At 42.0% G+C, this 144,179-nt stretch overlaps 4 protein-coding genes and 1 long non-coding RNA gene across 11 annotated transcripts; 4 read left to right on the top strand and 1 right to left on the bottom strand.

The window, feature by feature from the left end:
• Nucleotides 1–7,484: 7,484 nt before the first annotated feature.
• On the bottom strand, nt 7,485–36,219 carry DIPK1C (divergent protein kinase domain 1C). 2 transcript variants are annotated; one of them, XM_020801810.3, is made up of 4 exons: nt 35,863–36,219; nt 23,734–24,411; nt 13,108–13,272; nt 7,485–11,856 (listed from the first exon to the last, which is right to left on the bottom strand). In XM_020801810.3, the coding sequence occupies exons 1-4, from the start codon at nt 36,040–36,042 to the stop codon at nt 11,617–11,619; spliced, it is 1,263 nt and encodes a 420-aa protein (XP_020657469.3). In that variant the 5' UTR covers nt 36,043–36,219; the 3' UTR covers nt 7,485–11,616. The 2 variants fall into 2 exon arrangements, with proteins under 2 accessions (XP_020657469.3, XP_078249652.1); XM_078393526.1 differs by lacking the exon at nt 13,108–13,272.
• Nucleotides 36,220–57,054: 20,835 nt separating this feature from the next.
• On the top strand, nt 57,055–86,506 carry LOC110083377 (cytosolic non-specific dipeptidase). 3 transcript variants are annotated; one of them, XM_072998748.2, is made up of 12 exons: nt 57,055–57,187; nt 63,928–64,020; nt 66,195–66,338; nt 72,262–72,424; nt 76,222–76,310; nt 77,353–77,553; nt 78,267–78,351; nt 80,874–81,034; nt 81,778–81,942; nt 83,596–83,737; nt 84,340–84,487; nt 85,708–86,506. In XM_072998748.2, exons 2-12 carry the CDS (start codon nt 63,958–63,960, stop codon nt 85,775–85,777), a joined length of 1,431 nt encoding a protein of 476 aa, XP_072854849.2. In that variant the 5' UTR covers nt 57,055–57,187; nt 63,928–63,957; the 3' UTR covers nt 85,778–86,506. The 3 variants fall into 3 exon arrangements, with proteins under 3 accessions (XP_072854849.2, XP_072854847.2, XP_078249651.1); XM_072998746.2 differs by lacking the exon at nt 57,055–57,187 and adding an exon at nt 57,463–57,639; XM_078393525.1 differs by lacking the exon at nt 57,055–57,187 and adding an exon at nt 60,730–60,808.
• A 3,265-nt stretch (nt 86,507–89,771) lies between these two features.
• CNDP1 (carnosine dipeptidase 1) lies at nt 89,772–121,414 on the top strand. Of its 3 annotated transcripts, none has more exons than XM_020801811.3 (12): nt 89,772–89,918; nt 96,360–96,485; nt 98,842–98,985; nt 99,902–100,064; nt 101,005–101,093; nt 102,117–102,317; nt 103,991–104,075; nt 106,022–106,182; nt 113,697–113,861; nt 115,176–115,317; nt 117,289–117,436; nt 118,613–121,414. In XM_020801811.3, exons 1-12 carry the CDS (start codon nt 89,916–89,918, stop codon nt 118,716–118,718), a joined length of 1,533 nt encoding a protein of 510 aa, XP_020657470.3. In that variant the 5' UTR covers nt 89,772–89,915; the 3' UTR covers nt 118,719–121,414. The 3 variants fall into 3 exon arrangements, with proteins under 3 accessions (XP_020657470.3, XP_020657471.3, XP_072854850.2); XM_020801812.3 differs by lacking the exon at nt 89,772–89,918 and adding an exon at nt 95,174–95,309; XM_072998749.2 differs by lacking the exon at nt 89,772–89,918 and adding an exon at nt 95,464–95,568.
• Nucleotides 121,415–125,285: 3,871 nt separating this feature from the next.
• On the top strand, nt 125,286–126,670 carry LOC144589248 (uncharacterized). The gene is made up of 2 exons (XR_013545273.1): nt 125,286–125,860; nt 126,211–126,670. It is a non-coding gene; the product is annotated as an uncharacterized LOC144589248 (long non-coding RNA).
• A 562-nt stretch (nt 126,671–127,232) lies between these two features.
• LOC110083373 (cytosolic non-specific dipeptidase) lies at nt 127,233–143,303 on the top strand. Of its 2 annotated transcripts, none has more exons than XM_020801803.3 (12): nt 127,233–127,371; nt 130,085–130,186; nt 131,020–131,163; nt 131,643–131,802; nt 133,006–133,088; nt 133,187–133,384; nt 135,105–135,189; nt 135,940–136,100; nt 138,187–138,351; nt 140,942–141,083; nt 142,525–142,672; nt 143,050–143,303. In XM_020801803.3, the coding sequence occupies exons 1-12, from the start codon at nt 127,369–127,371 to the stop codon at nt 143,111–143,113; spliced, it is 1,455 nt and encodes a 484-aa protein (XP_020657462.2). In that variant the 5' UTR covers nt 127,233–127,368; the 3' UTR covers nt 143,114–143,303. The 2 variants fall into 2 exon arrangements, with proteins under 2 accessions (XP_020657462.2, XP_072854846.2); XM_072998745.2 differs by lacking the exon at nt 127,233–127,371 and adding an exon at nt 128,907–129,141.
• The last annotated feature ends 876 nt before the right edge of the window (nt 143,304–144,179 follow it).

Raw genomic sequence — 144,179 nt, 5'->3', positions numbered from 1 at the left:
TAATTCAAAACCCTGGTGAGAGGATTCTTATTAATGAAAAGTCTTTTGTAGGAGTGGTTGATACTTGTTCTAACATAACCCTGTGTGATCCTGATGTGATTCCTAAAGAACAAATTCTCCCAAACCAGACTGTTACCATCAAGGGATTAAGTGATTTTACCCATGGCTAAAGTGAAAATAAACTATAGAGATTGGATCAGAAATTGGGACGTGGCAATTTCTGATCAAATTCCTGCACCTTGTTTAATTGGGCTAGATCTCTTTAAGCATGTGCAGAGTGCTTGTGAAGTAACCGGTTCCCCAAGACAGCAGTTAACAATCGCTGAGGCAAAAATGGAATCCCAAACCCTTTGAATCTATCCAGGGATATCCCAAGTTAGAAAAGAACCACAGGGTAACCAAAATGAATGATGAGGTTATTTTGAAAATCCCTAATGATCCTTCCTGTATTGAGGAACAGATAGAAGACAGTACTTTGAATGACTGCACTACAAAAGTTAGAGAGAATCCCATTCCACTGACCCCTGAACACCCAGAGAGGTCTATGACTGATAAAGACCTGACAGATAGAGAGGGTTTACATTTGATAGAGCATGTTAAGAGTGCACTTACATACTCGCAAGGGGGGCCAGGAATTGTTGGTGTGGGTCCAAAACTCCAGAGGCTTAATGAGGCTCTGGCCTCAAGAAAACTTCTTAAGAGTCTGGTTGAATGTGAAGCTTGGCAAAAGGACTGTTTAAAAGACAAGCCTTGAAACTTAAGGACACTAATTGTACTGTACAGAGCTTATTATCAGACTGCTTTCATTCTTCCCACTTAAATATAGCAAAATCAGAGACTTAGATGTGGGGAGAAAAAGACATGAGAGAGTTCTTAGTGATTATAATATAATATATTGGGTATAGCTACATATATATACAAAGCAATATGCATTTGGCATAACAACATTCAGAGCAATAACATAGAAGCAAGACAACCACCAGACTTACTGCTGAGTGGCAAAGGCCTGTTCTGTCTCTGTTACATTTATACTCAGAATAACCAATCACATTTCACCATTTACAGCTGGTCTTACTTAACAATCAAGCATTACATCAGCTTGTTAAACCGGTATGCTGTTAGTCATTACATTGGCTTTTACTCTACATTTGTGACTCTGCACTTCTATTACAGTATTAAAATTTAACTCCCTGTTCACCAAAAGAACAAAATCCTGACAGGAATCACCCACTGCAGCAGAAATTGATACAGTAGTAAAGGGAAGCCTGGAGAGAGACAGTCTCTTAGAAACTGATCTCATGCTTTTGAAAACCCCAAATAAAACTAGTTTGGCTTAGGAGCAGAAGGAGGAAATGAGTTTGGTAGGTTGCTTCCCCCCCCCCGCCAACCTAGCGGTTCGAAAGCGTGCAAATGCGAGTAGATAAATAGGGACCACCTCGGTGGGAAGGTAAACTGCGTTCCGTGTCTAAATCACACTGGCCATGTGACCACGGAAAGATTGTCTTCGGACAAACGCTGGCTCTATGGCTTGAAGAGCGGGATGAGCGCCACCCCCTAGAGTCGGACACAACTGGACAAAAAAATTGTCAAGGGGAACCTTTAGGTTGCTTTTAACCAGCCACCAGTATACCCACTTTATTATCTCCTGAATGCCCTGAAAGGTCTTGCCTGGATAAGGTACAGTGGTGCCCCGTATAGCGAGGTTAATCCGTTCCGGATTAACCCTCGCTATACGGAATCATCGCTAAACGGGTAGGGGAAAGGTATTGGAACGCATTAAACTTCGTTTAATGCGTTCCAATACCTTCATTACTTACCCGTTCAGCGAGGATTCCAGGTGCCGGCAGCCATTTTCGCGCCTTCGCTAAGCGAGGGCAGGGCGCGAAAATGGCTGCCGGCAGCCATTTCCGGGCTTCCGGTGGCCATTTTGGAACCGCCGATCAGCTGTTCGGCGGCTCCAAAATGGCCGCCGCAATACCCGATCTTCGCAATGCGGGTTTTCCCCATTGCGAAGATCGGGTATGTTTCCGTATAGCGATCCCGAAAAAGGGATCGCTATATGGAAACATCGCTATACGGTGCACTCGTTAAGCGAGGCACCACTGTACTTTTATGTAGAAAAAAGACCTTAGAAGTGGCAGAGCCAAGCTTGGGAAGTACTCCTGAAAAAGAGATAGGCTTGTATGAGGCCCAGGAAAGAATCTTCTGTCCTGAGGACCAAGTAGTAGAACTGAGAACTATAGAGGGGAGAAACTTGCTTTTGGCAGGGGTGGAACAAGTAGTCCTTAAATCCTTGCAAGGCAACCCCCTATCTAGCGTATCACTGAATAAAGAAATAGAATTAGCTAACATACTGAGTGCATCTAAAACAAACCAATCGTTTAAGACTGCACTTAAAAGATACTCTTCTGAGAATCTTAAAGTGACCCATTATAGTGGTCCCCCACATAAGGAAAATGCTTCAATGAAAATACCTGCAAGTGAATGTGTGAGTGAAGAGGAAGACGTAAGCCCTGACATCTTAAAGAGGGACGCATCCAGAGATGTTCGGGAAGAGGAGAGGGAACTGCCTACCCTTTCCCCAGCTGAGAAAGTGAAGCCCCGAGCCAGACTTAAAGCAGACGTCACTAACAAACAACCAGCAGAGGACGTCCAGTGGGCAACTGAGTGGTTAATGAACTCCAGTCAACAGAAGAGAACACGGAAGAAGGAGCCAGTGATCAACGGAGGGACTCCTGAGTGCCAGCAGTCGTGTGTCCAGCTGAAGGAGGCAGTAACAACTGGACCAGTCCATGGGACACCTTACTACAACGGGAAGGTGAAAGACTTGGACTTTTCAAACCAAAGAGTAAAACAGACTCAAAGAGTGCCTCAAAAGCCAAATGACTGATGGGGGGATAAACAAAATTAGTCATGTGTAATAAATGTTCTGTTGGTAATTAGTGATGAAAAATTGAAAATTTATGGGACAATTTTCAGAAACGTGAAGGATGCAAGGACTTTTAAAATAAACTGGAATAGACTATTGACTTACCGGTTAACTATCTATGTAAAAGTTTCCTGATTGTGGTATATTTCTGCAAGGCTGAAAATATTAAATGTAGTAAGTGTAAATGATAAGGTAAAGTATATTATTGAATTGTAGTGGAATGTTTAGTGTAAAAAGGTATTGTGATTGTTATAGTAAATGTATTGCTTACAGGATTGTGCCAGATGGTAAGTAGTGTTTCATGCAATTGTGCCTGTTTGTTTGGGAGGGAAAACGCGTTTCCCTTCCCAAACAAACATATTTAAGGGGGGCGGTATTAGCGTTCACCCTTATTATGCTGAATAGGTTATGCATTATTCATGTTCTATGCTGATGTAGTTGAGAGGTGGGGCCACCAGAGATGTTAAAAAGGTGGAGCCTGAGAGGAAGAGGGGAGTAGAGTTCTGTGTGTTTGAGTGAGTCCGTGAGTTCTGAGGTGAGATTAGTCTGAGGAGTGAATAGTAACTTGTGAGATTTAAATACATGATTGATGTTTGATGAACCTGAAGTAAATACTTATGAATTATTAAAGAAACATCTGTAATTAATAAACCTGTTTTAAGAAAAAGTGAAAACTGAATGGACCTTCATCTTTCCTAAGAAAAGTACGTTGATTTAGTGATCAACTGGTGGCAGTGTGTTAAAAGGTGTTTGGTTTGCCTTCATGTGCTCTGTGTTTGGAAGACAAACGGGGCCATGAGGGGCAAACATCACAGCCTTCTATTTCTTTTTCCATGGTGAATTGTATATTTGGGTGGATGTTGTTGAGATGGTTTAGAAATTATTCCAGTTTTTCTTCACCATGATTCCAAATTGTGAAGGTGTCATCCATGTATTGGAACCACACTGTGTGTGCGAAGGGTGCCGAAGCCAGAAAGTTTGCTATAACTGGGCTGAGGGGGCTCCCCATGGCCACTCCATCTGTCTGTTCATAAAACTTGTTATCCCACTGAAAATAGCTGCTCATTAAGCAGTATTGGAAAAGGGCCTTGATGTCTTCTGGAAAGATCTGCTGGATGAGTGTCAGAGTGTCCTTTATCAGTACCTTGGTGAATAGGGATACTATGTCAAAGCTGATCAGTCTGTCCCTGGAGTTGGGTTTTAGGGTGCTGATCTTGCCCATGAAATGTCCTAGGTCTTTGATGTAGGATGAGGTTTGTCCAATGTGGGTCTGTAGAAGGGTGGCGCCATATTTTGCTAATTCGAGCCTTCGAGAATACATCACTGAGTCCGTTTCATGTGAGAACTTGAAGCTGAATCTCCTCTCAGTCTAACACTATTTTATGATGTAGTGGTTAGTGTTTCTCTCCTTCCTCCTCTCCCCAATCCTGATCAGATGGGATTTATTTTTACTTAAAACACATTTTTGGGACGGAAAGAGAAACCATTGTGATAAAGCTAGAAATACAGAACACAAGAAGGTTATAGAACTAGAGTTTTGGATGCAGAGCAACATCCCTGAGAAATGGTCTTCAATACCATTTGCACGAGGGACAGCAAACAAATTAAAACTGAGTGGCACAGCAAGGAAAGTGTGCAGCCATATTAAATTGCCAAGCTCAGGGGAGTCTGTTTCTGCTGTCTTTGGGGCAAATGTAGAAATGTGGAATACTCTGGCAGCCGGCTGTTTTCTCCTCCCCCCCTGAACATCTGCCTCTGCTACTTGGATGTCTTGGCAACTGCTGACTCACATGCTAGACCTTCAAGTGATTGTGTAGAAGGTATGTAAAGCTGGAGAATCAACATCTGGTGCTGGATGAGGTCATGCATCCTTTGAAAAATCAAGTGTGAGGCTTGAAGATTTTCTTCGTCTTAGCACTATCTATAGAAATGAAGGGATGTTGATTAGCAGATGTGCCTTTTATCAGCTTTGGCAGATATGCAATCTGGAGAAAGCAGACTTTGTTATAGCCATTCACACCCTATTATAGCTGCAGGGAAGCTTGGACTACTGTAATGTGCTGTCCATGGCATGGCTATAAACATGGCCTGGAAATGGGCTCCCACTTCAACATTTTAAAATGGGTCTTGGAAGCCCCAGCCTACATTTAAATGAATGTATGCCCATTTCTATTTCAGACATTATGGCAGTGTTTTTTTTTTTAAACTGTTATTTCAATAGATACATGCTACAGCTTTGGTTTGTTTTGACTTACACTCAATCATTTATCTCAAACACTGCCTTAGATTTTTTTCTCATGAAACTCCAAATAAAAATATTCTGAAATCAAGCAAATCAGCCTCTCCCTTGACTGTATCCTATGTGGATCCAGGGGCATGGGATGAGCTTTGAACCCAGGTATTGGGTGTGTGTGTGTCTCATGTTCCTCCACAAAAGGTAGAAAATTAAGCATTCACGAGGCACACATGAAATGGGACATGCCACTGTGTAACTTTTCTGTGGCCAATGGGAAAGGAGTTGTGTGGGATTTTTGAGGGGGCCACTGAGGGTAAACCAGCCCCTGTCCTCTCCCCATTATTTCTTTGCTGAGGCTGGCCAGACTACCAAGACTGTGCAAAACAAATATTCGTTCTACGTTTCATTTAAGCCTCTGTCTGCATTTTGCCACATTCTGGCTGCTATTCAGATCGCCTAGGTTTGCAAATGGGTGCAATGCCAGAGAAAGTAATCAGTTTCAAGAAACAGTTCCCTGTCCAGTGGAAATTGTGACAAGTGCCCTCCACCGGCCAAGCCTGCCCTGCAGCTGCTTCACATTGTACATTATATTTTCCTCCAGAAAACTGATCAGACGTCTGGGCCAAGAGTTTGCAAAGTCCAAATTGAAAAGAATAAGACGTGGACTGTTAAAAATATCTCTTCAGCCTGAACCTGCACCCTTCAGAACTGTAGCTTGTGTGCTGAAGAGAGGGTTGTCTCAACCCAAACTTCCCGGGGAAGTATTCCCTAGCTTGGTCCATAAGCCAGCACTGTCATTAGTCAAATACAGTACAGGGCAATACTTTTATAGACCACTAACTAAAATCATGCCATATGCTTTTGTGGATCATGGCCCACTTCATCAGGCCTGCACTCGTGTCTTGTCATTAGTGCAAACAATTCAGAATCCCAGAAGTTCGTGGCAGATGGATTTGTCAGATGCATTTCTTTGATGTAAGTAAAGAAAGATGCAGGCTGCGTTGGGGGGAGGTGTGGTTCTAAAGTTACAGCTGTCCCTAGGCCTTTACTTACCATCAAGCCTAGAATCGTAACATTAAAAAAGGATCTGTTCTTGACATGAAATTGAGTAGATTTGTCTTTTGTGGGGCAGAAAGCAAAAGGAAGGAGAAATGCAACTGTATGTGTGTATCTACAGGTAGTTGAGATAGAGAATTCATGTTTGCTAAGCTATATCTCATTTCTGAGCAGTGGCCCACATACAGCCAAAATGGCTCTATCCACATGAGAGAGAGAGAGCAGCAGCAGGACTTGAGAGTACATGCAGAGCTAACAAAACACTCTTTTAAGGAATACAAACTCTTTGTGCCTTTCTCTTTACGGACTGTGCAGCTTGCCCAAGGCCACACAGGCTGGCTCTACTTCTGGGAGGCATAGTGGGAAACTGAACTCCCAGCCACGGAGCTATCCAGCCAGTTCTTTACAGCTGTCAAGCCTTAAACAAAAAAAGGTTTTGCTTCTAGAGTATATATGACATAAGAGCCAAACAGCATATTGCATCAAAAACATTTTTTCTTCCAGTTAAAATGACTATTTACTAAAATCCAAAATTCCATAGGCATGCGCTCAGTAGAATTTTGGACCACAGCAGAGAGGGAAAGCCAGTTAACTCTTTCCTGTTCAACCACCAAAAAAAATGGGCCAGCTCTAATCAGGAATGAGACAAAGCAAGAAAAAGTTAGAATCTCCCTTTCTTGTCGTTGTGCTTCCAGTTACATTTCCCACTCCCCATGATATTTTGACTTTAAAACAGTCTCAATTAAATGCAAAAGTACAATAAGCCTAACCTGCCATTTTTCAACTCATCTTCAAAAATATTCCTAATCTGCCCAGATCTAATTGGCTTCAAGTAGTGTTTTAGAGCCATATATAGCCCCAGATTTCTTGGAGTTTTCTATGTTAAGCATCTGGCAACAGCATTAGGTATATTCAGGTTCACTGCCAATGAATTCCTAACTGTTGGGTTACATGCTTTGTTGCTGTGGATGATTGCTGGAGGAACAAAGGCTATTTTCATGAGGTGGGAGGGTGGAGTGGGCACACAACACAATTGTAGATGTGTCCACGCAGAAGGAGGCCAGCATTCAATGGGACTTCCAGGCAACTGTGTGCAAGACTGCTGTCTTAAATTGCTTGGTGTATGGAGCTCTAACCCACAGCCATATAAAGAACTGCTCGGCTTACAGCCTGAGGTCACAGAATATATTTGCCACATGAAGTTTAATTTATGTTGCGAACAGGTGATCTCATGAGGAATAAAAATTTATACCAATGCAGTAGGACCCTTGAATATCTCTTTTTTAATAGATCTTTTTAGGCAATAACTGTAAAAACTAGGTATACATCATTTTTAGCTGCAAAATACTGCTGAAATACATCATAAGATATAATCCCATAAATACTTGTTGACCAGTATGCCCTTTTAGATTCAATGGCTGAAATCTTGTTGCTTAGTGAAGTGACTCACGCTAAAATAGGCCCACTGATTCAGTGGGGTTTCAAGTGAGTCAACTCCACCATAAGTTACATTGATTCTAATGGGCCTACTCTAAAAACTGGATGCAGTTTTTAAACAGTGGTAAGCATACAGATATCACTCTTCTGAACAAACTCCACAGCCAAGCCAAACACAACTGTTTGAAGGGTTTCATTCCAAAGGAGGAGAGATTAGGATCACTTAACAATAAATTAACATATAGTCTAGATCAATTGTGGGTAACCCAGGTGTTCTTCCACTGCAGCTCCCGGAAACCTTTGCCAGGGCAACTGGTGGTGAAGGCTTCTAGGAACTGCAGTCCAAGAACAACTGGGTTGCTCAAGGCTGGGAACCACTCGTCTAGACCACACCTGCCCTTTTCTGCAGCTCTCCGGTGCCTTCACTGTCTCTCAGTGTTCCCTGGAATTTCCCTTCTAATTAAAACAAGGCAAAATAGAGTTGCCATTGAGCACCAAACCACTATGTCAGCTTCAATATTTCAGTGATGGCATTGTCTTGTATTCTGTTCTCAAATGCACAGCATAACCACACAAGCACAGAGCAGGAATCGAAGTTAAGGCAAAACAGAGAGTTGTGTAATTCAACAGTGCAAATGAATGAATTATCTTTGGTTAGTATCCTATTCAGAGCAGACAGGCAGCCTGTAAGCTGAAGGATGTTGTCTAGCTGATCATACAACTGGTCTCCCAACAATGGGAAAATAAGACCATGTGCCAAGAGAGGAGCCAGCTATAATTTGGTGGGGAGACCACTCAGCACAATCATGGAATGTAACAGGATATTGGCCTTCGCTATTAAGACAGATCCCAAATTCTTCTTTTTCTATCAGCAATCAATTTGCTGATTTAAATGTATTCTGTTTTAAATGAATAAAATATAATCTGTAATTAATTTTAATTATCTTTAAATTCACTTCAGTGGGAATAATGCAATAATCTTTAATGAACTAATAATCTGGATTATTTCTCCTCAACCCGTGTGCCCTTCTCAATTCTAGCCTGGAAGCAAAGGTGAGATAAGCTTCATGGAACCATTATCAGGTTGCTGCCCAACTGAATATTTGGTAGCTGCTTTTTTCCCTTGCAACTTCTATTAACTGGTTGTTTTGCCCTCCCACTTCCCCAGCTGTTGCACTGAACAGGACGTTATGTGAGCTGCATAATTGGAGAAAATAAATGTACTGAAGAAACATCTGCTGGAGAAGCTGTCACTGTCAACTGTCCAACTTCATCAGTGATATACAGATATACCATCACTATAGCTTGCAAGCCTGAAACCTTAAGCAAAATATCATTAGGTATTTCTTGGTTCTGAGGGTCAAACTGTGCATTAGGCAGCATATCATTAGAAATTGACAGCCCGTTTACATTCTAGAAGGTAGACATTAGTATCTGAGCAATCATACTTGCAGGTGAGGACAGCCTACCTCCTGGTGACCAATCAAAAAACAAAGCAAGCTAATTTGCAAACAGGTGTGAAAAGAGCAAAAACTGTACAGCTTTCATCATTTAAGGAATCCCTCTTCTAATGATGTGGACTCTTCAATGTACAGTTTGACCCAGAATTGCCACTCCCTGAACAGGAGCTGATTCCCTTAGCCAAGATAGCAGAATAACAGCCTTAAGAACAGCTCAGTGTGAGGGGGTCGCTGCCAGCACCTGGCAGGCTGCTGGCCCTCACCCCACCCCCTTTAGAGTGCTCTGAAAGGGAAACTACACATGAACCCCTGGATGGCACAATGGAAGGCGAGCTGAAGTTGCTGAGGAGCCCAGCAGCAAGGTTCAGCTGGGAGAAGAGGTTAGGAGGTTAAGGGGAAAATAAAAGAGGAAGAGACAGGAGCAGGGGACTGGCAAGCGGGGGCAGGAAGAGGCAGCTTCCTCAGGAACTGTGAAGGACAGTGAGGCTACCTCAGATGGTGAAGAAACTTGGGGGAAAACCAGGGAACAGTTGACATTCTATGCCAAGGGGGACTTTGAGCACTGGCTGAAGGAAGACCCTTGGTGAGGCGTCTCAGTAGAGGTAGTGGTAGTTAATGAACAAAGGCAAGGTAGTGCTCCTATATTTGCCCCACCAGGGTCCCCATCTCAACTAGCATCCACCTGGTGATGCAGGAAGCTGACAGGTCCCGCTACCTTGACCCCAATTCAGTGCCAGCACTGGCATCACAAGTGCCAGAAAGAAAGGAGGCGTGGTTTTAGGAGGAGTCAGAGGGTGCCAGCAGATAACACTCAGTCACCTTTAGCAACCATCCCTGAGAGGAACCAAGCAGAATACTGGAGCATTCCACCACTTGCTTCAACTTGTGAGCCAGGCCTCTCTCCCTTTTTCCAGTATTTATTTATTTGTTTGTTTGTTTGTTTGTTTGTTTGTTTGATTGATTGATTGATTGATTGATTGATTGATTGATTGATTGATTGATTGATTGATTGATTGATTGATTGATTGATTGATTGATTGATACCCCGCCTATCTGGCCCACCGGACCACTCTAGGCGGCTTCCAATATAAAATCAGATAATAAAAACATAGACAAATACATAATTATCAAACAGCAACAGCAGTGAAATAAAGAAGGAAAAGTAAGAGAGAAATCAAGAATTGGCTGGAGGGAAGGCCTGGATAAATAACCATATTTTTAGTTGGGTTTTAAACGTGCCCAGCGTGGGGGCCGCACGAATCTCCGGAGGTTGTTCCAGAGGCGAGGAGCCACCGCTGAGAAGGCCCGGTTTCGTGTTTTCTCCTTCCGGGCCTCTCTCGGCATCAGGCTCCTCAGCCTCACCTCCTGACTCGTGCGGGTGATCCGGGTAGACCTTGGTGGGAGGAGGCGTTCCGCCAAATATCGAGGTCCAGTAGAAGACTTAACTAGGGGACAGGAGGGAGAAACTGTGCCAGAAATGCTAGTGCTGAGAACTGAACTCCTCAGTTGGAGTACTCAGTGGAAGAAAGTGACTTAACTTCTACCTCTGTATCTCCAAGTCAGCAAGCAATATATCCTGTGCCTGTTCGCAACAGCAGGCTGGGGCTTATGGAAATGCTTACTGGTGACATTTTCAACCCCGATCCTACAGTTGATAAGGCCAGGAGCATGCACACTTGGAAAAAAAAAATCTTTTTTTCAATACTAAAATTCATAGAATCCCCTCAGCCAGCACAATTCTTGTTTCAGGACAACAATGTCAGCCTTGGTTCATGTTCTCCTCAGTTTAATAGTATTCATAACCACACAGATAGTGTGTCAATATTTTGACCAAAATGATGGATGCTAGGACAAAGCACCATAACCATATTTGTTTTAAAAGAGTGCTTCACTCAAACAGCTGTTAATGTTCTTATTATTGAAGATCTTAGTTACTGACCAGAACTCTGAGGAAAAAATGTGTGTGAACAGTAATCACACAAGAGGTTTCTACCATCTGGCAGGGTGTCCGATGTTCAACTGTTTGCACAACCAACTCCATCACAACTGGCCACCTGACAGACTTCTCATTAGAAGGTGCAACTTCTTACACAATTGCAATTTAAGGATTCTGGCCACTATATTGATAAAACATTTATAAGTTGATCAACTTGCCCACAACCCCATTTTCAAATATAAAATAAAATACAACTAGAATTAATCCTGCTAAGCAGCTCTCTTTCCTCCAGTCTCCAAAGCAGATTTGAAATTAACATGTTTTTCCGTCCTTAGGTCAGGCATTAGTTTAATCAGGTTGTCCTGTCTTTTGAAAAATCTATATAATTCAAAATATCAGCAGGGAAACAGGAGTAATGCAAAAACAGCTTTCACGGAAACCATTTTACATTTCAGAGAATATTAATAAAAACACATTTCATATTCAATTACAGTTTTCAAAAGCACAGTAAAAAGCCAATAAGCAGAAATTAATTCAACTGAATGGAACCAAAAAATGAAGATTACAGCTGAACTTGATGAAGGTAGTTGCCAGATTTCTGAAGTTCCTTTTGGCTTGCTCGAAGCAAGTGGTATAGCTTTGATAGAGAATTTGGGAAATTGTGTTGGTAGATCACATCATTGGTCCTTGGTTGTGCACATTCACGTACTGCTTTTTGTAACTGTAGCTGCAGTGGAAATGAGATGTCAGATCCTCTGAGATTCAGAGAGAACCATGGGCGAAATATTTTATCACAGATAACCTGCAGAGAAGAAGAATGAAAACATCTTACATTCAGAATCAGTGATATGCAAATGAAGTAAGATCTTTGCCCAAAGTAATTTATATAAGGTTGGGCTTCAGACTTTTTCAGACAGAGGAAATCTATGCAAGCAAGCTTAGTTATCTCCCAATTTTGTGTCCTCCATCATGTGTGGGGGGCTCCAACTCAGTCAATGTACCTGCAAACAAGGAATGATGGGAGTTAAAGTCCTAAATATCTGGAGGAGACCAGGCTGAAGGAGCTGGACAATTAAATCAATAGCAAAGGAAAGTACCCATAAAATACTGTCCTCTTATTTGCAAAAGAAGAGAGCAAGAGCATTAAATGCCTTGTTAGGGCAGATGAATGGTCCACTTAGCACTGACCAGTCCACATGATGCAAGAATACCTCTAGAAACATTTGCTGTTATCCAAATATCTCTTTCAGAAGCAGAAGCCCTAACAAACTAATGACTGCACCCCAAAAATTCAGAATCATATTTCAGTGGCTAAAGCTGGTTTTGTACATTAATTTCTTTGTGGAAGCAGATTGATTTGACCCATCTGAATGAACTGAGACCTCCTATACATTCCTACGCATCATGATGTATTCTGGAAGAAGGCAAATGTCTTTTTACAAAAGTCCTCAATATAGTTCTAATGGCTACTGACTAATCTCTCCACTATACATTTTAATTTTTAACCTAGGATGATATGACCACCATCTTCTCCAAGCACCTCTCTTACATACCTGTGGAGAAGAAAAATACTGCAATCACAAACACAGGAGTATGTTTTGACTCTATGTAGTGTGAGAAAAGGATATCAGACATATTTGTATTACAGATATATAGGTATGAAAATTTCCTTGTACTGCAGATAGAAGCCTGTTTCCTTGTACTGCTTCATTTGTTCTCATAACCCTTGACTTAGTACTTGCTTCACAAATGAGAACGGGGCTACATGTTACATCTGCCACAAGAGAGCCACTAAAACATCATCCCCACATCAAGAGAATTTGAATGGCTTGAGTGACTTAAAAGTGTAATAATTAGTTTGAGAATTTGAGTGTTCACTGAGTGGTGTAATAAATAAGACCTAAATCCAACAGTTGCTCCTAACAGGAAGATATTCAACAAGGGAAATTACATATGTTTTGACTTATCCCCATTGATTCACCAGCTCTGCTCTGATAGAACTAACAATTGAATTTGCATCCAGTAATAGACAAATAATTCCATAACCACTTACTTGAAGGTTATTATTGGCTCTCTCTGCACCACATCTTCTGCTCCTGAGGTCACATTTTGAAAAGCAATCAAAAAAATTACAGTCCTGATCTCTGGTGCAGTTCTGTTCCAGGATGTCTCTCATTTTAGGTTCAAAAAAAGCCATATCAACATCAATAGCAACCACCTGCAAGCAGAGCAAGACACATTCAGGGTTACACATTCTGAGGCAAGCGGCAGTGCAAATCGCCACTTTTCTCTCTGTGTTGTTTCCAAATCCCAAGATTACTGATCCAAGCATTCAAGGATAAATGCTAGAATAAATTAGAAATTGCAAGTGATGAGCTCTATGACTTCAAGGCTGCAAAGAGAATGGAAACCATTAAGAGCTGATTTTAGTATGGAGGGAAGGCGCAAGATTTTGAGGGAGACAATTGAGATCACTGGCGGCCTCAGAATAATTTAGTTCAATTCTCCGTCATAAGAAAAGGTGTTTCTTTAAGGTTGTAAATTCAGTTTCTTATCTTCTAGGCAGCATCTCTATCAAGTGTTGCTTCAAACTTAAGAGGCATAACAGCAGCAGCCCTACAGCATGCCATATCTCACCACAGCTCGGTAGCAGAGCCCATACCTGGACACACTGTTTCAGGAAAAACATGAGAATTGCCCAGTTCTGCCGTGTTTCCCCCAAAATAAGACAGGGTCTTATATTAATTTTTACTCCAAAAAAAGGCATTAGGGCTTATTTTCAGGGGATGTTTTAATTTTTTTCATGTACAACAATCTACATTTATTGAAATACAGTCATGTCATCTCCTTCCCGTTGGTGCACAATGCTACACAATGGTGGAAGGTGGGATTTCACTTAACTGGGGCTTATTTTTAGGGTAGGGCTTATATTACAAGCATCCTGAAAAATCATACTAGGGCTTATTTTCAGGTTAGGTCTTATTTTCATGGAAACAGGGTAGTCTCTGGTTCATCTAGTTAAAAGGATCAGGTAGCTGATATTGTGGAATAACTCTCCCTCAGATCCTGGCCAGCCTCTGGCAAAGAGGAGAGGAGACTAGTCATCTCCTCTTTGGAGACAACTAGTGACTAGAGACTCTAGACTCTAGACTCTAGAGAGACTCTAGGCGACTAGAGACTGCTGGCCAGTAGTCTTCAACTTTTTGGCCAGTCATCAAGGATTCTGGAAGCCAAAATCCAAATCCTATGGACCAAAGACTGACAACCACTAACTAGATTAGGCAGATACTCTGGCCTGATATAAATTGGTCTCTCCTGTTCCTAGGGGTTAAGCACCTTCTCACTGTTTCCATAAGTCATAAACATTTCTTTAGAAATCTTTGTGGATTTTTTTTCTTCTTGACCGTGCTTGAGTTTGATTGAATTGGTGTACCTGTTGGAAGTGACTGGGTGCATGTATTTGCATAGGGAAGAGGAGAGAGAGAGAGAGAGAGAGAGAGAAGACCACTACATGTTTCCTAGACTGTCCTTTTCCTGATTGAGCCTGCGTGGACTCTCTTTCAATCTTAGATTGCTTTTCTTAGGGTTGTTAATGTCACTGCCTTCCCTGTCATGCCTGTCTAGCAGTCAATGTGGTTTTTTGGAATCTACTTTATGTTTTACTATAGTGATACACTTTCAAAGGTGCAGTTTTCCTGGAACAAAAGAAAGATGCTTTCAATCAAAGGAACTTCTCATGAAAACCAGAACTGCACAGCACTCACAATCCTTCCAGATAAAAGATTATTTTCTTTTCAGCATCATAATTTTTGAGTGGGAGGACAGTCACTTCCTTGCTGCTTTTAATTAGGTAAATCAGAATCAGAAATCCTTGCCAGCCTATTGCAGACTATTCAGAGACATATACGTGGATTCTGATCTACCTATCTCACCATCCCCACTGCATCCTAAGATTGCTTCCTTAGAGTAATATTGCTTCATTAGAGGGCATCTACATTGGTCATTTGCACCACAGTTTGCACTGGAACTAGCATGGACAAAATCAAACTTAAACCCAGGGATTACACGGCACAAAACTAAGAATGCAGACACCTAGTGGAGAATTGTCTCTTTTTGATGGAGAATCATCTTTTTTAGATCAGCTGGCAGGGATGATTTTATTTTAACTTTAATTTAATTTAATTTAATTTCTAACTTTTCTCTGCTTTCTGCCTTGCATGGTTTCCTCATTCAATCAATACAAAGCAGTGTTTGCAGGATGCGTGCCTGTTGTCTCCAGTTTTTTTTAAGGCTTTAAAATCATCGTTGAAAGGAATTAGCACTAAGCCACTTTAAATATTTTTTTAAAAGAGGCAAATTGCCAGTTAGCACTTCGTCAGATAAAAGATGCCAGTGGTTAGAGTAAAAACAAAACTTGTAGTCATCTGGATATCTATAGCAATTCCACTCATGTAAACCAGCAGAGAACTAGTCTGAAAAACTGTGGATCACAGCAGATACAAGTATATTTCCCCCACTGTGTAGTTGCACCCTTACTCTCCCTCCAAGGAGATCTTTCTACTAGTAGTGATTTTTCCATGTCAGATATGAATTCTAGTCTTTAAGCTGTCCTGTCAGTACAACATTCTCTTTTATGAACATTATTTTTGTCTGAAAATAACAAATATGAAAAGGAAGCAGAAGCAGAATTAAAGGCAGCACACCCACAGCAATCTGAATGGCAGGACAGAAGTCTTGAATCTGAGATGGGATCTCTCAGCTTTCCCTTAGAAGTAGAGAAGCGTATTGCTTAAAGCATTTCACTTAAACCTCTTGGAAAGCTTTAGAAGATTGACACACCTTAGGGCCCTTCAGAAGTTCACGCAAACAGTAACAGAAACCTACCCACAGTATGCTAAGTATACTGTATCTTTGTGGAGTGTTGATCTGTTAAAAGAATCTAGGGGGGGGCATCCTTCTTTTATTTTTTTTTTTAATCTCCCCCACACACACACACTTTTTTGTTAGCATGTACATAATCAGGCCAGATTTGCAGACTGCCTTCCATAATCTATATCTGAAATGGCTCAGCTATAACCCAAAAGCCTTGTATAAATTTTCCAGGCAGCTCAAGAAAACCAATTGCATGTATAGAATTAAAACAATGCAAGTCTTTCATCTATTTCTGTTATGTACTGGCCTTTAGTGCAATGTTGAGATATTGGCACTTGGAATAAGATTTTCATGTGACAGATTTCTTTTCCAAAGTATTCTTTATGATCTGTGGCAGCACTATCAGCTCGAACCTCATTTCCCTATGAATCAATCTAAGATTTAACAGCACCAAGGGGCAGTACTGGCCCTTTCATTCAAGAATAATTTTATATTGATCTACAAAGCCCTGCAAGGTCTGAGGCTGGCATGCCTGAGAAAGTGCCTCTGCCCATGGGGAGTGCAGGGGACAACAACCTCTGAATCCCATCATGATAAGCTGCCAAGAACTCTTAGAGCAATGTGGCACTGTTGGGGTCAGGGCACCAATCTTACATCAATCAACAAGATTGCTGTACACTAGCATAAGCAAGAAAATTATGAATGGCTTACTGTATTTGGAATAGGTCTTGTCTACACAGTAATTTCATCAGATGGATAAACTGGAAATGCATTTCGACTCTATGTTCTGATAGTGTCTGACTACCATCAGAACAAATACAAGGTTGCATTTGCTGATCATGACTACTGAAGAGCAGTCAGGGTAGGCTCATGGTCTTATTGAGAGGCTTAACCTCATTGCCATTTTGAGGATTTCCTAGCACTTTAGCAGGTGGCTGAATAGCTCAGTGAATTAGGTATCTGCCTGTGGAGCCAGAATTTGGGAGTCCAGTTCCCCACCGTGCCTTCCAGAAGACCCTGACTGTATAGCCTTGGGCAAGCTGCACAGTCCCAGGGCACCCCTAGAAGAAGTGCATGGCAAATTACTTCAGAATACTCTTTGCCTAGAAAAGCTTGGGAAAAGTTGCATAACTTGGAATCATTACGAGCATGTTAGCATTAGCTTTACCACTGCACTGCTGAAAAATGCAGGAAAATGTTCTCAGGTCCCTATTCACCACCATGAAAATCTCACAAGTACTCTCCTCATCTATAACAGTAAAAACCAGAATACAATATTAGCAACACTAACAAAGCAGATTTTAAAAATATATACTTTGTTGCCCATTTAGGACTCCTAAAATCTGCTCCCTGAAATGAGGAAGAAATGTCTATCTTTGTTCACTAATGTCTTTCAGCAGTAATGGTACAGCTTTTACACAGAGAAGTCAGGAGAACACAGCATTTATAGTTTTTAAGTTTCTTATGTAGATGATGCAGTTAGTGCTGCATTTTCAGAAATCTAGTGATTTTCTAATTCTCTAGGACTGGAAGACTGCTTTTGCATATACAGTATATGCCTAAAAGATAAACTGCAGGTGGTATTTCCAATCTACTTCTGACAAAAGCCAGAATTTTCCAGAAAAATCCCCAACCCACATTTCCCCAATTTCTCAGTTTCTTCACATTAAGGAGGAGGAAAATACAATCAGGGACAGTGGCAGAGAGATAAAAATGAAAGACAAAAACCTAAAAGATAATTCCAGTTAGCCTAGGAAAAGTGCCTGTTAAGCCTGAAATAGAAATAATTCAAAGAAGCATTCCATTTCAGCACCTTGCTAAAGAATCCTCGTCTGCCATTCCCACACACTAACTCCCAATCTCTCCTGTGATCAAGTCACTTCCTTCTTTCCTCTCTTCATCTGGTTTTGCTGTTAATCGTCTATGTGCTCACTCTTACATAGGGTTGCCAGATGTCTGGCAAAAGGAGGACATGTCCTCCTTTTTTAGCCTAATGTCCTTCGTCTGGCAGGCTAAGCTAAAAACCTTTAAAATGTTCGGCTTTCACCCAGCCTCCCCTGCGGTGGCCCCTGCGGTCGCTAGAGGGTACCCACTGCCTGAAATGGGAAGGGACCCTGGTCTTACGTGGCATGGGGGAATCCTAGGTATCTGTCATTCTGCCGCTGGTGGAGATGGATGGGGGGGGGAGTGAGAGTGAGTGGGACGGGCTTCATCACCCAAAGGGGAAAGGGTGGCCAAAGGCAGCCGTAGAACAAGAAGCCGGGAGGGGCACTTGAGGATCGGGTCCTACATGTGAGTCATCCTGTTTCGGGAGGCGTAGGTGAGTGTTGTTTTGTCATTTAGGTCTGTCTCCTAGTATGTGGATGATAGGTTTTGTGGTGTGTGTACCAGGTGGAACATGAAGGCATACATTACAGTAAATAATAAGTTGATTGGTCTGTACTGCACTGGTTAGAGCTGCCCATGGCTGTGTCTTCTACTGTTGAGGTTCAAGTAGTCGTAAGTGAATTTAGGAGCTTGATGTGCTGTTGCCTCGTTCTTAAGGGGTAGTTGCCTGTCCTTGTGCGAGATCTTGGTGAAAAGTGCTACTGTAGAAAACATTCCTTTTCTCCTCCATGATCTGGGTGGCAGGCAGTTGGATGCTTACCAACTCCCAGTCCTACACAACTATTAACACACAACAAGTTTTGATGTAAGTATACATGGTAGAAATTTTATTGTGGGAATGGTACTATCAACTCAAATAAAATAGTCGGAGAGTATGTGTAAACCTGCTCATTGCTGGAGCTCACTGACTATCAGATAACCAAGGGCTGGAATTAATTTTTATTTTTTAACATGGCTGTTTCTTGGTCGGTTCACTAAGATACATTTATTTGCAGCTTTTTAAATAAAATTATATTGATTATGTGTTTAATCTGGAGCTATTCAAATGAAACATTCAATACATCCTCCTCTGTTCTCTTTTTTTGTTTTTCCTCCTTTTGGTACCCATGCACAGTATCTGGCAACCCTACTCTTACACCCTCTTGTTTTATTGCCCTGGGTTGTCACTACAAAATGCAAGTTGTTAGAAAAATCAGTTACTTCCAAGCACTGAACAAACCAAATACGTACTGGCTATCCTCTTTAGTACTTACAACAGAAAGAGTTCCTGTGCTCTGAATAATCGGCATAGGATGCTCAGCCAATTTTCTAATATGATTAAGTGACCAAAGCTTTACTCATTTTAAGTGGCCATCCTAGAGTCTTAACAAGGAGGAACTGTAATTTCAGGTCAACACACTGCTACTATTAATAACCATTTTAATTCATTAGTCTCCATTAAAGTTTGAAACATACACAAGAAGAATTCTCCCTCATGTGCCACCTAACTTTGTAGTCATCACTCATGGCAAGAAAGCTTAGGTCTAACTAGCAACCAAGCTATAATTTCACCCTTGACTCATTGGGAAACCCTCTCTTTTCTAACCAAACCCTTAAAAGAAATATTATTTTATCTGTGGTTGGGAGGGGAATAAGAGTTCTTGCTTCCTTATCACAAAATGTTTTGTTGTTGTTGTTGTTGTTGTTGTTGTTGTTGTTGTTGTTGTTGTTGTTGTTTTGCAGTTTGTGGGTCAAGCTAGGCAAATCACTTTTAAAAGATTATAGCGGCCCCAGGATTCTTGCAGAGCTCTGTACCTGTCCATTTAGTTTTCCCAATTAAATTGATGGCTTCTCCCCAATGACCTATCAGAAAACAAAGCAAATAAAATGGGGAGGTAAGATAAGCTCATGTTAGGACAAACCAAAACGTATCTTACTACTTAAAGGAGCACTGTTTCTAGTTATGAGGTAAGAGTCCGATCTAATTCGACTCTTTGCATGCTTATTTAAATAATTTGAGTGAAATGAAATTATTGTCATAATCTAGTTACTAAGCCCCAAAGAAGGCAGTTAAGGAACTACTGCCTGAAAACTATATGACATGGAACAGATGCAAAATGCTACTCTTAAAAAAACCTTTAAAAAGACAATTCCTTCCCTTTTTCTTTAGAATCGATATATCCACATTTCACTCTTCTCTTTCCCTCCTTTTTAGCAGCATTCAGTACATTAACTATGGCCAAAGTCATCACCTTCTGTAACTCTGTTTCCGAAACTCCATTAAACTAACACTTGCAGAAATTAAAAAAGTAAATTTTGGAATATAATTCGCAGAATCCCCCGTAGGAGTTATTGAATGCTTCTAATTAGCAATGTTTCTGAATGCAAAATAGTTTTCTTCCTGCTTCCTCCCCAAATGGTCGCTCTCTCTCTCTCTCTCTCTCTCTCAGTTTCAGTTCTCTCATCCTTTTATCTTCTTCTGTTTCCAGCCCCCTCTGTAGAACTAAGCAGCTGGTTCTATTTGAAAGCTGGTCACATGTATACCTGTTCCATTTGTTATTTGTATAACTTACTGTTTGTAGCTTTCAATTGTTGTCTGTTTAATGATGTAAGCTGCCTTGGGTCATTTTTTTAAAGAAAAAGGCAGAGTAAAAAGGTTTTAAATAAATATTGCTTCATTTTTCTAAATGTGGGCTCTTTTTCTTTGTTTGTTCCCTACCCAGGCACCTCCATTTCTGCCATGGCACAAAGAAGCCTTCTCTTAAAAAGCATTAATGTGTTGCTCAGATGCATGTGTATGATAAAACACATTCACAGAATGAAGTATAACAGGCTTGCAAGGCTCTATTTGGCCCCAAACACCACTCGAACAAGGCAGTGGAGAATAGACAACAGTGTCCTATAGCATAGGACATTAATGACTATCAGATAGCTGGCTGATTGTTTTAAAAAGAAATAAACAAGCCTTCTCATCCTTTTCATTTCTATAAGTTCAAGAACCAAAGCAGCAGTTATTCCTCCTCCTCCTCCTCCTCCTCCTCCTCCTCCTCCTTCTTCTTCATTTGTTATTAATAATAATAAATGCATGGGTTTCCAGGGTTTTCTAGGTTGAGTATGCAAAGTGGCTTACCGTTCACTTCTTCCCGGGAATGTCCTGGAATTGTGCAACTTGCCCAAGGCTACATATAATGGCTCTTATCTCAAGAATCACAGTGGGAAATCAAACTCCCTAAATTCTGTGCAATCACTATTTAATTTGCACATTAAAAAGTTCTCATTTTCATCTTTTGTCAAGAGTAGCAGAACATATCTCACCCTCCTACCAGGCAAGGAGAATAATTTTATGGTCCCTCATCCTCACAGGTAACAATTAGAGGATCCTCACAAAGTGAGGATTTTCATCCCTACTATGTAGTGACTGTACTGCTTCTGACTAAACCTATAGAAAGCAAGACTGTTCCATTCCCCTCCACTTAATAATTCAATCTTTCTGATGTTTGCTCCCTCCCACACATTCTCCAGGTTCCAATTATACAGCTGAATAAACACCAAAATAACGAGACAATAAAAATACACCCACGCCTTTAAGTCACTACATGCTTGAGTAGCACATCTAAGTGCAAAGTTCTATGTGCATACTTAATAAATACTAAGACTGTTGGCAGCTCTGCTAATGAACACTATTTCTGTTTTACAGGAATAAAATTATTTGCTCTAAGTTAAGCTGAAACCATGATTTGAAGACCCTTCTGTAGAGGTCTGTCCCTAGAAAAATTCCAGCTGAGGTCAGTGTTTACTTCGGGGTTCTGTTTTACCTCTCTCCATGATGACTGAAATCAGCTGCATCATTCCCAAAAACTTACTTACTTTCAAGAACTTCCCTTTTCCCTACCACAATTTTGAGACTGAATTAAAGCATCACCCACACCACCAGGTTAACTAAAAGCCAGCCTAAATGCATAGGGCTAACCCAAATTACTATTCCCAGCAAAAGCAGACCCACTGAATCAGTGGAACTTTGTTAAGTCCATTTGTTGACTTAACAAATCCTACTCATTTTATGGGTCTGCGCTAGAGCTTTTTTAGATGCTAGCTCATAAATAGAGCAAACAAGGGAGGGATCATTCTAGCCTTAACAACTTCCTTCTCTACTGCCAGTTACTCAACATACACAACGCACCTCTTGCTATCCATGAGTGTCTCTGTGCAAGTTGAAATTTTAATTGCATATAGTCTTGTCCAAGTGTGGAAATTTTTGTGGCTTAAAACTTCTAATTACACAACAGAAAAAAAAATCAGGGACCTACAGTGCAGAATTAGCTTCAAGTCTCGTTGTCTCATCAACTGGCACTTGCAGTCTCAATAATTCACTCTGAGACATTAGTAAGAGAAAAAATAAAAGTTCTATTTACTTACAGTTCTGAAACAAATAAAAATAAATAGCATTCTGCAGAAAAATGATGACTGGTTACATGAGCAGAACTTAACTGAGTGAGTCTGCTTAATGACTAACTATACGACTAAATGGTTGTTGTAGGTTTTTTGGGCTGTTTGGCCGTGTTCTGAAGGTATATGACTAAACGCTGTCTCTAACTGACCCCTAACTTTAAAAAGAGTGGGAAAACAACTCCTGAGAAAAAAATCTTCACAAAATCTGAGGGAGGGAGTGATTGCTGCTGGACTGATTAAAATTCACCTCAGTCCAGAAAGGTCCCTCCCAGCTAAAACTCTTAAAGGCAGCATATGAAAGTTGTAACAACTCCAACATAAAGTTCCTTCTGGCGTATGTAAGCAGTATGCCAGCTTTCTAGGGCCAGCTTTCTAGGGCTAGCTTATTGCTCTCCACATGCAGAAAGGTGACAGAAGAAATGGCAGAGGGGGACAAATTTAGCTACATCTTCCTGCTCATATGTTTACTTTTTGTGAACTAATTCCTGCACAGGACCTATTTGGGACTTAACAACTTAATTCAGGTCTAATGTTTCATAACACTTCAAGAGCACACTCAAGGCTGGGATTCCTTCTGCAGCTCTGAGGAATGCACCAGCTACTGCCATCACCAGCACTACCTGGTTCATTTGGAGATTCTTATCACCACTACTTGCTTTGCCTAGTGAGATGTCCAAGGTCTGCAGAAGTACAAAAGGTCTTCAGGGAAAACAAAGCAGGGGAACAACCTAATGAGGACTGAACGTGCACAGTGGGTTAGGAATTCTTGATGACAATGTGAGAAGAAAGGTGAGATGAGGAGGGTAATGGAATGGAGATTTGTTTGTTTCAATAAGTATTTATTTTAAAATCACTTTTCTGCCATTGTAATCTTCCAGAGAGATGTGAGGTAAAATATTAAGGAGGATGGTACAGTTGCCTGGCTGGAACGGTGAACAGGACAACTCCACACTGTGGAAGCAGCAGAAGAGTGAGCGGACAGTCTGGCCCCAGGTGAACAGGCCAAACCCTCATTATGTCCACCTGTGCAAATAAGAATAACCCCATCTCTAATGCTGACATGAATGATTTCGATTACACAGTATGTTAAGTAAAAAGCACAGTGCACAAAGCTCTAAATTACAACATCTGGAACATCTGTGGCATAAAGCACTTTGCACAGACATAGATATACGTATAACATTTCCAAATAATTCCATTTTTCCAGAAAAAAACACACATTTTCCCTATTTCTTTCTGGGGAAAATGTAAATGTTTGGAAATTTTAGATCTCTACTCCCACCCCACCACCCCACCATGACCATTTCCATTTTTGGAGCAGAGTTTCTCCCCCCCCTCCATTTTTTTTCTGGAACAAACTTGGAAATTTTTGGAAATTTTACATCTCTACACAGACATTCTCAGTGGAGAAGCAGGGGGCTACAATACAATCAGTGCTCACAATTTCAGTTACAAGAATGGATCATAAATTTAATCAGCATAGTCAACTTACTGTCAGATCATTCCGGATGGCGAAGTTTTCTGGTTTGATGTCACAGAGATGAAGGCGGTGGGAGAAGTCATTGTCAAAATGATTTACCATATCCAGAAAGCTGATTGCAATTTCAGTGATGGCCTTAGCTTTGTTTTCAATCTCGGAGAATGAGGCACCAACAGCATCTTCTACAGAAAAGAGAGTTTTGTGCCATGCATGGCCAGCTGTTAAATACTCCACAGCATAGAAGTGGCCACAAGAGCCAATGACCCTTAGAACATGTTTACTAAAGTCTCGTAAAACACTAAAGTAAATGTATTCTTCCTGTTGGAGTAAAGACCACATGCTCGCCAACTGTGCTTTCCAGTGTGGGCCTCTCTTCTTTGTCCACAATGGTCCCACTGTGTTATTAGGAAGTTCTAAGCCCAGAACATTCTTGACTTCCAAAGCAACCATCATAAATAATTCTGCCTCTGGGATGCCCTGTGATTCCATTTCCTCCAAAAAGCCAAGGGGGTGATAACTAGAGAATATTTCATTTTTTGATTTCAGAATCACTGGGCGGCCTCTCCAGTCAGCTTGGATGACCTTTTTACCTCTGTCGTAATAAAGGCAGCGTCTGTATATCAATTTCTGTGCCACACACAAGTCTTCACACAGATCCCCTGTCAAGGTTCCTTTCCTATAATCAAGACACTGGAGAAACAATAGAAACAAACAAACCATCATTAGCAGAAAGCCACCATTTCCAGTACCTTCAAGAATCTGGCTGAGGTAAAATCACTTCAAGAGCTTTTATCTCTGAAATAAATTTTACAGCTGTTTATGGCACATACAAAAGTAAGATACCCAGATAGCAGCAGGTTTGAAGACCACATCTACCCATGTAATTACTGATAAAATGTCTTGTAAAACTGGTAAGTCATAAGGGCCAGAGAACTTAATTGGCTCAAACCTGGTGTTGTGGGGATGAAATCTGCCCCCAAAAAATAACAAGAGGCTCTGTGATTTGCATCTGGACTCATATTTCTCTGTCTCATGTGCCAAAAGTGAGTTGAAGCTTATCTTTTTCCTTTCTCATACATTAAATGTTCAGAAAAAAATATGTCATGCTGGTTTATGACTTATGCTTTTGCTATGCACCTATGTGATGGACAGTTCAAATATCCATCCATTTTAAAGCACACTTTCTTATAATGTGGGCATGCCCCCTAATCCCTGATTTACAGAGAACAGTCCACTATCTGAAGTGCTGTCAGAGGACTGCCCTCTGTTTGAAAGTACTGAAGAATTGATCAGATAAAGTTTAGTCTATATATATATATTTTTTTTTTTTTTAAAAAAAGAAGCCCTATGAAGAAAGAAGAGACTTTGAAGTTATTTATTTCAACAGATGTCCCTTGGATAGCCGATTGATTAGCTGGTCACGGTCTGCTCCACTGTGATGAGAAGATGCTTTGTATTGCTATCTAATTTATGGCCATTATTGCTAAATTTGCCTCTATACATACAATGTAGCACATACACACTATATGCAAACCTGTCTCTTCTTCTGTTGTGATGCGTAAGCACTGACCCTACTTTGGCCACACATAAATTTAAGTAGCAAAAACCATCAAGTCAATGGACAAACTCTGGTTGACTTGATTTGATTAAATCATAGCATGTATTTTGCAAGAATTTGTTTTTACCTTTGTTCATTTTGAGATGCAGCATATTAGATGTAATTCACTATGATGAAAAAGTGACTGTTTCAAATGAAAGCAAACAGATAAAACTATGCTTGTACTGCAAAGTTAGGCAGTTTTTTCATTATGTTAGTAAACCTCTGACCCCTGTGGGCAAAAGGTTTTGAACATACACATCAGATGTGTATGAATATTTTCCTAAGGCTTATGTTTTCTGTAATTTGTGACTAAAAGCTTGAAAAGGTCTGCAGTTATATGGTCATCTCAAATGCATGAAAGGAAGAAATAGGCTTTCCCCTGTAGTATCCCTTCCTCTAAACTTAATTGTTTCCATCCCTCCATTTTGGGCATATAGGTAGTCTGCATAACTGCATCAATTCAAGCCTTCCAGAATTACAGCTGCAAATTCAGTTCTGGACAGATCACAAACGTGGGGTGTGGGTGGAAGATGCAGAAAATGAAATGGTAAAAAGGTGGCTTGATACCAACTTTCGTTTTAGTCTCTCCCAACCCCACTTTCCAGCAGCTAACAATTTCTCACACTATGTTGAGTTGGGCTTCTTGACAAATGTTGGACCCCAGAAAATACAAGCCCCATGGGTCTCTTCCATACATCTGCCAGCTGACACTCTATTGGCTGTTGACTCTCCTGGGAAGAAAGAAAGCAGTAACTATAACATTTCTGATCTGCCCTGCCAAATACGGAATATTAGATTTTACCACTACTGTGTGGGTGGGTGGGTGCCATTTAGATGTTCTGCTTCAGACAGCAAGACACTTTGGATCATCTGTGACAACTTTGACCCTGTGCTGGTATGACCTTTGCATGATGTTCTTTGTCTTTGCCCTACAGTCTCCTGCCTGTAAGTTTGGAAGCAGCACGGTGTGGTCTTAAGGCAACTGTGTGAAACCCACAAGCTAATTCGAGCTGTTCAAACAAGGAATTAATATCAGTGCCCTCAGACCATCTCTTGCCAGGGGTAGATCAACTAATGAAGCTTAACCTTCAGAGCCCGTAATTCCAGAGAGGCTCCACGAGTGACTTTACTCCACATTTTTAAAAAACTGTGGTGATCTGTCATGGAACAACTCCATTGACGTTGATAACAGTACTTATTTATTTTATTTATTGGACTAGTTACCCAGACCTTGTTGCTGGTTGCAGTGGGACCCCATAATAGTTCAGGCTTCAGACCACCCTAAAATGTAGGTCTGCCATTGGCTCCTGGGGATCTTCTCCATCGTGCTGCATATTCAGATATGAACCAATAACAGCATGGAAGAGTAAGCTTTATTTCTTCCACACCAGAATGTCCTTCATGACAAGCAACGGAGTAGAAAACAACATATCAAGAACCTACAACCACTTTCAGTTAGCTAGCTAGTCTCCAGACAAGATGGTGGAGGAGGAGATGCTGCCCACTGGCTGGGAGAAGCGGATGAGCCATAGCTCTGCTTGCCTCTGACTGAGCCTGCAAAAGGAGGTCTGGGCGGGAGCCAGCAAGGAAGAGAAGGGCGAGAAAAGCCTAGCCAAGCCCAAGGTGGCATTTGCGAGCAGTACCTGTCCTTTGGCTGCAGGCCCACGGACCTGGGCCTCTTGGACCCAAGCCACAAAAGCTACGGCCACCGCCTGTAACCCCAGCGAGGAACCCAGCGACCGTGTCATCGGGTGGCCCCTCTTGGACTCTTGCATCACACCCTTGCCCAAGCCCTGCTGCGCAGAGGCACTCTCCTGCAAGCAGCTCCAGCTGCTGCACCAGTTGTCAGCGCATGGCAGGAGCTCAGCAGCCTTGGCTCCAGAGGGGAGCAGCGAAGGCTCAGAGGCTGCCATGGTTACAGGGCTGGGTCCCGGCTGGGGGGCCGTGCATCCCTTTTGCTACCCGGGCTGCGCCTGGGCCTTTGTCACGGCCTTCAAGCTGTGGTGTCACCTGCATTTGCACAAAAAACTGTGGCCCTTTGCTTGCTCGGTGCCCAGCTGCACCAAGCGTTTTACCAACATCTACAACCTCCAGGCTCATAGACAGGAGGTGAGCCACAAGTGTGAAGTTTGCAGGCAATGTTTCCCCATTGCTGCCCATCCAGGCGTTCATCAGTGGCAGAGCCACCTGAAGTTCTCTGCATATCCGAGTGATTACAGGTAGAGGGAGATATGGTGATGGCATGGTGCCTATTCGGTTCAGAAGAATGGTGAACAGATGTTTGAAGGCAGTTTACTGTTCTGGCATTGTGACCACCTGTCAGATTCGAGGTAGCCAGTTCAGCCATCCCTCCACTCTAAATCTGGTGTTGTTGAATGCCAGATCTTTATCAAACAACTCCCAGATTATTCAAGATCTTATTCTGGAGGAGGATGCAGATCTGAGATGCATATCCAAAATTTGGATGGACAGGGAAGGGGGTGTTCCTTTGACTCTCCTTTTTTCCAACAACAGTGGATGCCGTTTCATCCCTACAGCGCTGCCTGAAGGCCATACTGCAATGGATGCAGGAGAATTGACTGAGGCTGAACCTGGACAAAATGGAGGCCCTGAGGGTGGGTGGACCTGCCATTGGTGGTTTGGGAAACTCCCTCTCTTTTGGGGGAGTGACTCTCACCACGAAGAGTGAGGTTCACAGCTTGGGGGTCCATCTAGATCTGGTGCTTACCATGGAAACCCTGGTGGCATCAGTGGTCCACTCTGCCTATTTCCATCTCAGGTGGATTGCTCAGCTATGTCCCTATCTTGTTGTTGGGGTGCTCACCACTCTGGTTCATGCACTTGTAGTCTCAAGATTATACTACTGTAATGCGCTGTACGTGGGGCTACATTTGAGATTGATGTGGAAGCTTCAAATGGTGCAGAATGCGGCGGCCAGACATCTCATGAGGGTGAGAAAATATCAGCATATTTCCCCCACTCTGGCTGCCCGTTCATTTCCACATTGATTTCAAAGTGTTAATGATGACATATAAAGCCCTAAACGGTTTAGGACCTTGATATCTAGCGGAACGCTTCCTCGCACCTAGATCTATCTGAATCACTCATTCTAATGAGGACGAGCGGCTGAGGGGCCTAACGCTGAGGGAGGTCTGGAGAGAAAGAACAAGAAACCAGGCCTTCTTGACAGTGGCCCCTCACCTTTGGAATAGACTGCCCTCAGAGATCTGCCTGGCTTCCTCAGAGTGGTCGCAATGACCAGATAGGCGGGGTATAAATAAAATAAATAAATAATAAGTGGGTGTTTTTAAGAGCAAACTTAAGACCTGGCTCTTTAGGCAGGCTTTCCCTCCTATCATCACCTAATGATTTGCAATCTGGAATTATATTGTCACTGTTGTTTTTATTTTATCATATTGTTTTTACTTTTATGTCTCATTGTTAGCCGCCCAGAGTAGATTTCGGTCTAGATGCCCGGGGTATAAATCTAATAAATAAATAAATACTGTTTTTTACTACTCTCTCACCATCTTCTAAACTTCATGTGAATCTTGATTTGTATCCCAAGAATCCTAGCCTCTGAATGTAACAGACAATTGCTCCTGTTCCATAAATTGTGGGCCTGCATTGCACAAGTATACTTTCTATTAGTTTGACTCTAACCCACTAGATACCACCTTAAATATTTTGTCATTTAATAACTTGAAATGTTAGTTTTATGAGGCACCATCTAGATCAAGTATTATATTTCCTCTTCATATCCCCATTTTATCAATATACAGTGCTGAATGAGATAAATCCTTCAGGCAATATTTTGGATGTCATGAAAAGGCAGCAAATTGCTAGTTATTCAGTTTGGTATCTGTGTATGTTTTATTGCCAGAGGTGGGAGGAGATGGTTGTGGAACTCCTTACTGAACATGCCGAAATTGCTTGGACAAATGTTGCTCATTTGTAATTTACACACACACACACACACACACACACACACACACACACACACACACACGGAGAGGGGGGAATATATGACAAAACTAGAGAATAACAAATAAATACATTTCCAACATTTTGTCAGCTACGATCCCAGGTTTTCCCAGGAACAAATCTTTATCATCTACTCATCTCCAGAGTCATGAAGGTCTCCTGAGGTCATGAAAGCCGGTGGCAAAACCAAAAAAAAAAAAAAAAGGGCATACAATTGTAAAAGCTTTCTCCGCTTATGCTTGTGTAAGCCTCTGTATAGAGTTGTGCAGTACAATATCTTAATTTAAATGGCAAACTTGATTTTGCCTGAAACTATCCCCTGATACAAATACTGTAGTACAATGTGAAATATTTGAGTAAATACCTGATTCTATTTCAGAACCAAGTACTAAAGCAACCCACTTTTCCTTTGTACATGTTCTGATGATCTTTTTGCATCCTTTCCCCCCCTGAATCCAGTAATTTCTAGACACAAATGACAGTGTAACCAACACTCTTCTAAAACTCAGAATCAGCAGTGACTAACCAACACAAAAAGTGAACGCTACTGTGATGTTCTCTTTTAAAAACATCTATGACTGATGACACCTGCTGGAACTTCTCTTAGGACTTGACTGTGAACAGTCTGTATCATTTTGCCTTTGATTCATTGGAGATCACTTAAAAGAGTTGATTTGGGGGGGAAACAATTTAGTGTCTTCAGTCATTAGGGCTGGAGTAGCTTTACTCTGGCATATCTGGTTTGTGAATGTAGCTGTAAATAACTTTCCTGCTCCTGGAATTCAAGCTAGGACACTGGCCAAAGGGAATAATGTGATTCTCAAAGCTACGTCAGATAACTCCAAATTAGTTCAGAATTCCTGTGTAGCTCTGGAGGATGTGGAAAATATTCCATTATCTCAGAGTTATCCAAGCTTCACAGCTGCCTGTCAGAAGAAAAGAATTCAGTCCCCTTCCTACTTCCAAAAAGCTGGCAAAACTGCTACTGCTGCACATAATTTGTCTTCGTTTATTATGCAGAACACAGGGGAATTTATAGTCATCAATAGCTTGCTGCCATAATAGATTATTTAATTTCCATTAAGGATTCTTTGCCATTTAACCAAAGCCATTTAAAAAACAGAAGAATTTGCCTTGTTATTTAACCCTTTTAGTCCCCTTCTGAATGATGAAGTATTTGCAGGGAACAGTCTACATTAGCACTGTTATGAAAGATATACGGACACTACCTTCTGCTCAAAATGTTTAAGTCATGGCTCAAATGAAAAATCAAATTATCTTAACATTCAAGTACTTTATGTCTACTGAGCAATAATGTTCACCTTTTGGCTGGAAGAACATTTTATGGGAAGCATGGAATTTCCAGCATTACATGGTTATGTTTTCGATGCATTGTTCATTACTGGATATACTTGGGAAGAAAACACTTAAAAGCTCACAGTGCAAGAAGTACTGTTTATAAAGTAGAAGTCATACTACACTAGTATGTTTTCACTTTATTTCCAAACAAGATGTTATGTTTCTATGAAAAACTAGCAGGGGTTACATCATAATCAGTGGCAGACAACACAGATCAAATCTTTCTCTAGCAAACATAAAATAGCAACTAGCAAAGAGTAGGGGCTGTAGACTACAGGTATTCTTGCACTAACCGGCCTAACATCTACCTGTTTGGCCTATTTAAAATCCATTGGGATATAAAAATATTGTGCTTCTGCCTACTTTCAATATGTTTTATCAGTTCCACCCAGCCACTGACTACTCTCTCTTTTTTAATTGACAGTAACTGCTGCCTAGAAGGTGTAAAATGCAGTCACAGTAGCAAATGCGTTGCAAGCACTAGGCTATTTTCCTTAATCAGCAGCCTGGCCTCTTCCCCCTCTTTCCTTTTTCTTTTTAAAACAAAAGCACAGGCAAAACTCCATCAACATGGAATGCCTGTCTTCTGGTGCCTTTCATGCCAACACATTCACATAGCTCTTGTTCATGAGACATCAAGTATTCAGTGACTTTCATCAGTTTTCAACTCAAAAAAACTGGTCTCCTATTGTGTATAGGTTACACTTTTAAGAAATCTGTTAGCTGTGGTATGGCATAGTGACAGAGAATGAATAATCCAGAATGGCCCAGCATGATATTAAAGGGTGATAGTATGTTACAGCGCCCTAGCTGTTTTAGAATGGTGGCATTGTGTTTTGTTCTTAATTATCTTTTCTTTAAAAAAGGAAATCCCTTAGAAAATGGTGGAAGCCTGGTTTACTTTTCCAAGGCACTGCACTCCTGCCATGCTTTTGAGGGCTGAAGCACATTTCTCTCTTCCTTTTACAAAATGAAGCCATAAATACAGGTTGCAGTTATTTGCTATAACAGAATTATTGCCCAAGTTATGAGTTACCCTTCACACACTGTACAAAGCTAGAATATAATTATTATTATTTACAGCTGGTTTTATAGCAGAGTTATCAGGGCAGCTGCTAGCAAGAGATGTTATGTTGCTGGCAATGTCTGGCACTTGCACAAGTGTAGGGATTTTAAAAATAAAGTGTATGGGCAGGATGCAGCTAAAAGCAAATCATTTTAAAATCCCATTGATTTAGGTAGACCTTTTGAGTTCTTAGCTTTGGGCTAACCTACATATTGTGCTAACTGCATGAATGCACTTAATATGGTCCTTTTAATAGCACAATTATAGCCCCTCCTCCCTAATATGCCTCTGCGTGGTCCACCCTGCTGAAACTAGACACATGTGTGGGTGCAGCATGTGAAACTAAGAGATGCTCTGGCCAGTATTCAAGGACTGCCTGACATGATATGGAGAAACACCACACAGCACAACCTGCTTCAGTTTTAAAGTTCAAATTGCAGCCAAGGGAGGTACGCTCCTGTGGCAGTCAGGAAAATGAAAATCACCTCTCTGCCTCTATCCGAAAGCTATTAGCTCCGGGATGTCAATGAATGTGATACAGGGAAAGGGTTAACCCAATTCATCACACATCATAATAACAGTATAGGCCCCTTCCTGCTAGCACTATTCAATAAAGACTAAAGAATTTTAAAAGCCACTTAATTAACGTTATTTTATATCACAACATCTTTATATACACACACTGTTTAAAATTATTAGCAGGTACAATTGTGTAATTAATATGCAGGTACAAGCCACTTCAACATGTTGCTTCTGATGAGAATAGGAACCTTTGTTGTGATGGGTGAGTGTACACAAATACCTCTTTTTACTTGGCAAAGGGAAACTGAAATGAAATCTCTGACTTTTCTTGCCTTTTCCATGCTTAATGCAAGAAAAGCCTTGCCAGGTCAGACTGAAAATCTATCCAGCCCCGTGTTATGTTTCCCATAGCAGCCAACCAGTCTGAATAGGTCAGACGCAAGGCACCAGAACCATCACTGTTTGTCCCCATTCCAAGCAATGCGTAATCAGTGACACTTCGCTTATGAAAATGAAATCGCAGAGCTGGAAGTATCATGAGAGATCATCAAGACCATCGATATCTGGCAGAACGCCTTCTTCCACCCAGTTCTGCCAGAGTCACTCATTCCACTCAGGATGGGCAGCTGAGAGACCTAATGCCGAGGGAGGAAAGAACGAGGCACAGAGCCTTCTCGGCAGTGGCCCCTCGCCTTTGGAACAACTTGCCCGTGGAGATCCACCTGGCTTCCTCTCTGGGTGTTTTCAGGAATAGACTTAAAACCTGGCTATCTGGGCAGGCTTTCCCTCCTGCCATATCTTAATTTCTTATACTTTCGCCACCTTGGATCTATAATATGTTTTTCGTTTTGTTTTATTGTTTTTAAATTTGTAAACCGCCCAGAGTAGACCTTTGGTCAAGATGGGCGGGATAGAAATCCAATAAATAAATAAAAATAAATAAAAAGACCGCCGCTTTGTGGATGGCAGGCCCTGCAATGAATGATGCAGCTGCAGCATCCCTGGCAGATGTCGACCTTTTCTGCTTAGACAGCTGCAGTGAAAGACAGCCCACCACTTCCCAAGGCAGTCTGATCCAGTGCCAGACTGTTCACATCATTTGGAAGCTTCTTCCTCTCTTCCTCTGTGGCTCGACAGGCTGCAAAGGAAGAGATGGATCCTTCTTCCCAGAGGTCTGAACCATTCAATCCAGACAGCTGCTGAAACTAATGGCAGATGGGTTGCAGTTCTAGGGCCACAGCCTGCCTCCTTTTGCTTTGCAACCAGCATAATTTTTAATACACCTCCCTTGCTTGATGCACCAGGATAGAATGTCAATTGCCTTGTACCAAAATTCATCTCCTTGTGAAAGTTGTTTTAAACTTGACAGAGAGCAGAGGAGAACTTGGGAAAGTTCTTCGTCTTCCCACTTGGCCATGCTGACTAAGGAATCCTGAGAGTGGCAATCTAAAAAGTATATTTTCCAAGCTCCACACTATAAATATTAGCCAACACCATGAGAACGCTTTCCATGCACCCATTCATATCCCCTCATTCATCAGGCTTATATTTGCATGTTCAGTGACTGGTACTGCCAGACTATGGATAAGTTCATAAAGAGGTGGTTCAGTGATTATATAAATGATAAGAGAGACCTCCTACACACGCTTGCACAGAAGTAAGCCTACTGAGTGCATTAAAGCTTATTTCACTTTACATGGACTGAAGTCTGAGACTGGGACCCTATGGCTGCTTACCTGGAAGTAAGTACCATTAAACTCAGTGGGACTTAATTCAAAGTTGGCAGGCATAGAATCATGTTATTAATATCCTAATATTTTATTAACTGAATTGATTTGATTTAGCAGTATTAATATTTCTTAGTGTAGATGTTCGTTGTTCTGCTGCCTCTGTATATAGCCCCAGGTTCTGAACTTTTCCAAAGAATGTATAGATGTCTTTTCTGCTCACAGGTCATTTGGTATAATGAGCTGCTAAACCATGGAAAAGTCCAAGCTTCTTTCATTCTGTACACTAAGCACAGAGAGTATCCTCAAAGACAAGAAAAGTAGGATCAAAATTATTGCAAGAGCAGCAGTCTTTTCCTGCCTTTTAGATACAGTTCATTACTCTTTCTCCACAAGGCACATTCCCAATACACCGATATTTCCCCGTCCTTCTCCTAATCAAACCAATACCTACAACTTGTTCCTATGTGTACACTTACTTGCCACATTCCATAAGCCTTACTTCCAAGGAAAATTATACACATCACAATCCTTGAAGTTCAGCAACACACTCTCCTACATGCCTTTATTTAGCAGAGGGTTATATCATAGCGGTTGGAACTGCAATCCTGTACACGCTGATGTGGAAGCAGCAAACACTAATCAAACACATGGCAGACTTCCTCTTGAGTAAACACCTGGCTCTGATCCAAAGTGCAACTCTCAGAAAGGAAAATGGTCCTTTACTGCCTGGTATGCTGCAGGTACTCCTGCAGCCAAGGTGTACTGCACAATGCCAATCAAGATATTTGGACAGAAAAACACACCAGTTCGTCCTCCTTTGGCTGGTAGTAAAAACTATTATGCAAAAAAACAAAAACAACCCTATGGCAACTATGAAGCCTAACATGAATTGTCTGACTCTACCCACTGGCCAGGGCCAGCCCTACTATTAGGTAAAGTGCCAGATGTTGAGAGGCAGTAGCAAAGAGCAGAAGCCAACTCTCTGTCACCCAAAATGTCCTGCTGCCTACATGTGTGCTGGAGGGAGTTATCTTCTCACTAGTATTAAGAAAAATATATATAGCCGCTCCAGTGGGCTTGGCAAATGGAAAGGGAATGGGGCTGTTGTCTTAGTCTCTACGTTTCAGGTACCAAAATGTCTTGGATCTCCCCAAATATCCAGCAGCCAGTCAAGAAGGAAAGCTTTATCTTAATCTGTGGTGCGCTAAAGTCGGGGCTTTCAAGGTCAAAGCCCTCCCACAGAGGTTCTGATTAGCAAAGACTATTGATTGATTGATTGAACATGTATACCACCCCATAGTGTATAACACTCTCTGGGTGGCTTGCAACAGTAAATTCAGTCAGATGACATCCAATACAATGCAAAACATACAATTCATATCAACCTTTATCAATTTATGTCAACTGTGACATTGCCCAGTCCCCCTCCTTTTCGTTTTCCCTCAGAGTTTGGCAGCGAACCATACAGAAACTGAACCAGGAATAGATTTTCCCCAGGTGCGCTGTTGCTACTGATCCCTTTTGTAATGTGAGGTGCTGGAGCATAGCTTTATCTTGAATGGACAATTAAGAGCCATTCGCTTTACAGAAGACCTGTTCCTCATCCACGATACGGCCTGATCCAGCTGCCTGCTACTTTGGATCCTCCTTAGGGGAAAGGGATAGCTATGGGAACTATCATGATGAGCACCTGCACTTACAAAGTTACCATTATTCCTACCATATCTGAATCCAGCTTCCCATCGCTGCTGCCCGCTTTCTGCCGCCCATCTAACCCGCCTGTCCGTCAAACGGGCCGGCTCTGAAACGGGCAGGGGGCGCGCCTTACCTACCCTCCCTCCCTCCGTCCCGCGTGCCCCCCCCGCGCGCGCGCGACCTACCAGTCTGGCCAGGATCCTGTGACTCTGCTCGTCGGTGCAGCGCCCTGAGAAGAAGCCGCCTCCGTCGTGCGCCAGGAGGAAGACGAAGAGGCCCCCTACCGCCCAGCAAGCCGAGAAGAGGAGGCAGCGGGCGAGGGAGCATCGCCGGGAGCCCCGCCTCATTCTCCTCAAGCCGGGCATCCCTCCCGAGCGCGGCGCCTGTCCCGGCTGCTGCCCGCTGCGAATCCCGCCTCAGCCCGGGGGGTCGCGGCATTGGGGGGGGCGGCAACGAGCACCCCTCCCCCGCCGCGCGCCCGGGTCCTTTGTTGGCGCGCGCCACGGGCGGGTCGCCGGTCCCGCCTTGGGCGCTCTCCCGGTTCCCCCCCTCCCTTCCTCCCTCCCTCCCCCGAGCGAAGCCCGAAGTCTTTTCGGCGGGTTTCGCTGGCACGCGCCCTCCGCTGGCCCCGTCGGTGCAAAAGTGGCCGGCCGGCTCGCCCACCTGGAGCACCGACCGAGGCGGCCGTGGCAGGAGCCCGTCTCTCGGGGCAGCGCGCCCACCCTGGGGGCTCCGCTCTCCTTGCGCAGCCTGTAAATGACGCGCGCCCCTCTCTCTCCCTTCACCCCTGGGCGCTGCTGCTGCTGCCACCGCCGCCGCCGCCGCCGCCACCCAAGCTAAGGACTGAGAGACGGGGGGGGGCGGGTGGAGAGAGAGAGAGAGGAGGACCCGCCGGGGAGCGCTCCCTTTGACAAGGCGGGGGGAGCCGTAGCAGCAGAAGCCACGTCGCGGGTCCGCCTTCGCGTCTTTTGTCTGCCGCGTTCTCCGGACAGCGCCGAGGCAGCTCCCCTCGCCCGGGCTCTTAACTTTTGCGACTACCCAGAAGAAACGAGCCCTGAGGAAGGAAAGGTAGCGGCTTCACTCCCGCCACGCCACCAGCCGGGTTCAGACTCTCGCCGGACGACTGGCACGTTTGAAAGAGACCCTTCTGAGCTGCTTGCCTCCTGAGGGGCAAAGCCGTTCCCTGGGCAGCACCAGCGAAGCCATGGGGGCTCATTTAATGATTGCCAGCAACCTCTAACGTCCCGTTATAGCAAAGTCTCTCTCTCTCTCTCTCTGGCATAAACTACAACACACATGCACATACGATAAACAAAGACAGCATACTCGAATTTCACACACACTCATGATATGAGATATAAGGGAAAGGATGTCACAGCGTTAAAAGTGTGGGAGGGTATGTGTGTATTAACCTATCCATGTATATTTTGATGCTGGATATCTATAGATTTATGTAAATGTACATTACGTAGCTTTATATGTAACTGCAATCTGTATTTATGTACCCTATATGCCATGCCACAACTATTACGTTGTTTCTGCGGTTGTGATCTATGGCCAGGGGTTTCTTTACCTGCTAACTACAAAGCTTCCTTTGAAGTTTTGTTCTGTTGCTTTTTTACAGAACAAAGCTTCAGAGGAAAAGAACTAAATATCAAACCGGCCTTCAGACATTACTAGGTGTCAAATGCCATCCTGACTCACTTAATTTGCTGCTTGTGTCTACTAACCAACCACTATCTCTTTATCTTGGGACTATGTATAGATGGCTGTGATGTAGTCCTACTCTTATGTCTGAGGAAGTAGATTTGATCCGTGAAAGCTCACATTAAAGTATAGCAGTTAGACTTTAAGGTACCACAACATTTTGTCTTCTTTAATTTGCTTTTGCTTTTGCTTCTTTTCTGATATTATTATTATTATTATTATTATTATTATTATTATTATTATTATTATTATTATTATTATTATTATTATTATTATTATTATTTATTTATTTATTTATTTATTTATTTATTTATTTATTTATTTATTTATTTATTTATTTATTTCATTTATATGCCGCCCACACTACCCAAAGGTCTCTGGGCGGCTTACAGCATTTAAAATACAATAAAGATATGTACAATTAAAATACAATTAAAATATAATTATGCATCTATATAAACGTATGGGTATATGAGGTTATCTCCAATGTGGTGTAGTGGATACCAGCATCACTACCACAGCCTCCACCATCACTGTCTTCAGCAACACCACCAGTGCAACTGCAGGTTTCACTAGATCTTTCTCCAATTAAGAGGCAGCCAGTGCAACCCCCAGCACTGCCTTCTAAGTTTGCCCTCCTGCTACCTCTAATGATTCCTTTGTCTGCCAGTCTTACTCAGCTTTTTCAGCAGCAGCTAGGGCTAGATCCAAATTTCCTATGGCATTCTCAGTTCAAGTGGCCCTGTATCAGAATCAGCAAATAACCCATTTAAAAAATCTTGCAGGAATATTTTGATATTAATAATTCTCCAAGTGAAGAACAGATCTGATATGTAGCTATATAATATGTATATGAAGTTATCTCCAGTGTGATGTATGCAGTGGTCTCCAACCTTGGGCTTCCAGATGCTCTTGGACTTCAACTCCCAGAAATCTTGGCCAGCAGAGGTGATGATGAAGGCTTCTGGGAGTTGCAGTCCAAGAACATCTGGAGGCCCAAGGTTGGGGACCACTGATGTAGTGGATACAGTGACGGATTAGGACTCAAGAGGCCTGGTGTGAATCTGCTCAGCCATGGAAACTCGCTAGAGGTATGGAACTAGTAAAGCCACTCCTGAAGCATCTCACTTACTTCGAAAGCCCTGTTAGGGTTGCTATAAGTTGATTCCAACTTGACAGCACATAACAACCTATGAATGCACATAAATCATTTTACACAAACCTGTGTTTAATTTCCTGACACCCTTATCACTTTTTATTCTTTCTTAAACTTATTCCTTTTCCTCCTCCTTTTCTATTTTTAATCCCTTCCCCCATCTTTCATTTTCTTTCCTTCTGTTTTGCTTCTTAACATTATTGGATTTTAATTAATTCCACTGCCACAATCATTAAAGGAAAGGAAAGTGCAAGTCACTGTGACTTAACAAGTCACACAAAGTGCAATTACATCACAGTCCGATACATAGCTGAACAGAATAATCTTGCAGCATTTTAAAGACGAATAGATTTATTCTTATAAGAGTTTGCATGGATTATAGTGCCCTTTCTTCAAATGCATGGGCCTTTATTAGGATTATCCCATGTCCCAGGAGACCACCTGGTCAGAGACCACCAGTAAAGGCTGTTGTCTCTGAGGTTGAAAATAGGGCAAGTACCTCCAAGGATCAGCTTGATAGCATCTTTCACAAGAAGAGGGGGAATCTCTCAAGTGGGAGCCTCAGATGTGAAGGTGTTCTACAGGTGAAGTAGTACGGAATTGTATGGAGTGATCCTTATGGGTAATGCATCAGAGTTTGGAGGGGGGAGTGGAAGATCTAAAGCAAATCAAAGCAAAGCGTGCTGCTTATATACCGCCCCATAGTGCTTCAAGCACTCTCTGGGCGGTTTACAAGTTAATTATGCAGGCTACACATTGACCCCCCAGCGAGCTGGGTACTCATTTTACCGACCTCGGAAGGATAGAAGGCTGAGTCAACCTTGAGCCAACTACCTGGGATTGAACCCCAAGTCATAAGCACAGTTTTGGCTGCAGTACAGCAGTTTAACCACTGCGCCACGCAGCTCTGAAACTGCTAGTTGCACTGGTAGTGATGCTGATGGCAGCAAAGGAGGAGGTGGCAGTAATGGTGGTGCTTGCAGGGAGTAGGAATTTTTTCCAGAGCTGGATGAACAAAGTTGTGAAGGAGTTGAGGAGAGACTTATAATAAGCTTTCTCCTATTTCCTCATTTTCTTCAGTACATCCTCCACTTCAGTCTGCAATGCCTTTTCAACCTTCTCCGTCTAGCTCTGGAAAAATTCAAAGCATGACTCCTACTTCTCTGCAAGTTCCAGTAAAAAACAACACTACCATAGCTGCCACTTCCTCCTCCACCATCACTACCTTCAGCAACACCGGTACAGCTGCAGGTTTCACTAGATCTTTCTCTCTCCAATTAAGATGCAACCAATACAACCCCCAGCAATGCTTTCTCAGCTTGCCCACCTCTAATCGATGCTCTGTCTGCCGGTCTTACTCAGCTCTTTCAGCAGCAGCTAGGGCTAGATTTAAACTTCCTATGGCATTTTCAGTTCAAGCAGCCCTGTACCAGAATCGCCAATGACCAATTTTTAAAAAAAAAAATGCATGGGAATATTCTGATATTAATAATTCTCCATGTGAAGAATAGATCTAAGAAATGGCTGATAAATCTGGGCATTCCCAAGCTGTTGTCAAATGCTGGTTTCAAAACATGCTGTTTAAAGAAAGGCAAAGTAACAAGGATTTTCCATACAATTTAGTAATCTTCTCATTGCAGTTTTGGAAGATATAAGAACTGAGCCACGGCCAATTTTCTTTAGAACACTATGAATCTGAGTCAGCTTTCAGCAAGTAATCACCTGGAACTAGATTTAATGACTACCAGCTTAGTCTTACTTTAGCATAGTATGTCACAACTGGAGTAGGCTCATTTGAATCAATGGGACTTCTGGAGGAGTTGACTCACCACATCCCTATTGATTTAGTGGGTCTACTCTAGTATTACTTACAACACGAAGCAATAGGATTCCAGCTTAGTTCTGACTAGACATGTATAATACTGAATTGGAGTACTTGACTGCAGAGCCAGAGATCAGGTGTTACTGTCCTTGCTATGCCTCCTGGGAGAAAAGGAAGGCTGTGTAGCCTTGGACGAGACACAGGGCACTCAAGAAGAAGGGAGTGGTAAACCACTTCCTAGTACTTTATACGAAGAAAACCCTGAGAAGGATTGCCATCAGTTGGCATCAATTTAACAGCATTTAATTATTGAAACAGTGGTTCTCGACCTGTGTCCCCAGATGCTCCTGGGCTGCAATTCCCAGTCCTAGTGTAATGTTCTACTGCCTCTCTCAAGAGGATCTGCTACTTCTTAAAAGGAAGTGCTACCTGCAGGGTGCATTGTGCTGAACATTATTGTATTTGTATTTTACCCTTCCTTTAATGAATTATTTGGGAAGCATGCATTCCTCAACTCCACCCACAATCTTCTCAATGAGCTTATGAAGTAAGATAAGGTAGATTGATTAATAACTCGTCCAAACTCATCTAGTGAACTTTGTGGATAAATGGGTCAGTAATGTTGGGTTTCCCCAGTCATACTCCTAGCATGCTTACTGTTATATGATAATGGCTTTAATATTTCCATTTTGATTATTATTGAGACTGCATTATGAGAGCATTTAAATACAGGTGAACCTCCATATCTACTGGGGATCGGTTCCAAACCTCTGCGTATACTGAAAACCTCAGATAATAGCAGACAGACAGACAGACAGACAGACAAGATAGATAGGGGAAACAGAAAAATATTTTCACATACATTGTCAGAACTGGCCACTAGAGGGTGCCATAGACCATGCTAATTATTCTTCAATAGCAAGTATTCATAGCACAGTCTCAGGCGCCCTTTAATGGCTGGTTCTGGTAATAAATGTGAAAATAGTTTTTTCTGGATTTTTTCTTTTAATACTGTATTTTTAATATTTTCAGATGGTGGATAATTGAATCAGTGGATGTGGATCCTGTGGATAAGGGGATCCTACTGTACAAGCAAGCCAAAACAAAATAACATTAAGGGAGAGAAGCAAGAAGGGCACCATGAACTGGATGTATCATTTCATGTGCAATTGAGATTGTAACAGAGCAGTTTCTGGATTAACCAAAAGGCAGGCACACAGTTCCAGCCTCTGTCCCATTTTCAAATGCCCACAAAGCTATCACACATGGGATTGAGCCTGGAATATGGGCTGACTGCTGCAATAGGGAGTGGTGATGGTAAGGAAAGTAAGATGCCTCAGCTGACGATTGTGTGGAAACTCAGTTTGCTCAGAATATCTCTTTCAAGCCAGAATGTTATGAGTGACAGAGTGTGACAGTGTGTGTGTGGGTTCCAGAAAGACCAGCACCCCTGACCTGAGGAGACGATGGAGAAATCGCAAGGGAAGATGGGATAATGTGCCTAATACAGAGCTTCAGAAGAAGATGCAAGTTGCAGACAGAGACAGTTTCACTGTTAATAAGAGGTTGCTATTTGGGCAAAGGTTTGGATTTTTGCCATGGCTGATGGGAATTGTAGCTCAATGGCATCAAAAAGGCCACATGTTCCCCACTGCTACCAAAGCGCAGTGTCTCCAAATTGGCATGTAAGACCCACTAAGTTACATTCACTCCTTCAGATTGTTGTTCCATGTCACAAATGTGCCATTCCCTTGCCTATAGTTCCACTTGAAGCCTCATTTGATGAAGAGCATAGCTTAGTGGTCCTGATTTTGCGACAAGGACCAGAAGCAGTGACAGGAATTGCCTCTAGGCTCCTAGAGGGCAAAAACAGATGTTACAGATAGCCCATCCTCAGTATCAGCTATCAGTGGTGGAAAGGTGTGACTGAGTCAATCTTTGAAGAAATCAGGCTACAAAAGGAATCCCACACTTAAATCCTGAAAACCAATCACAACACAAAGCAGGCTAATTGGCAAACTCCAGCAGCCGATGGCAATTCCTGCTGTGATACTCTTGCACCTTTAAGGATTTTCCTCTTCAACTGATAAGTGTCTGTATTTCTGCTCAGATCATGTGCAACAGTTGCTCTTTTGAGTCCTTTCAAAAACACAGTGCAAAAAGGTACCCCATTATCTCTACCCCCACATTTTCAAGTGTGAGATCATTCATTTGATGCCCACGGAGACCTGAAGACTGTTTTTTAAGTCCTCCAATGACGCTGTTACTAATTTGTAGTCCTGGCACTTTTCTTCACTCTCTAAAAGCCGTCTTTTCAAGCAAAGGATAAAGAAACAGCATGAGCTCAGGCACCAAGGGACATGCCCTGCTAACGCATTATGAGTGAACGGACTGGTCTATTGATCTTCTTGCTTAATATGTTTTAAGTCTCATTAGTCATAAAGCTATGAAGCAGGTCTTTGAAAATGTGGTCTCGGTGTGTCTCTCATTTGCATTCGGAACAACTGGATCTCTAGTTTATATAGGAAGTACATGAAACTTTCCAAAACCTACCAGGAGGCAGTTTTCAAAAATGCATTTCAGGATATAAATATTTCTTTCTGATATCTGGCAGCCAAGTTGGAACATCACAAGGTTTGGCAGACCTGTGAACTTGTCAGGCAGTAGAATCCTTTTTTTTTATAAATGAAACATTGAAGACTAAATGTATCTTCCTCATTAATTGGGAAATAACACTTTGGGGAACTGTTAGAGAAGCTGTGCTGCATCCTAATGAATGGGTTGGTTCATTAAAGCAGCAGAAGCAAAGATGCAAATAAATAAGTTCCAGAAAGAAGCAGTTTTTGGAGAAAGGCAGATAAGCTGATCTGCACAGCATTAATTCAAGTCCTACTTGAATAAGAAGCTGAACCCATGAATTGAAAGGATATACTCCATCCATAGTCTTTTCTTGGGGATTCTAACTTTTTTCCTGCTATGCCAATATGCAGCATACAGGTGTCGTGTTTATAAAATAATATACTCTTGTGCTGAGAATTAACTTTTATGTTATATTAAAACAAACCATCTTTAAGTATATCCCACCCAATCCTTGGGTTCTATTGTTGTTGTTTAATCATTAAGTTGTGTCTGACTCTTCATGACCCCATGGGCCAGAGCACGCCACGCCCTCCTGTTTTCCATTGTCTCCCAAAGTTTGGTCAAATTCATGTTGGTAGCTTCAATGACACTGTCCAGCCATCTTGTCCTTTGTCGTCCCCTTCTTTTCTTGCCTTCACTCATTCCCAACATCAGGGTCTTTTCGAGGGAGTCCTCTTCTCATGAGATGGCCAAAGTATTGGAGCCTCAGCTTCAGGATCTGTCCTTCCAGTGAGCACTCAGGGTTGATTTCCTTCAAAACAGATAGGTTTGATCTCCTTGCAGTCCAGGAGACTCTCAAGAGTCTCTTCCAGCACCACAATTCAAAAGCATCAGTTCCTTGGTGGTCAGCATTCTTTATGGTCCAGCTCTCACTTCCATACAACACAACAGGAAAAACCATAGCTTTGACTATGTGGACCTTTGTTGGCAAGGTGAATTCTCTGCTTTTTAAGATGCTGTCTAGGTTTGTCATGGCTTTCCTCCCAAGAAGCAGGTGTCTTTTAATTTTGTGGCTGCTGTCACCATCTGGAGTGATTATGGAGCCCAAGAAAGTAAAATCTGTCACTTCCTCCATATCTTCCCCTTCTATTTGCCAGGAGGTGATGGGACCAGTGGCCATGCTCCTGGTTTTTTGATGTTGAGCTTCAGACTATTTTTTGTACTCTCCTCTTTCACCCTCATTGTGAGATTCTTTAATTCCTCCTCACTTTATGTCATCAGATTGGTATCATCAGCATATCGGAGGTTGTTGATATTTCTTCCGGCAATCTTAATTCCAGCTTGGGATTCATCCAGTCCCGCCTTTTGCATGATGTATTCTGCATGTTAAATAAGCAGGGAGACAATATACAGCCTTGTCATACTCCTTTCCCAATTTTGAACCAATCAGTTGCTCTATATCCAGTTCTAACTTTTGCTTCCTGTCCCACATATAGGTTTCTCAGGAGATAGATAAGGCACTCCCATTTCTTTAAGAATTTGCCATAGTTTGCTGTGGTCCACACAGTAAAAGGCTTTTGCGTAGTAAATGAAGCAGAAGTAGATGACCTGTTCATCTTGGGTGTCCCTGCACGGCATGGCCCATAGCTTCTCTGAATTACTCAAGCCCCTTCACCACGACAAGACAGCAATCCATGAAGGGGTGGTTTCTATTAATAAAGAACTGTTCAGATGTGAACAAAGCAAAGGCAGGCATGTTGACTAAAATAATCAAAATCTACTGTAATACTTATTCCCAGGGCAAATGAGCCATCACAAGCTACTATGCAAGTTTCCCCAAAGGTTATAAGGAAGAAGAGGAAAGGGTTATTTCCTGTTTCTGAAAAGAGAAAACCCAGTTTTTATTCAGAAATGTCCCCAACTTTAGGCAAAACACACACAAAAGCAGAGAAGAATGAGCCAGTTTTCCAATAACAGTGAGCAAAGTAACAACAAAAACCACTGCAAAAATATACACCCAGTTGCTTGAACAAATATCACCAACACATTTAGAAAAATGCACATAAAACTGGCAAAGAAGTTTATTTGTAAGAACAGAGTAGTGTGTACAAGCTAAAGAGCGGGAATAAGCAGAAGAAAAGGTGAAAATACGGTGTTGAATACTGAGCAGAGAATTCTGAAGGTCCCTATCACTCTGGGCAATAGACAACCTTCACAAGAATTCAGGCACACAGTCTTCACAGGAGCTTAACATACATATATCTGATTAAGGTGATGGCTAAAATGAAGGAAGGTACCGTTTAAACAACAAAGAGGCATGGATCAATTATTCTAGATTCCAAAAGATCTTTCTGTATATATAATAGATCTCTCTCGATCTCTCTCTCTGAATCTAGAATAATCGATCCATGCCTCTTCATTGTTTAAACTGTGCCTTCCTTCATTTTTGCCATCACCTTAATCAGATAACATAGTTTATACTTTCCTTTATTACTTAGAAATAGCTCATATGCTGAGCTAGGAGAATATCCCCAAGTGCAATATTAAAGCAAGTACCAGTGGCCATGAAGGGCTGCAGCAGCTAATAATGTAAATATATATTTCTATTCATTTAGAATATACTGTATATAAGCCAGAGGTAGATACATTCTAGATTGGCAGTATATAAATCTAATAAATAAATAAATAAATTCTATTTATATTTCTATTTTAAAAGTTATTTATCCATCATGTTTGAGGACTGAGTCCTCAGAAAGGGTTCTTCCACGTGAAGCATTTTAAGCACTTTGTTCTGTGCCCCTTTTAAACACTCAGCGTCTAAGAAGTACAGAACATACCATTATTTGAGTCCACATGTCCTTTTAAGAGAACAAATCCTGCACAGAGCTTCTAGTAGTCGCTCATTAAGAAATCTTTCAGAAATCCATTTCAATGCTGGAGCTTTTGTTTTGTTTTGTTGTTTTGTGTGTGTGTTTTAATGATAGTGATATAGCACTCCCCCCCCCATCACACTCCTTCTGCCGTTCTTTTGCTTCTGTTGATTTCCTCCACAGTTCCTTTGATAGCAATCTCATTAACCTGTCCCTTTTTCTTTCTTTCCTTTGTCTGCAGGAAGATACCTCCGGCTTTCCTCAACACTGTGCTTATCTTCAATCTCCTGTCCTTTTCTTTAAAGGTTTTGGATGCCTTTTCTCCCACAATTTCCCTCCCCTCTCCTCCTCTTTTCACTTTCTTTTCTTTTGACATGGCAATCAGTGTGCTGTGACAGGGGCTCCTTTCTTCCCGTCTATTTGCCTTTTCTCCTCTATTGCTTCTCCTTCCAGATAAGCACAAGGTTTACTTTCTGATCAAAATTTGAAAGCACTGATACCAGTACAAAGCAAAGTATAAAATTAAACCAAGGTGTTTCAGAGAGACGAAAAGTCCCAGGAACTGTAAAAAATGTTGTATATGAGAGGAATGCCATCTGGATTTCAGGGGAATTTTTGCTAATATCATTGGTTAAAAGGGAACCTTTGTTGATGTTGTTGTTTAGTCATTTAGTCGTGTCCAACTCTTCGTAACCCCATGGACCAGAACACACCAAGCCCTCCTGTCTTCCACTGCTTCCCGGAGTTGGGTCAAATTCATGTTGGTAGCTTTGGTGACACTGTCCAAATATCTCATCCTCTGTCATCCCCTTCTCCTCTTGCCTTCTCATTTTGCTAACATCAGGGTCTTTTCCAGGGAGTCTTCTCTTCTCATGAGATGGCCAAAGTATTGGAGCCTCAACTTCAGGATCTGTCCTTCCAGTGAGCACTCAGGGTTAATTTCCTTTAGAATGGAAAAAGGGAACCTAAGGTGGTGCAAATGCTGCATCTAGGACAGACCAAAATTGTACCCAAAAGCAGCAGAAAACAATGGCCGAAATCCTGTTGCTTAGCATAGTAAGTCAGAATTAGAGCAGGCCCCCTGAATCCATAGGAACTTGGTGAGTCAGCTCCTTTATAAGTTCTATTGATTGAAATGTTCCTACTCTAGCTGAAAGTTATTTTACCACAGTAAGTTGCAACTAGAGTAGGCCCATTTGATTCAATGGAAGTAAAAGGGGGTGACTCACGAAAGCTCCACTTATTCAGTGGGCCAACTCTAGTGTGATTTACTATGCTAAGCAACAAGATTTCAGCCAATAAATTTTTATGCAGAATTTTTAGCATAGTCTGGTCACAGCTAAACAAACTGTTAGCGTTTCTTAGCAGTTTAGCAGCGGAAATCACAGTCCAGGCAGTCCAGAAATAACTCACGCACAGTCCAGCAGCATTTCCTTCAGCAACGTGTGTTTACAGCATTATTTACAGCATTCTGGCAGCATAACGTGTAGAAGTGATCTTCAAACAGGAAGATACAATTGACTGTACAATTCACACTTATATACACATACAGGTTTGCTTGTACCCAATCAGATTACAGATTGCATTATCCTTGCATCAGCATTGCTGAGTCATCCTGACTCAGTTTTAACACACCTGATCATTATGGGTTCTCATTAATCAGATAGGCGGGATATAAATAAAATAAATAAATAAATAAATAAATAATATACTGCATTCTACTCAGGCCTATAATTTTTCGTGACACAAACTCATGAGGAAACATTTAGCTTCTTTGAGGACTGCCAAGTCAACAGTATCTTATTCCTGCAATGTTAGGGCCAAAATCTGAAATTAAATGGCGGGTCCTTGTGGAAAAGGCTCATGTGATGTCACAAAAGTGGGAGAGGCAAGATTTAGGACAGGCCAACTTCTTCAAGGCCTGGTTATTGTGGAAAAGGGCATGAAGGAAGTCAGGTAAATGAACCTAGAACATAAGTAAAACCTGGCTATCCAGATAAAATGGCAACCAGCAGGTGGAAAACCCTGTGTTTGTGGCGGTGAAGCAGCTTCAAGAGATGGCCAGCAACTACAGTTGCCACCATTCCTGTAATACTTGCATCCCATGCAGCCCTACCTATAGCATATATCAGCAATGGTGAACCAATGGCACGCGTGCCACAGCTGGCAGGTGGAGCCCTTTCCGCTGGAGCCATAGGTTGCCAGATCGCTACTCCCCCTGCCCCTGTGCAGCCAAACCTCAGGAGGCGGCTACAGCCGGTGCTGGCGCTTCAGCAGGCAGATCCGGAGCAACTGGTGCTGGCAGCGGAGGGGCCTTGAGGCACCTCCATGCCGGGATTCCCCCTTCCGCCACCACCTCCGTGTCCTCTAGGTCCGCCGACACTGCTGTCGCCACAGCAGCACATCACCTGCTGGTCTTCCCCCCCCCTCCAGTTTGGGCACACAAGCCCAAAAAGGTTCGCCACTACTGGCATACATGGTGTGTGAGAAGTTTCACACACACACACCAGGCCCTGCACTGGTGTTGTCCATTTGTGGAGATGTGACAAAAGCCTATCTCACAGCCATAAATACTCCACTCTCAAGCCAACTACACCACAGCACGGAGTGCTGTCCTCTGAAGATGCCAGCCACAGAGACTGGCGAAACGTCAGGAAGAACAACCTTCAGAACATGGCCAAAGAGCCCGAAAAACCCACAACAACCATTAGATCCCGGCCATGAAAGCCTTCGCAAATACATACTTTCCCCCCCTCTTCCAGTCTTATTTGCTCTAAGATTTGTTTCCTCACCTGGTAACCCAGAGAAGCACAGCAGTTCAGTAAGAATTCAGCTAGTGCCCTGAAACCCTATGTTCAGTTGAAAGCCAGAAGTTAAAAAGCCAAGTTATTCCAATTGGAAAACAATGTTCCACAACTGTAGGGCCATCACCATGAAGGTCCTGCCATGTTTTTTCTCTTTTCCTCCTTCTTCAACTGCATATGCTTACACAAATTCACACTGTGAGGATTTGTAAAGGTAAAGGTTCCCCTTGACATTTTTAGTCCAGTCATGTCCGACTCTAGAGGATGGCGCTCATGCTGCTTTTCAAGCCATAGAGCTAGCGCCTATCCGAAGACAGTTTCCGTTGTCACATGGCCAGCGTGACTAGGGAACACCGTTTTACCTTCCCACCGATATGGTACCTATTTATCTACTCACATTTACATGCTTTCGAACTGCTAGGTTGGCGAGGAGCTGGGACAAAGTGACGGGAGCTTATTCAGTAACCTAATTCATAGCTACTGTACACAGACTGCAATCCTGTATGTACACCTGAAGTCAACAACACTTACTTCTGAGTAGGCAAGACACATACAGGATTGCACTACAAGTATCTGGTTTTTTAAAACATCTCCTTTTACTCTGTATAGGATTTTGTTACATTTCCATTAGTTTTTGCTCTTCAGCTTGAACAGTTTACAAGAAAAGTAACAATGCCCACTTTAATAAGGATTTTTAAAAAATTAGACCAGGGCAGTACAATTGATTTAAACATGATATCCTTCTATTGTTGCAGAATATTTTGTTTAAATCAGCAATAAAATCTGGCAACTATGTTTGCTTTGAAATTTACTATTTCAATATCTCACAAAACTATTTTGAAAGCATACTGGTTTAAATTTTATTTTACTTTAAGGAGTCTGGATCTTTGTATCCATCTACTGTAATAAGGGATGGTGTATAGTGGATAGAGTGATGAAGTAGGTCTCTAGAGATCAGGGTTTAAATTCCTGCTCAATCATGGAAACTCACTAGGGGAGGGGAACTGGTAAAACCACCCCTTAAATATCTCATATACCTTGAAAGCCCTATTAGGGTTGCTATAAATTGGTTCCAACTTTACAGCATAGTACACACATATTGTAAATAAATACTGTATCTTTCTGACTCTGCTGAGGGAGGAAGTTAAAAAATAATTTTCATTGCAGGGGCAAGAGGCCCCCTTGTGGACTGTTTCAGTTCTTACATGATGCAGTTTTTTTTTCTTTTTCAATGGCAGTGGACCTGCTTTTGAAACATACTGCTTTTTGAACACAGTTTTGAGCATGTTTCTTTTTCTTAATTTATTTTGTTCACGGGCTGGAGTTGGTGAATAGAAGTGCAAGATATAAATGCAGAGAACAAACAACTTTTATTTTCTTTGAGAGTATACATCAGATAACAAAAACAATCCACTTCAGTGCCATATAGATTCATCACAGGATCCTAAACATTTCTTAGTCTGCAAGAGTAACCAATGAAGAAGTATTAACATGAATGAGTAATTAATAATTATGTGCTATCAAGTCAATTCTGACAGCAACCTTCCCAGGGTTTTCTACATATAAAGTACTCATAAGTGGTTCACCAATCCTTTCTGGAGAAATTTCTGGAGCCATGCAACTTGCCAAAACCCCAAGGGAGCAACGGGATATAAATCTGTCAGCCACACATGCTCTGGGTGATCTCAGCTTATGTTTTTCCTAGAAGGCACAGTTGGGATTTGAACTCCTGGCTCTGAAGGCTGATGCTCCAAACTATACCAGCTCATTCCACATTAAAAACAAATAAAGAAATCAGAAGGTTGTTGTGGGTTTTCTGGGCTGTTTGGCCATGTTCTTAAGCTTTTTCTTCCTAACGTTTTGCCAGTCTCTGTGGCTGGCATCTTCAGAGGACAGGGGTCAGAACTCTGTGCTCTGGTGCAGTTTGTTGGATAGCTGAGTATTTATAGCTGTGGGATCAGCTTTTGTCCTTTTCATTGGGTGATTATGGTGATCAGCATGTTTTTTGTTGTGGGTTTATTGTTGTGATAAGGGGGAGGTGATCTGTCACTGTGATTGATGGGTGTCGTTAGTGGGTCTTTTGTGTGCAGTGATCACTAGTCCTTGTGGCTGGGTAGAGTTCGTTGACCTTTTGCAGGCTGTATGTTTCAGTGCTGGGAGCCAGGCTTTGTTGAGTTTTAGACTTTCTTCTTTTTTGTTGAAGCTCTGCTGGTGTTTATGGATTTCAATGGCTTCCTTGTGCAGTTTAACATAATTATTGCTGGTGTTGTCCAGTACGTCGGTATTTTGAAATAGAAGTCCAGCTTGTTTCAGGCCATGTTCAACTACTGCTGATTTTTCAGGTTGTTTTAGTCTGCAGTGTCTCTCATGCTCTTTGATTCTGGTGTGGGTGCTGCGTTTTGTGGTTCCAATATATACCTGGCCACAACTGCAAGGTATCTGGTATACTCCTGAAGTGGTGAAGGGGTTTCTTTTCTCCTTTGCTGACTGTAACATTTGTTGTATTTTTGTGGTGGGCCTGAATACTGTTTGTAGGTTGTGTTCAAAAGCTTCCCCATGCAGTCAGTGACCGCTTTAATGTATGGCAGAAATATTTTATTTGTGGGTGGCTGTTTTTCCTCTTCAGTTTGGTGATATTTTCTTGGTTTGATGCCTCTTGAGATTTCATTCTTGGAATAGCCATTTGTCTGTACGAAAGAAATCAGAAGCTGATGAGGAACAGAAAGAAGAAACATCCAGAAACAAAACTATTTTCATCTCAAACATAGCCATATATTCACCTATACAGTGGTGCCTCGCATTACAATGTTAATTCGTTCCAGCGAAATTGCTGTAGAACGAAAACATCGCAAAGCGGAATTAAAAAGCCCATAGAAACGCATTAAAACCTGTTTAATGTGTTCCGATGGGCTTAAAACTCACCATCCAGCGAAGATCCTCCATTGCGCGGCCATTTTCACTGCCTATCTTGCGAGGAATCCGTCCCTAAACACAGCGGGGAGTCATTTTATTTACCCAGTGGCCATTTTGAAACCACTGATCAGCTGTTGGAAAATCGTCGTTTTGTGAAGAATCGATTGCCGAAGCAGGGAACCAATCATCGCAAAGTGAAATTCCCCCATAGGAAACATCGTTTTGCGATCGCAAAAGCGATCGCAAAAAGTTCATCATAATGCGATTTTATCATTAAACAAAGTGATCGTAATGCGGGGCACCACTGTAATTACCCTTCTTATGGGCAAGGTGCTTATGTAATCAACACTAAAAGTTAGTTGTTTCTGTGACTAAATATGTGTCTGAGAAAGTAAGCTGCAATCCATGAGAAGTCTCACTGAAATAAACCTGCTAGTCTTTAACATGCCATCATATATCCTTCCTTTATTTGGTTATATCTGGAAATCATAAAACACATACAATGCAGAATACTGAAAGAAGCAGTCGTGTATTGAGAAACAATGAACACAAGTTGCTACTCATGATAATTAAAAGTAATATAAATTCATTTCTTCAGTTACTTTATGGCCGTGATGAGGTCCCACCTCTAGCAGAGAAAGAACTGAGAAAAAGACGCTCAGTTTAATTTCCATAAGAGAGACACAACAGACAGGCGAACAAGCAACTTCATGAAATAATTAATAATAAAGATTTTTTGTTAATGATGGCTCCAAAAGGCAAGGGAAGACATTTCCTTTGCTTATACTGTACATCAATGCCAAAATACTATACACTGTTATCCATTTGGATCTGGCTTCTCTTTATAAATAGCTTTGGATGACATATCTCAGTGTTCTTAACTATTGGCTACAGTGGCTGGGATCAATACGAACTGGCCAAAAGCAGATGGAGAGCGCTAGGCTGGGGCCAGCTGGTTTGAAAAAAAGAAAAAGGATTGGCCAATGATATATACAAATTAATCTTCAGAAGATTAGAAAGCAGAGCTTGGGAAGTAAAAATGAAAAATTAGCAAGCCACAATTAGGTTTTCAAAAACCAACACAGTGTAAGTACTTTTATATTTGCAATTCTTATAAAGTTACTGTCTGCTTTCTTATTTCTCAAAAGTAACTAGACCAATGAGCTAACAGGAGTTTAATCATTACAAGAGTCCAGACGGACCAGACTATCCTGTCTAGTTCAGCACCCTGTTTTCCACAATGGCCAACCAGATGCCCCTGGGAAGTTTACAAGCTAGGCACGAAGGGAACTGCGGCATTCATTTGAACCTGATGTATCTGCCTCCCCCCCCCCAGCTGCCACATGGATCAGAAATTTCACTGACTTCTCTACCTCAGCCTAAGATACATTTCCTTATTACCAGCTCTCAGTTCAACAAATATGTGATAAAGTGAAGGAGGTTTCTTTTGCTTTCGTTAGACTTCACTATAGATTTCTACGCATTAAATCAGATTTATCATTTCTTCCCATTTGCCCATTTTAGACATATCACTTGGAGCTCTTCACACTCTGCTTCAGATTTCACTACCCTGAATAAGTTGACGTAATCAGCAAAGTTGGCCCTTCTTGCCAGGACATTTATAGACATGCTAAGAACCACCATTCTAAATACAAATCTTGGCAGGGCCTCACTTCTTATGGACCTTCATTGTTACAACTGTCACTCCCTCTTCTTTACCCAGTTAGATAATTCTAGTTCCAGTTATCCAGTTCTTTATTCCACTTGGAAGATTTACTCTTCTGCCCTGTGACTGCTGAGATTATTCAGGTATTCTTGATAAGAGAATTTTATCAAAAAACCTTTTTTGAAAGTCCAAGCGTACCAAGCGACTACTGAATCACTGCTCTACCTAGTTTCTCAAGGTCTCTACACTGTTTGGTGAGGCAGGGTTCACCTCGGCAAAAGGCCTGGTGTTGTCTATTCAGCAAGAGGGAACTCTTCTCTTCATGCGTAATAATACTGTGCTGACTTTAACCATGCTTTCTACACAGAATATGCATTAGGCTAAACGTCCTGTAGTTTTCTGGACACCACCTCACCGGAAAGTTCATGAAAGATGAGTGCTACTTTGACTGCTTCTCAATCCCTTGATAAAGAGACCCGTTTTAAGGGCTTTGCAAGGTTAGAAGTTGTACACTTGCATGATCTGCAGATTCTCAGGTGGAAGCCATCCAGGCCGCTTTCTCTTTTCACAATCAGTTGATCAACTCTGAATAGTATTCTTCCCTCTGCTTGACTTCCTTAAAAGGCCAGTCCAGGGGATGACTGACTACATGGGCATGTCTCATTGTTTGTCCTGTGTTTCTCACTATCCCTTTCCTTGTTTATTCTGTTCACTATACACTGTCAGTGCCAATTGCTAGTAGATCCTATCTTTCAGCATGAATAAGTGGCATATTTAGTTCTGGCAGCAGGGCTTGTAACTTTTTTTAAAACGTTTCCATTCACATTATTTTTTTTCCTGGCTTTTGGCTTGGGTGTTTGCTCATATCAGTCCCCTGAGACAGTTTTAAGGCAAGTCCCAATGACACCATTGATGACAACAGAGTGGGGCACAAGGGGGGCTGGCATCGTGAACCCTACTTCTTTTGCCTGCCTTCTGTTCACACTGGTAAGGACTGCAACTGCAATGCAACTTATTCAGTGACAATTTTAATATAGATATACTGTATTCCTTCTGATTCGATTTTTTTACTGAGTCTTGTCACTTGCTAACTCTTTTTTTAAAATAGGAATTTGAATGCCAGTGAAAGGGGCAGGTAAGGGGGTGGTGATAATGGCACAGAAGGGTGAGGGGAAAGCAGGGTTGTGTGACATCTGAAACACATCTTCCTGGGATAAAGAAATAGATCTTTTTGAAAGATGACTGTGACATAAGTGCCAGGAGACAGGGAAGTTCATGTTGGTTCAGAACAACATTCTGTAGGGTCACACCTTCAGACACAGATATTTAGCCTCTCTCTTGGGCAGAGACAGAAAATGTATTCAGTGCCCTTCTTTGCTTCTTATTTTTCGGTGTGACTTTTACTCCCTTGTCATTTCATGGTCAAACTTGCTCCCAGTATTTTTTTCTTTTTTTCAGGCATTGGATATGTGTCTCTTCTCTTTTTTCTTTTCTTTCGTGCTCCTGCACACTTTGGATTAACTGGGGATGTGAATACTTTTTTCCTCCCCTCTGTGTCCTCTTTTTCTACTACATGGCATACACTTTTGCTGTATTTCTAGGACAAAGAAAGCTGCCTTATACTGAGTCACATAGTTTGTCCACTTAACTGTGTAATCAATCCTGTTTGGCTGCTGTTGTCTAAGATTTCATGAAGGTCCACCTGCCCTGCTCTTTTTCTGGTGATTCTAAGTGTCGCCCAGTAGTTTCCCATTAAAGTATCAACCAGGCCTAGCCCTGCTTAAAATCAGATCTATGACTTAGAGCCTGTTCCCACTACTGGAATAAACTGGCAGAGGGACAGAATCTATTGGATTCGGGGTAACATTGCATGGACTTCAGCATGAATTCAAACGATTTGTGTCAGTGGTTGTTGTAGGTTTTTTGGGCTGTTTGGCCGTGTTCTGGAGGTCTTTTCTCCTCGTGTTTCACCATTCTCTGTGGCTGGCATCTTCAGAAGAAAGGAGTTAGAACACAGACAGAGTTATAGCTCGTGTCCTCTGAAGATGCCGGCCACAGAGACTGGCAAAATGTGAGGAAGAAAAACCTCCAGAACACAGCCAAACAGCCCGAAAAACCTACAACAACCGTCGGATCCTGGCTGTGAAAGCCTTCAAGATTTGTGTCAGTGCGTGTATCCTTATACCATATCAACACTGCCTGTCAAACAAGGTTCATCATGGGTGGTGGGCAGGCAGTGGGGGAGTGTGATTGGGCAGGTGATGGGGGTAACTGGGCAGGGGCCAACTTTTTGCAAGCATGGTGCTTTTATTTTATAAAATTCATGGTATCTGGTATATCTATCAGGAATTATTTTAAAAAGTGTTGGGGGCATACATACAGTACATGTGGAATTGATTCCAGATGGGCCTCAAAATAAGTGGACCACGTGTGCATGTGCTTTGTGTGTACACTAAAAATTAAATCCAACTTGTTTTCAGCAGAACCTGAGTTTATTGTCAGTGGAATCGAGCCCTAAACTGAGGCTATCAGACTTCGAACATATAAAAAGAATACAAGCCTCACTGCAAAAGACAGTAATTTTTGAAACACTGGAAGGCAGTAGAAAAAGAGAAAGACCTAACATGAGATGGGCTAACTCGATTAAAGAAGCCATGGCTTCACTTTACAAGACATAAGCAGGGCAACTAGTTATAAGGCCTTTCACACATAATTTATATGGTCTCTAACAATCATAAATAATTTGATGGCATACTAACAGCCAAGTGGCAGAGTACTTCCTTGGGCTTTCAGCCTTAATGATAGTGCTTTATTTTAATCTTTTAAAACTTGGTAATATGTCACACAGGTGGCTGGATAGCTCAGTGGTTTAGGTATCTGGCTGCAGAGCAAGAGGTTGGGAGTTTGATTCCCCACTGTTCCTCCTGCAAGTAAATCCAGCCTGTGCATCCTTGGGCAAGCTGCACAGTCCCAGGGCATCTCCAGAAGGGAATGCCAAAACACTTTGGAGTACTCTCCACCTAAAAGACCCAGAAAAGGATCAGATTTGTCAGAATTGAATTGACACCATATTATTACTGTCACACAATCCTGTGTGACATGGAAATGCAACAGCAAAAATACAAGTGTTGTAGCACCTTTAGGCCTAAAAAATATATTTTGAAGTGAGGTTTTGCAGATACAATCTACTCCTTTAGACTGATGAAACGACTACGTATGTCTACCAATTTGGTGGTAAGTGATCATTTAACCTACGATGAACATCTGGTTTCAACCTGTTGCTTTGCTCAGATCTGGACTGCTGGACGCTCCATGTACTTCCATTCCGAGCCCAAGGCGACTGTGTTTCTCAGCGAAAGCTACAGACAGTTGCACACAAGGTCCAGGCAAACTCTAAGGCTACTGTCTGTAAGAAGATGAGAGTGTCAAATGCTAGCTTCTCTCAGCCAAAACGGCAAACTCCAGATTGCTCGTTTGCCTTCAAGAAAAGAATGGGCATAACATCTGGCTCGATTCTGGGAGCCCATCCGCTTCCACCCCATCCCCAAATGTTTATACCCTCACTGCCTGATCAAGAGGGCTGGTAGCTCGCCTCGCTTCTAAACTTTTAGCGTTTTGGCATTATCAAAGTGCGGACTTTGCCTTCTCTGGATGAATCCCACCTTCCTTCGAAACTTCCCAGGCGGCAAAGAAACGCCGGCTTAAATCCCGACGTCTTTTAGAGGCTCACTGACTTCTTTTCGACTTAACTCAAAAGTCACGCGACTCCTCCCCTCCCTCTTCTCTCTCCGGCCCGCGTTCCTTCCGGCTTGGCGGCCAATCGATGGCCACCGAGACTCCGATTGGTCTCAGCGCGGTTCCCCGAAGGGGCGGGACCTCGGAAAGCTTTTTTAAGCCGGGAGCAGGGCCGCCTCGGCCGGCGAGTGAGTGCCTTTCGTGGTTGGTGGACCTCACGTGGCGGCATTGCATTGCATGTCGCTGTATTGCACCGGGTGAGTAGGCATAGCGGCATCTCAAGCCGGGTGGCACCGCCCAGAGGGAGCCGAGGAAAGAGCCGGTCTTTGGCTTTTGAGCGGGAGGGTTGCGGCTGAATCCGGCTCCAGCAGAGCCACGTTGGCAATGATCCTCTCCGTGCCGCCGCCGCCCCCTCTCCTCGTCCTCCTCTCCTCTGTGGACAGATGGCGAGGAGGAGCCGCCGGGGATTTGCGCTTCCCTTCTGATCCCTTCCTCTCCCCTCCCACCTCCGGGCCTTCGTCCGACAGCTGCAGCCGCCGCTCCGTGGCTGCTGCTGCCGGCCGGCCGGCCGCCCACCCGGATCTTTCCCCCCCCCGGGCCTCGGACGGTGCCAGCAATGGCTGCCGCCCTCATCCTGTCCAGGGGGTGCGGGGCGCTCATTCGCCGCAGCTTCCATGGCCGGCGATGGAGGCCCGCCCCGATCCGCCAGGTGAGCCGGGGCGAGACGAGGGATGCATAAATGGACCCCCGCGCCCGCAGAAGGGCCAGATCCGAGGCCCCGTGTTTTCGCAAGGGCTTCGGATGCTCCCGGAGGACGCATCCCAGAGACCGGTTTGACCGCAAGGCATCGCGCCCTGGATTTTTCGGCTGTCGAGGGTCCTGCTGGCCCGAAACTGAAGGCGACGGGGATCCGGGCCTGTGGAGCGATCGGAGTCTTTTGAGCGAGGCAGGCGGGGAGGCGGTTGGGGGTGGACGGGATGCTTACTAGCCCGCCTGGGAGGGCTGCCTGTGGAGGACGCAGCGGAATCGCCACATGGGCACTGGGCAGGGTGTGCAAGTGATCCCGTGTGGTGGAGCGGTTGGAGGGGTCGCCTGGAGGCTGGAAGCCTGGCTTCGAGTCCCCGCTGAGTCCTGAACCTCCAACCAGTTCTCTCTCTCTCTCCCCCCCCCCCCAATGCCGTTTCCCCTTCCTCCCTGCCCTGTTGAACGGCTTCCTCTATCCCTGGGTTGTTTGGGCGAGGCTAATTTCAGGGGGAAAAGCAGGCGCCTGTTGAGCTCATTCGAAGAAAAGTAGAACATAAACGTAACAACTAAATAAAATACCTGGCACAACTCGATAAATGCCTTGCCGCTTCAGGAACATTTACCCTTTGTTGTGCCCTCTTATCTTGTCCACTGTGATCCTGGATGTATTTGGGAATTGTTCTGCCTTCTCTTTGTGCCCTCCCATCACTTTCTCTCGTTCTTTTTTAGTAATCTCTTGTAACATTCTGTTCTCTGTGTTTCCAGTTTTTCCTTTCTTTTCCTCTTGTGCTGCTATTACCTCCCTTTTTGCCTGCCTGCATGCTAAGAGCTTCATAGAACTCTGTGCATTTCTGCTTGCATGTTGCAGGGACACTTCCCCCCCCTTTAAACTTCGTAAATTGTGTTGTTACTGAAAAGAAAAAGGAATCGATTGATGTGATGTGCAAACATCTTTATTATTATTAGTGATAATAGAAGTTAAGTTTATACTTTGCCTTTCTTCTGCTAAGCTCTTGAGTACCCCATGTCATTCTGTTGGCGACCCTACGAGGTGGTTCTGGCTTAAAGAGAATGACTGGCTTGGGGTCACCCTTTTGAGTTCCATTGCTCATTGAGGACATAAATCTGTGTCTTCATAAACTTCCTGCAATGCATATTGCACAAGCTTTTCCATTAAAAGTGTTGTTGCTTCCAATAAATGCTGCCCTGCTGTATAGGGTGCAATCCTTTGCATACTTATTTGAGAGAAAATTCCATTTAAACGTAGTGCTTTGTTGTTGTTGTTGCTTGAGAAAGTACGTCATGTGTATTAGTATCTCAACTGAAAGCTTTCTCCTTTCTTGGCCTTCTTGTTCTTCTAGTATAAATTGTTGAAAGCTTATGCACTGGTTATCAGTTGTGCAAGATGGCAGTGCTGATGGCAGGGAACTACCTTGAAGATGCCCTTGGAGGCCAGAATAACAAATAGAGTAAGCCTTAAGTGTGAGCCATGGTTCTATGATACTTTAATAATCAGGTTTCAAAATGCTGCTGGGAATTGTAACATTCTCTGTAAACATGAAGGGCTATGCCTCTTTGTTTCTTCCACCGCCCCCACCAACAGAAACGATAATTGTATATTACCATTCAACAGGTGGTTAACTATTATAGAACAAAGTTAAAGACTGAAGGATGCGGGAGAGAAACGGGGAATAGGATGGGGAGATACAGGGGAACTGCCTGTTGTTGAAACTTGAAGCAAAAGCCGTAGGGGTGGAAATATAGAGGGTTTGAGGGCAGAATATGAAATGACAAGGGGTAAAAGAGGCACAGGACATCATCCATGTGATCCGTTTACAAATATTCAATAAAACTGTGAATTAACCTCTAGAGAATAATTGTTAAAGTTTAGAAGTATGATTAAGCTGGCTGGATGGCTCAGTGGTTTAGGCACCTGGCTGCAGAGCAAGCGGTTGGGATTTCAATTGCCCACTGTGCCTCCTGCAAGTAGAGCAAGCCTGTGTGGCCTCGGGGAGAGCTACACAGTCCCAGGATGTCCCCAGAAGAAGGCAATGGTAAACCACCATATCTAGAAAACCCTGGAAGGAGTCATCACAAGTCAGGATTGACTCAATGGCACAGTTATTATTATAGGAGTATAGTTGAGAGCCGGCATGGTCCAACTGAGTCTTCAAAATGTTTTTTGCCCTTACAGGTAACAGTACTATCAAGTCTACTGCCAGTTCGTTCCCAGCCATAGAATTAAATTGATTCTTGATCCATTTAATCTTCTTGTTGGAACTAAAGTGGGTCTAGCAAGAAAAATGCAGAGTGGTTCCTCTTCTCTCAGTAAAGATCCAGCTGGACATAGTGCCAAAAAGGGGATTCCCTCTGTCAAAATGGCTTCCCAGCCTAAAGGTGAAGCTGTGTCCTGCATTTTGTCCACCTTTCATTTTGGGACTTCCTGTTCCACGTTATTTGCTTGGAAAAGCACTGTGAGAAAGAGCATCAACACTTGCCATCCAGTGAAGGAAGAATTGCTGTCCATGGAGCTTAAGGCCACACAGACACACCCCATGCTGCTGTGCTTTTGCCCCAAATCTGAAGGATGAGGATTCTGGCATGCATTCAGTTGATGGCGAGTGTGTAGACTTGATTCCAATCATATTCATTGCTGAATTATTCTCTACCTTTAGCACTGTAAAACTGCTGACCTTTGAAAATATATGGAAATCTTTTAAAACACTCCATAGCGCAGTGGAGTATGTGAGTAGGTGGGACCGCCAAGGAATGAATTCAACAATTACATGCTTTGTTGCAGGGACACTCTAGAGCAGATCAGCGTGTGATAACAGAAGAGCAATTGAAAGTATAAACTGTTCAGAAACCTGTTTGCCTAGTGTGAGTTGCAATAAATAATACTTTCTAAGCTAGCACAAACCAAATGTGAAAAATCATGTGATCAGCCCTCTCCCCAGCAGCTTCCTGTGAAACAAGTATATCTCAAATTAAAATCCAAAGAGTATCGTTGTGTTCCTTTCTGGTTTTGGATACAGCTGTTTGTTTTTTAGTGTTCACTGGACTGAAATGCCTGTGGGTTTCCTTGGAATACTAGAAGTCAGCTGAGCAAATCCAGCAGGTCCTTCACTTCTTAAGTAAGCATGACTCAGTGATTAGGAGGAGCTTTGTTGGGCTGCGATTTACCCTGGTCTTGCACTCAGCCTGCCGAGTTTCATGGCTACAATTAACTCCTATCACAATTTGTTGCTGGGCTGGATTTGGTGTAGCTAAATATTTTTCCCATCTCCCCTCTTTCAATCTCGGGTCACCATGGGGGAGAAAAGTTAGGTTATAAGTCTACAGTTCTTTTCTCTATGACAGTGGTCCCCAACCTTGGGCCTCCAGATGTTCTTGGACTACAACTCCCAGAAGCCTTCACCACCACCTCTGCTGGCCAGGATTTTTGGGAGTTGAAGTCCAAGAACATCTGGAGGCCCAAGGTTGGGGACCACTGCAGTAGACCACTGTTGTCTAAGTAAGATCATCCTGGTCGACAACACTCTTTTCATCTTCTGAGGCTTCAGTGAAGGGAAAGGTATCATACGTTTATGGGTCCTGATGTCATGGGAGCAGTGGGAGGGGAACCTTCTCATGGTTGACTTAGCCTTCTCTCTGTATTGCCAGTAATGATTCTCCTGTTACACCAGTAAATCAACTCGGACAACATCTGGAGGCCCAGGGTTGGGGACCACCGCTCTATGACTTCAGTGGATATTCACTTCAATATACTTTGGGTCAAAATGTTGGTTGGGAATTGTAAGCTACTGAACACTGCAGGAATATGCACTCACAGAATCGTTATATTTGTCAAGGTTGGCTTTCTTCTGCTCCTATGAGAAAATAATACTGATCGGCTGACCATCTGATTTTTATTAAGACCACACCTTTAATTTGATGTTTCTTGTGTAACTGGGAGTTTGCTCTCATGTGCAGAAGTGTCTTTGGCTCTCAACTGTTTCTTTGTATAGTTCATGCACAGTACACTCCCCAGAGGAAATTGGTAGGCTGTATGCAAGAGTGCCAGAATGGAACGGCCTGTATTTAAATTCTGTGTCCTCACAGTGCTTGTCATCAGAGTAATCTCCACTGCAACTGCAGAGCTTTAAGTATTTAAAAAAGGACAGCTGACACAGCTTTCCTTGCTTTGCTCACTCCTGTCATGTGACCTGTAGAATGATTCATAGTGAACTCTCTCCTTCCTCGCTTTACTGAAAATTGCAGAGATGCAGATTGAAAGCAAGCTGAATGAACTGCAGTTTAGAGACATGCACTGATGGCAATATTTCATTGGGACCCCAATTTGGAGAAAGTAACCCAGTTGGACTAGCTTGGAGACCACCAGACGATGAATGGATTATCCCTCTCAAATCCAGACAAATGGGTGCATATTTTGTGTGTGTTGCATACCTTTAAATTTAGGCTTTTTAAAAATCTAGAAATCTACTGATAACCTTTAAAATATTTTGCCTTTGCGAATACATTTAAAATGTTTCTTACCAAACTTGATGAAATGTGCAGTGATAGTCTCTCCTTCTGAGAGGATCAAACATGACAAGTAGAGATGGGATATTCATATCCATCTCGTGGGGGAGACAAATACAGATATCGCCACCACATGTAGCCGGGCCCTTTGGAACCCATCCCACCAGAACCAGCTGGTACACTTATCACTCATGATGCAGTGTGCACAGCTGTAGTTGTTCACACCACACCAGTCACAGTAGTAGCCCGGCCAGCACTTCCCCACCTCCCTGTGCTGGTGACCACTCAACAGCTGTGCGGGGAGACTTAGCATCCCGCCTTCTCACCAGTGTGGTCAGCAACACAAGGAAGTGGGGAAGCACTGGCCAGGGTACTTCCGCAACTGGCATGGTGTGAATGATGACAGCCGGCCACACCAGAAGTGATAAGTAGATCAGCCAATTCTGGTGGGGTGGGCCCCAAGGATCCAGCCACCCAGGAGACAAATATAAATACCCCATCTCTAATGACAAGTTTACCATCCTGGGCCTTTACGCATGGGGTCTTTAAAAGAGAGTGTTCAGCATTTAGGAAATAACTGTTTTGCTGCTTCTTAACCTGCCTCCCCTCCTGCCAACCGAGCAGTTTGAAAGCATATAAAAATGCGAGTAGATAAATAGGTATCACCTTGGTGGGAAGGTAATGGCGGTTCCATGTCTAGTCGCGCTGGCCACATGACCACGGAAACTGTCTTCGGACGAATGCTGGCTCTACGGCTTGGAAACGGGGACGAGCACCATGCCCTAGAATCGGACACGCCTGGTCTAAATGTCAAGGGGAACCTTTACCTTTACCTAACCTGCCTCCCTGGCAAAGTTCTCTGTAAGCTGCATGCGCACAGCACTGCATCAATCCTGCACAGCACTGCATCAATGTGTGCATCAGTGCGTACAGCACTGCATCAAAGTTGCTGCCCATTTATGTCTGGTGGCCACCCTGTGCAGCTCTAGCAAAAATGAGAGGGAACGTTTGGAGATATTTTGTGTGAGAGTTGTCTGTTTGACAGACATCTCTCTAGGCAATAAATGTGCCAAATTTCAGAAGAATAGGCACAAGAGTTAGACTAAATGAAAAACAATTCCAGTCTTTCTGGTTTGTTTTTTCCAGTCAACACCTGAATCTTTGAAAATGTGCTAGCATAGGAGAGGATGGTGGATGCAGAATATACCATGGCAGAAGGGAAAGGATCGGAACATCTACTGTTTTCTAGAGAAGCATCCAGTGTTGTACCTTGGTCACATGATCACATGGTATATTACTTCCTCATCCCTTCAAAAACATGCCTTGTGACTAGAGAGCCTTGGTAAACCATTCATTGTGATTAGAAGATAAACTCATAGACACAAAAATATATTTGTTCTCTCTTCCCCCACCATGATGTTTTCCTTATATGGAGAGCTTGTGGAGAAATACATTGGTTTCTGAAGGCATGTCATGTTCCTCAGAATTATAATTGCTAGCAAATCTGAAGAAATACACAACTTCAGCTTTAACCATTTCATTAGAGGCTTGCTCTGAATCAGAATTTGAATCTACTCTGACAAGCCCAGTTTGGTTCTGGATTCCGAATCTGTTCAAAACCAAAGTACACTCCAAGCAAAGAAAGGAATGTTCTTGGCAGCTGAGGCTGTAGTGTTGAAAGCCATCGAATCTGAATTGTCTCTCTGTTTTCCTTTTTAACTTCTCTTTACAGATTTTTCAGCCTCACTATTCTGATCAGAAGATGTCGTCTGTTCTTGAAACTCTCTTTGAGTATGTAGACAAACACCAGGACCTGTATGTTAAGGTAAGTAGCCTCATTGAAAAAATCTTAAAGTCCAGGATCTTTGTAATATCAGTGCTTGCAGTGTATACTAAGCTACAAATAAGTTGTTGGCGTGTTGCTGGGCTGCTTTGGTTGACAAAGCACTGTTCTATCTGCCCTGAATCCCTCAAGCTGATGGGTAGGTTTGGGAGTGTTTTATTTGGAAAATTTTTCTGAGAGTTTGCTGTTTGCAATCCTCTGATTCACAGAGCAGCTGCAGGCTGATCTTTCTAGGGCTCAAGATTAAGGGGCCAGGAACTAATTGCAAAAATATACCCTTCCTTCCCACATTGGCCTCAGAGAGGGGAACCTTTGGCCATCCAGATGTTCTCCATTTCAAGACCAGAAGCCCTGTCTGTTGTGGGCAGCGATTGGGGATCATGGGAACTGTGGTCCAAAAGGTTCTTCATCCATGGCCTAAAAAAGGGTTAGGATTTACTCATGTGCTACTTCAATATTGGATGGTGCTAACCAAGGAAGTAGGAGCCTCAAATTTCCAAATATTAAGCTACTGGATGGCCCTGAAATGTGCCTTCTTCCTTTATAGACCAAAGTGAGAATCTCTGTCCTAATAAATAGAACATGCACAGATGATAAGCTGTTTGAGGAGAAATTGTATATTTTGTTACTCTTTGTGGATGTGGATGGCCAGCGTCCTTTACTATTTAAAAAGTGTGCATGTTCTGGCTCTGAACCGTGCCAGTTCAGAGTGCAAGTGACTGAATGTGACTCTGGTGACTCAATACACTTCCATGCCACGTGAGGTGGGAGTGTGGAATCCTGCACAAAGTAAATTAGCTTGTTGGTGTTTGTTCTTACATTCTCACTGGCATTCTGGTTTTCTGTATGAGACAAAGTTTGTTGTTTTGGCATAGAAGTGCATTTCAAGAGCAACCTGAGGTTGCACAGTCCAAACACTGGGTTGCCTTTTCTTTCAGGGTTAGGTCTTGGATATTTCATAAAATGCACAGAGGGCTGGGAAATAGTACCAGAGGGTTTTGTTTTTTTTAAAGACATGTCTGTAGAAATACTTAAGGAAGTTGCATTTGCTGCATCTACAAATCACTTTCATGGTAGAACAGAAACTAACTGCCAAGGGTGTGGCCTGAACACACAAACGATGAGCAGTCAGTTCTTTCTAATGTCTAGTATTGTGACAAAAATTGCCCTTGTAGGTATCAGATCAACACAGTTGTCAAAATCATGTTAGATGGAGATATGTAGACAAGTAAATCAAAGGCTGTAAGCCTGGAAGGACCAGAACATGTGCTGGATGGGGCAAAAGAGGCTTTTTTGGGGGTAGAAGCATAATAATTGATCCAGGGGACATGTTGGATGGGCCAGATGCTTCTGGGAGGGGGCATTCCCTTACCTGAAACCATCACGTGCTTTCCCAGTTCCCTTTTTCATGTTTTTTTTCATCTGCACAGGCAAAACAATTCTACAAGTACTCAGAGGAGCATCTTCTCCAAAACCCTGCTTCATGTTCTGCTCACCATCCGAGTTAGGATAATAAACAGGACATGAAGGGCCTAAACAACACTTGGAGGAGTAACTCTTCTCTGGGCCAGCTGAGTTTCCCCCTCTTTTGTTTGAAGAGGAATCCTAACTTTTATCTCTGGTCAGATGTAACAGGAGACATTCTTCTGAAAAGAAGCTGGTGCTCGGAAACAATATGAGGCTTAAAGGAGGCAAGTCAGTGGGCCAAATTCAGTGGTGAATTTGAACTGTGGGCTAGAGATTTTCCATGCCATACTTTCCGTGATGTTTCCTGAATGTAGGACTCATGAAAGAGGAATACTGAAGTATGCCATCATTCTGTTCCACTAGGATTCACCTTAGCCTCAAAATCAGTAGAAGTTCTTGATGGCAAAATAGTTTGGTGCCTTCCAAAGTTTAGGTCCATACTGCTGGAGTGGTAGGAGCTGAAGTCCAAAATATCTGGGGAGGGCCTCCAGTTGAAACATTGAAAGACTTGGAAGTCAGTATAACTTCCTGTACACATACTCTTCAACATGGTAGCAGCTTTTGTTCCACCAGCATATTTGAAATTTTTGCCTTTGCTGTTCAATCATAGCCAAGCAAAAGTTGAGAGTAAATATTTCATTGTTTATTTTCCTCACCCCATCTCTTTCTCTTGAACTACATATGTCTAGCGACTGGCAGATTGGGTGGCAATCCAGAGTGTCTCAGCATGGCCAGAGAAGAGAGGAGAGGTCAAACGAATGATCGAAGTGGCTGCCAAGGACATTGAACGATTGGGTGGCACAACTGAACTAATGGATATTGGAAAGCAGAAGGTAGGAAGACATGTGTGTGTTCAAATAGGGTCAGGAGACCTGGAATGCCATCCTAATAATATGGAGACATGTGTGGTTTCATACATTCATTGAACAAAAAACCTTTTTCCTGTTCAGTGTTTTGTAGGAAATTGTTACCTCTCATGTAGTCTTGAGATGCTGTACCATCCTTTAAAAATGGCAGCATAATAGTGATGGCTTGAATGATATTCAAGATGGAACTCTCATAGTAATTAGAGCAGTGGTAAAGAATATGTGGTTTTCCAGATGTTGAAATCAGTTTCCATCAGCCTTGCTAACATAGCCTGTGGTCAGAATGATAGGAGCAACTGTCTCAATAACATTTGAAAGGTAACATCCCTGACTGAAGATGTCTAAGGTAAGTAAGCAAATAGCAAATCCAAAGAGATCTCCTCTTCCAGAATGGTGTATCTGAAGCTGTATTGCTTAATAACTCAGCTCCAGGTGTTCCAGAAATGCAAAAAACTGACACCAGAAAGCTCTCCTACTGGGTCTCTTAATCTTTGGTCCTCTACCTGTTTTGTATTTCTGTTCACAGAAGAACCAGCCAGCATAGTCAATGGTCAACCATCCTGGGAATTGAAGTCCAAAATATCTGGAGGGCCAGAAGTTGACAGGCATTTTCTTAGTGTATTCTCTAGGGATGGGCATGAACCTCGGTTCTGAGGTTTGTGCCAGTTCGTCAGCATGGCACCACACCCCCAGCTGCATCCCCCACTTGCATGCTGCTCTTTCCCTCCTCTTCACACAATCATCTTGTTACAGCAAGAATTATTGCTTCCCTTTTCCGCCTTTCCCATCAGCAGCCACCCACACACCCAGATGAGGAGGTGAGCCAAGAATTTATGCAGTAGAGCCTCTGAGTGGGTGCAACCCAGAGGCCTCTTTCCTTGCTTTTTTCATTCTAGCCACTGTTCCTTCTCTGCTTTGTGAATTACTATAGCTGAAAAGGGGTCAAGGAGACATGCAAGCCAGAGGGAGAAACATTGGTTGTAACTATGCGAACAGAAACTTTTGGGATTTACTCTATTCCTAAAACATGTGGATTTGAATTAATTCTTCATGCTCACATGATGCAAAGGCTAAATCGAATCTGTCCATCCCTTTTGGTTTACAAACTGAGTTTTTTTTCTTCCTGGGAAGAAGCTACTACTGTTTTTTTTTTTCTAGAAAGTTTCTGAAGGATTTTTTCCTGTGCAGATTCAGTGGTGGTGGTTTGCCTGTTGTGGGAGGAGGGAGGGAGAGTGGAAGGAGCTGGGAGAAAAGAGAGTGGGGAATGGTTGTCTCTCTCTGTGGGTGTGGGTGTGGGTGTGCATGTGTGAGGGGGAAAGGGGGGCAGAGGGAGTGAGAGCTACACGCACACACAGAGATAGTACTCACCTTTTTGCAAAGCCTCTGCTCCTCTAAGCTGCCACTTCTTTTTAAAAAAAGCTTTCTCCCATCCTTTTCTTTCTTTCTTTCTTTCTTTCTTTCTTTCTTTCTTTCTTTCTTTCTTTCTTTCTTTCTTTCTTTCTTTCTTTCTTTCTTTCTTTCTTTCTTTCTTTCTTTCACATTTCCCTTGCTGTGGGGTCACAGGCATTGTCCTGTCTTTCTCATTTCTGACAGCTGTTGGCAGTACACAGTTTTCACTCTGAAGTTGTTTCTACCTGGCAGAGGTAAAGTCAGGTACCTAAGGAAGATCATTTTCTCCTTTGCTTTATCCCTTATTCCCTTCCCCTATAATCGTTATCACCAATTCAAGGAGACAAAGACAGAAGGGTACTTGTTTTGTTTTTTTAAAACATGCTTTCACATAGTTCTCTGAATCTCCCTTCTCTGTAAGGCCTGAAGTAAAAAATGGAAGAGCAGTTGGGCTCCTTCAGCAGCTAGATTTATCCTGGGGTTCTCCTGATTTGGCAGGAATTGGTGGGAATTTAGTGAGTCCTGTAAGTGCCATTGATTTAATGTACCTGCTCTAGTTGCAACTTTGCTAAATGACAGGATTTCAACCAGCATGTTTGCAAATGTTGCAGCTATAGCCTGTGCGGCGAAAGGAGCGTGCCTTCTGGAATCCCACCATATAAAGTCTGGAAAAGGATATAATATTATGAAGAACCAGATTTATTCTTCACTTAATCGTAAAGACTTCTGCTAGATTCAGCTGTATTATTCGCCAGATAGTAGCAGCAGCACATTGAAGTGTGATCATGACAGACTAGCCAGAGGGAGCTGGAAGATATCATAAATCTGGCACCTGATCTGCTTCTTCAGAATGTTGAGTAGCATTCTGGGTACCAGGCAAAGAATTTTCTGTCCATGTCCACACCTCAGTCCATTCTCACAGCATCCAGGCTCACTGCTGTCCAAATGTAACTAAGATTTCCTGGGTGTAGCCAATATCCAGGAGCATTTGAATCAGCACTGAGACTGCACTGTGTGCCACTGTTACTCCCTGCAGAAAGCTAGGATAGTTGTGATCCTAAGTCCATCCCTCTTGAGACAAGGGCATAAATCCAGTAGTAAGGCACAACTAGAGTAGGCCCATAGAATCTGTGGAACTTATACAGGGGTTGACTCACGAAATCCCCACTGAACCAATGGGATCACTCTAATTGCTTACTACCTGATTTCAGCCACTCTTTTCATTTTGTGAGGCCCAGCCTTTTTGCCCCTTTTGCTATTTCAAATTCTTTAGCTCCAGCCTTTGCACCAAGCCGAAAATCTTCCTTGCAGAAACTGACTGCATCGTGTTGGCTCAGTCCTGCAACACCTTGAACTAAGAGACTTCTTTAGATATATTTGTTTGTGTGGCTTCCTTTGAGGTGGGGGATTCCTGAACAGCACAGGCAATTGTGTCTGGCATACTGTGTGTCCCATAGCAAGTGTGTTGCTATTTTTAACACAAAGTTTTATATTGCAGGGTCGTGTAAGAGCAGTATTTACCTATAGGTGCCAAATGGTAGCCCAAAAACAATCTGCTGAATCATTGCTGCTATTGACTGTGGAATGGGATAAAACTTGACTGGCTTTGTGCCAGGACGTTGATGAGTTTGCAGTCAATGCTGGCCCAAGAAACATTGTCATTTCTGCCAGAGGGCAAGATACTATATCCCACTCCCATTCCATGCACAGACTGATAGTTGAATCTTAGCTTTCACAGTGTCGACAGCGCAATGTTTTCTGAAGCACCTGAGGATTACAGGCTAGCTTAACAGGGAAAGGGCCAGCCGCTTGGCTCACACGGATCTGTCTTCTGGCATCTTGCTACTGCTCCCAAATTCCAGGCAGTTGTTGCCTGAAGTGCTTACGTTGCTGTGCCTTATGATAGGGCTGGCCCTGCCTCTTAAATGGGTGTGGGGATGTGAAATGAAAGAGGCCTGTGGTAACACCGTTCCCGTGCTCCATCCTCTCTTGTGAAATCACATACGCCCCAGACTGCTAAGCAGGTTGAGGAACAGAGATTTGAATGGGAAGAATCATTCCTACCTGTCATTCTCACATTTAATTATGTGGTGTTTTTTTTTTTTTTTGCAGCAATCATTTAGTGCAAAGATTTAATAGTAAAAAGTAGGGTGGTAGAGCTCTCACCAGAAAATGAAAACAATGTCTCAAGAGGAACAGTCCATTAAGTATTATAGCTTAGCAGTCTGAACTGAGTTCATTGCAAGGGGAGTTGCACACAGTGGAGGCCCAGTATACAGTTTTTGATGCTTCTGGATACAGGCAGTGTGTGGAAGAGTTGAGATATGTTTGGGCAAGAAGGATGCTCTCTATGAGCAACCGTACAGACATAACTCTCACCCATCTCATTGGCTCTGGGAAAAATGCTAATCAAGCAGATAACGAGGCAGAAAGATGTACAATAGGATCTCTATGAACAAAGGGAAAATTAAATTCTGTTTTCCTCTCTCTGACTTAATGTAGATGTGTTTGGTAGCAGGTGAAGAAAGAGGTTCTATCTGCCTCTTTGCCTTTCTGAATGCTGGGAAAGGGTTTTAGTGTGGAGATGAACTGGGAAAGAGGCTAGTCTGGGGCAGGAAAGAAAGGAAGATACTGTACCAAGCCTGCGCCACCACTTCTTCCATCCACATCCACTTTTGATGTGTGATCTGAACCCACCAAGCACTGGCATATGGATTTTCTGGATAGTAAAATTTGTGTCTCCTAATACATGGGGTGGGGAATTTATAAGAAAAAGCTTTAGAAAAAAGATTCGAGAAATTATAGTACAAAAAAAGGCTTACACCTGTCGGCCTCCTCACTGACTGATCCCAATAATTATCAACTCTTTTGATTAGCTGAAGTGTGCATTTTTTCAAAAACTAAACAAAAAAAAAACCCAACCCCTTACTATTATTTATTTAATATTTCACCTGCTTTGGTCCTTCATCCAAATTTCTAGTGTTGGCAAAAATATGAGCACCTGTTCAGACCAGGAGAACCTGACATCTTGATATACAAATGAGTTTGACATCCTGAGTACCAGACTAGTCAAACAAGTTTTAGTGGGAAACCCTGTTGGAGCCAGAAACTGTATCCAAATACAAGGAAAGAGAAGCAGCCACAATCTGACTCAGGAATTAGAGTGTATGATGTAATTGGAACATCCCCCTCTGATTGGTGTCCATCTTGTTTTAAATCCCTCTGGCAAAGGAGAGGCCACCATTTGCTGAAGCAGTTCTTCCAGTGTCAAATAGTTCATACAGCTACTGTAAAGAAGCTCCTTCCAAAGTTTAGGTGGAATCTGCTTCTCTGCAAATTGCTTCTAGTCCTTCCAAAAAACGTACACAGAACACTAGTCTGTTCTTTCTTATTTATTTTATTTTATTTATATCCCGCCTATCTGGTCTTGCAACCACTCTAGGCGGCTTTCTTCTGTGGTCAGCACTTTGGAGTTTTTGTAGACATCAGTAATAAATATCATACCTCATCTTAAGCTTTGCTTCTCACGGAGGATAGAGCTATTAAAGGTTGCCAGTCATGATAGGTAGGGTTTCAGAGGCAGTGTGTGACTATATGGGAGTTGCTGAGTAACACAGCTGAGGGAAGCTTTTGTGTTCATGTATTTCCATAGTGTCTGGTTAGTTGGTGAATAGATAGAACATTTGGTCTGATCCAGCATAGCTTTCCTCATATTCTTTAACCTGTTTGAACTTTGGCAGATATCATCATACTATAAAATTAAAATCCAGTGTACCTGCTGTGATATGAATTTTCTAGAAAAAGAACTAGAGAATTTCCAGTTCTCTAAATAATGCTATCTGATTTAGCATGTTTATTTCTACTCCTCAACAGTCACCTTCAGTGAGCACACAAAATATCTTAGATTTAGTAAACAGAAGAATTAAAGACATTATCCACATCAATTTTATGTGCATTATAAATTATTCAGAATATTTCCCAATAACTACAAAATATTTTGAACTGAAATATTTCCTCAGGCTGATGTTAATTTATCCATATAATATTATTTAAATGTTATATTCAGACATATTCAAAGGTTTATGTAGAAATTATTTTACTGGAATATTTGTAAAATTACATCTCTCTCATTTTTGTTAAATATGACTGTACCTGAATTAAAACACCATTTTTAGAATACATACCCAAATAGAGTTCTGCATGATATATAGACAATCCAGGTACTGCTTTTCTGAAAAGGAGAATTTTCTAATGCTTTTTCTGTAGAAAAAAAAACTAGCTCTGTATCTCTTATTCAGAAAAAAGCTTTTTCTCAACTTGAAATGGAATCACTAAGCAGTGCAGAGTGAGTGAACCTGGACGTGCTTCAGCAGAAGAAAATTACATTTTCCACTCCACATCATTGTATGCCTGAAGAAAATGCCACGAAGGACATTGTATTTCTCTTTCAGCTGCTGTTAAGAAGCCCCTTCTAAATACTTTTTGATATTTTTAATTCCAGCTGCCTGATGGTTCAGAGATCCCGCTCCCTCCCATAATTCTGGGCAAACTCGGCTCAGATCCTCGCAAGAAAACAGTTTGTGTCTATGGCCATTTGGATGTTCAACCTGCAGCTCTAGAAGATGGCTGGGACAGTGAGCCTTTTACTTTGGTGGAGCGAGATGGTAAGATACACTGATACCTGGCTTATGCCTATACATTTCCAGCCAAAAGGACGAAATGTCTAATCTGATCTCATCCAATGCAGTCTTTTAAGTGATTCAGCTTTCCCTTTAACTAGAGATCCGAACAGTTATTGATGCTGCTTACATTTTGGTGCTCTTTTTTTGGTCTCTTGAATTGTATCCTCAATTGTAAGCTCCCTGTACTTGGGAAACATGTATTTTGGCCACTGGTTGAGCTATAAATAGCAGCTGTAGCCTATGTCTGCCTTGAGCAAACTGGTTATGCTCATGTTCACCTGGGCATGAAAGGCCCTTTTTTCCCAAGTCTCCGCATGGCATATCTGCTGCTCCTTGACACCGCACACAACTTTTCCTTGGTTTAGTAATCTCACTAGTCTATATTTGGCATTAGAACAACTATGCTGTATTATCTGAGGTAGTCCACCAGTATCTCTCTCATGACAGTGACATAATAGGTATTCTATGGCTTTGCTTCTTCCAATCTGTGTAACCTTGCAATTGGTGGCATTAGATGCAATGCCCTTATCTGACTTCAGGTTGAGTCTCTTGTTTGGGCTTACAGCTCATCTCTGTTAAGGTTAGTTCCATTGCAACAGAATTTTCCCTTGAAACCATGAAATGGCATTGCTCCCTCTGAATCTGGACCCAGATGGGGAGTGCTAGCAAGAACTGAACCAAAGCAAAGCCACTGACAAATAGGAAGGGGTGTGTTCATAGGAGCTCTGAGGTCTGCAGAAGTACCAGGGGAAAAAGTTAAATCTAAATGGAAAGAAGCCAACCTTACTCCCATGAGGACTGAGCAAACAGAGTACCAACAAAATTTGGTGACATTTGGACGTGACATTCAGTGTGCTGGAAGAGGGTGGTGGTTGACTGAAGCATCTTGAATGTGGCAGGAACACCGCAATATTCTCTTGCATATCCTGATTCCCTGTTGCTGTTTTCAGTAACACCAAAATGCTGAATGAATTCCTGATTTTTTTTTCCTGCTGGCTCAGCCTAGCAAGTGGATTCGCATTAGTTTCTATGTTATCCATTACAGCATTGTATCCATAAGCCTGTGATTTTGATCCAGAGGCTGATGACTAAGCTGGCACAAACTGTCATTATGGTAACGATGAAATCCTGTAGCTCTCCAGCTGTAGGATTCTGCAAACCATGAAGTAATTCCTCTTTTACAAGAGTTCATGTGGCCTTTTGAGATTGAAAAGTGTACCATGGAAGCCTCTGACCTACGAGTATCATTAAAAAGGGGACTGAAAATAAAACAGCCAACATTATAGTGCCATTGTACAAAGCACTGGTAAAGCCGCACCTGGAGTATTGCATACAGTTCTGCTTGTGGCACCTCAAAAAAGACATAGTGGAACTGGAAAAAGTGCAGAAGAGAGTGATTAAAATGATGACTGAGTTGGGGCACCTCCCTTATGAGGAAGGCGCCTGAGGGGGGACATGATTGAAACATATGAAATTATGCAGGGGATGGATAAAGTGGCTAGAGGGAAGCTCTTTTCCCCCTCACGCAATACTAGAACCAGGGGACACCCACTCCAGTGGAATACTGGGATAGTGAGAACAGACAAAAGAAAATATTTCTTTACCCAGCATGTTGTTAGTCTGTGGAACTCCTTGCCACAGGATGGGTGATGGCATCTGGCCTAGATGCCTTTAAAAGGGGATTGGATAGATTCCTGGAAGAAAAGTCAATTGCAGGTTACAAGCCATGATGGGGATGTATAATCTCCAGGCTTAAAAGGATGCAGGGGAGGGGTATCAGGAGACAGGTATCTCTTGTGTGCTCCCAGAAGCATCCGGTGGGGCCACTGTGAGATACAGGAAGCTGGACTAGATGGGCCCTTGGCCTGATCCAGCAGGGCTCTTTATTTTATTATTTTATTTATTATTTGATTTCTGCTCCGCTCCTCTAGACAGAGTCTACTCAGGGCGGCTTACAAACAAGTATAAAACATTATAAAATGCAATCAAATATAACCATCAAAATATGTATAAAAGAATCGCATAATTAAATCAGCAAATTAGAAGATCAAGATGGAAGAAAAAACTAAAGAGAAAAGAAAATCTAGTGTTGACTGGAGGGAAGGCCTGCCTGAAGAGCCAGGTCTTTAGATGACTCTTAAAAACACCCAGTGAGGGTGCCAGGGTGACATCTGGCGGCAAGGTGTTCCGTAGTAGAGGGGCCACTGCCGAGAAGGCCCGGTTTCTTGTTCTTTCTTTCTGGACCTCTCTCAGCGTTAGGCCCCTCAGCCGTCTTTCCTGGCTAAAACAGGTGACTCGGGTAAGCTTTTCTTGTGTTCTTATAAGTTCCTGACAACTTCCTTCCCATCTCATTCCCATATTTCTCGTATAAACATCACATGGCTTCTCACTTAACATGGGTCTGCTCACCAGGGCTTGTGTACTTGAGATCCATAGCCCAGGCAGGAGTTGTGCTGTCAGGCAAATGTTAAAAGAGGCCTTTGGGTGCAGCTACTGTATGCAGTGTTTGTACACTAACACAATGTTCATTCAGGCTGTGGATCCCTACAATGTTAAGCCAATATCCACAGTTGAGTCAGCTTCTTCTGAAGTAGGTCTTGTTGCATGTTTGTCATGCATCGTGCTTAAGGCCTTGAAATGGGAAATCAGGGCTTTTTCGGAGAGCAGCTACTGAAAATGGGTCACGGGGGTTTGTGTGTGTGTGTGTGCGTGCGCATGTGCTAAATGCAATGTGGCATTTAATGTGCCAGTATTTTCTTGTAAAACATAGCATCCATAGGAGGTCTGCTCAGGATTGGGACTGCAAGGAGGCAGAGGTATACAAAGCACCACAACTAGGATAGTGGTTGTGCCAAGTTGCTGCGAAATACAATGACAGCTTATTTCCAGAACATGTATCAGCTTGGGGGGCATCACATTTTGTTGAAATTGCAACACCAAAGGTCCCTTCTTGTTTGGCATTCTCTGCAGCTGCTCTTCTTAAAGGAGAAAAATGTGTTAAATGCAGCCATGCATTTTGCACACAAACCTAACACTAATTGTGCAGTGGTCTCTGTGTGGCAGAATATAGTGATGAGAAGAATCAAGATCAAAACGTCTTATGCCAAGGGTGGGGAATTTTGTGCTTTCCAGAGGGTTTATGAAGCACTATTTCTGTCATAACTCAGAGCCACTGCTGGTTAGTGACAGACCTTAGTATGACCTACCTCGTGGGGCTGTTGCAAGGAAAAAGTGAGGAGGAGGCTTGAGGAAAAACTGAATATAAATGTGATAAATAAAAGATAAGCAGGATTATCTAGACTGGGGAGAATTGGAGTTCAGCAACATCAGGAAAGCTACATGTCCCTCAACCGTGCCTTGTCTAGAGCTCTTGTACAGGCAGTTTATTTTTAAGGGTGTCCATTGATTACTTGAAGTTTATAGACTCACAGCTGAATGTGTGTGAACTGACTTAATTTATGAGCCTTGCTGCATGTTAGCCAGTAATCTCTGACAGCTCATTCACCCATGAATATAGATGTTTCATGCTACAGTCATCAAGTGATATCTGCATATGTATGTTTTAATTGAGTATACAAATGGAGGGATTACTGTAATTAGGATTTCAGGCAAGCAGATGGTTTATTCATAAAACTAGGATAAACCTGTTGAGATGTACAAACAAAGCAAGGGGCGCTGTATTCCTTATATGCTGCCGCTTACTGAGACTTAGGTAGCTGGATAGATGTTCCATTCCACTGTTATCACCACTGCCTCTGACCTCTTTGTTGCTGCTTTAGGGAAGCTCTATGGCCGAGGGTCAACGGATGACAAAGGTCCAGTGCTCGCCTGGCTGAATGCCCTTGAGGCTTATCAACAAACCAAACAGGTATACTTGTCTACTCTGTTGTACATTCTGCCTCACCAGTAAAAAATTAAACTCTTGAACTTTGTATTAAGCCATCACAGTTATCACTTAAGATAAAAATTTAATCTGCGGAATTTGACATTTGATTTCTTGCTGGGTAACAACACCTCCTCTTCTGTCTTTGATGGTTTCAGAAGTTATTAGTCATTTTCCAGCATGTTGTTTCCCCTGCCATGCATCTGGGTCATAAGGAGCTACCTAGAGGTCCTCTGGAGCAGTGGTCCCCAACCTTGGGCCTCCAGATGTTCTTGGACTACAACTCCCAGAAGCCTTCACCACCACTTCTGCTGGCCAGGATTTCTGGGAGTTGAAGTCCAAGAACATCTGGAGGCCCAAGGTTGGGGACCACTGCTCTGGAGAAATAAATATGCTTGTGCCTTCCTTTTTGTTGGTTATGGAAGCTCGCAGCTTTGTGATGCACGTGGTACTGCAGGTTGCAACCAGACTTAAATTAATGGACGCAGTCTTGAAGTGCATACCCCTTCATATGTATGCCAAGTTTTAGATGTCTAGGACTTGGAGAATCAGTGGAGTCACAGTCATGTTGTCTTTTATTATAAATGTCCCTGAGATTTCCTTTGAATACCCAGTGTGGTATAGTGGATAGAGTGATAGACTAAGATTCGGGAGACCTAGGTTTGACTCCTCACTTGGCCAAGGAAACCCATGTGGGAATGGAACTATTAGAGTCACTGTAAGTTGGTTCTGACTTGATGGCACATTATGCGCGCACGCACACAAACACACACACACAAGCTGTCCTTGGCAGTGTGCAAAGGTTTAAAAAGAGAGATGGCCCCTGGCCTATATACTTACAGTCTAAAGATACAGAAAGCATGGTGGAAGGGAAGAGGATGAAAAAAAAACTAAACACAAGTTCTAAAACCAAATTCTGATTAGGTGAAGCAGCCACTGAGAATTTATGCAGCATATCTTTTGAATGGGAGAAAGCATTTGTTTCTACACCTTTGTGATAAGGCTTCTCTGTGTTCTTTCCCTGTAGGAAATTCCAGTTAATGTAAAGTTTTGCCTAGAAGGTATGGAGGAGTCTGGTTCTGAAGGCCTGGATGACTTGATTTTTGCACAAAAAGATACTTTCCTCAAAGATGTAGACTACGTTTGCATCTCTGATAATTACTGGCTGGGAAAGAAGAAACCCTGCATCACCTATGGTCTCAGGGGCATTTGCTATTACTTCATAGAGGTAAAGAATCAAAGAGTAAATCTTGGCACCAAGAAGCTGGGACAACTAGAATGAGCTTTACAGGCCAGTCCTATGCATACCTACTCAGAAATCAGTCTTGTCAATAGGAGTCACTCTAAAGTAACTAAGTATGCAGACGATTTCAGGTTGAGCTGTGTATTTTTTAGCTTGAAGTTTCCACGTCTTTGCTGACCTGGCATTCGTCGTGTGAAGAGGAGACTGCAGATGGTGGTTGTGAACTTTTGTATTATATTTTGTGATAGCGCTTGGCTCCTGAACAGTTACATGAGGTTGCCTCAGCATCTGTAGCAGTGTCTGTAATATGACATTCTTAACTTAGCAAATTTGAAGCAGTATGTCAAGTCAGGGTGGGCAAAATGTAGCCCATGATTGCAGGTGGTGCCCCCCCCAGAGGTCTTTCCTTTCTTCGACCCCATCCAGCAACTCTTGTTGACCACAGAAGGGGGTAGATTTTAAAACAATTGGAAGGGGGGGGGGAAACTGAATGAAATTGAGTACATTTTCTGAAACAAGGTCTACAGATTAATTTGCAAGGATCTGTAAGTCTTACAGTTACCCATAACCTAACCCTGACCCTGATACTGGTGTGTCGGAATAAGTTAGTAGCAACAAGGAAATAGTGAACGATTGAAATAATCAAGTGCATATGACTGTTCATGGACCATGAGTTTTATTTCTTTGTTGCCTTAAAGGTGGAATGCAGCGACAAAGACCTTCACTCTGGAGTATATGGTGGCTCAGTCCATGAAGCTCTGACTGACCTTGTCGCTTTGATGGGTAAGGCCTGTTAACTTCCCAAGCTTATGCTTCCTCGGAAGTAGGGGTCTTCGAGGTCCTGCATCAGAAATAGTAGTAGTAGTAGTTCAAAAAAGCATTTCATGTTCTTTAAAAAGAAAAGATAAAGGCAATGTTAACAATTGACAGAGAAGCTGAAGTCTCATTGAGAGGGCAAAGATCCATGTACAGGAAAAAGATAGCTGGCAACCGTTTTGTATGTATATGGCTCCTGCAGTCACAAGCAGACTGCTTATCAACTGTTTTAACTGTGTAACTATGGCTTGTGCTGAGCCATGGAGTCGAATCCTACTCTTGTATGAGACCAGTTGCTACTGAGGTCTCAGACAAGGTTGCCAGTAAAGTAGCAATTTATAAAAAATCAGTAAATCTAGCTTGTCTGTATCAGAAGGTGTGATTGAATAAGTAAATGCATATAATGTTTGAACCGCAAAGCTTGAAGGGACCTTTTGGATCATTGAGTCCAACCCCTGTCAAGGAGGCACAGGGGGGAATTGAACTCCCAGCCTCTGGCTACACAGCCCAATACCTAAGCTTCTGAGCTATTCAGCAGTTCATGTAATACCTTTGGTATCAACAGACAATCCTAACTAGCCCTGGCAAGTGGCTTTCCCCTCTCCTTGTCACTGAAATTATGCCTTCGTATCTCTGCTGCTTAAAGAGGCTGGATGTATGCGGCCCATACTGTGGTATTCTGTTTGTAAAATGCCTCAGAAAAGGAACACAGTTGGCACAAAAAGTGTCTCATTATGGTGCCAAGGTACAGTGTGGCCCTTGACCCAAGATTTTGGGCCCAGTTGACCATCATCATTCTCATTCTCATTTCTGTCTTGCCTTTCATCCAGGATGGGGACCGGAAGCAACCTGCAAAAGAGATGGCAGTATTAATTACAGCAGTGAATCACTGGTTTTATTTCTAGCCTTGTGCACAGAGCAGTAAATGATATAACCAGTAATTCTTTAATTAATTGCAATTTACCACTTTCATTTATGCCATTGCACTTATGCTAGTGTATGTAAACAATAGGATTACAGTATGGCCAATTTTTTTTTAATGCAGTTAATTTAAAGTAACGTAAACAGTTGGAAATAGACTCAATGTGGTGTAGTGCAGTGGTTCTTAACCTTTGTTACTCGGATGTTTTTGAACTGCAACTCCCAGAAACCCCAATCAGCACAGCTGGTGGTGAAGGCTTCTGGGAGTTGCAGTCCAAAACTCCTGAGTAACTTAAGGTTAAGAACCACTGGTGTAGTGGACAGAGTGACGGATGAGGCCTGGGTTCAAATCCCTGCTCAGCTATGAAAACTCACTGAGGGTGTGGAACTGGTAAAACCACTCCTTTATTTCATTTACCTTGAAAGCGCTATTAATGACACTATAAGTTGGTTCCAACCTGATGGCACATAACAGCTGCAAACACTTTCAAAGAACATAGCTTGACTTTGGCATTCTGTGTTGTGGATTTTTGCCCTCTTGTCCGCAGCTGAATTGTTCAAAATGTAATTGGTTTAAGTTGCTTTTATTGCCTACATCCTGTAGGGCTGTGGTCTCCAACCTTGGGCCTCCAGATGTTCTTGGACTACAGCTCCCAGAAGCCTTCATCATCACCTCTGCTGGCCAGGATTTCTGGGAGTTGAAGTCCAAGAACATCTGGAGGCCCAAAGGTTGGGGACCCCTGCTGTAGGGTATAGCATACCAATCAATCCATCAATAATGCCTAGAGCCTGCATCCACTAGTCTCAGAGTAAATCCATTGAACCAGAAGTGTTGATTAACGATGCAGCAGTTTCAGTGTATTTACTCTATTGGAGACCAACAATTGCGAAGAAAACATGGCAGCAGGGAACAGCAGCAAGAATGGTCTTCAGTTACTGCCCTATGAATAGCAAATGTATAGGATCAGCAGTGACTTCTTTAACTCCCTAGCTCATATTCACTCATATGTTACTTCATGAACCAACTCTCAATCTTGCCTAAACGGCAGCCTAACAAATATAAGTTTCTGACATTTGTGTCAAAATGTCATGGTGTGGAGAAGAACTGGAAAAAAAAGTCACTGATTTTTAAACCAGATGAACTAGGGAAAGCTCTGAGATCTCTCTTTGCCCAAAAGGTCATATACAGCAGGCAAACCTTTGAACTTCAACAGCAGTAAATTTTCACCTCCTAGAAATTAATAACTAGAAATGTGACTGGATAAGAGCAAGCAAAGTCCTGAAGGGCTTCTCTGTGCATATATCGGTCTGACAAGTTAGCTGTTACAGCAAAGGACTTGATGTTTCTTGGCTGAAACATTTGCCAAACTATGTAGTAAAGCATTCATGTGCCTTTTTGTTTGAGCATGGGACAGAAGCTGTTTTAGCTCTTAATTTCTATACTGGGGAAGGTGAATCAGAGTCTGCAGCAGCATTGTTTCCTTCTTTTGGCCCAGATATTTTTGTGTTTGGAGAATTCTGGTTCCTCTTTCCAACTCTCATATTGCGTGATGTCTTCTTCCCAACAGGGTCCTTAGTGGATAAGAAAGGGAAAATTCTCATTCCTGGCCTTTATGATGCAGTGGCTCCTGTCACAGATGAGGAGCATCAACTCTATGACCGAATTGACTTTGATGTGGCGGAGTATGCAAAGGATGTTGGAGCCACACGATTGCTGCATGAAACAAAGGTGGGATGCACAAATGCACACACCATGGTTTCCTTATTCATTTTGCTCACTGATTAGCAGGCTTACTTGGGAAAAAGTTGCGCAGAACAAAGTGGGCATTGCTTTTAATTAAACATACATAGAGTTCCAATGTTGACCTCACATTTCCTTGCCCTTCTGCCCTTCCTACTTACACATTTAGGGCTTCTTTCAAATGAGGCAACTTTTGGCTTTTGGGAGACATTCTTGTTTGTCTTGGAATATTGCAAAAAAAAAACAAAATAAGACGAAACAACCTATTTCAGTTTTGAATTTTTCATTGTCATTTCAGATGGGCTTTAGTGAACAGTAGTTTGCTATGTTGCTTCTGAAGAATAGATGATACAAATGACCTATGCAATATAACTGACACACATGTATGTCTCTAACATGATTCTGGTCAATGGTCGCAGTGTCTGTGCTTTCTTAGTTGTGGCCAACAGTACATTCATGAAAACATTGAAGGTCTGGCATCGTTTAGCTAGTACTAGCCCCACCTCAAGCAGAACTGTAGAAGTCAGCTTGTGCAACTCATTCTAGCCAAGTGAAGCCATAAAATGAACTGTGGCCTCTTGTTGCCCATGCCCATGGGCAACAATGACAATGATGTTGTCTAGTTAGACAACATCACTGGAACCTAATAAGTTTGTAGCTTGCTATACATCATTCTAACTATAGTGTGATGACTCATCCAATCATTTATGCTCTGTGCAATTTTGTTACAGAAAGATATATTGATGCATAGGTGGCGATACCCCTCTTTATCAATCCATGGAGTAGAAGGAGCTTTCTCGGGATCAGGTGCCAAAACTGTGATTCCACGGAAAGTAATTGGAAAATTTTCAATCCGACTGGTGCCAGACATGACTCCAGAAGTTGTGACGAAGCAGGTATGATGTGTTAGTAAGGGGAGCACAGCAAGTGAAGACAATTCAAATAGAAGAATTAATACAGATTCTGTCTTCTACTACAGAGACAGAATCCAGATTTTAAGCTCACTTGAGATGGGGCAAAGTCGGGGTACAACCAACTGTAACATAATTGTTTGTTAAAACATGGTTTTTAAGATGACTAGAAATGGGGAGCAGATTTTAAAAATTGCAGTGTTCCCTCGAGGGCTATTGGTCTTAGTAATATTGTAGTGCTCGTGAAAACTGAACCCATTTAACGTTATTTCATGTTTTCATCTGCTGCCCTTACTAGAATTAGCTTGTATTCTCTTAAATTAAAGGGTTTTTTTTATTATCGTAAAACACTTTGTCCAGAATCCTATCAGCAGTTTACACATGCATAAGTAACATTCCTTAAGTCTCAGTGGCAAATGACTGCTGATGACTGAAATGCTGGTCACACTCCTGGTGACATATCTGTTGCACGAGCAGGAACACAAACAGCAGTTTTATTTGTGCACATGTAAATCAGCCATCAGACTGTGGCCAATAGAGCTCAAGCATTTTTAAGCTACCTACATTTTTGTAATGATGCTGTTGAGATCAATAGTGATGCTAAGTTTTTGATCTGAGCAATATTAATCATGCATATTCAAGAAAAAGTTAACCAATAGAGCATGGCTATGGTGGCAGGAACATATGTTAAATCTGTGATTGAGGAGAGGCAATAGAGAAATCCTGTTTAACTGACTTTTGTAGGCGTTGATATTTTGCATCTTTCTTCCCATCTGTCAGCTTCCACCCTACAAATGTGTTACTTTTCTCTCCCGCTCACTTGGTTTTAGTGTTGTTTGTCAGTTAATGTGTTTTACCCTAGGACAGTAATCATATAATAATTGTGTGCTGTCAAGTCAGTTCTAACATGGTGGCCCTTTCCACAATTTTTTAGGTAAAGAATACCTAGAAGTAGCTGATCAATCCCTTTCTCTGGGGGCACCGTGGGAGTGTGCAGCTTGCCCAAGCCCTACACAGTCTGGCTCTACTTTTCAGAGGCACAGCAGGGAATTGAACTCTGCAGCCGGATACCTAAAGCACTGTCCTGCCAACTCCGCAAGATATCACAGAATAATATTTATTTAGAATATTTCTGGGGCATCTTTATAAAGGGCGAAAACCCTCCCCAGGTAGTTTTACGTAACGTCCCATTCAATAATAAAACAGTGAATCATAATAAAATGAATAAACATGAACAGTGGTAACAAATAAATACCCCTTAGAGTACCAAAACCTCAGGAAAACAATTGAAGCCAGACAAATCAAACAATAAAACATTATGAAAACACCAAAGAAAACAGATGTGTCTTCACAGGCTTTCCTACAGCTGGAAATATTAGGGCCAAACTAATCCCAGATGGCACTTACCTAGCACTGAGGACAGTTACATGTGCAGCCCAAGTATGAAGGGCCCCCATTGGTGTGCAGGCTACGCAAGCCAGTATAGTTGAAGATGCTCTTGAGTAATTTGATTTACATTGTTAGCAGGTAAAATGTTTATATATACACTATTTCCATCTTATCCCTGCTCATGCTAAATTTGTCTCTTCCTTGAAGAATTAGACAAGGTTCTTTTTTTGACTCTGGTTATGGTTACAGGTTCAAGATTACTTGTCCAAAAAGTTTTCTGAGCTGCAGAGCCCCAACAAATTCAAGGTATACTTGGGCCATGGTGGAAAACCATGGGTGTCAGATTTCAACCACCCCCACTATGTGGCAGGCAGAAAAGCCATGAAAACAGGTCAGTAAATCATACAACAGTTTTCTAGAGATTCTTATCAAAAGGTCACAGAGAAATGGACCTTCTGTCGTTAAAATACAGTGGTGCCCCACTTGACGACGATAATCAGTTCCAGGAAAATTGCTGTTAAGCGAAATCGTCAAGCAAACAAAAAAACCCATTGGAATGCATTGAAAACTGGTTAATGCATTCCAATGGGGAAATACCTCATTGTCCAGCGAAGATTGCCCATAGAGAACCACCAATCAGCTGTTTAAAATCGCTGTTTTCCGAAGCTTCTGTCCGGAAAACAGCCATTTTGCGAAGGGAAGCCATTTTGTGGAGCCTGAAAAAAAAATCGTTTTGTGAACAAACGGTTCGCGAAGCAGGCACCTAATCGATGTAAAGTGAAAAAAACTCATAGGAACTCGTCAAACGTTTTTGTCGTCAAGCGGGGTCATTGTCAAGTGGGGCACCACTGTACTAACACTGCGCTTACCAGCCTTGGGATACCTATCTAAATATCATGCTCCTTGTATATTTGCAATGCTGGAAATAAACTGTTCAGGATGCATTTGATAGAATATCTCTCTCTCTCTCTCTCTCTCTCTCTCTCTCTCTAGTATTTGGTGTAGAGCCAGACTTGACTAGAGAGGGAGGAAGCATTCCTGTCACCTTGACCTTCCAAGAAGCAACAGGCAAGAATGTAATGCTACTGCCTGTAGGGTCTGCAGATGATGGTGCCCATTCTCAGAATGAGAAGCTCAATAGGTAAGGCATATTCTGTATAGAAAACATAAACCATCCAGTAAGTAGAGCTGAACTTGCTGAGCCTAAAGGAAGGTAATTCAGAACAATTCATCTGAACTCATTCCTTTGTTGCCATAGTGGTGAAGCAAATACAGTGGTGCCTCACTTGATGATGTTAATTCATTCCAGCAAAATTGCTGTAGAGTGAAAACATCATCAAACAAAACGAAAAAATCCCATTGAAATGTATTGAAAACCCTTTCAGTGCGTTTCAATGGGCTGAAAAACTCACCGTCCAGTGAAGATCTTCCATACGGCAGCCATTTTTGGTGCCTGTATAGTGAGGAATCCATCCTAGAAAACAGCGGGGGGGGGGGGGGCATTTTGAAAGCCGGCGGCCATTTTGAAAGCCGACAATCAGCTGTTTGCTGATCCTCATAAAGGGAAAAACCGGTTCCTGAAACAGGAAACCGATCAACGTGAAGCGAAATTCCCCCATTTAAAACATTGTTTTGCGATCGCAAAAGCGATCACAAAAATGTTGACGTAATGCGGATTTGTCGTAGAGCGGGGAAATTGTCCAAGCGGGGCACGACTGTACTTCTGTTTGCCAGACCCTGTTGGTGTCCTTGTGCTGGGGGAGACAGACTTGTCCCCTGACTTGATTCTTCAAATGCAACACAAGTCCAGGGCAAAGTATGGTTCCTCTGTCATCTGGCTTCAGTCCATAGCCTGTCAGTGCTGGTTGCGTCATGTCAGTCTTCTTTGTCTCTGTGCCCATCAGTTGGTTAGACTGGAAACTAACCAACTGTAGCCACAGAAAATAGTCTCTACCACTCCTTTCCAAGTAAAAGCCAACTCATGAGTTGGGGAGGAATGGTGGAAATATGCCTTGATGTCTGGTTGAGGCAGTGGTACCGGCAGCTGCCTCAGGAAGTGATATCCAGTGTCTCTCTCTGCTAGCTGCTTTCCAAAAGTACACCTAGTGCTTTTTAGCCATGGTGATGGCCATTGGTCCCACACACCTCAGACTTGCCCAAGTAGGGGGAGACAGAAGCACCATCGTGTGCTGGTTCCCAAAGGGAAGGAGCTGTTGAAGGGCGTTGACCCTGTAGACCAGATGACATTCATCTGTGGGCCAGACCTAACTCCCAAATTCCACCCCTGTTATAAATTGTACTGTCTTTGCTAGGGCTGCTTCGTGTTTGTGGCTCACACTAAACTGGATCCTTCCTTCCTAGGTATAACTATATTCAAGGCGTCAAGCTGCTGGGTGCCTACCTCCATGAAGTTGCCCTGTTAAAGGAGTGAACATGGAATCAGTTTTGCAAATGAAGTGGCATTGGGACCTGGAAAGTTCCTCTGAGTACTTCCTTGCAACTTTATGAAAGTGCACTATTTTTGCTCACTCTTCTCTGTCAGACTAATTTACTTCAAAATGCGTGGCAGAATATTTTTGAACTCAGTATTGAGCACTTTATACAGACAAGCCTCCAGTTCCTTTTTAAATCGTGTGTTGACTGGCACACAGTACCATATACTACAGTTCGCTAATCTGTAACTCCTTACCTGTTGTTCCAAGCAGAAGGAGGTTGACGAGGGGCAAATATGGGAAAGTAGTACATCATCTGATGTATGTAAGTATTGGCAAATATCAATAGTGCCTGATGAGTTTCTTCTGCTCCCATTTTTTTCCTTTAATAATCCGACAGTTCGATTAGATATTACCATATGTGGCTCTGATGCCAAAACCTACTTTTTTTTTCCTTTTGGCTTGAGATAAAAGAACAAACTGTTCTTGTTACAGGTATAGACGAGGGCAACAAACTTCTCTTGGGAAGTTTTTAATGAGTTGGAAGTGGGGAGCAGTTGCAGACTGATGGATTCCTTCAAACACTTGCTCTTGTCCAGCAGGTGTCTGAAACAATCCTCGATGATCTAGCAGATTCTCAGTTATGAAAAGCAAACTGGTATTTTTGTAATGCATTATTTGTACTTCATGTGGAAGAATGAATAAATAAAACCACTCTGGCCCTACCAGTTCTGTGGCAACTTCTTTGCTAATGGAAGACAATTTGAGGTGACCAGTGGTCGGATTGGGCATCTACTTGAGAAGACAAGTTCTCAGTGATTGAGGTGCTGGGCTTCAGTTCCAAGAAGCCTTGGCTCGCTTGGGCAATGGTCAGGGGTTTTGGAGGCCTAGAGGTTGAGAACCATTGCTGTGTTGAAGTCTGTAAAAGTGGCTATGTTTAGATATGATTGTTATTAGAATAAGCCATATCCCTCTGGCCTGTACATGGCACCCTCTTTTCCAGCACAGATGTGAAGAAGGAAGGATAGGCAGTTCACGACTTCTGTTCATTGATTATTTGTAGTTCGATATTACACCCTCACCAGTGGTTAATACTAAATACAATTCGGTGATACAAGCCAGCTTCGTAAACCCACGGTTTGAAGTTGGTTTGTTTCAAATAATAGTTTAGATTAACCACAGCTTTTTGGTTAATGTCAGACAAAACAGCATGCTGTACTTAATCGAATACAGAAGTAATAGCTTCTGATTTCTCCAGTCCTGTGCCAGAAGAGAAGAGGGCAGGAACTTAATATGGCTCAGATAAATCATTATTTCAGCTGTCTTAAGTCTGATGACCTCCCACATGTCTTGGACCAACTTTCCATTACTCAGGCTGATGAGGTTGAAGTCCAAAACCTCTGTTGTCTGAAAACGTTAGTTCCCTAGAGCAGAAGGATAGTTGTCTTTTTACTACTGAGTAATAAATATTAATATGTCTATAGTTACTACAGTTATAGACTCAGTATTATCTTAACAACTATCCAGGGTTTCAAGCAGGATTATTTTTCCAGCACATCATGGAGGTTGAAGCTTGGAGTCTTATGTATGTATAAATATGCCATAAACCTTTTTAATAATTGCTGGTATCTCTGCAAACCTTGTGCCAGTTAATGTATAATGTTTTATGGTTCATAAACATGGGTATGAAAATGAGGATTAGGCTCATTCTGCAGAGCCTCCAGAACCTTCCTGGGCAAAGAGAATTCATAGGTCTCCTTTGTAACTGCTTCCCAAGCATTCAAGTTCTGCTTCTTAAATTACAAACTCCTTAACCTAAGGGTTTGTCAACAAATTACTCTCATTGCATGGTGTGCGTAACAATATGACACTGAGGTCTAGGAGGTATTAAAAGATAATATTCTTTTGCTACTCAGAAGCTCCTCTGCAGATTGCAGAAGGACATCAACTATGGCACCAGGCAAGTCTCCTTAGATAGAGCTTTCTACAGCTGTTCTGACACAAGAGGAAGGTCCTTTTCTAGGAATTCCAAAAACATATTAGATGGGGAAAGGAACCTGAAGAAGGATCTTGAGTAGTATCCTTCAGGTACCAGAAAACCTAAGATACAAAGGGCTCTGAAGATGAGAAACAGCATCGTCAGATATGTTTGCGAACTAATAGCTGTCATAGTTGTTTCAAGGCTGGTGAGATTTGTTTTGTTTGACCAGTTGTAGCAGGGAATGTTGCTACAACATTTTGTACCTGGTTAAGTTTCCAAGCAGCCTTCAAGGATAGGATACAATACAGTAAAGTAGTCCAAATAGAATGTTACCCAGAGCATGGATAACTTTGTCCAACTGTGATTGCAGTTGGTGTACCCAGCAAACCTGTTGTGAAATGCTTTGAGAAAGAGAGAGAACCCACTTGAGCCTCTGAAGATGTTGATGGAGAGAAGAGTGAAGATTTGTGTTCAAGGAGTCATGCAAACAAAGTGTAACTCTAGGCAACTAGAATATAATTCAGTGGGTTTTTTTTTAAGTCACCATATTGTTATTTCACCTAACAAATTATAGTTTGCATCACTGTGGCAAGGGTCTACAAAACAAACTGAAACTAATCTAGACTTGAGCCAGTTTTAGCCCAGTCTTTTTGGAAGAGGGGAGATAAAACTATTTGGCTGTTTGGTGCTTATCAAGTTGTAACCAAATGTATTCAAGTTTCTTTTCATTCTATTAGCTGACCACATTTAGTTAAAATGTAAATTCTTTATTTATATATGCTGATTGAGTTAAAAGGAATTGCTTTTTAGCATGAACTAATCACTTTCTGCTGATTAATAAAACTGCAGGGGTTTAAGTCATTTCGCAGATATATATGAGAGAATTTAAGAAGGAATTCTGTATTTTCAACAGCTAAATTGATTATAGTATTATGTATTGTTAAGTCAATTCTAACTTACAGCTACCTTTTCCAGGATTTCCTGGGTATAGACTTTTCAGAGGTAGTTTGCCATTCCCTTCTTCTGGGGACAGTTACAGACTGTGCAGCTTGCCCAACATCAAAGAGGCTGGCTTTTCTCTTTGTAGTAGTTCCAACATTGGGTCTCCACATATTCTTGGACTACAACTTTCGCAAATTCTGGCCAACCCTGCTAGTTGTGAAGGCTTCTGGGAGTTGTAGTCCAAGAACATCTGGGGACCCAAGGTAGAAAGCCACTGTTCTAAGCAGTAGGGAATTGAATTCCAAACCCCTGGTTCTGCAGCCAGGTGCTCTATCTCACAATATATCCAGCCAGGTTGGTTATGATGTTAAGTATTTCCATTATAACCTTACTTGTCAGTTTTAAACGGCTAACATCTGTTTTCCTGTTTGTTTCAGTATCTCACATTTTGCATAACTGGTGAAAATTGCAAGCTGCAAAATTTGTCTCCTTGGACCATGTGACACTGTGGGTTAGCCCCTTCTATTTCATCCTGTTTCTGTTGCATTTATAGAAATCCTACATTGGTCTCATAATCTATCACCTACAAGACTGAAATGTGAAATAATGGTAGAAGTACCATATTTTACCATTATTGACATTAAGTATTTCTTTCAGTTCTTGAACACACTTTGTATGATGTTTTTTATTTTGTTTTAATCTGGCTATACTTTTTTACATCAGTTTCTTTATCCTAATATCATGTCTAATAAAGCTTCCATATCAGAATGGCAAACAAGCCAAAGAAAATATTTAAGTTTTTGGGTGCCAGGTTTTTGTTTTTCCTAGTTTCTGGCTACTCACAACTGTATCTCCTTGGAACAAATAACAAATTAGTTTCAAAGTAGGGGTGGAGAATTGATCGACTAAGAGACAAATAGTTTCAATGTGCCTTATTTGTCCGAAGTCTTTGAACAACAATATGTGGAATGTTGGACCTTTTCCTTGTAAAATAAGGAAGGATATTTTGCCTTTGTTCTCCTGTTGCAATGTGCTAACAATAAATGTTCAAAATCAACAAATAAAAAGACAGAGAAGGCTTGCTCTTATAAAAAGGCTTAGCTCCAAATTAAAAGAGAACCAGTAAGCAGTGGTCTGTGAAGGAGCATTATTTTCTACACTGGACAGGAAAAGAGGAAGAAAATTGTTGTCTCATCATCACCTGAATTTTTACCATGGTAAGGCTTATTTAAGCTGCATTCCTGGAATTTAGATATAGATAATGTCTTTGCAGAATGTCCTATGTTGTCTAGTCAACTCGGGCACAGGAAACCTGGGTTTGATTCTCCACTTAGCCATGGAAACTCATAGTGGTGGAGGAGATGGAGCGGGTAAACCGACCCCTTAAATATCTCACCTTGCAAACCCTGTTAGGGTCATTATAACTTGGTTCCAACTTATGCGCATAACACACAGCAGCCTTCCTGCAATACACATTTCACTGCATATGTTTTCCAAGGAGTTCAGAAAGATTAACTTGCCACAGCAGCTTAGGACATCTGTATTATCTTGACAACTCGCATTTTACTGCACACATCAGGTGCTGATCAATAGGGAAATGAGACTTTTACCATGATTTTATTATATATCTGTGCATGATGGGTATAATAAAATCCTCCTTACATCTTAGGGTGTGGCATTATCTGAATTACTCTGCCATGTGACAGCTTAGGTGTCTGAACTGATGTAAGGCAGCGTCTTAGATCACTGTCCTGTCCCTGGTGGTTAAAATTAATAGGAGTGAAAACTTGTATTTCCAATCACCACATATGGGTATGAAAGTGGGACAATTAAGAAAGCTGACAATGTTTAAAAGTGATTCATTTGAAATACGGTGTTGGAGGAAAGCTTTGCAGATACTCTGGACTGCCTGAAAGACAAACAAGTAGGTCCTTGATCAAATCAAGTCTGAACTTTCTCTGGAGGCAAAAATGATGACACTTGAGGCTGTCCTACTTTGGATACACATGAGAAGCCAGGATTCTCTGGAAAAGGTAAAGATGCTGGGAAAGGTGGAAGGCAGCAGGGAAACAAGAAGACAAAATACAAGATGGACTGACTTCCTAAAGGATCAACATGCTTGAGTTTACAAGAGGTGAATGTGGCACTTGAGGACAGGACGTTATAGAAATCGCTCATTCATAGGGTCACCATCCGTCCCTATTGTGGTTTCCAGGGTGTGCTGGATAGAATCACAGAATCATTTAAGTTGGAAGGGGCCTATAGACCATCAAGTCCAACCCCCTGCTCAAGGCAGGAATCCATATCAAAGCAGATCAGACATATGGTGGTCCAATTTTCTCTTGAATGCCCAGCACCGGAGCGCTCACCATCGCCGGAGGTAATTGGTTCCATTGTATTACTGCTCTAGCAGTTTTTTCCCTGATTTTCAGCCTAAATCTGGCTTCCCGTAGCTTGAGCCCATTATTATGCGTCCTGCACTCTGAGATAGTTGAGAACAGATCCTGCCCCTCCTCTGTATGACCACCTTTCAAGTATTTGAAAAGTGCTAATTTATCACCCTTCCCTCTTCTTTTCTCAAAGCTAATCATGCTTTTGTGTGTGTGTTTAGTCGTTTAGTCGTGTCCGACTCTTCGTGACCCCATGGACCAGAGCACGCCAGGCCCTCCTGTCTTCTACTGCCTCCCGGAGTTGTGTCAGGTTCATGTTGGTTGCTTCGCAGACACTGTCCAGCCATCTCATCCTTGGTCGTCCCCTTCTCCTCTTGCCATCACACCTTCCTAACATCAAGGTTTTTTCCAAGGACTCTTTTCTTCTCATGAGATGGCCAAAGTACTGGAGCCTCAGCTTCAGGATCTGTCCTTCAAGTGAGCATTCAGGGTTGATTTCCTTTAGAACTGATAGGTTTGTTCTCCTTGCAGTCCAGGGGATTCTCAAGAGCCTCCTCCAGCACCACAATTCAAAGGCATCAATTCTTCGGCGGTCTGCTTTCTTTATGGTCCAGCTCTCACTTCCATACATCACGACAGGAAAAACCATAGCTTTGACTATTCGGACTTTTGTTGGCAAGGTGATGTCTCTGCTTTTCAAGATGCTGTCAAGATTTGTCATCGCTTTCCTCCCAAGAAGAAGGCGCCTTTTAATTTCAGGGCTGCTGTCTCCATCTGCAGTGATCATGGAGCCCAGGAAGATAAAATTTGACACTGCCTCCATATCTTCCCCTTCTATTTCCCAGGAGGTGATGGGACCAGTGGCCATGATCTTAGTTTTTTTGATGTTGAGTTTCAGACCGTTTTTTGCACTCTCCTCTTTCACTCTCATTACAAGGTTCTTTAATTCCTCCTCACTTTCTGCCATCAGAGTGGTATCATCTGCATATCGGAGGTTGTTGATATTTCTTCCGGCAATCTTAATTCCGGCTTGGGTTTCTTCCAGTCCAGCCTTCCGCATGATGTATTCTGCATATAAGTTAAATAAGCTGGGGGACAATATACAGCCTTGCCGTACTCCTTTCCCAATTTTGAACCACTCAGTTGTTCCATGACCAGTTCTAACTGTTGCTTCCTGTCCCACATATAGGTTTCTCAGGAGATGGGTAAGGTGGTCAGGCACTCCCATTTCTTTAAGAACTTGCCATAGTTTGCTGTGGTCCACGCAGTCAAAGGCTTTCGCATAGTCAATGAAGCAGAAGTAGATATTTTTCTGGAACTCTCTGGCTTTCTCCATAATCCAGCGCAAGTTAGCAATTTGGTCTCGAGTTCCTCTGCCTCTTCGGAATCCAGCTTGTACTTCTGGGAGTTCTCGGTCCACATACTGCTGAAGCCTACCTTGTAGGATTTTGAGCATAACCTTGCTAGCGTGTGAAATGAGTGCAATTGTACGGTAGTTGGAGCATTCTTTGGCATTGCCTTTCTTTGGGATTGGGATGTAGACTGATCTTTTCCAATCCTCTGGCCACTGTTGAGTTTTCCAAACTTGCTGGCATACTGAATGTAGCACCTTAACAGCATCATCTTTCAAGATTTTAAATAGTTCAACTGGAATGCCATCACCTCCACTGGCCTTGTTGTTAGCCAGGCTTTCTAAGGCCCACTTGACTTCGCTCTCCAGGATGTCTGGCTCAAGGTCAGCAACTACATTGTCTGGGTTGTCCGGGATATCCAAATCTTTCTGATATAATTCCTCTGTGTATTCTTGCCACCTCTTCTTGACGTCTTCTGCTTCTGTTAGGTCCCTCCCATTTTTGTCTTTTATCATGTTCATCTTTGCGCAAAATGTTCCTCTAATATGTCCAATTTTCCTGAACAGATCTCTGGTCTTTCCTTTTCTGTTATCTTCCTCTATTTCTTTGCATTGTTCATTTAAGAAGGCCCTCTTGTCTCTCCTTGCTATTCTTTGGAAGTCTGCATTCAAGTTTCTGTAACTTTCCCTATCTCCCTTGCATTTTGCTTCCCTTCTCCTCTCTGCTATTTCTAAGGCCTCGTTGGACAGCCACTTTGCTTTCTTGCATTTCCTTTTCTTTGGGATGGTTTTCGTTGCTGCCTCCTGGACAATGTTACGAGCCTCTATCCAAAGTTCTTCAGGCACTCTGTCCACCAAATCTAGTTCCTTAAATCTGTTCTTTACTTCCACTGTGTATTCATAAGGGATTTGGTTTAGATTATACCTGAGTGGCCCAGTGGTTTTTCCTAATCTCTTCAGTCTAAGCTTGAATTTTGCTATGAGAAGCTGATGATCAGAGCCACAGTCAGCTCCAGGTCTTGTTTTTGCTGACTGTATAGAGCTTCTCCATCTTTGGCTGCAGAGAATATAATCAATCTGATTTCGATATTGCCCATCTGGTGATTTCCATGTATAGAGTCGTCTCTTGTGTTGTTGGAAAAGAGTGTTTGTGATGACCAGCTTATTCTCTTGACAAAACTCTATTAGCCTTTGTCCTGCTTCGTTCTGAACTCCAAGGCCAAACTTCCCTGTTGTTCCTTTTATCTCTTGGCTCCCTACTTTAGCATTCCAGTCCCCTAGAATGAGAAGAACATCTTTCTTTGGTGTCAGTTCTAGAAGGTGTTGTAAATCTTCATAGAATTGTTCAATTTCAGTCTCCTCAGCAATGCTGGTTGGTGCATAAACTTGGATTATTGTGATGTTGAATGGTCTGCCTTGGATTCGTATTGACATCATTCTATCATTTTTGAGATTGTATCCCATTACAGCTTTTCCCACTCTTTTGTTGACTATGAGGGCCACTCCATTCCTTCTACGGGATTCTTGCCCACAGTAGTAGATATGATAATCATCTGAGCTGAATTCGCCCATTCCTGTCCATTTTAGTTCACTGATGCCCAGGATGTCGATGTTTATTCTTGCCATCTCCTGTTTGACCACCTCCAGCTTCCCAACGTTCATAGATCTTACATTCCAGGTTCCTATGCAGTATTTTTCTTTGCAGCATTGGATTTTCCTTTCACTTCCAGGCACGTCCACAGCTGAGCGTCCTTTCGGCTTTGGCCCAACCACTTCATTAGCTCTGGAGCTACTTGTACTTGTCCTCCGCTCTTCCTCAGTAGCATGTTGGACACCTTCCGACCTGAGGGGCCCATCTTCCAGCGTCATATCTTTTAGCCTTTTGTTTCTGATCATGGGGCGTTCTTGGCAAAGATACTGGAGTGGCTTGCCATTTCCTACTCCAGGTGGATTGCGTTTAGTCGGAACTCTCCACTATGTCCTGTCCGTCTTGGGTGTCCCTGCACGGCATAGCCCATAGCTTCTCTGAGTTACTCAAGCCCCTTCGCCACGACAAGGCAGCAATCCATGAAGGAGAATCATGCTTTTAGTCTTTCCCCATAGGGCTTGGTTTCCAGCTCCCTTATCCTTTGTGGCTCCCCTCCGAAAAGTGCTCTAGTTTGTTGGCATCCTTCTTAAAGTCCGATGTCCAGAACTGGACACCCTACTCTAGATTAGGCCTAACCCGTGCTGAATAGAGGGGGGCAAGTACCTCACAGGATTTGGAGAGTGTTATTTCTGTTGATGCATCCTAAAACCGCATTGCCCTTTTTTTTTTTTTTTTTGCCAGGCTGCAAAGGAAGAGTAGAGACAAATAGCAGGGAGGGTGGTATTTAAGCAGTGTTCTGACCAGTGCCACTCCAGTGAGTTTCCCTGGCTCAGGTGGAACTTGAAGGCAGCTGTCCTGAGTCCGGGTCCCTCCCTCTGCTCCCTACCCCACGCTGGCTCTCTCGCGGGTAAACGGCTCTAACCTGGATGAGCTGCTGGTGAACATTGACGGGGCTTATGGCCGAAGCCGCAAGGATCCAAGGGTCGTTGGCGGGGGCACCTGCCCGCCCTGCCCTCGCCTCTCTCCCCCCCCCTCGGGCACTCCCGCTTTGACCTCTTCCGCCTCCAGCGGCGGCGGGGCGGGATCCGAAGGCGCCCTGCAGCCTGCCCGCCATCGGGACCGAGAAGCCGCTCCGTCCGTCAGTCCCGAGCGAACCCTCGACGGCTGGACGGCGCTTGCCGGGCGCTCACTTTCCCCGGCCGGCGAGGCCAGGTAGGAGCAGGCGAGCGAGGGAGCGGCGAGACGGACAGCCTGCCGAGACCCCGGGCGACCGCCCTCGGTAAGTAAGCGCTCCTCTCCGGGGCGCGTCCGCCCGCTCGTCCGCTCGCCTCCCGCTTTAGCCAGCCCGGCGCTTTGCCTCAAGATTTAGGATGTTTGCATCCCGAATGCACTTCCATCGGCTGGTAAACAGACAGTGGGCATATTGCCGGCTTCCAAATTAATCGACATAGGATTGCATCGGAACCTGGCTTCTGGACAAGTGTTCTGACAGAACCAGTTTGTGCCTGGCAGGCAAGTCTTCACAGCTGGAAAAAAAAGTACGTATTTGGTGTAAATAGTGGCAAAAATGGATAGGTCATGGGTATAGAAAAAGGATGCGGTGCAGGAAGTTTACAGAAAGTTGGGGGTCATTACTGGATGGCAGTGGAGGCTGGGCCTTTAGGGACACTGCTCCATCTCGATGTCAGCTACCCCCAGCCAGATTGCTTCTACCTCCTCCCTTAGCTGTGGTAGAGATCCTATTTGGCTTGCTGTCAATTTACCAATATCATGGCTTAGGGAAAGAGCCAGTTCAGGATGCTGGCAAATCAAACACTTCCTCCACTCTTTGAAGGGGCAGAGGAAATTAATATTGAAATATTCATATTTCATGAAATATTGCCTGTGTGGTCAGCCTTATGATCTATCGTAGCGGTTCAGAGAGTCCCATTTATTTATTTGTTTGTTTTGTTTGTATATTCGTTCATTCATTCTTGCCATACCGCCTGTAGATGCAAAACTACACTGTGAGTGAAACAACCACTTCAGGCTGAAGATGCTGAGGACCACTAATGGCAATCCAAAGCAGTTTTTCCTGAGATGCCCTGGATCATTCCTCTCTCTGACAAAACATGTCCTTCACCCCTAAATAGGCCAGTGCCCTCAGGTATATTGGAGAGCTCTTTCTCTTTGGCAGCGTTAAAAGAGCAGGACCCACCAGCTTCTATTTGTGAAATGGAGCCTTGAGCAACAGAATCTCTTGGGACACCCCTGACACAGACTGTCCTCACTGCACATCTCTGAGGATGCTTTTTTTTAACATGCTAAAACTTGTATTTGAATCCTACAGATATTCCATATCTCCCTTATCATGCTGTTCCTTGATGCGGGCAGTTCCTCATTTTCTGGTTCCTTATCCCTGGAGGAGAAACGACTTTTCCAGTATATTGATGAGCATCAGGATGAATTTGTTCAGGTACAAAGAGCACAAAATAGAAATTCTTCTAACAACCAAAAGATGGGAAGATTCTGGTAATGGTTGAAAGATGACTTACAATTCCATGAACAGTAGAATGAATCTTAGTGCCGACTGAGTCCTGATCCTGTCCCTGCAACAACACCTTACATACCCTGTATTAGACATGAACGGTAAAGATGTAGAACTGATTCATTGTGTTTACTTTGGCCTTCAACATTAACTTCAAGTGGCATATGCATTATTCACTGTGCCAGTAAGCAAACCGTGGGGGGGGGGGGGGCGAAGTTATGTCACAGTAGACGGTGAGTGCAATTATCAAAGTGAAACAACAGGAAGGGAAGGCGTCTCTGTGTGTGTGTGTGTGTGTGTGTGTGTGTGTGTGTGTGTGTGTGTGTGTGTGTGTGTGTGTGTGTGTGTATGTGTGTGTGTGTGTGTGTGTGTGTGTGTGTGTGTAGACATTCTTGTTGCTGCTCCTACTCCTCCATGCTACCTTCTAGAAGTATAGCTTATACACTGACAGGTCCCTTAGAAGTAATTAGAAGGAAACAGGATTTACAAAGATGGATCACTCATGCAAGACCTTCTTGAATGCCATCCTTTTTAATGAGCCTTTCAGGGAAAATTTAATGTATTTCTAAGCTCTGGGTATAGCATAATGGCTGGTGTAGAATAATGAGAGCTATGAATCAAGAGGAAATAACTTTTTCAGACATCCTCCATGATGAATCTTGGGCAATCTTGGTTCCCATTTCACAATCTTGGTCCCCAATCCTTTTATCAGAAGATTAGGATACCAACCTACTCTGCAGGGGTCTTGCAAAGTGTAAAAGAGATGAACATATTCTGTTGGTACTCAAAAAACTGTGTGCAAATGCTTGTTGCTATTATGGATCACTTATTAGATTATATGTTCTAGGCCAGCCTTCTACAATTTGGTGCCCTTCAGATGTGCTTGACTCCAGCATCCCTCATCCAACCCACTGAGCATATCTGGAAGGCATAGGATGTGAGAAAGCTATTTTAACAAAAATAAAATAAAAGGAGATTAATTAGGGTATTAAACATAATTATTTTCCTTAATATACTTAGATATGGAGATGTTTGCAACATTTCAGAGATATTTCTAAATTTTGTAAGTAGGTTTGCATGCATAAATCTCTTACCACTATTGTATAAGTACAAACGTCTCACAAACATGAAATCATATCCAAAGAATACTTACCCACCAATTTGCAAATTTGTAGGAACAATAGCCAGTGCTTACATCTGGTGAACCATTTGGTTTTGCTTTCTTATTACATCCTTATCCTGCCTTAGTGTTTCAGGCAACTAGCAAACATCACTTTAATTTTTTAAAAAGCAAACATCACCATAATAGTCAAAACTGGTTAAAGACCATATTGAAATATTATTTTGTATCCTGAAACTGATAAGTCTGTTACAATAGAAGAAGCTGTTTTCTGTGGCTTTCTCTGCTACACTCTTTTTTCCTATCCCCATTCTTCTGCCATTTAACCTGGTCCAGCAGAAGTTCAAGCTGCCAGCTTCGCAAACTGTAGTATTTGCATGCAGAAATCCTCAGATTAGATCATCACTCAGTAATTAGATTGCTCATTGCCACAAGAAGATGGAAAACTAGTCTGGTGTGTGATCTAAGCAAATGGTGTGTGGTTTCTAGAAAGTGTTCTCTGTTAGGAGTGGAGAAACATGCAACTATGCTTGCACAAATATGTGTCTCCATGGAGCAATGGAGGTAGCAACAACAGTAGTTCAGTTCCTTTGGTGTGATCCTGTTATTTACTGTCTGCATGTTCTTTCATCATCCACCATCTGATCAAGATTCACTTTTATCCGATCTACCCCTTAGTCATGAAGTCAGTTGCAATGGATGCCATCTTTTCCTCCTCACAAATGTATTGTTCATTGAATTTTCTCTTCATTGGAAGTGGTCTTTTGTTGATGATTTCAAACACCTGCAGCTTCTGCCTAGGCAGTGGTGACCGGTGACCCCCATTTCTGGGGTGCTGTAAATCCTCTCAAGGTTTTGGTTAATGGGGGGATGTTGTCCAAGGTACTGAATTTATTTTGGGCATAGTGCTCACCTCAAATAGGTCCTGTAAAATATGGGGTGAAACCTGAAGTGCACTCGTACCGCCCCCCCCCAAAAAAAACTGGAGTCCAGCTGCTGCTGCATCTAAGCTAACACTATGTAAGAAAAGAATAGCATCATTGTCTGTGTTTCAACTGGAGTGCAAAGGCTCTCCACCTCGCATCTCAAAAACCAAGTAAAATGTGAACACACAAGACATAGGAAGTTTGTAATGCAATTTCATAAGGTTGGCTTTCCATGCAGAATCTTGCTGAATGGGTGGCAGTGGAGAGTGATTCCATACAACCACAGCTGCGAGGAGAAGTAACACGAATGATGAAGATTGCTGCAGCCAGACTTCAAGATTTAGGGGCAAAAACGACACTCGTTGATATTGGCGTTCAGCAGGTATCCAGCTATTATTGGTCTTGTCTTGCATCTATAGAGACACTGGCAGTTTTTGCCAGTGAGGGAGGGAGAGGTATCTCTGTTTTTTTTTTAACAGCTGCATGCCTCTGATTTGCACTGCATAAGGTCACTTAAATGTCAGGGGGACAAGAGGCAAGGGTGTAATGATGGGGTGGAGTCACATTATATGACTATGTGAAAATGTGGTCTATAATAATATTTGTACCATCATGGAGGTATAATGTAGATTTGTTATCTCAGTCACCAAAATGTCTTCAGCTGCCTGGCCTTGATGGACATATAATTAAGAGCCATGATAATTAAACAGAGGACAAGGGCTGACTCTTTGTTTGAGGGAGCCCTTGGCTGAGAATTCTCTGGTAGGCTCTCTCATGCAACGTGCTATTTAGTGATAGCCACCACCACCAGCAGCGGTGCTCTAATAACCACCTAGTAGCTTGGTGGTGCAACTGTTCATTTCACCCACTGCCCTGATGTAGTGAAATTCCAAGAAACTATATACAGTAAAGCCTAAAAATGAGAGCTCATAACTGCTCAGTGTGGAGGTCAGGATAATGCGTGAGGACAAAATGCACTCTACATATACACTGAGGCCCAGCAGCACCTCACATTAACAATGACTCCGCCCCCCCCCCCCCCCCCGCCGACATCTGGCCTCGAGATGCCTCTTGGAATCAACATTAAAAAACCTCAAATGAATAAAAAAAGAAGTCTGGCTTCTGTCTAGATCTGCAGAAGTCAGTAAATATAGGAACTCATCTAAACAGAAATCAAACCAATATTTTCTGTAGAAATAGTTATTATAAGAGAACACCTCAAATAATAAACCTGTTGTTATTTGCTGGTAGAAGTTTTCCTCGGGTTCATTTGATAATGTCTTGGTATCTTCCAACAGCTGCCTGATGGCCAGAACATTTCACTGCCTCCTGTTATTCTAGCAAAGCTTGGGGAAGATCCATTAAAACCCACTGTATGTTTTTATGGGCATGTAGATGTGATGCCTGCCAAAACTGAAGATGGATGGAAAACCCGTCCCTATATCTTGACTGAAATTGATGGTACATATTTTTGCTTTTGATTAATTAATTTTGATTGTTGATAAATTAACAAGTGTTAATTCATTAATCAATAACAATTTCTGCTATAAGTTACACCAGTGTCCTCCCTCCAGCATAACTCTACAATAGGACTTTGGCCATTGTAAGTAAGTCCCATTGTTCAGTTAGGCTTAGTCCCAGATAAGTGGAGTCAATAGACTGCAGCTACAGCTATCACCAAAACCAGCAAGACTAATGGTAGCTGCTAGTATCTTTAGTTGAAGAAGTTCTTAACTGCAACAAGACCACAATATTGTCAATGCAGCTTTTATCTCCCCCCCCCCCCCCCGGAGGGTTTGTCTCTGTGCTTTTTCTTAGCCCCTTTCCAAATAATCAAGCACTATAACTTTCTACGGCACTATATATGCACTGATTGCAATCCAGCAATTTCTCGTTCGTTATTTTGTGGCTGGCTTTGCCGCAGGGGAGAAGGGAATGGTTCTGCAGGAAATATCTACAGTTGTATTTACCATATTGTTTTGCATCTCAGGAAGGAGAGAGGGTGGGTGGGGTAGAGCACTCATGTGTCAGCAAGGGGAAGTGAACAGCCTTCAAATTACCTCTTTTTTTAAAGGTTTGAGGGAGGGTCCTGAATGTATTTAAAATTGCACAAATTTATACTGCTATTTTCACCTGCACTATCTAGCTGTAATTTGTACAGCCCTTAAAGCTAGTACTATGTTATTATTTCTCCATTATAGATGCATTTACTGAGGCTGGGTAGCAGGGCTTGCCTTTAAAGCCAGTTTTACTAGTAACTTCATGGTAGAGACAAGATTCAAATTAGGGGGCCCTTGGTTCATCACTCTATCTCTCAGCCATTTTAATCCACCAGCTTTGGTCTACCTATAGCACTGTCAGAAATTCCCTAGTCTGTAATATTGGTTTCTTTTATCTTAAGGTAACTTTTATGGGCGTGGAACAACAGATAACAAAGGACCTGTCCTGGCCTGGATAAATGCATTGAGCACATACATAAATTTAAACATAGTGAGTAAAAATGTGCACAGAAGCATCTTAGATGTTTTATGTGTCAGCATCTTATTCAAAAAACAGCCATGGGGGGCAGTTTGGCTTGGAGCTTTGACACAGACGAAGAAAAGACCAATCTTTTACTTCACATCTAAGGTGTGGGGAAAATCTGGCTCCCCAGACACTGATGGAGCTGCAAAACCTCACATTAAGCAGGAGGAAATGTGTTTTTCTTACAACAAATATTATTAGGACCTGTTTCCTTTCTAATTCAAGGTATTTGGAGGATGGCTTCGCCTTGGATGAGTCATTAAGGCTCTTACCAAGGTCTGCTCCTGGTACAGATGAAAATTTGTAGAACTAGTTTGTAGATATGAATTTTTAAAAGTTGCCTGCATTTTTGCACTGCCTTTTAGACAAGGGGTGAATACAGAAACTTTCATGATAAGTGTCTGCACTTTAAAATGTGCTACTACTCTGGTGGCAGGAGAGGAGAATGTGTAAATCCACATTCCCACATTTAGGATGGTGCCCTCTGAGCAATTTATAGTATTTCAATACACTGGCAAAGTGGTCAGATACAGTCCCTTAGTAAAGCAGATATTAATATCAGTACTGGACACAACAGCTAGCAGCTCTGCTTAATTATTGCATAATTATGCAACAGCTGTCAGGCAGATTGAGACTGTAAATGCTCCAAGCTGTGGACCACAGAAATTCCAGTCTATCAGGTTAATCTAGGCAGAGTATATGACTTAACATTTAACTCAGCATCACCAGTTAAAAACTTTTCATGATAGCAGGACTGGTCTATAAAAAGCACCTGCTGGAAAACTTCATCCCAGTGAGATGCTGCAAGCTTTGGAGTTTTACAAAGTTAATTTTCATGAAGATACAAAGCATGGATTACTTTTTAAAAATGGAATAATAAATTTACATGGCTTGCCTACTGTGATTCTTCTGGAGAGTATAATAGCATTTTTGGAACACCTTTTGTTGAGACTGCGGCTTGAGGGTAACTGAAAGGTTCTTTTTTTTTAGGATTTGCCAGTAAACATCAAATTTCTTATTGAAGGCATGGAAGAATCAGGGTCCAATGGATTAGAAGAATTAATTCAAAAAGAGAAGGATTGCTTTTTTTCAAATGTTGACTATATCGTGATTTCAGATAATTTATGGCTCACCACAAAAAAACCAGCTCTTACATATGGAACTCGAGGAAATGCCTGCTTTTCTGTGGAGGTAAACTAGTAAAATTGGAGTCATATGTATGTGTTCCCAATATTCTGAACACGATTTTTGTGGAGTTTTGATTTGGCTTGTGCAGTGCAAATTGTTACTACAAATGGGCATTCATAAATGGCTTTGATTTAATTAGTCTAGTCTAGTTGGGACTACTAGTTACATTCAGCCACAGTCACTTCATTATTACATCTGAGGTATTTATTTACAGTATCATATATGTTTTCCACTCTCTTTTCTTGTAAATTAGATTTACACAGTTACCTCATTTTTGACTCACAACAACCTTCTGAGACAGATGAGAAAGTGACTTTCCAAAGAGAGCTTTATGGATGACAGGAAGTCAATGCTGTGGGAGCAAAATTCTGCTAATGCTGTTGGGCTTTCTTCCTTGACTACTTCCATCAGCAACTCTTGAAAATCTGGTGCAGAGCCCCACACACATACACTAGAAAATTTTCAGGGTGTGCATGGGCTTCAGGAGTACAGTACTTCCTTTCTGATTCTGCTGGCAGAATCAATTCCAGCAGTGGAAAAATTGTATTGAATCTCACCCAGTGATTTTAAATAAAGTTTTCCCTGATTCAGACATAACATTCTACCCACTACATGTTTTGTGCACGGAATACTTTGTGCACCCAACTCCTTATAATAGTACTTCTCAGTAGTCATTGCAAAAAGTTTCCAGTGAAAAAGCTTGAGTATTTTTCCTCCCTGAATGTTCCATACAGACCTCCACGCTTATGCAGGCTCCCAGCTGTGGAATAACTGAGGAGTGTTTGAGATTGATGTGTATTATAGGATATATGAGGCTTCTATTGCATGAGAGGGAACTGAGGATTCTGACACAGGTTACAATAAAGAAGACAAAAGCATTTTGTTGCTAACAATTTATTGGCCTGAGAGGCTGACCAACACAGAGGTGAACTTGTATAGACTAAGGAGTCATAAAACAGATGAAATGTAGAAAGCTAGAACATTTTGGCTATATAATGAGAAACAAAAGGTATAGATTATTACAGCTGGTCATTCAAGGTAAAATAAATGGGAAGGGGAATTCAAGAAAGAGAAGAACATCTTGGCCTAAAATACCAGAAGTCACTTGGGCACAACACGGCAATACTGTTTAGAGTTGTTGCATCAAAAATTGGAATAAGCATGATGATGATGTCCAGCCTCTGGGAGGAAAAGGCAACAAGAAAAAGGTGCTGACACAGCATGTTCACTTCACAAAGCAATTGCTGTCTTGATGGTCCTCAAGATTTCCAAGTGGTCCTTCTTCTCTATGAATATACTATGCATCCATAATGACTGCTATTCTTGCTGGTACAATCTGAGATAATTCAGGGGCAAATCATTAGCATAATTTTTCCTTCACAGAAAAGGCACCTTCCACATCATCATCTTCAACACCACATATGCTATCTTGGTCATGGCAAGGGTGGGGGAAGGTTTTCAGATCGTGCTGATTCAATGCAGATAGTCTGAATGATGGAAGAAATGAAGTAATTTAAATTTCAGATGTGAGCACAGACGAAATGTCAGCAATACAAATTTAAATTACTTGAAATGTGTGTGGTCCGTCCCCCCCCCCCGCCCCCATCTTATTTGTGGTAATAATTAAAGCAATGAAACTTATGTGTTAGCCATTATGTTGTCTTTGTTTCAATTAGGTCAGTGGTGGTGAAAAAGATCTGCATTCAGGTGGTGTAGGTGGCATTATCAATGAACCCATGTCTGATCTGATAGCTCTACTTGGTAAGAAATTTCCTTTGTTCTCCTGGATTTTGGTTAGCCAGAAATTAAAATGCCCATATGCCTCCAGCGATTAGGATTCTTATTGTTGTTTGCATAAGAGAGTTAAGCATGTAGCCTCTGTACTGTCCAGAAAGGTTGATGTGCAGGGAATACAGTTAATTTTTAAAAGTCAACTTTGTAAATGAGTATACATGTCTCAGCACACGTATGCCTGAGAGATGCTCTGAGAACAGATAGAGTAGGGAAAGGATAATAGCCAGGACCGATAGGACTGCAAAGTGTTAATGCAGACACTTTTGTTATTTCCTTTATTTTATTATTTCCAGCACTTTTTGTTATTTCGAGGTACACTGTTGTAAAGGTAGTTACTATCTGTTTTCAGGACTGGCCTATTTAGCAGAGTGAGATAAGCAACTCAGGAAGTATTTTCTTGTATCCAGCACAATAGGCTGCCATCCACAGACAGCTCTCGACTAGAGAAGACCCACTTCAAATGTTGTGAGGGGGGGGACCTCCCCTACTTAATCCTGTCCTCAAACATTTCCCTCTGAGAGGCAGTGGTTACATGTACCACAGACCCCTCTCTTATACTCCCTAAACTAGGCTGCTGCCTTAGAGGAATTTATCCATTTGCCTGAACTGAAGTCAGCTTCAGCTGCCAGTTTCAGCTGGCTTCTGTAAGTGAAGGGGCCTTTGCCTCAGTCAACAAAATGTCTTGAGCCAACCCATTCTTCTTTGAGGCATTCATTATAGTTCTAAAATACCACAGTGGGTAAAATTGATGGCAACTGAACATGAAATTGGGTGCCAACTATACTAACTCTTGTTGTTATGCGCAATTCCAGCTATAGAAGCTTCCCAGTTTCCACTTCCTCATGCAATTTGGGTGAACATTAATTGGGGAAGAGAATGTATTCATACAATTCAACTTTTTTTGGCTTAATTTAAAATGTAAAATTTATGTTGGCTTAAGTGGTTTACTGCAAATGTAAAATCACCAGAGGTTTTCTGCTCCACCGTAGTGGTAAGTACTGTATAGGATGTTCCTGTTTGCAGTTGCAGAAGCAGAGATTGCTTTGGGAACATACAATGGTTCTGCTCACACAAGGAAGTACTGGATCCCTTCTTTTGCAGTTGGTGAAACAGTCAAGCCACTTATGCTAAAGTCTGTTGCTCAGGTGGTTTGATTGAAGAAGACTCTGGTTCTTATATTTAAAATGGCAAAAACAGCATGAGAAAGAACAGCAGTCATGGTTAAGTGTTGCATACAGGAAGAAAATTATTTGTTTGTCCTTTTCCTACAAAACGAAATCCAGGATGAGCAAAATATGCCTTACATCAGCCTGCAGAGGACCCTAGTGTCTCCCCATTCCACCCCAGATGCTCCGAACTACACAGCAAATCTATTTTTGGCTCCCAAAATGGCATGGTGTGTCTGCAGAATGTTCTGGGACATGAGATGTGCCATCTTCCCCAAGTTTGTTCTGGCTCAAAAAGCCCCCCATTTTTTAAAAAAATAGACGTGACAATAAATAGTTATTAACTAAATAGATTAATTGGAGGAGAGGCACCTCTCCTACTCAGTTCATGAGCTGCCCTGTCCTCAGACATTTCTCCCTTACAGGCAATGGTTACATGTGCCACATGATTTCCAGTGTGGTGTAGTGGATATAGTAATGAACTAGGACTTTGGAGAACACGGTTCGAAACCCCACTCAGCCATAGAAACTCACTGGGGGAGTGGAATTGGTAAAATCACTCCTTAAATATCTCACTTACCCTGAAATCCCTATTAGGGTCACTGTAAGTCAGTTCTGATTTGAGAGCACAGAACACACAGAGAAATAGATCAAGGTTAAGAAGTGTCTTGAGTAGACTGCCTATAACAAGGCATGAGACAACTGGAGATGCATATTGTAGTGTTTGAAAATGTGTCTCTTCTACAGATAGTCTTGTCAATTCATCTGGTTGCATTCTGATACCTGGAATCTACGATGATGTTATCCCACTTACTGAAGAGGAAATGAAACAGTATGAGCAAATAGAATTTGACCTGCAGGAATATAAAGCTAATATTGGTGTAAAGAAAATTCTCTATGATACCAAGGTACCATACTTTAATAAGAAATGGTGAGGTTACAGGCCATTCACATGCAAGTCCAGAAAGGTCTGTTGTTTAGTCGTTAAGTCGTGTCCGACTCTTCATGACCCCATGGACCAGAGCACGCCAGGCCCTCCTGTCTTCCACTGCCTCCCGGAGTTGGGTCAAATTCATGTTGGTAGCTTCAGTGACACTGTCCAACCATCTCGTCCTCTGTCATTTCCTTTCTCCTCTTACCTTCACACTTTCCCAACATCAGGGAGTCTTCTCTTCTCATGAGATGGCCAAAGTATTGAAGCTTCAGCTTCAGAATCCGTCCTTCCAGTGAGCACTTAGAGTTGATTTCCTTCAGAATTGATTGGTTTGATCTCCTTGCAGTCCAGGGGACTCTCAAGAGCCTCCTCCAGCACCACAATTGAAAAGCATCAATTATTTGGCAGTCAGCCTTCTTTATGGTCCAGCTCTCCCTTCCATACATTGCTCCTGGAAAAACCATAGCTTTGACTATGCGGACCTTTGTTGGCAAGGTGATGTCTCTGCTTAAGATGCTGTCTAGGTTTGTCATCCCTTTCCTCCCAAGAAGCAGGCATCTTTTAATTTTGTGGCTGCTGTCACCATCTGCAGGGACCATAGACCCCAAGAAAGTTAAATCTGTCACTTCCTCCATATCTTGAGGGGACTCATACCTGATGTTTTTTGATGTTGAGTTTCAGACCATTTTTTTGTGCTCTTCTCTTTCTCCCTCATTAAGAGGTTCTTTAATTCCTCCTCTAAGTTGGTGGTCCTCTTGGAGATTTAATTATGTGATTGATTTATATATACTTGATGATTTTATTTGATTGTATTTTATAATGTTTTATTTGTCTTTGTAAGCCGCCCCGAAGTAGACTCTGTCTAGAGAGGAGGGGTAGAAATCCAATAATAAATAAATATATAAATAAAATAAAGGTCTGGCAGCTGGAAGCCTGTGTTCTAATCCCTGCACTCTTAGGGAGCAGGCTGGGTAGGTGGGGCTCGTCAGCCTTGGAAGGCAGCCCATCTAGGAGAAGGAAAACTCCGATTTCAAACCTCCACTGCCCTGTGGCTATATCCACTAATGGAAAAGGCTTCAGGAGTTAACTTTGAGGCAAAATCCAGCGCTGAAGTCCTGAAGGCATGTTTTTCTGGCAACTCCTGCGATGTCGCTAGAACCAGTTGTATTGGCTCTTGCCTTTCCATTGGATTATTTCAGCGATGTGGAGGGGGGTTTGCTGCTGGGGTAAAAGCCTGTCCTCCATATTATTTTACCCAGGCTTCGTGCTCTGGAGAGGACATTCCAGCTTCACATACAGTGTCAAAATAACACAGGAAGTAGCAGTTACGGGTTATAAGTATTTGCTTGATAGGCATAGAACATGACACCAGGGGCTATTTCCAATGGTGGAAGAGGTCATTGCACATCACTAGGTAGCTACTGCCCGCCTTAAGCTGGGCAGTCCCCAGCCAGTAAGGTGCTATCTCATTACATTCTGTTAACCTCGGGATTTAAGGTGAAAGCTGACAAGCAGATAGATATACGTGCACCATGCAACAATCATAAGAAAACTTCTGCCCTAAAGTTGGGCACCTGGAATGTTTAGACAATGACCCCTGGCTTTTCTAACGACCTGCAGGAAATAGAAGACATGCGCAAGACAGCTGTCATCGACATGGAACTGAATAGACTGCAGATAGACATTGTTGCCCTGCAAGAGATGAAATTGCCAGACATAGGATCTGGCAAAGAAAAAAACACTTCTCATTCTTCTGGCAGGGAAAACCATTGAATGAGACCAGGGAATATGGTGTTGGCTTTGCGGTCAGAAATACTCTGCTGAGATCCATTGTTCCACCTACTGTGGGGAGTGAAGGAATCCTGTCTCTGCAGCTCTACTCATCAGCAGGACCAGTCACTCTCATTAGTGCATATGCACCAACACTTGTCCACAATAGAAGTCAAAGACAAACACAGTTACAAGAGTACTGATTGTGATACTAACCATTCCCTGGTGTGTAGTAGAGTAAAACAGTGAGCAAAGAGATTGTATCACATGAAAAAGGAAGGAAGACCACGTATTGACATCAGCAAGACTCGCAATCAAAGAAAAGTGGAGGAATTTGTCCAAGTGCTTGAGGAAACCCTTCCAGGCCCAGCTGATGCAAATGCACCTGAACGATGGGAAAATTTCAAGAACACTGTCCAAATGCCTTGTCCACATTTGGCAAGAAGACAAAAAAGTTGGCAGACAGTTCGAAGCCCATTAGGAGGAGTTGATGTCAGCCATTGAGGATAAGAGGAGAGCTCTAGCAGCATACAAAGCCTGTCCTAGTGAGTACAACTTGCAGGCTCTTCGACTTGCTCATAGCAAAGTCCAACAGGCTGCCAGGAGATGTTCCAATGATTATTGGCTTCAGCTCTGCTCTCAGATACAGATAGCAGCGGACACAGGTAACATCAAGGGAATGTATGATGGTATCAAGCAGGCTTTAGGTCCAATACAGAAGAAATCTGCTCCCTTGAAGTCTGCTGCAGGCGTGATCATCCACGTCCGAGCACAGCTGATGGAACACTGCATGCAGCACTACTCTGAGATATATTCCAGAAAGAATGCAGTAACCAAAGAGGAACTAAATAGCATTGAGTGCCTGCCTGTGTTGGAAGAGTTGGACAGTGAACCAACTTTAGCAGAAATAAAAGTGGCCTTGGATTCTCTCGCCTCCGGCAAGGCACCTGGGAAGGATAACATCCCTGCTGAAGTGCAGTAAAAAGATCATCACCACTGAGCTGTATGAAATCTTTTGTCTTTGCTGGAGGGAAGGTGGAGTACCACAGGACATGAAGGATGCAAACATTGTCACGTTGTATAAGAACAAAGGAGACAGGGGCGACTGCAATAACTACTGTGGCATCTCTTCTCAGCATTGTAGAGAAGCTGCTTGCCTGTGTTGTGCTGATGAGACTCCAGGTGCTTGCAGACAGAGTCTATCCAGAATCACAGTGTGGATTTCGAGCTAATAGATCCACCACTGACATGGTATTCTCCCTTAGACAGTTGCAGGAGAAACGTAGGAACAACAACAGCCACTCTTTGTGGCCTTCATAGATCTCACAAAGGCCTTTGATTTGGTTAGCAGGAAGGGCCTTTTTAAAATCCTTCCCAAGATTGGATGTCCACCTCGACTCCTTAACATCATCAGGTCCTTTCATGAGGAAATGAAGGGCACTGTAGTTTTTGATGGCTCAAAGATTCCTTTGACATCCAAAGTGGAGTGGAACAGGGCTGTGTCCTCGTGCCAACCCAGTTTGGGATCTTTTTTGCTGTCATGCTGAAGCACACCTTTGGAACTGCAACATAAGGTGTCTATCTCCGGACCAGATTTGATGGAAAGCTCTTTAATCTCTCTAGATTGAGAGTGAAGACCAAAGTCCAGCTGAAATGCGCGTGGGACTTCCTGTTCGCCGATGATGCACCCATTGTTGCCCACTCTGCTGAAGACCTCCAGAAACTCATTAATCAATTTAGCAAGGCCTGCCAAGACTGTGGATTAACAATCAGCCTGAAGAAAACACAAGTCATAGGCCAGGGCAAGGACTCACCTCTCTCTATTATCATCTCCACACAAGAATTGGAGGTTGTTCATGACTTTTTGTACCTTGGCTCAACGATCTCTGACACTCTCTCCTTAGATGTCGAACTGGATAAATGCATTGGCAAAGCAGCTACCTTGTTCTCTAGACTCACGAAGAGAGTATGGATGGCAGGAGAGGAAGTTGAACATGTTCCATATGCGTTGTCTCCAATGCATTTTTGGTATCACCTGGCAGGACAAAGTTCTAAATAGAGTAGTCCTAGAATGAACTGGAATTTTTAGCATGTATACATTACTGAAACAGCAACATCTACGTTGGCTTGGGCATGTCGTGAGAATGGCTGATGGTCGGATTCTGAAAGATCTCCTGCATGGAGAATTAGTGCAGGGAAAGCATCCGAGAGGGAAACCACAGCTGCGATACAAGGATATCTGCAAGCGGGATCTGAAGGCTTTAGGAATGGACCTCAACAGATGGGAAACTTTGACATCTGAGCGTTCAGCCTGGAGGCATGCAGTGCAGCATGGCCTCTCACATTTTGAAGAGATACTTGTCCAGCAGGTCGAGGCAAGGAGGCAGTCCTGAAACCAGCAAAATCATGGAGCTGGACAGGGGACAGATTGTATTTGTCTTCAGTGTGGAAGGGATTATCACTCTCAAATTGGCCTTCTCAGCCACATTAGATGCTGTTCCAAGTCCTCCATACAGAGCACCTTACCATAGTCTCTTGAGACTGAAGCATGCCTAATTTAATTCCTCCTCACTTTCTGCCATGAGAGTGGTACTGAGGTTGCTGATATTTCTTCCAGAAATCTTAATTCTGGTTTGGGATTCATCCAGTCTTGCCTTTCGCATGATGCTTGTAGGATTTTGAGCATAACCTTGCTAGTGTGTGAAATGAGTGCAATTATATGGTAGTTGGAGTGTTCTTTGGCACTGCCCTTCTTTGGGATTGGGATGTAGACTGATCTTTTCCAATCCTCTGGCCACTACTGGCCAAACTTGCTGGCATATTGAGTGTAGCACCTTAACAGCATCATCTTTTAAGATTTTAAATCAACAGGAATACCATCACTTCCACTGGACTTGTTGTTAGCCATGCTTTCTAAGGCCCACTTGACTTTGCTCTCCAGGATGTCTGGCTCAAGGTTAGCAACCACACTATCTGGGTTGTCCGGAACATCCAGATCTTTCTGATATAATTCCTCTGTGTATTCTTGCCACCTCTTCTTGATGTCTTCTGCTTCTGTTAGGTCCCTATCATTTTTGTCATTTATCATGTCCATCTCTGCACAAAAGGTTCCTTTAATATCTCCAGTTTTCTTGAACAGATCTCTGGTTTTTCCCTTTCTATTATTTTCCTCTATTTCTTTGCATTGTTCATTTAAGAAGGCCCTCTTGTCTCTCCTTGCTATTCTTTGGAAGTCTACATTCAATTTTCTGTAACTTTCCCTGTCTCCCTTGCATTTTGTTTCCTTTCTCTTCTCTGCTATTTGTAAGGCCTCATTTGACAGCCAGTTTGCTTTCTTGTATTTCCTTTTCTTTGGGATGGTTTTTGTTGCTGCCTCCTTTACAATGTTATGAGCTTCTATCCAAAGTTCTTCAGGCACTCTGTCCGCCAAATCTAGTTCCTTATATCTGTTCTTTACTTCCACTGTGTATTCATAAGGGATTTGGTTTAGATTATATCTGAGTAGCCCAGTGGTTTTTCCTTCTTTCTTCAGTTGAAGCTTGAGTTTTGCTATAAGAAGCTGATGATCAGAGCCACAATTAGCTCCAGGTCTTGTTTTTGCTGACTGTATAGAGCTTCTTCATCTTTGGCTGCAGAGAACATAATCAATCTGGTGATGTCCATGTGTAGAGTCACCTCTTTTGCTGTTGGAAAAGAGTGTTTGTGATGACCAGCTTGTTCTCTTGACAAAACTCTATTAGCCTGAACTCCAAGGCCAAACTTACCTGTTGTTCCTTTTATCTCTTGACTCCCTACTTTAGCATTCCAGTCCCCTAGAATGAGAAGAACATCTTTCTTTGGTGTCAGTTCTAGAAGGTGTTGTAAGTCTTCATAGAATTGGCCAGTTTCATCCTATTCAGTATTTGTGGCTGGTGCATAAACTTGGATTACTGTGATGTTGAAAGGTCTCCCTTGGATTTGTATTCAAATCATTCTATCATTTTTGAGATTGTATCCCAGTGCAGCTTTCCCCACTCTTTTGTTGACTATGAGGGCTGCTCCATTTTTTCTACGGGGTTCTTGCCCACAGTAGTAGATATGATAATTGTCTGAATTGAATTCCCCCATTCCCGTCCATTTTAGTTCACTGACGTCCAGAGTGTCAATGTTTATTCTTGCCATTTCCTGTTTGACTATATCCAGCTTATGAAGGTTCGTAGATCTTACATTCCAGGTTCCTATGCAGTATTTTTCTTTGCAGCATCGGACTTCCATTTCATTTCCACTTCCAGGTGCGTCCACAGCTGAACATTGTTTCGGCTTTGGCCCGACCACTTCATTAGCTCTGGAGCTACTTGTTCTTGTCCTCCGCTCTTCCTCAATAGCATGTTGGACGCCTTCCGACCTGAGGGGCTCATCTTCCAGCTTCCTATCTTTTAGCCTTTTGTTTCTGTCCATGGAGTTTTCTTGGCAAATATATTGAAGTGGCTTGCCAGTTCCTGCTCCAGGTGTATCTCGTTTGTTTAGTTAGAACTCTCCACTATGACCTGTCCATCTTGGGTGTTCCTGCACGGCATAGCCCATAATTTTTCTGAATTACTCAAGCCCCTTTGCCATGACAAGGCAACAATCCATGAAGTGGCCAGAAAGGTCTACTTTGAAATAACTTCTACTGAATTCAGTGAGTTTACATCCAAATAAGTGGATATAAGACTAGCCTCAAAAACATTTTCAGATTCATTTACTTGTTTCCTATTTATTGCCAACAAACAAAACAAAACAAAAACAAAAAGAGACTAAAATGTTGTGGCGCCTTAAAAACTAACTGCTACGTTTCAATGTGAGTTTTTGTGAATCAAATCCGCTTCAGGAATCCTATCTCATTAACAAGTATGAGTCCTATATTGATTCCCAGAGTTTGCCACTTCTGTCAACACTGCCATTGTTCCCTCGTAGACTCATAACTGATTATTAAAATTATTCACAGCCTACTAGTCCTATTTCTTTACTAACAAATCATTTTCACTTGGTCCATTATCTGTATCTTTACCTAGTTATGGGGCCATTGACTGATAGATTAATTGATTGATTGCACCAGTCATAGACCAGCAGAGAAATAGACTAACAATCGGTGAGGCTGTTGTAATAAGGGAGTTACATACTACCTGCAACCAGTGCCTGTCAGCAGTGCCCGATGAAGTTTTCAAATACTCTTCAAAGGCATCCTCATCTGGAGCACATTTCAGTAATCCAGATGAGATGTAACCTAAGGCATGTGTCATAGTGGCCAGATTAGGTATCTCAAAAAATTGGCGCTGCTGGCACACCCGCTTCAACTGTGCAAAGGCATTCCTTGCCAGCACTAAGACCTGTGCCTACAAGCTCTGGCGCACATCGAAGTTGCACACCTGACTTTTTCATCTGGTACAGGGCAGATTCTTATCTCCTGATTTGCCTTGTGAATGATCAAGAGCAGCTCTGTCTTGTCTGGATTAAGTTTCAGTTTTTTAGCCTTCATCCAGTCCATAAATGACAACAGAAATTGATGGAGGCCCAGAACAGCTTCTTTGGAATCAGATGAGAAAGAGAGATATAAAGTTGGTTATCATCAGTATACTGATGGCACTCAAGTCCTAAACAATGGAAAATTTCTCCCAGCAGTTTCATGTAGACATCGAAAAGAATAAGCCCTTAACACCTAAAGCCTGTGTATTTTTGTTTTCTTATTATATATCTAAGGAGGAAATATTCTCACATTTGTGGCGTTTGCCTTCACTATCTATTCATGGGATAGAAGGAGCTTTTTATGAACCAGGGATCAAAACAGTTATACCATCAAGAGTCACAGGAAAATTTTCAATCCGGCAAGTCCCTCATATGGATCTTTCTAAAGTGGAACATCAGGTAATATTGCTTGTATGCGGCATTATTGTGATTCAACCTGTTTCCAGATGGTTTAACTCTAGATGTTGGTGCAATACCAGGGTTCTTACACTGTAATATATCATGTAAGGAGGGCATCTGCTCATATGTCAAGAGTATTTTTCTGCCCCTGAGTAAATAACAAATTCGAGTTCACGTTTATCACTAGAAGGAAAGGCTTCCAGATTAGAAATCTTACATCCCCATGTTGCTGTTCAGTGCTAAAACCAAGGTGCTGTCTGTCTGGTGCAGTTGAAAGAACAGGCAGCTCACTGCCTGATTAAGTCAAATAAAAATCTGAAATCTCCTTCTGTCCTCTAGTTGCTTTTCGTCATTTGCATCTTTAGGGTTGCCAGGTTGCAGTGATGAATTGACACTGGATCCCTCTGAAGCCCACTCCTAAACAAGGAAACAACCATTTTCTTCATCCATCCAGGCTTACTTCAGCCATTCTCCTTCCATATATGGGTAGACGTCCACAGAACAGGGAGCACAGCCCTGTCACCCATGTGGCTTGCCCCACTCCACCCTGACAAGCATCTGTTCAGTTTATTAAGAGTACCTGGGAGGAGTGTGTACTCAGGCAGGCTTCCAGTGTGTGGTTGTAGCCCAAACTGATTGATTGGTGGCAGCAGTACCCTTGTAGCTGTCCCCTTTTCAGAATATTGTGCCAAATGGGTACATGCTGGGGTGTGGGTCTGATGAGGTACACGATATGGTCATGGGCCAGCAGGCATGGCTCCGTTCATTCCTGTGAGGAGAAGGACTGAAACACCCCAGCATGTACCCATTTGGCACAATATTCTGAAAAGGGGACAGCTACAAGGGTACTGCTGCCACCAATCAATCAGTTTGGGCTTGCTCACCCTTCCTGATCCAGTACTAGTTACCCCTTTTCCCTCCCTGTAACATATGGTTCCTCTTGCAAACTGTAAGTGACACGAGGTTGGTCAGAATTCCCTGTGTAATTATTTTCCTTGTTTCCCCCTTTCCTCGGGCTTCCTACTATTATGCCTTTCTTTCTTACTCAATTGCCTACCTTCCACCTCTTTATTATTTGTTAGCTTTCTTCCCTCCTGAAATATCTTCACAGTCCATGGTGTGCTCCAGTGTGAGGTTTCAGTCCCAAGCATACTGATCACTTTCCCTTTCTTCACTGAAGAAAGATGACACGTTCCTTATCCAAGAGAACAGTGTCAGTGGTTGCACCATCATGAGCACCATTATCACATATCGGTAATATTATTACTGTATATCTCAACTACATCTACTGAAAATATTTTATTTCATTTTTAGGTGAAAGAATACTTAGAAAATGTGTTCTCAAAACGAAAAAGTCCAAACAAATTAACGGTGTCTATGCAAATGGGTGCAATGCCATGGGTTGCTAATATTGATGACCCTCAGTATGAAGCTGCTAAAAAGGCAATCAAAAGAGGTATGAACTAACTTTTTGCATGCAAATATATAGTGCTTTTTGAAATTTACTACTATAATCGAGTAATAAATCACAACTACTGTAGAATTAGGTCCATTCAGTGAGTGGGGATTTGGCGAGTCAAATCCTCTGTAAATTCCATTAATTCAACGGGCCTAATCTAGTTACTAGTTACTCGATTCAAACTACTTAATGTATTTCATTCCTTGCTGAGGAAATGAGTGTTAAGAACATAGCTGAATACAATGCACGTATGGAATGACTTGTAATAATTTACTATTTAGCTTTTAATTATGTTTATTTTAATATTGTAATCCACCTTGGATCCTTTAGGAGAAAGGTGGCATATAAATACTTAAATAATTAAAATCATAATCTGTAGCAGGAGATAAATGGTGCTATTAGTTTACAAGGACAATGATTCCTTTTCCTCGTCTAAACAACAACAACAACAAAAGTAGCTAGCATGATCAAAACCCCATACTATCTTATACAGAGTTTGGAAAAATATATCTTTTGGACTACAAGTCACAGAATTCTGTAGCAGCTGGGGGGCTCTGAGAGCTGTAGTCCAAAATTAACTTTTGCAAGTTGTATTGAAGTAGGGGAGCGGGGATATCAGGTATGAGCCCCCTCAACTCATCTAGGCCTGGTTTGCAGCCTAGTGGTGGGATCATGGAGACAGAGAGGCACCCGCCATTGCAGTGGAGCTTTGGGAAGTTTCTGGGTGACCCTAATGACACATTTCACAGACTTGGCTAATGTACTGTGTGGCCAGCCAGCCAGGTACCAATTTGGGTGTACCAGGAGCTAGAACAAGGAGGAGTTGGACTGGAAGAGTGTGCACACTTTATTCTGATCTGCATCAGGCCTCAGCCATTCAGTCTTCTTTGGCCTTCTCCCACCTATTCTCCCTATAGGTAGGTCAAGGCATATGGAGTCTTAATGGCCTATAATGGTTGAGGAACAATTGGGAATGCTGCTTAATTTTTACATTATGTTCATGTCTTGTCACAACCTTATTAGGATGTGTATGGTGCAGTTGGACATTGGAGCAGATCCAGTTCTATATGCACATATCTCATAGTCAGGAAAGGGCTGGTCTGCTCAGATACAGCAAGTCAGGCCTTGTAGTAACAATGAGTCTACTAGGTGGTACCTAATTCTTGTCACATCATGAATTGGGTGGGTTGGTCCATCGGTCGTCAGATGCATGCCTCTTCTCCCTATGCATTGCCAAGTCTCTGCAGATGTAAGAGATAAAGTTGTGGTCATACTTTGTCTATCCAGATGGTGCTTTGTGTGTCTTCATATTGCACTCCCCGTTATTTGCACTGCCACTGAGACTGCAATCAGAGTAATCTGTCCTAACTTGAATAATAAATTGAATTGATTTGATTCTAGTAAAGGTAAAGGTAAAGGTTCCCCTTGACAATTTTTGTGCAGTCGTGTTCGACTCTAGGGGGTGGTGCTCATCCCCTTTTCCAAGCCATAGAGCCAGCATTTGTCCAAAGGCAATCTTCCGTGGTCACATGGCCAGTGTGACTTAGACATGGAACGCTGTTACCTTCCCACCGAAGTGGTCCCTATTTATCTACTTGCATTTGCATGCTTTCGAACTGCTAGGTTGGCGGGAGCTGGGACAAGCGACGGGAGCTCACTCCATCGCGTGGATTCGATCTTACGACTGCTTGGTCTTCTGCAGCACAGGCTTCTGCAGTTTAGCCCGCAGCGCCACCACGTCCCTATGTTCATTGTAGTAACCCCACCTCAGTTATGCAGTATGCTGGAAACTGTACAATGGAACATAAAGACCTCTCTAATATGTCCACAGCTGCCTAGAGTGGTCGTATAGACCAGATGGGCGGGGTAAAAATCAAATCAATAAATTATTATTTTATTTTTAAACCACTGTGATAATATTATGACTCCTTCGAACAAGAAATGTGTTTTGTACTTCTTCTGTTTCAGTTTTTAACCAAGATCCAGATATGATTCGAGATGGATCAACCATACCAATTGCCAGAATGTTTCAGGATATAACAGAGAAAAGTGTGTTGATGTTTCCACTTGGAGCAGCAGATGATGGGGAACACTCCCAAAAAGAGAAGATAAGCAGGTTCACAAACCATACATTCATTCTATAACCATACATTGAGAAGCAATGTACAGTGGGGTCTCTACTTAAGAACGTCTCTACTTAAGAACAATCCAACTTAAGAACAGCTCCATTTGCTAAATTTTGCTTCTACTTGAGAACAGAAATCCAAGATAAGAACAGGAAAAAAAACTTTCCTGCTCTTTTTTTAACCTTAGGTCATTTTAGGTTAAAAAAAATTCTCCCCCTAGTGGTAGAGTACGTATTAACCAGCTTTGCATTAGTTCCTATGGGAACTACAGTGGACCCTTGACTTACAGACGGCTTGACTTACAGACTTTTTGAGTTACAGACTTCTCTGGCCGCAAAATTTAGGTTTGACTTGCAGCCTGAGAATTGACTTACAGACCAGAAAAAACCCAAAATGGAACAAAAACGGCCTGTTACGGGATTAATCGGTTTTCAATGCACTGTAGGTCAATGGAGACTTGACTGACAGACTTTTTGACTTGAGAACCGCCTTCCAATACGGATTAAGTTCTCAAGTCAAGACCCCACTGTAATGCTTCAATGTACGAACGCACCTCTACATAACAAAAAAACAGCCAGAACTGATTAATTGGTTTTCAGTCCATTCCTATGGGAAATTTTGCTTCAACTTAAGATTCGTTTCAACTTAAGAACACCATTCCAAAACGGATTAAGTTCTTAAGTAGAGGTTCCACTGTAGTTTCTATGGACGGAAAAGAGCAGATACAGATTAAATGGTTTTCAATCCATTCCTATGGGAAATGCAGATTCAACATAAGAACTTTTCAACTTGAGAACCACCTTCCAATACGGATTAAGTTCTTAAGTAGAGACCCCACTGTATTAGAAAGAGAGATGGGAAAAGTTACTTATTTGGTCATGACTCCCAGAATCCCCAAGGCAGCTTGGTCCATTTTACAAAATGTGTGTGTGCGCACATACGTACATACGTACATACATAAAAGTAAATGTTCCAGGCTAGGTAAACCATGCTACTTAGATCCCATGCTCCATCCAAATGTTGGCACTTGTTTTCAAAAGAGGTATGTGAACAGCGTTGTCTGTGACCTCAGATTCTATTAGAGCTGAAGAGATCTGGCACTTCAAAGCAACATTGAACCCTTTTGCAGGGCTTGACAATTAATTTTTTTCTTTTTTCTTGAACAGATCCAACTACATTAATGGAACAAAGGTATTTGCCTCCTTTTTACTGGAGATCTCAAAACTCCATAAGGAACTACAGAAAGCTTCCAACTTGAAGACGGTGACATGAACTAAATCAAGTACTGATGTTACACTTACCTTATGGCTTGTGACAGTTTTTAATAACTCCCTTGAAATTCTATTCTGTCACTTGTGTGCTATCTGTTGTCGCTTAAATCTATGTATATTAAGTCATTCCTATATTTCTTATTCCACTGTGGAACACAAATATATCTACATGTGCTCCGAATCTGATACAGGTGTGCTGTTCCTCAGTAAAACGGCTTGCCTATAACAATTTATTTTGCGCCCAAAGGTTTCCAACATGACTCAGTTCGTGTGTCCAGATGTAATCCAGCAAAAGATGTCTTGTCTTCCATCCAATCTTCTGCCTATAATGTTACCTTTTAAGCATTGTAACACTCTTCCCCCCCCCCCCCGATTCAGTGGTCGGATATAATGATTTTCTAATCTCTACCACTGCTGACAGTAGCAAAAAAAAAGTTTCTGTCTGCACTTGTGGATAAATAAGAGAAATGTTCCACCTGTTTGAGTACAAACATTTAAGTGGCATCTGTTGTCTCTGAAAAGAAATTTAGCATGCATGGCCCAAAATATTTTGCTGCCTGAGGCAAAGGAGCAGATGGCAATCTCTTTCAACATGAAGAAGTCAACTGATCTGGCTGCTGAAAGTTACTTGAGCACTGGTGGTAGTTCATTGGGCAGGCTTTGTGGCACAGAGCGCTACAGTATATGCTTCTCATCTTTTCCCCTTCGGCTTCCTGACCCTCCTGCCTCCCTCTGCCTAACGCTATAACCAGTTCTTGGATTTGCATTTTAAACTGACTGAGATGAAAATATGGTAATTATTTATATGAACTGACTTCTTGAATTAGCAACAAAGCTGAGTGGAACTAGTAACGGCCTTATATTGCAGTTGCCTTATATATATTTTACCAAATCAGATAGTTTAATTTGTTACTTTAGTTGAAAATATGAAATTTAATTACTCATTTATATTTGAAGTTTTATGTACTTGTTACAAAAGTATGATGATTGAATTATGTTTTTAATTAGTCAATTAATGTGTATTATCTTCACATTATTCTTGTCAACCTTTCCTCAACTGCATTATATCATCAACATCTATTTGGAAAACAGCAAATCAGTCTTTTATGTTTATTGATGCCATCTTAAATTTACTGGAATATATACTGTCTGAATTTTGACTGGGGGAAAAATCCCACTGAAATAATTCCAACAAGTTTTAATTTTGAACCTAGAAGTCTGGACATTTTTAGAAAGTTTCCACATTAGCCTTCTCCGACTTATTTAGCAGTATTGAACTACAAATCACAGAATTGCTGTTCAGCATGGTCATGCTGGCCATGAATGATGGGATTTGTAGTGCAGCATCTCCAGGGGCAAATGTTGGGGAAGGGATATATAAACGCACAAAATTAAAAGTTACACCATAATAGGAAGCATATACCAACGTTATTGTCCTACTACAGATCTTCTTTTGTGGCTCAAAGATCAAATTTGTAGAAAATGACTTCCACATATCGGAGGCAGAAGAAACTACACACAGTGGTGACTGATTGAAGTAAGCTGTCTTTCAGGTTAAAATTAAGAAAATTGGGAAGGTTCAAAAATAATAATTCAATAATTTGGACAGTTGCATGACTGTCCAAAACACTTTAATGGGGAAAAATGTAGTGAACCATTTCCAGAGAGGTTGGCATTGTGAGAAGATAATTTTTTGTTGAAGAAATGACACATGTGTCATTTGAAAAGCAAAAGCACAAGCAAGCTGACTTATGCTAGGTTGGCAAAAAAAATCTGCTAGGTATTGTTTCTGTTTATGTCTGTTAGCTATTCACAATGGGAGTCCTAAAGTGTTGTGCAATAGACCCCTGGTTCATGAGATCAATGGATTGTTTGCTTTTTAGAATGTTGTCCTGAAGGAACTAAGCAACACTATTTGTTTAATGATATACATTATAAATAATAACTTGAAATTTGTTTCAAATTGGACATTTACTTTTGGGAATGAAGATAACAACCGTTTGTTCACCCTAAAGAAACATTTTCAAGGACCTCATGTTACATTTAAAGTCACTCTTCCTGTTCGTATATTACTAAGTTAGGCATATGCGTTCTGATGGTTGAAAAAGGAATTTCAGAAAAGAAAGTAACCAAGATCTCACAGTTCAATTTAAGGAAGGAACACGATGATCTGAGCACAGAGGGCAGAAGTTTGCTGAGCAAATGTCCTCATTTTTGTAAGAACAAGATCAGCCTGACAAAAGAACATATAGTTCACAGCTGTTTGAAAATGCAGTGAGCTGTTATGCACAAACACAGTCCTTATTTTAAACTGTGTATGAGGGACCATATAGTGCTGGTATAACTCAGTGGGTTGGCGTGTCTGTAGGCAGGCTTTTGCGCTCCAAATCCCCACTGTGCTTCCCAAGAGAAGGAATCAGATGAGATTATCCAGATCATGTGTGCCTAATGGGGCTGTACCCTGTTACCCATGTGACCTTGGGTATGTTGCATAGTTCTAGAGTGCCACCAAGAGGAAGAACTGATAAATTGTTCGTATGAAGTTAGAAAATCTGGGGTCTCTATAAGCCACAATTGTCATGATGACACAGAAGTATTATTTATGGGGAACCACGACTAAGGGATTATCCTAGCTGTATAGTCCCCAAAGCACTCAAGACACTTTCCACCAAGTAATAATAAAACTATATTATCAAACACTGTGTGTATTGTGTTTACAATATGTTCTTATTGCCTTTGTGCAACTGAGGAGAGCAGTGAGTCACAAGGCTAAAGTTGTTCCTCACTCTACACTTTTGGGACAGGCTCATTTCAGCCTTGTGCTTTCTCTCACATTTGCTCACTCTGCTCCACATGGTTCACAAATGTGTGCTAAATCTGCCAAACAAGAGTGTGTGGAAAATCAGTTACATGATGGTTATTAATTGTTCTTGAGTAAGCACTTTTTGAACATAAGATTTGTATTGCATTAGACCAGGCCAGTCTAGACAGAATCCTTGAGCAGAATTGCAGCAACTATGAGTTAGTAGGTGGTCCCCGTCCACCACTGGAGCATTCTGCATCTTCTCCTGTCATCCCTGCCCTATTCATTTAGAGATTCTTCTACTTCCTCTCATTTCTTTCCTCCTAGAGGTTAGACCTTCTCATGACCACCCTGAGTCTGGATAGTCTGTTTGTCCCGACAGCTGCCTCACTTAGATGAAAAGAAGGGCAGTCCAGAGAAACTGAACTAACCCAAACTAACCTCAATAGAAATAAACTTGCGATGGGCCCAGATTAATCTCCAGCATGAAATAATTCCCCAGCTAGGATGAAGCTGAAGAAAATGCCCTCTCACTCAATGAACCCTAACAAGGAACAGGAAACCAGGCAAAACATGCAATGTCTTTGTACAGTTTGTTCCATCCAGAAGCAAAATGTCTGAACTTTGATTAATGTTTCCGTAAAGACCCCCATTCATTCCTTCTGGCAGATGCACCTCTTTCTAAGTAGTTAATCTCTTTGGACAGCAATCTTTGCTGTTCTTCTCTTTAGGTGACAGCTATTTCCCCCCAAGTTTTGTGAAAATGATTTTGTCAATATGTAATTTAAAGCTGTTAAAAAGCTTTTCAATACATCTGTCTTTCCTGGTTCAATCCTCTGTGAAGGATTAATTGCTTGGAGCATTTCATCAGAGTCAGCTGCTCTGATGCTAATTACACTGGAAAACCACTAAAGCTAAAAACAAAACAATTATAGGACATTAATATGTGAGAACTTGCTCATGGCTATTTCTAATGAGTGTAGCTGGAAAAGGATCCTCCCTCTGCAATCATAATTGCAGTTTGATTATTATCTCGGGGATAAAAACGCTCATGAACAGTTCAGTTAGATGCTAAAATTCCATTAAGAAAAAAACATTTGGTGCAATAAAATCAAGACATGGACTTACCCGGTCCTGTGTTGAGGCCGTAGTGACTGCTTGGTCTTGCTGGTGGCTGCCGGGGGGGGGGGGGGAGGAAGAGATGGCTGTCGCCACATGGCGAACGGCAAAGGAGCCTGGGAGGGTCTGCGCTGTCCTGATGTTACCACCCCCTGTGGGGCTGCTTGCCAGCATGCCTGAGGAAAAGGTTTCCAGTCTGGTCCACCAGCATAGTTTAAAGAAGGGTGAGCTGAGGCAGGGAGCCTCTGTTCACCAGATTGTCAGTCCCTCTGGCCGCCCGCTCTAGTTGGTTGCATTACTTTTCTATGCTCACAGGTTGATATGATTACTTTGTTGGGTTGCTAGTTTTATATGTTCAGTCGTCACAACTTGGAAGGCATTTTCAGGCACTGGAAAGGATCCAACTGGTTGTTGGACAGCAGGTGGTGACCTGCATGTCCGCGTGGGTGAGAAATCCCCACGTGGGAACCTGGGTGGGGGAACCTGGATCTGCCCCAGCTCGGGGGGGGGAGATTTGCCCCCACCCTAGGAGGCAGGGGAGACAAAGAGTAGCTTATGTTTGCGTGGCTGCCCAAGGGAACTGCTACCCCAGATGTATCTCAAGGAGACAGCGGGTGGCATTGGGGGGCATTTGGGTTTCCCTGATGAGGTACGTCCAACCCAATGCTTGGCCAGGATGACTGCTGCTGTGATCAATAAAGCTGTGCCCTCTTTTTCTCCAATTATGCTGTGTGTGTTAGTTAATTCAGTTATTTAAGGATGAACCAGCTTAGCAGTAGGCCATCAGCATTTGTGCATTTTGTTTTCTTTCTGTGCACAGTGACTTGCCTTTCCTCATAACCCTTTTTTTTTCCAGCTCTAGCAGACACTATATATTTTTCTATGAGAGAAAATGTGTGAACACTCATTGCTTTTGTGATGTGTGATTGCTGGTGTTTGCGTAAATGTGGCAAGCAAAATCACAGCTGTCTGTAAGCAGGTATCTTCATCTCTACTAGATATAGGTTTGTGAAGTTGTAGAAGAGCTGGGAAATAGCTGCAATCCAATCATAGTACACTTGAGGTATCCAGGAGATTGGCTCTGTGTTGTCAGAAGGGCTCATCTGGCTTGAAGCTCGGAAAGTTACTTGGGGGGGGGGATGCATAAAGTAACTTTTCCTTACTTTGACTACAACTCTAAGAATCTCCCAGCCAACGGCTGTGTGGAGTTGGGGATAATGCACATAGTCAAAAGTAATTTTTCCAAGTATCCAAGCATATTGGCTCTTCCAGAGATTTTGCAGGCATCTTTCCTGTACTTTCCTTCCACCTGCAACATTCGTCATAACTTACCTTTTATGGAAAAAAACACATTTTCCATTATTTCTCTAAATGTCGTTTCCTCGGGTTTTTCCCATGCTTTTATTGTGTTGCTGTAGCTCCTCCCCCACCACAGGTTTTATTCTGTTTGGGGGAATAACTTTGCAGAAGTATTGTTTCCACTTGCAAACTTTTGTTAAAACACAGAATAGCAACACAGTTGACTGGAGAGTAAGATAACATAAGAGCTGTTCCCAGCTGAATCTGAACCATTGGCAACAGAGAAAAAAAAATCAGATCTTTCTTGGGGTTAGTTGCTATTATAGACACTTTATCCAGAATTTTAGCGAAATAGATGCCCCTTTATCTGACTTAACACATAAAAGAAAAGGTTAAAAGATCCTGTGGTCGGAAGAATGCAAGGAGGCCTTCGAGAAGTTGAAGACTGTGTTGATGACTAGTCGTGTCTTGAGAGCGCCAGATTTCCAATGAGAGTTCACCGTTTTCACAGATGTGTCCACCACCAGACTGGGGGCCATGCTGAGCCAGGCGGATGACAACGGGGACCTTCATCTGGTGATGTTTCTGAGTAAGAAACTGCAGGCTGGCAAGAGACACCTTTCCACGATAGAATGTGTCTTGTGATTGTATGGTCGTTACAGGAGCTCAGGCCATACATATTTGCGGGGACATTTTGTACTGTGCACAGACCATTCCCCACTGCTGTGGTTGAGAACTATCAGGGCGAATAACACAAGTTAATGAGGTGGGCCCTACTCTTACAAGACTTTGATTTTGAGATCTGGAGTGTGAAGGGGAATCAAAATGTGGTGGCTGATGCCTTGTCAAGAAGACGGGAAGAATGACCAATGGAAATGATGAAATATGTAACTTTTAATGGTATAGAAAATGTTCTAAGTGTTTATATATATAACACTTAGAACATTTTCTATACCATTAAAAGTTTTTTATTATGAAATAAATAAAAATGTAATTTATAGATGAATTAATGGTAAATAAGGATAAAAGTGACTGGATTGTTTTGCAAGTAATAAAAATGTTAATTAATGTCATTTAACTGTAAAGTAATAAGATTAATATGCTTTAAACTGTGTAAAAAGTAAGTATATATTGCAAATAAATATCTGAGAATTGCATTGGAAAAGATGTTGGAAACATTGGTAAGTTTACTCACACATTGTTCATGAGGGTAAACTACTGTAAATTTTACCCCATGAAACAAACTTTCCAAGGGGGAGGTATGTGGCGGAATGCCCAAGTCATGCCTGTCAGTCATATGGAGCTTTAGGGCAGGAGCCTATGGCAGGACAGGAGGGGTGGAGTCAAGAAGAACAGTTGGAGATTGAGAGGAGTTAGAGAGGAAGTTTTTGAAGGTTAAGACAGAGATTGGAAAGTTGGTGTGTGTTAGAGAATAAATAAGATATAAAATTAATAGGAAATAGATAGACAGTCATAAGATATTGTTACAGTGGTTAATGTGAATGAATACAAACAAGCAAACGTGTAATCCTATCCAAGTTTAATGACTGAACAATAAAAGAACTTCTGTGACTTTACTTCTGTGATTTACCAATCAAACAATAAATAAACCTGTTATATTTGACATCCCCTGTCTAAGAAATATATTTGGTACAGTGTGGATAAAGATCCACTGGTGGCAGCTTGCAAAGGGAGAAAATAGCACATTGTGTCCGAAGGTGGACCTGTGTTTGAGGGAACACACACAGGGGACACTGGGGGGAATGCAAACCCCACCAATCATCCAGTTCCTAAAATACTGACAAGACATTTGGGCAATTGCTATGGAATACCTCAATACGCATATGCAGCCAGAGTTTATTTAAATTTTCTTATGTAACACTGGCTTCTTTACAGTCTTGTATCTTGTAAATGACAAGAAGGTAAAGGTAAAGGTTCCCCTTGACAATTTTTGTCCAGTTGTGTTCGACTCTAGGGGGCGGTGCTCATCCCCATTTCCAAGCCATAGAGCCAGCGTTTGTCCGAAGACAATCTTCCGTGGTCACATGGCCAGTGAGACTTAGACACGGAACGCTGTTACCTTCCCACCGAAGTGGTCCCTATTTATCTAATTGCATTTCATGCTTTCGAACCGCTAGGTTGGCGGGAGCTGGGACAAGCGATGGGAGCTCACTCCATTACATGGATTCGATCTTACGACTGCTTGGTCTTCTGACCCTGAAGCACAGGCTTCTGCGGTTTAGCCTGCAATGCCACCATGTCCCTCAAGAAGGATCAACTACAAATTAAAAAAACTTGTACTGGGAATCAAGCATAGGTAGGCATTTTAAAATAACTAGACTGTGATATAAGTGGTGAAAATGTGGTAACAAAATGAGATTGGGGGGCAAAAGAGTTTTCTGAAAAAAGAAATTAGAACTTCAAATGTTCTCAGCCAAACTTCTCCAAATGGGGTACAGAGCAATGCTACTTTCCCATACTGCCTACAACCACACTATGGTCCTAATTAGAGATTGGCACAAACTGCAGTTTAGCAGTTCAGCCTAATTTGGCATCATGCCCACACGGGCATTCTGTGAGCACCATGCACTCCCCTCTCCTGCCTCGTCTGCTTGCTCATTCTTTGAGTAATACACACTTCCTTCCTTTCCTCCTCAGTGCGACTCACCGATTGCAGTGCATGCTTCCCTGCCACACCTCCTCGTCTAAGTGGGTGGCCACCAGAGGAGGTAGAGGAGAGAAGCTCATGTTGTGGTCGGTGAGTGGGCAGTTGCACTGAGGAGGTGGGGAGGGCAACACTCTTTGCCCAGGGAATGGACAAACAAGCAGAGGAGACAGGAGAGAAGAGTGCACAGCACCCATAGAAAACCTGTGTGGCTACAAAGCTGAACAGGACCGAACCACCAAACTGCAATTCATGCCCATCTCTAGACTTGATTCAAGAATATGTTCAAAATTTATAACTTTTTGTTTGGACTGCTTCCTCCTATGAGTAATAGTTTATAGAACACTGTTTTGGCTGGTCACAAAATATTAAAAGTACGCTCTTGCGCACCACTAGTGTGCGGCTGATTGATTTGCCACTGTTTAGTTCACAGAATGAGCAAAGAGCTCAATCAGAACTATTATTTAGTTAGCCAAGATACATGTGAGTAATCAAAGACTTGTAAAAGATATACCATAAAGATTTTACCTTCCAGTAAATGCACCTAGTTTAAAGAGGGGTGGGTGGGGGGAAGAGGCAGTTAAAAAGTTAACAAATTGTTTGGACAGGTTAAATAAACAGTGGAATGTGGCAGAGAAATTGGGTCAAGCGGCTTGTAGGGCAGAAGCTTCCTGGAATCTTAGGTAGAAGACAACCTAGTTTGTTTCCTGATTTAACTGGCAAAGACAGTAAGAAGAAGTTATATTACTTAGTATTTCTACCACCATGGTAAGAATTGTCCTTTTCTGTTAATATTTGTAGCTATTAAGCACAGATGTAGAAATGCTTGAATTTATGGTATAGGTACCTGTGTATGCAATGATATTTAATAAAAAACATAACCTTGTGCAGTGTAAACCCATTCTTGGATGTCTAGAATACCTTTCACTCTGTTGCTGGGGTCTGAAGAATTTGTGAGGAACCAGGGCCAAGAGAGAATGAGATAACTATCAACTCCAGCAGTATGTCCTGAAAGACAGCAGTGGCAAACTTCAACTGAGTTCCATCGCCATTCCCTTCTGTTGCAACACAGAGCTGGAATGCCCCACAACCTGCTTTGGCTTCCTGAAACTCATCCACTGCTTCAAGTGGGATGCTGGACACTCTCCACTTGACAGCAGCAAAAATGTCAGTAGTCAGCTTCTGTACTAAGGACAAGGGAGGGGAACAATCTTATCTTAGGGCTTAGATAGCAGAATGGTCCAACTCTGCTGGGAGCAGAGAGAAACAGAAGATGGAAGACAGAGAGAAGGGGGAGAGAGGAAGACTAAAACAAGAACAGAGGATCAGGCAAAGTACATTTAAGGTTAAATACATAATGTGTAGAGATACTTGCTTGCTTCTTTATTTTTTACATGGGCTCCTGATCCAGACTGAGACTATCACACATGAGAAGAAGAGTTCTCCTTCCACTTTTCAAATTCTGAAATATGTATGTAGTGAATGCCAGATGGAAAGCTTTAATTGTCCTCATGTACAATGGTTCCAATCTATGCCACACACATACTACTGTAATTAAAAGGTAGCAGAGCAACTACATGCTACTTCTAAAATGTGTAGCTTGGCCCAAAGAAAACCACATGGTGTGGAGGAGGAAGGCAAAAATAGGAGAAGACTGGGGAGGAGAGAATTGCAGCCTTCTCCACTACCGCACAATAGGATATGAGGGCTGTACCAGAGGCAGGTCTGAGAAAATTGAAATACTTTACCTGCCTGTGTCTAACTCATTTATTGTACTCTATAGAGTCTTTTAGTGTTGCTTAGAGGTAGACTTCAGAAAGGATAGCCATTTGAATTGTTCATATTACTTCCTCCCCTGCTTTCCTCTCCTTGATGAATCCATCTTAGATCCTTCCACCAAAACAAATTGCTAGAAGGGAAAATGGGGTCACAATGATACTTAACATTGGTACGGAGCAAAAGAACTTCAGGTGAAAAATCCAGATGCCATCCTAACGGCAGGCTTGCAAGGTAGATCAGTGTGATTTTTTCCCTGATTGCAGATATGAGGTGGCGCCAAGGCTGAAAGGAACTGAATCTGAAATCTAGTTCCATAAATTGTAACAGTTAAGGCTTGTGATATCATTAGCTGCAGTAATTTTGTTAAAAAATAAAAACTTTCTGATTCTACCACTGAAGTACCTGAGGTCCCATGGAATCTCCTTCATCACGGACAAGCCATTGGGATTATGGGAGAATTTGTAATGTCTAAAAAGTTATTTTTATTTATTTATTTATTGGATTTTTTTACCCCGCCCCTCTAGACAATGTTTACCCGGGACGGCGAGTAAAAATAGCACTGCCCCTGGTAAAGTCAATCTGGCGGACTTCCCTCCCTCCACATCCTGTAGCTCCTAATGGCTTCCACACAATGAAGCAGATTATATGGAAGTGTCGGGACTTTCAGAGGGGATGGTGATTTTTTAATTTCTAAAAAAATCACCACAGCTGATGATGTCATCAGCCTTGTGCAGCTTACTTACACCAACAGGATTTCAGGTAAATCATCAATGGCTTCCTGCTTTATAACTCTCTTTCCCTATTAAAGACAAGACCAGACCAGTGGAGTTAAAGTCTTTAATTGTTGCATTATTGTATAATTTACTGGTGCTCGTAGGGAAAAAATAATTTATGCATATTTTAAACCAGAATGAGTACAGCAGCCATTTCATGAAATTATTGCTGCTGGTAGCAAATGTTGCCACCTGACCATTCCCGCAATCCCATTCAGTGCCCTGCCTTGTCTCACCACCTTGGGTGATACTTGTTTGTTGCTTAGTTGCTTTCAACATGCAGAAAGGCAGGCAGCCCAAGTCATGCAGTGCTCATATGTAGTTCTTCCCATGCGTCCTCATCTTGGCACAATAATGGCTTTATTGCAACATTTGTTTGACCTGGTAGCAACAGAGTACAAAGTGATTGGAAAGACATAACTGTTTGTCAAATGAGCCTCTTTTTAAGCCTGTCCACCGTATTGCTGTAAGATTTCTAAAGAGAATATTGTGGAACATGGCCATGTGCCATCTCATCCATCACTGCAGGCAATAAAATATGCTGAAATGATCCTGTCTAGAGATGGGCATGAAATGCAGGGTAAGTGGTTTGTGCCGGTTCATTTACCAGCCGGTTTTAGAGCCCCACTTCCTCCTGCAGATGCCCACTCAGAGGTAGTCCCCCAGTTTTGCTGCCCACCTCCTTTGGGTGCTGCCTCTGAATATGTGCCCACAGGAGGAGGTGGGGCTGGGAAGTGCCAAACACGTGTTTGGCCAGTAAAAAACCCAGCAATTTGTGCCCGTCTCTAATCCTGTCTCATTGTGTGTTATACTGGGTTCAAAGTGGATCAAAGTGGGGAAAAATCTAGGTTAAAATCTATGCAGATATTTAGAAGATAGTGATGAGAACCAAAGAAAATAACCATGATAAGCACATATTTTCCTTACAGATTATCCCGATATTTCTTCTCCTTTTCACAATTACTTGTGAATCATCCCGAAACCCTACAATATTTGAAGACATCAACAGACATCAAGAGGAATATGTGCAGGTACAACTGGTTCTCTGCTCTAGCAGTAGTCTTGAGAAAAACTGGAAATGTACAGTGAAGGAGAATTACCTAGAACAGTGATTCCCAACCTGGGGTATGTGTACTCCAAGTAGTACAAACTAGAACATTTAGGGTTACTGTACATGAAAAAATCAAATAATAATGGGGAAAGGCACATATGTCAACAGTGTAAGAGAAGACACAAGTCAAACATTGTGAAATTTATTAAATATTATGATGAGTAGCAGAGCGAGTTTTCTTTGATGTTTAACCTCAAGAAAAGCCCTGTTCCCTTTCTTTGTTATTTTGCCAAATTGTGAGGAGTCTGTCCCAAAACTACAGTCACATGTTCAGTAGCATGCCCCTCTTAGGTTCAGCTTTCTCTCTCCTCCATTTTGCAAACATTTGAGTGCGGTCATGACTAGAAATTGGGACAAAATGCCAAAACAGTTGATAACCCATGATCCACAAATTTCCTCAGGAATTTCCGATGAACCATAAATCGGTTTGTCAGTTCATCAGGGTTTTTTTAGACAGCCTGTGGCTATCTGAAAAAAAAAAGGCAGAATCCTCTACCCTACTCTTTTGAGTTTTGACTGTAAATATATATGCTCTGCTCACCTTATTATTCCATTGTTTTTTAGTTCCATTATTGGGCTATTTCTTTACAGTTACAACATATGTTATTTGAAATAACAGCAAACATATTAATTTCAAACATTTGAAGGATACAGTTTATGAAAATGGGCTGCCAAGGGATATGTAAGTGAAAAAAAGCTGGGAACCATGCACCTAGAGGATCAGTTTTTACTCACCATTTGCTTTTCCCACAGAGACTGAAAGAATGGGTGGCCATTGAAAGTGACTCCAGTGACCCTCTAAAGAGAGAAGAGGTGATAAAAATGATGCATTTAGCAGCAGAGAGGCTAAAGGAGTTAAATGCAACCGTTGAGTTAGTAGAATTGGGCAGTCAAAAGGTAAGCCTTTCCCACTGTTTCAGGAGGAAATCTCCACTCGTAAGGCTTATACATACTAAATTCTCTAAAGAAATGTTGTTATCCCTAAAACCCTGAGGAAACAGACCTCCACTGTCAAGCAGGATTTTCCCCTGAGTAGTTCAGGCTCGCTCTTTGAACTCCAGGGTAGATAGGGAGTGAGAGCAGGTTTGGAAAATTCTCTTGAGCTCTGATATTCCTTTACTATAGAACGAGGCTGGCAGTTGGGTGTCTTGATCATCCTTTGAAGAGCTCTCATTGTAACTCAGAAGCAGACTGATAACATATTTTATTTAACTTACAGCTTACAATTGTTTTAGATAAATAAAACTGAAATAATAGCCAGCATCAGCTTCAAATTTTGTCATCAGTGTCTTATTTTGATTCCCTCTCCCACAACCATTGTACCGTTTATAAGCCATTATCAGTGTCTGTGACTTAATGCACCACCTATGTTCTAGTTATATGGACATGACGTTCCTTTGCCACCCGTAATTTTAGCTGGAATTGAAAAGGACCCTAAAAAACCTACAGTTTGTTTTTATGGACATCTGGATGTGCAACCAGCCAAATTTGAGGATGGGTGGTCCACACAGCCATATAATTTGACAGAAAAAGATGGTAAGCATTTATATTTATTAAAATTTATCATATGACAGAGGTAGTATCCTACTCAATACCACTCATTGGGCAACCACAGTGGAAGAAGGATACTGCATTGACACCATGATTGTCTGGGTTTCCTGAAGATATCTCTGAATGGTCACTGAGGAAATAACGATACTGTATAGGATCTAAATGCTGGACAGCTGGTCTGATGCACTTAAGAATAAAGCAAAGCAAAAGCAGTGTGCTGTTCTGTAGCACTTAAAGCACTCACTGGGCAGTTTACAATTTAATTATGCAGGGTACAGATTTCACACACACACCCGCAGCAAGCTGGATACTTTACTGACCTTGGAAGGCTGGAAGGCTGAGGGAACCTTGAGCCAGCTACCTGGGATTGAACCCAGGTTGTGAGCAGAGTTTTGGCTGCAGTACTGCAGATTAACCACTGCACCATCAGATTCTTATATTTTCTCTATTGCTTGTGAATTATTGTGAAATTGGCATGTGAGAGACTAAAAAGGAATAGGCTGTGAAATGGTAAGGGAATGAGATGGAAGGAGGAGATAAAAAGTTTGGAAAGCTTATTACCGTGAAAGCTATTATATTAGCATTAGAAACTCCCCAGCCTGTTCTGTTTCTATTGCCTATCACATACGCAATAGGTTATTTTAGAATGTGCATAGGTTATTTTAGTTATTTCTGTAGTTTAGAGAACTTCTATTACAAGCAGATATAGGTTCCATTTTGCTGTCACTTCAGACTATATCCTAGGGTGTAATTTTCTGTGTTTTTACTGTTTACAGTTGTTTCTAGGATCTAGTAACCCAGCAAAGTTGCATCAAATGCGTTTATATCAATGTAAAAAATAAAACATAGAATATTAGGAACTGGTGGTGATTGTCCTGAAGGGGAAGTTCTCTGCATCAGCTGCTATAAGAACCCCATTCCATTTTACAACTGAGTGCAACAATTGGAAGCCATCCCTTTTGCGGGAAAGAGTTTGGATTTGGTCTGCTGGGCATTTGTCCATCCCAGGCTAGAGGGAATGTTAGGAAAGTATAGAGCCAACTCAAGTAAGTCAAGAGTTTAGAGAATTTTGCTGCACCCCAACTTCTGCACTCAATATGCAGCATGAGGAAACGCCCTTGACAGATGCCAAAGCAGGACCTCTTGTTCTAATAGGTTTGGAATTATGATTTCACATTTCTCTTCAAGGCAATCTGTACGGACGTGGGACTTCTGATGACAAAGGGCAAGTTCTGGCTGTACTGCATGCAGTGGAAACACTTCAAAAACATGTATATGATTTTTCTTCACTAGCCTTTCTCATTTTCTCTAATCTGCAATTTAAAAACACCACCATAGTAAAATGTGTTGAAACTTCATTTTCTGACAGGAACTCCCAGTGAACGTCAAGTTTGTGTTTGAAGGTATGGAGGAAGTAGGATCCAATGGGCTATTCACGCTAGTTGAGCAGAGGAACAGTACATTTTTTTCAGATGTGGACTACATTGTGGTCACCGATACATCATGGCTCAGCAACAAACCTGGTATCACATACGGAACAAGGGGGAATTGCTACTTCTTTGTTGAGGTATGGAATGGGGACCAGCATGGTCATGTACAGATTTTATAGATATATGATACAAATATTTATCCAACCCTGGAGTGGGGGTGTTTATAGAATGCATTCATCACTCATCTTAGAAGTCTGAAGAATACTGGATGTTCCTGGCTGCTACATTTGGAGAAAGAAGGAATGTGCCAACTCAAAGCCCAGAGCTATTTATCATCCTGATGCTGACTCTCCTCTTAGCTTATATCTGAATGAACTCTTAACTCTTCAGAAATGTGCCTGGGGAAGAAATGGATTCACACAAAAATAGTTTCAATGTCAGTATATTTGCTTTATTTATTAGATTCTGCATTTTCAAAAGAAAAGTGAAGACTAATTGCTACAATTAAAAAATACATTTGGTATCACAATAGTCTCTTTCCTACTCATTTTTAACCTTTCATAAACCCTCTTCATAAAAACTGGAAAAAATCATGTTTTCTCTTTTTTTCTGGCTACTTTATTTCCCAACCATGAGCTTAAACGTCTGTATTGGTTACCAATATTTCTCTCTTCAAAAATGGCCATCTCCAGAACTCTTTTGTGGCATTCGCACCCTGCCTGACTCCCCAAACACAGAGCACTTGAAGGCAAACCAATACTTTTCACCCGCTGCCTCCAGTTGATCACTAAATCAACATACTTTATGGAAGGATGAAGATGAAGGTCCAAACATCACTGTCTTTTAAATAAAACAAGTTTATTGATTACAGATGTTTTGATTATCATTCATAAGTATCTTCTTTAGGTTTCACAATCATCAGTAACAATCTTCTATTTGATCTTACAGTTACTATTCACTCTTCTGACTAGTCACACCTCAGATCTCCCAGATACCACACTCTTATCTCCCTCTCCCTTCTCATCTCTGACTCACTCTCTGACTCTGCCTCTTTTTACATATCTCTCGGCTCCGCCTCTCAGCAACATTAGCCTGCAATATGAATATGCATGACTACTTAACATAATAAGGGTGAACGCTACAGCATCCTACCCACCTAATGCAACATTAATCCTTAAACACATTTGTTCCATATACTAAAAGAAGTAGGCAGCTAAGGGCAGGTGATATTAACCAGAATTCCACCCCAATACAATGTTTTTAAAAAATCTATCTTTAAGCACGAGTTTAAATTTGTCTTGTTAAATTCCTGTCTTGTAACATTAAATACTTCTCACACATGATTAACCAGACAGTTGTGTGTGTTATGTTTCTTTCTCTCTTTGTTGGACGTTTGGTGACGGGTGATTTGCCAGTTCCAAATCGTGTCTTGATGCCCTGCTATCCCCTTCCTTCTTTATACCTACTTCTACTTCTTTTATGATGCCAGACAGCTAACAGACATGTCATTCAGGACATGATCACAATGGGCTACCTCTAACACCGACAGAGGACATTTGTTCATAGAACAGCAGAATCCAATGTAGGCACCTCAGCACCTACCCCAGAATGCTGAGGAGCCTTTTACAGATAATTTTAAAGGATGGTAGCTTCCCAGGCTGCAGGATGAAAGGGCTAGGGAAGAAAATTTTGACATGCACAAATCATGCATTGGATTTAGGTTAATATATTCCATTTGATACAAAAACAATCCATTTTATCCAGTTCTTTATAGCAGGGGAAAATTAAGAATCCTTTCTTGTGTGTTTGTGCACTCAGCTTTAAGCGTCTCGAGTGTCTTCTTCTTCTTCTTGGCAGGTGCAAGGTGCCACGAAAGACTTGCATTCGGGGAGTTTTGGAGGTGTGGTTCATGAAGCAACTGGTGACTTAATATTTTTGTTGAGTAAGTACAATTTCCAAGACTACATAATGAAATTATGGACATATGAATGTGTGTTATACTGACTCAGTCCAACGTAGTATATTCTTACTATCAGCTATCCTTTCTTTGCATTCATAGGCTGGGGAGAAAGCACACCATGGTCATATAATACACTTCACCCCTTCCCACACATCCATCTCTGACTTTTTGATCATGCATGAAAGTTTCTGGTTTCCTTTTTTTCCTTGTCAGGATAACATTAATGACCACAGCGATCAGAATGGCCATGAACATTCTACATACTAACAGTACAGGTATTATTAGGATATCAAGCAACAATGCAATAATCTGTTGAATAACTGATCTGCAACAAAATGTTGCAACATTATGTGTTTCTGTTCTGCGCTGTGCCTCAGGATACTCCACTCTTATCTCCCCTCCCATGTATTAAAATAATGGTGTGCTCAGTGCTTTTCAGTGAAGATCTTCCTCAGAGGCAAAGGATTCAGCTTACAGCATATTTCTAGTAATATTAAGTAGTTTCAGACTTACTAGAAATACTCAATATATGGGAAAAATGCAGTTCCATTTGAGGCTTGCCTCTTTTCTTATTCTAGAGATTAACAATAAGTAATATCTGTGGATGGTTAATAATAATTTTTAAATATTTGTCTCAATCATATTTTCTAAAAATAAAATTTGTTTGATATTTTCAAATTTATGCTGTATCTATTGAGTAAGACGTCTCACAACTTGTAACTTTGTTTTTAGACACTCTTGTTAATTCTTCTGGTCATATCCTGATTCCTGGAATATATGATGCGGTTGTCCCTCCTTCGGAAAAAGAAGTGGAATTCTATAAGGAATCAGAGTTTAATGCTGCGAAGATAAAGAGAACATTTGGAATTAGAAACTTTACATACAATGCTAAAGTATATGTCATACTAGATTTTGATTAAATTTTATTTAATCAGATCTGCCCCCCCTCCCCGGCATGGTTTCAGGATTTTATTTTTGGTAGCAAATTGTGGATATAACAGCTGATGTGGTAACATGGTACCTAAGAGACTGGATACAAAATACTAGTGCTGGCAGCAGATAAATATTTCTTCAATTCATACATATGTAGTCAATAATGTATGAGTACAGGGTGAAGTCTGATTTAAACAGAAAAAATATGCTTCTTTTTCTTTCTTTCTTTGTATCAGAATGTTGCATAATTTAATCTATACGATAAATAGGTAAAATCAAGAACAAATTAAAATCTTATACAGTAATTAGATCATTTTAATTGACCAGAAGTGAGCTACTGTAGTTATTATTTATCGCAAAAATGTACTTACAATGGACTTTGAACAGTCAGTGTGGTATAAAGAGCTGCCCAACTCCAATATAAAGAATGACACAGAGAAAATATGAAGTATTTTAACCATTCAAGTCTTATATACATGCTAAAAAAATTATTAATCATTATTGTATTTATGATTTATGATATGCTGTATTTATGAACTACCTATTACTTTTCTGCCCAAGAAACTAGGACTCCTACTGCAATGTACAGTGAGACACAAGTGTTCTTTTAAAACCATTTACAAAAACCTACCACCATGTCAGGAGATGAAACTCCTTCAAGAACAATTTAGCTTTTGTTGACTCATGGAGAAAGCTTGTTCTGTCCCAGTCAAGGAGCTATTATACCCAAAACCCTGTCCGGCGTACTAGCCAACTTAGCCTTAGTGGGACCTGCAACAAAGCTCCTCTTGAAGATCTCAGCTTCTGGGAAGGCTTGTAGCAAGGGAGGTTGTCTTTCAGATATTTTGCCTCCATCCAAGACATTTAGAGCTTTGTAGGTTAAAAACAAAACACAGCACTTTGACTTTGGTTTTGAAGCAACGTGGAAGCCAGTGTGTTGATACAACATGTGTCCAGTCGTATATACATTTCCCACCAGATAAGAGTCTGGCTGTTGCATTTTGTACTAGCGGTGACTTCTGAACACTTTTCAGTGACAGCCTCACATAGAATACATTAAACATTTTAATTAGGAGGCAACTAATGAGTAAATCACTGTGGCCAAACTCATCTTCAGGAAGGGGCATAGCTGGTGCACCAGGCAAAGCTGGATAAAGATCACAGCGTTCATGTTGCTTATCAGCAGCAAATCTGGGTCCAAGGTTCAAACTGGGTTCTTTCAAACAAGTTATACTCCCAATCCCAGGCTTGTATTTTTGCTAAGAGAAAATATGTTTTGGCCATCAGTTACTTGAGTTTGTTTGTCTGCACTTGGATAACTTACTACAGTACACCAGCCTTCTTGGTGTTAGCTGAGATAGGCCTGGAAATCACTGGCACTTTGGCAAGATACACTTCCCAAACTCTAGATGGCCTTTCCCTGCAATTTCATGTAACATTTAAAAAGTGACTTCTGAAGTGCTTGTTACTGTTTATCTTGGCTACAAAGAAGGCCTATATGTAGCTGTGGAAAAATCAGAGAACAATGAAGGCAAAGCACACTTTCCACATATAGCCTTTAATCTCAATATCACTTTCTTAATTCCCGTATACAACTAATAGTCCAGAATATGCTTAGAAAAAGACCACCAATAGTTTTTCTTTTTGAAAAGATAGGAGCAGGTGAAAACAAAAGCCTGTATCTCATTTAGGACCCTTCTAATTATAGTGATTCACCATCAGGGGAATCTACAGTAAATATATGAATAACATTTGCTATAAAACTTAGACAATGCATTTTTCTTGAGCAGCAGTACATTGATCAAATATGTACAAAAATAAGGAAACTGATTAATGGTTATAATTACAGTTTAATGAATTGTGTCAGTCCTTACCCACACTTTTATAGGTTGACCCAGTGCAGAACTGAGAGAAAAGAGTGTTCCCTGTCCATTACTATGCATTTTATCTACTGTGGAATACATTAGTGTAAAAGAATAGCAAACAGTAGCCAATGTTAGCTTAGGTTTTCAGACTGTTGAATTAAACGTTCTTGTTTTTATTTAGGAGGAAATATTAATGCGACGCTCATGCTACCCATCTCTGTCCATCCATGGAATTGAAGGAGCTTTCTCTGCCTCTGGAACGAAGACTGTAATTCCTGCAAAAGTAACTGGGAAATTTTCCATACGTCTGGTTCCTAATATGGAACCTTCAGTAGTGATAAATCAGGTAGAGTGGCAGATCATTAAAATTTTATTTATTGCCCCTTTTCATATTTTAACCAGTTATGTTTTCTACAATTGATGTGATTAGTATAGCACGGCGATGGCGAACCTATGGCATGCATGCCACAGCTGACACCCAGAGCCCTTTCTGCCACCATAAGTTGCCGGATCACTACTCCCCCCCTCTCCCCCCACAGCCAAACCTGAGCAGGTGCTGCAACTGCAGTGCTGGTGCCCGGACAGGCGGAGGGTCAGAATCTGGAGCAGCTGGTGCTGGTGGCAGATCCAGAGTGGGGTCTTGAGGCACCTCTGTGCCCGAGATTCTCCCTTCTGCTGCCACTTCTGGTTCCACCATCGCCAGTTCTGGTTCCTCCACTACAAGGGCAGCAGCACACCACCCCCTGTGTCCCCCCCCCCCCCCGTTTTGGTACGTGAGCCCAAAAAGGTTCACCACCACTGGTATAGCAAGCTGAAAAGGACTAACAAACTTTGCAATGCGATCCTAAACGTGTATTTGGTAGTAAGTCCTACAGAATTCAATAGAGCTTGCTCTTTTAGATATATACTGTACAGTGGGGGCTCTACTTAAGAATTTAATCCGTATTGGAAGGTGGTTCTCAAGTTGAAAAGTTCTTATGTTGAATCTGCATTTCCCATAGGAATGCAATGAAAACCATTTAATCCGTATCTGCTCTTTTCCGTCCATAGAAACTACAGTGGAACCTCTACTTAAGAACTTAATCAGTTTTGGAATGGTGTTCTTAAGTTGAAACGTTCTTAAGTTGAAGCAAAATTTCCCATAGGAATGGACTGAAAACCAATTAATCCGTTCTGGCTGTTTTTTTGTTATGTAGAGGTGTGTTCGTACATTGAAGCATTAGTTCCCATAGGAACTAATGCAAAGCTGGTTAATACATACTCTACCACTAGGGGGAGAAATTTTTTTAACCTAAGATGACCTAAGGTTAAAAAAAGAGCAGGAAAGGTTTTTTTTTTCCTGTTCTTATCTTGGATTTCTGTTCTCAAGTAGAAGCAAAATTTAGCAAATGGAGCTGTTCTTAAGTTGGATTGTTCTTAAGTAGGGACGTTCTTAAGTAGAGACCCCACTGTACAGGATTAGTGCACTGCAATCATGTATGTGTCTACTCAGGACTCATCCTTATATGGTTTAGTGGGATTTAGTCCCAGATAAATGTGTACAGGTCATGTGTTCTGAGTAGTTGGGGCAGCACAACATGAGAACTATGGAGATGCTGCTGCAGTATATAGGATTTAATCTCCTCTCCAGGACTCCTGCTCATTTCAGTGTGACTCTTGAGACTCATAATTCTGTTAACTCCAACCACTCCACTGCTGATCAGTCTCCCTCCTTGAGCTGATTGAAATTTGGCTCTGGACTTGGTGCAGGAGACTGATGAGATGACTGCTTACTTTAAGCACTCTATTTATTATTATTTATTTATTCAGCTTCTACCCCGCCCATCTAGATTCAAACAAATCTACTCTGGGCGGCTTACAGTCCGAGCAATATAAAACAAGAATTAAAACAGACAATATCCAAACAAAAAAGAGAAGTAAGCAAAGTCCAAGATGGGAAAACACAGGGAACTAAGTGATGGAAGGGGGAGAAGGCCTGCCTGAAGAACCAAGTCTTCAGCTTGTTCTTAAAAACTCCCAGCGAGGGTGCCAGGCGACTCTCAGGGGGCAAGATTTCCAGAAGCGAGGGGTCACCGCCGAGAAAGCCAGGTTTCTAGTTCTCTCCTTTCGGGCCTCTCTCAGGGTCAAGCAAACAGTGGGGGAGATGTGATTATATTTTTTCACCCCAGTTTATAGTCTGGTGGCCATGTTCTGCACCATTTGTAGTTTCCGTATCAGTCTCAATGGCAGCCCCACATAGAGCGCATTACAGTAATCTTGAGACTACAAGTGCATGGACCAGAGTGGTGAGCACCCCAACATCAAGATAGGAGTGTAGCTGGGCAGTTTGCCAAAGATGTAGATGGGTGGTACCGACCACAGATGCTACCTGGGACTCCATGGCAAGCGCTAGGTCAAGATAGACCCCCCCAAGCTGTGGACCACACTCTCTGTGGTGAGAGTCACCCTCCCAAAAAAGAGGGAACTTCCCAAACCACTGATAGGAGTCCTATAACTTCTATGATGTAGGTGTACAAATATTCCAAAGTAACCAATCATTCAACCAATCGGCAAGCAACCTGTATTGTACTTGGTGAAGCTTACTTCTAAGTAAACATATAGGATTAATATTTTGTTGGATAAACACAAAATAAAGCCAGTTTGTTAGTGTTTTATATAACTGTTTGGACCACTGAGGATATTTGTGACATTACCTTCAATTTCACTGAGTATCTCTGTAGCTACAACATTTATATTGTAAAAAATCTTTTATTCTGAAAGTCAATGTTCAAAAAGTATTAAGGATTACGTGAAAGCTGAACAAGATGCTGAAGTGGCCGATGATCACCAATTAATGTACCTTTATAGACATATGTTTAATTCAGTCTTGCTACTGTGTGATTTTTAATGTTTGCTGAGGACAAATGGGGGTAAACTTTCCTTGTTATTTTCTTAAGGTAACTGATTATTTGAAAGAAAAATTTGCAGAACGGAAAAGTCCAAATCATATTTCCATAAAATGTGTAATCCAAGCAAAGCCATGGCTTTCTGATATAGACGGACCTCTATATTTGGCTGGGAAAAAGGCAATAAAGAAAGGTTTGGTTATTTTATTGGAACAAATTAGATAATTTCATAAAACAAACAGTGTCTATAATTTGGTTATGTAAGCGGATGGTATTATGTATGTCTATTGATGCTTTCAATTCATTTTATAGCAAGCAGGTGGAACTTGTTGACATTATTCTAAGTCATGGACTGAGTCCCCAAAGGAAGCTACAGGCTTGAGTTTACAAAAGTTGAGCAGGGCAATTGAGGACAGGCCATTCATAGGGTCACCATGAGTTGGAGGTGACTTATTGGCAAATAACAACAACAAAGAATCGTATTCCTTGTTGTGCAGTTGCATGACTTGGTGTTCATTGAAAAATAAAAGCAGCAAATCTTTAAATGGAAACAATATGCTGTGATTTACACTGATATATTTACACCAGCCTACATAAGCTAAAGGATTCTGGCCAGTGCCAGTCTCAGTGAAAGAAGGCAGTGATAATATGTGCTTATTTTTGTGAGCAAATATGTGAATGGAGGAGTCACCCAAAAAATTAATGTGACATCAGTGAAGGTTATAAGAGTTTGCAGATTACTGATTTGCTACTGAAGAGCATGGTTTGAGGTAGCACTCCTTTATACATTAATTTGGGAGTAATCCCTACTGAACTCAATGTGATTTATTCCTGGACAGACAAGATTATATTGTTAATGATGTTATCTATGAATTATTTCTTAAATATGGAAGACCCAACAGCTATTATTGAGTTATTATCAATCTGTATGAAGGCAAGTTACTTCTGTTCCTCTAACAGCCTGCCCTTATAGCAGTGGTTCTTAACTGTGGTTTGTTAGATATTCTTGGGCTGCAGTTACCAGAGGCTTTTCTCACTAGCTGTCCTGGCAAGAGCTTCAGGCAGTTGCAATCCAATAACATAATTAGACCCAAGGTCTTAACGGGATTGTTGAAAGTATTATGAAATACTTTTCATATGAAAAGGTTGCACTGAAATAATAAGACACAATAACTGTGATATAACAAATAAAACAAAGAAATCAATGTGTGCATATAGTGCTAAGATTACACATTTGTTTAGTTTATCTGTCTATAAACCTGATACATGTAGAAGCACTATTGGCTTGAATAAGAGTTGGGCAAAATGAAATTCTCTTGATGTTCGTCTGCAACTCCCATCACCTTCATAATAATGAAACTGTTTCTACGACAAAATACTTTACAAAGCAAGACTCCTGGAAATTATGATCCAATGCAGGGTCCAGATTTAAAATCTGAAAATAGGAAAAAACCCTGAGGAATTCATACTCCTAGCTTATAGTCTAAGATGGAGGGGAAAATTTAAACAAATATATGACAAAATTTCCACAAACTGCTTGACTCCCCAATAAGAAGAAGACAATATATGATACAATAACGGTTAAGAAGTGGGTTACAGACTTAATGTTCATAAATTTCCTATTTTATTTTTAGTGTTTAACACTGAGCCTGAGATGTTCCGAATAGGTGGAACGATTCCAATCGGTTCCCATTTCCAGGAAGTGACTGGAAAGAGTGCAATGTTTCTAGGAATAGGAGGACCAGATGATGCTCCCCATGGCCAAAATGAAAAACTTAGCAGGTAATCTGTAGCCCTCTTGAGCTAATATTAAGAGGTATTATAATATCAAAGAGAACACTTGGAAATTTTAGATGCACAACAGCTGTAGAGAAACTGGAAATTTGCAGGGAGTGAAAAACTATTGCCTGTAGTTTTTTTAGGTAGAGTATAAACATCCAACACATATTTGAAAAACAGGGGTAGATGTGGCAGAGTGAACCAGAGTAATTAAACCTGATGTAGCATTGTCCAAAGACAATTATATACAGTACTCCTTTACCATTTTTTCCCAAACAGTACTTTGTTTGGATTCAACATTAATTTCTTATTTTCTTTTTGTCATTATGTAGCACTGCTTATATTTGCCACTTAAACTGTCTCTGTCTTTCTAATTTTAGGTACAATTTCATAGAGGGGACCAAGCTATATGCAGCTTTACTTCAAGAACTTGTTTCTTTATAGAAAAAAAAATAGCATAATAATATCTCCTAAAATATATCCACATGTTTTGAATTGAAAGAGTGTTGAATAAACACACAAAATAGAATTTAAACAAAATGAACTTGCCGCTCATTCATATGTTATTTATGAAGACTTGTTTTGGGAAAAGAGATGCATTTCTTACAAAAATACAAAATGAAATGAAATTTGACCAATGTGTTCAGTATTTTCTCATGGACCAGTTACAGGACAATCCTACCAATGTTTGCTGAGAAGTAAGTCTTACTGAGTTTAATGGGATACTGTATATCAGTGGTCCCTAACCTTTTCGGGACCACGGACCAGCTGAAGAAGGCAGGGCACCCCTGTGCTCGTGCACACACATGAAGGAGCACTCTCTCTCACACACGCGGGCGCTTGGGCACATGCGCGAAGCGCTGGGTAAGCGAAGCCGTCACCCCCTGTCCACAGCCCGGTGCCCATCTGTGGCCTGAGCTGAACTGGGCCACGAAGACAGACCTCCCTGCCACCCTGCACGCACTCCCCCACAGCTGCTTTGTGCACACACGTGCATGCCAGCGCCCGCCCGCACCCCTTTGCGAGGACACATGGGCAAATGTGTAAAGGGGTGGGGGAGCACTCATGCCAGCACTGCCATGTGCACCCGTGCGCAAAGCAGCTGTGGGGAGGGAGTGCATGCAGGGGGGTGGGAGGTCTGTCTTCGCAGTGTGAAATTGCAATCATATACAAGAGAGGTTGTCAACCCCCGGTCCGTGGCCCGGTGATGGTCCGTGGCCTGAGCTGAACCAGGCTGTGGACCGGGGGTTGACAACCTCTGCTATATAGTGGTGCCTCGCTTGACGATAATCCATTCCAGCAAAATCGCTGTAGAACGAAATCGTCATCAAGCGAAAGTAAAAAAACCATTGAAATGCATTGAAAACCAGTTGAATGCGTTCCCATGGGCAAAATACCTCATTGTGCAGCAAAGATCCTCCATAAGGCAGCCATTTTCCGGTGCCTGTTAAGCGAGGAATCCGTCCTAAACACAGTGGGGAGCCACTTTACACAGCGGGTGGCCATTTTG

This window comes from Pogona vitticeps, chromosome 4 (genome assembly GCF_051106095.1).
Source record: "Pogona vitticeps strain Pit_001003342236 chromosome 4, PviZW2.1, whole genome shotgun sequence".
In the NCBI taxonomy this organism is placed as follows: domain Eukaryota; kingdom Metazoa; phylum Chordata; class Lepidosauria; order Squamata; family Agamidae; genus Pogona; species Pogona vitticeps.
This window is presented reverse-complemented; position numbering and strand designations above follow the sequence as displayed.

Coding starts and splice junctions, on each gene's coding strand:
- DIPK1C (XM_020801810.3), bottom strand. CDS start 36,042: ATGCCCGGCTTGAGGAGAATGAGGCGGGGCTCCCGGCGATGCTCCCTC. Junction 24,412..35,862: donor ACAGGATCCTGGCCAGACTG/GTAGGTCGCGCG, acceptor TTGTTTCTCCAG/TGTCTTGATTATAGGAAAGG. Junction 11,857..13,107: donor GAGCCAATAATAACCTTCAA/GTAAGTGGTTAT, acceptor TCTTCTCTGCAG/GTTATCTGTGATAAAATATT.
- LOC110083377 (XM_072998746.2), top strand. CDS start 57,547: ATGGCTGCCGCCCTCATCCTGTCCAGGGGGTGCGGGGCGCTCATTCGC. Junction 83,738..84,339: donor CAGAAAAGCCATGAAAACAG/GTCAGTAAATCA, acceptor CTCTCTCTCTAG/TATTTGGTGTAGAGCCAGAC. Junction 84,488..85,707: donor CAGAATGAGAAGCTCAATAG/GTAAGGCATATT, acceptor CTTCCTTCCTAG/GTATAACTATATTCAAGGCG.
- CNDP1 (XM_020801811.3), top strand. Junction 98,986..99,901: donor TTGATATTGGCGTTCAGCAG/GTATCCAGCTAT, acceptor ATCTTCCAACAG/CTGCCTGATGGCCAGAACAT. Junction 113,862..115,175: donor TTTCTAAAGTGGAACATCAG/GTAATATTGCTT, acceptor TTTCATTTTTAG/GTGAAAGAATACTTAGAAAA.
- LOC110083373 (XM_072998745.2), top strand. CDS start 129,094: ATGATGTCATCAGCCTTGTGCAGCTTACTTACACCAACAGGATTTCAG. Junction 130,187..131,019: donor ATCAAGAGGAATATGTGCAG/GTACAACTGGTT, acceptor CTTTTCCCACAG/AGACTGAAAGAATGGGTGGC. Junction 142,673..143,049: donor CAAAATGAAAAACTTAGCAG/GTAATCTGTAGC, acceptor TTCTAATTTTAG/GTACAATTTCATAGAGGGGA.